Raw genomic sequence first — 121,896 nt, 5'->3', positions numbered from 1 at the left:
ATCCACAAAAACCTTCTCTTTACTCAGGCAAGAAAATACCCCCAGTAACACTACATGGCAGTTACATTGGCGCATTTCAACCAAAGATATCAAAACACTTTTCTTTAGTATCATTGCCCCATTTCACAGCTGGGGAAACTGAGGCACGGAGCAGCGGTGACTTGACCACATCACACAGCAAGTCAATGGCTGAGATGGGACTAGCAAGCAAACCACTGGATTCCCAGGCAAGTACTCAGACCTCTAGACCATGTTCTCAAAGTTAGGAACACACCCCAAGAGACATGCACATAACTAGAGTATATTCCCAGAGCCAGGACTTCTGGGTTCTGTCCCTGACTCTCAATCCTGTGCTCTCACCACTAGGTAGTACGCTCCTCCTAGAACTGGGAAGAGATCCCAGGAGTCCTAACTCCCAGCCTCCCCCTCTGAGCTGAAGATAGAACCCAAGAGACGAATTGAATGGAAGAACTTCAACTGACCCCTTTTCCATTGGAGACTATGGTTCCCTCAAAATGGAAACATTTGGATTCACCGAAATTTTGTCTTAGGATAAAATGTCTCATTTTTAACATTTTCAGAGCCAAACGGTTCACGTTTTCTTTTCAAAATGGCTTCACTTTTTGAAATTTGTATTTCTTGTTACGGTGGGTGCGTGTTGTAATGCGAGATAACATTGTCGAAGCAGCAATTGAAATGAAAAACCTTCGTCAAAATGAAACATTTCGATCAACCCCCAAAATGATTTTTTCCCCCTGAAATTTTTTTCACAGAGAATTTTGAAAGTTTCGGGTTTCCGTGAAAACAAAGTTTGAAATTATGAACGTCCTCTGCCAGGAATCTTGACTCCTACTCACACGCTGTAGCTACTAGATAACACTGCCCTGGGAAGAGAACCCAGATGTCCAAATTCCAGCTTCCTGTTCTACCCATTAGATCTTGAGCTAGGAAGAGACCCAGGAGTTCTAGACCCATACAGGGAGGATTGGGCCAAAAGAAATCTGATGAGGTTCAACAAGGACAAGTGCAGAGTCCTGCATTTAGGATGGAAGAATCCCATGAACCAGTACAGGCTGGCGACTGACTGGCTAAGCAGCAGTCCTGCAGAAAAGGACCTGGGGATTACAGTGGACAAGAAGCTGGATATGAGTCAGCAGTGTGCCCTTGTTGCCAAGAAGACTAACAGCATATTGGGCTGCATTAGTCGGAGCATTGCCAGCAGATCGAGGGAAGTGCTTATTCCCCTCTATTCGGCACTGGTGAGGCCACATCTGGAGAATTGCTTCCAGTTTTGGGCCCCCCACTGCAGAAAGGATGTGGACAAATTGGAGAGAGTCCAGCGGAGGGCAGCGAAAATGACCAGGGGGCTGGGGCACATGACTTACGAGGAGAGGCTGAGGGTGTGATGGGTTTGGTCCCAGAGACCCCCTTGGGACTGTCACCTGACCTGCTGAAGTTACCTCTGAGCCCGTTTTCCCTGCCAGCTTGGGACTCCAGAACCCTGCCTTTTTGAGCCAGACACACTAGCCTGCTGCAACACAGACCCAGGGTCTGGTCCACGGCCCCAAAGCTGCAGGCTTAACTGAAAACAGCTTAGCAGGTTACCTGCTTCCAGCACCCAGACACCCAGTTCCCAGTGGGATCCAAACTCCAAATAAATCCATTTTATTATGTATAAAGCTTATACAGGGTAAACTCATAAATTGTCCGCCCTCTGTAACACTGATAGAGAGATATAAACAGCTCCAGGCATTAATCACTTACTCTGGGTTTATCAATAAACAAAAGTGATTTCGTTAAGTATAAAAAGTAGGATTTAAGTGTTTTCAAGTAATAACAGACAGAACAAAGTAAGTCACCAAGCAAAATAAAGCAAAAACACGCAAGTCTAAGCCTAACACATTAAGAAACTGATTACTGGTAAAATCTCACCCTCAGAGATGTTCCAATAAGCTTCTGTCATAAATATAAAGAGAAGGCTAGCAACCTCTATGTATGCAGTAACATAAAATCCCTCCTGGCCAGATGTACTGAATCACTTTACCTGTTAGGGGTTAAGAAGCTTGGATAACCTGGTTGGCATCTGACCAAAAGGACCAATAAGGAAAGAAGATACTTTCAAATCTGAGGGCGGGCGGGGGGAGAGGGGTTTTTTTTTTGTGCTCTCTTTGTTTGTTGCCCCTCTGGATGGAGAGAGAGACCAGACAGGTAAAACATCTCCTGAAAACATACTTGAAATGCTCCATATAAGATTACAAAAATTGTAAGTAAGGGCAAGGAAATGCATTAGATTATCTTTTGTTTTAGCTTGTGAATTTTCCCTATGCTAAGAGGTAATTTCATTCCTATTTTGTAACTGGGAAGCAGAGTCAGAGGGGAATCTTCTGTGTTTTAAATCTTTTATTTACCCTGTAAATTTATCTTCCATCCTGATTTTGCAGGTGTGATTTTTTTTTTTTTTTATAAATAAAATTCTTCTTTTAAGAACCTGATTGATTTTTAGTGTCCTAAAAACCCAGCAGTTTGGTCTATGCTCACATTTTAACCAATTGGTTAGTATATTATTCTCAAGCCTCCCCAGGAAAGGGGGTGAAGGGGCTTGGGGGAATATTTTGGGGAAACAGGGACTCCAAGTGACGCTTTTCCTGAATTTTTGTGTGAATCACCTGGTGGTGGCAGCAGTATTGTCCAAGGACAAGGAAAGGATTTGTGCCTTGGGGAAGTTTTTAACCTAAGCTGGTAGAAATAAGCTTAAGGGGTCTTTCATGTGAGTCCCCACATCTGTACCCCAGAGTTCAGAGTGAGGAGGGAACCCTGAGAGCTTCTTTCACAGACTATACTCCTTCCTAGTCTAGGCCCAATCCTTTCCCCGGTACAGCCCTTGTTAGTTCCAGCAGACATCTTAGGTGGAAAACAGGGGTGTTCTTATGATTGGGACCCCCTTTGTTCTGTTCCACCCCCTTATATAGCTTTAGCACAAGGCGGGAATCTTTTGTCTCCCTGGATCCCCACCCCTCCTTCTAAATGGAAAAGCACCAGGTTTAAGATAGGTTCCAGTGTCATGTGACCTTGTCACATGTCCTGTGAGACCTCATTCTTCATTACCCATGTCAGGTACACAGGAAGGCATGCAGGTAAATAAACATTTACAACCAATTGTCCTAGTCACTGGGAGCCATCAAGATTCTAAGCCACCATTAATGGCCCACATAATTACGATAGGACCTCAGAGTTATACTTTATATTTCTAGTTTTAGATACAAGAATGATAAATACATACAAATAGGATGACCACACTCAGTATATTATAAGCATTGTAATAATACCTTACAAGAGACCTTTTGCATGAAGCATATTCCAGTTACATTATATTCACACTCATAAGCATATTTCCATAAAACATTATGGAGTGCAATGCCAGAGAGGGGACTGGGCTTGTTTAGTCTGCAGCAGAGAAGAGTGAGGGGGGATTTGATAGCAGTCTTCAACTACCTGAAGGGGGGTTCCAAAGAGGATGGAGCTCGACTGTTCTCAGTGGTCGCAGATGACAGAACAAGAAGCAGTGGTCTCAAGTTGCAGTGGGGGAGGTCTACGCTGGATATTAGGAAACACTATTTCACTAGGAGGATGGTGAAGCACTGGAATGGGTTACCTAGGGAGGTCATGGAATCTCCATCCTTCGAGATTTTTAAGGCCCGGCTTGACAAAGCCCTGGCTGGGATGATTTAGTTGGTGTTGGTCCTGCTTTGAGCAGGGGATTGGACTAGATGACCTCCTGAGGTCTCTTCCAACCCTGATATTCTATGATGCTATAATAAGACCAACTCCCCCCACCCTCCATGTCCCACTTTCAGTTCCTGAATAGATAAAATTGCAACTTCCCCTGTTGTTTCCTGTCCATTGCAGGGGTGTTATTTGGGTACACTGATAATAAACACGTAGTAGATGCCCAGAGACCATCCTGCGCAGAGGAAGAAGAAATGTCACAAGATAAGGGGCGCTGAGCTAAAGCCTCCAGAAAAGAAGCCCCAGTAAAATCTGTGTCATTCAGCAAACTTCCTCTGAGAAAGATCACAACAGGACAAAGTAGGGCAGTTTTCTTGTCTGGTAAGAGAAGGCAGTGGCATAATGAAGAAGCAGCTTATCACCCACCTTGTAGGTAAGTTTGTAAGGAATTGTGTTATTTTCTTCCAATGGGGGCTTGGCAAAAAACAAACAAACTTAACTGAAGCTCTTTGGGGCAGGGACGGTTTTTTTGATCTGTGTTTATACAGCACCTAGTACTGCCCAGAATCTGCCCAGAAACTAGCACTATGTGGGCAGAGGGTGCCATCTGGGTATTATTCTGACCAGGTGTGTGTGTACGTTAATGTTAGGCATGGAATTAGCCTAGCTGCAGGGGGAGTGGCAGCCAAGAAACTGGGAGAGACTCAGAGAAAGAGGAAGAAAGCCAAACAGGAGCTGTAGACACGGGTTTGAATGACCCTGGGAGAAGACCAGAGAGAAATTTTGGGTTTGGTGATGGCTAAAGAGGCTTGCGACTGTAAGAAAAGAAGGTTACAGAGTGGTAGCCGTGTTAGTCTGTATCAGCGAAAACAACGAGGAGCCCTTGTGGCACCTTAGAGACGAACACATTTATTTGGGCATAAGCTTCCGTGGGCTAAACATCTGATGAAGTGGGTTTTAGTCCATGAAAGCTTATGCCCAAATACATTTGGTAGTCTCTAAGATGCCACAAGGACTCCTCGTTGTTGGTTTTTTTAGGAAAAGAAGCTATCCCTGGTTTTTGGTCCCTCCTGCATTTGGAGAAGCAGGACTTGTAACTAAACCAGATTGGAACAAAGGAAATACCAGACTCCATCATCAGTTTCTACTCCCAGTTGGAACATGCCCAGGGCCCAGAACTTCAACTAGCCGCTCGGGCTGAAAAAGGGCAACAATAATTGTCATTGTGTTGGGATCTTTGAGGGGTCGTAGGGTCTTTCAGTGATGGGCATTCAGCCCAGATCTGTGACTTTTCATATAAATGCTAATTTGATCAATGACCCGGAGAGACACGTAGAATCGTTACTGAGAAAGTCAGCAAAAGACATGCGGATTGGGGAAGTGGTAGTAAGGAAGAGGACAGGTCATGGATACAGAGAGATCTGGATCCCTCGGTAAGCTGGGTGCAATCAGAAAATATGCATTTTGGTGTGATCAAATATATGGACGTACATCTATAAACAAAGAATGTCGGCCATACTTACAGCATGGGGGGCTCCATCCTGAGAAGCAATGACTCAGACAAAGATTTGGGGGTCATGGTGGATAATCAGCAGAACATGAGGTCTCAGTGTGACCTGTGACTAAAAGGGCTAATGTGGTACTGGGATGCATGAAGAGGGGAATCTCCAGTTGGAGAGAGAGGTTATTTTACTCTGTATTTGGCCCTGGTGTGACCCCTGCTGGAATCCTGTGTCCAGTTTTGGGGTCCACAATTCAAGAAGGGTGTCGAAAAAATTGGAAAGGTTTCAGAGAAGAACCACGAGCATGATTAAAAGATTGGAAAACTTGCCTTATAGTGATAGACTCAGGAGCTCAATCTATTTAGCTTAACAAAGAGAAGGTTAAAGGGTGACCTGATCCCAGTCTATAAGTACTGACATGGGAAATAAATATTTGATCATGGGCTTTTCAGTCTAGCGGACAAAGGTCTAACAAGATCCAATGGCTGGAAGTTGAAGCTAGACAAATTCATCCTGACATAAGGTACAATTTTTAACAGTGAGGCCAATTAACCATCGGAGCAACCTGCCAAGGGTCATGGTGGATTCTCCAGCACTAGAAATCTTTAAATCAAGGTTGGATGTTTTTCTAAAAGATCTGCTGTTGTTCAAACAAGAATTAATTCAGGGAAGTTCTATAGCCTGTATCACACAGGAAGTCAGATTAGATGTTCACAGTTGCCTCCAGATCTATTAATACACCGGTGGCTGGCCACGCTGGGTATCCTTGGGTGTTTTTATTATTAATCACAAATGGCTAATAATGAAGGATTCATTGGTGTTTGCAGTGTGTGGACGTGATTATTAGTGGTTTGTTATTAATTGTTGTACATTGATTATGAATGATTGGTCTTGGGTGGCTGTTGTTAATCAATAATATATTAAGGTTATTGTCACGGCCCTGTGTGTAGCTAAATAGCTAGGTGCTGTGTGTAGCTAAATAGCAAAAGACACTTCCTGCCCTAAAATTCTTAGTCTCTTTAAGCCCTGATTCTGCAAGGAGCCCCCTACAGAGTCCCCCTGACTTTAACAGGCATGGGGGAGCTGCTTGGGTGAAGATCATTGGAGGATCAGGGCCTTATCTTAAGAGAAGGTGGGTAAAGGGAACTGAGCGGAAGGGTGGGGCCGGAGGACAGATAAGAGTGACACAAGCGTGAGGGGTTGTGCTCATGGCTTTCTAGGCATAAGGTATTTGTTTGTTAATGGGGAGAAGCAAATCACCAGTCTCAGCTGAGCACCGGCGTAGTCCTTGGCCACTGGGAGTGTCACCAGTATGGGTGCCGAGCGCAGCCAAGCAGGCCTAAGTGCTTTTGATGAGCTGGGTCCCTGGGCCTTAACTGTAAGACCCCCGTTCATCTCAGTGCCAGGACTGTAGACAGGTGTACCCGAGAGCAGACCCGCCCACAGAGCCTGGTGGTGACTTACAATGCTACTTGAAGCACCCAGTTAATGAATGGAGGGTCGAGTCAGTGAGGCTGCTTCAGGGCAGAGGGCTGGAAGGGACCTCCTAGGTCACCCAGTCCAGTCTGGGGCATAGCCAGAGGTGGACCCCGCCACACCCAGTTAGCACCTCGGTCCACCCAGATCCGAGCCTGTGAATGCAGAAGCTGAGAGCGGCATGGGTGTGGATCAGGAGCTCCTGGCTGAAGGCTCTTGGCCTGTCTGAGGAGCAACACAGCCAGCAGGGAGCGGTGCAGGCAGGCCAGCCGCTGCCCCCACACAGGTGCCAATTGGCCCCCCGGGTTAACCCATGCCTGCCTATGGGGTTGTGGGAATCGATCCTCTCCACTGACCAGCCCAGCCCCCCGGCTCCCTGCACTCAAATCCTTGCCCTGCCCCCAGCCCCCTTCCAATCCTGCCCCCAGCAATCAAATATAACACGCAGTAACATCATAACATGCCGTATATAGGATTTGCTGTGACGTCAGATCTTTGGTCGTTGCCCAGCCGCCACGAACGGTGGCCCCCCCATTTCCGCCCTGCGTTTTCTCTCCGAGCGGCCAAGATTCTCTCCACAAAGCTGAGGGTGGGGGAAGCAAGGGGGTGCCTGACACCCAGGGGTGAGAGAGGTAAGAGCTTTCCAAGCAAGCTGGCCAAGATTCAAACTGTTTGTGGAAGATAAAGATGGGAGAGGGGAGAATCCGGGGGCGGCAGGGCCCAGCCTCACCTGAGACTGAGCAGCTGGGGATCAGGTGGTTATAAAACCCAGTGAGTGGCTCACCTGGGGTTGGCTGGAGAATTGCAGGGAGCAGGAGGTCTGGGGGAAGTGAAGGGAAGTGAAGGGAACCCCTTGGGTCAGGGGAAGGGATGGTTTGCAGCGGTCCAGTCCCCCGCGATCACACACAATCCTGCCATATAACCCTGTGTATAAATGTATCCAGCCGCACCTTACACCACTAGAGCCATTGGGAGGCTGATCCAGAACCTCCCTCCTCTGCCAGCTAAAAACCTTCTTGTATTTTCTAGCCTGCAACTTCCCAGCCCCCTTGGATCCATAGGCGGCGAGTTATATGGGCCCATGGTGCCCGTGCTCCATCAATATTTAGGAACGGGGGCCCGCTCCACCAATGTTTGGGCTTACCGCGCTTTGGGGGGTCCCATGCATCAAGGGGACGCGGAGTCCAGGCCGGCCTGGGGGGTTAGCAGAGAGCCCGGTGCGGGCAGCAGTGAGTGACCCAGCCCCAGCCTGCCCCGCCCTGCCCCACCCCCATTTCAAGGGGGCTGGGAAGGTTCAGGCTAGAAAATACAAGAAGGTTTTTAACTGGCAGAGGAGGGAGGTTCTGGATCAGCCTCTCAATGGGACTAGTCGTCTGTCCAATGGACGTTCTGGGCACCACCAAAAATTATACAAACCTGGTGCCCAGGCTTGGATCCAAAATGCAAGCTGCCTCGTGTAACCGGCCGCAGTGCGCTGGGCTGCAAATGCCAAGTTCCTCTGCTCGTATTGTGCCCGGCACGGTCCTTTGTGGGGAAATGAGGATCAGGCCAATGGGTTTTTTTGAAAGTTTGGTCCCTTTTCTTTTTTAAATCAAATGGCCTCACATGCCTCGGCCTCTCTGAGTTCCCGGTCAGAGGAGAGAGCGTCAAAATAATCCCTTTGTGTGGGGGCAGTCTTCAGTGCAAGTGACAGCAGGAATCGTCTGAGGTTTCCACCTGCCTTCCCAGCTCCAGAGGGGTTTAGACCGAGCCGCCGGGCTTCTGGTTGTCCCAGCCAAGGGGCGTTTCTGAACCTCTGGGGGCTCAGCTGTCCCTGGAGTTGGGTAGCGAGCACCGCTTTCGAGGTTACATCGCCAAGCAGCGGGGACACTGGAACGGTGGGAGGAGCGAGTGCCTGCGAACTTCTCTCTCGTGAAGGGGCCCACAGAATGAGCTGAACTCGTGTATCCTTTCGTGGTGCTTACTCAGGCTAAACTCCGGCTGGGTCTGAGGGCCAGATCCTCAGCTGCTCACGGCAGTCAAGAGTGCCACGCTGATTTACACCGCCCCGGGATTGGTTCCTGAGTTGAATACCTTGGGATCTGGCCCATCGAAAACCTGTTACTCTGATAGGTTACGTTCCAGTCGTGCTTAGGGGTCTCAGCTATGATCAGCAATGTGAAGACAGAGGCTGCTCTGAAGAGTTTATAATCAAAATGGAAAAGCCAGACCCAGGGGAAACAGAGAGGACGAGCAACTTGGCTGAGGTCAACTAGCAAAGCCAGGAAGAGAACCAACCAACCACCCTTCCCTGAGACCCACTGCTCTACCCACTAGGCCACCCACCCTCTTACTGGGTAACAGCACTAAAATCCAGTGAAATAAGAGCCTCCTTGGTTGTTTCTCCTCTTTCAGGCTTTTGCTGGCTCATCTGCTTCAAGGGGACTCAGCATTTCTCCAGCGCTGGTAAGTTAATGCCTAGAAACCTGCACAAAATCTCCAGATCTGAACCCCGCAGTGTCCTGCAGCTGGAGGGGGGCTTTGAACGGGCAAAGAACTTTCCATCCCATTTCCTCCTCCCCTTTCCCCACCTTTCTGTGTATTTTCTTTTTCATTCCCTTCTGCTCTCTTGCGCTGTGTCCCCGCTTGCCACAAAGCCACCTTCTCCGCTGGCAGCTAAACAGGGCTGCGCTTTAATTCAATGCCCAGCCCTGGTTCCTTCTTCATTTCCCAGTGAACAGGTGCGACGATCCAATGCTGTGCCCTGATTATGCAACGTGCATCAATGCTCGTCAGGGCTACTACTGCACCTGCCAACGTGGGTTTGTATCCACTTCGGGGGCCACGGAGTTCACCGATCCAGCCGTCCGCTGCAATGGTGAGTGTGAGCCCTAGAGCTAAGGGACGGGGAGCTCTGTACTGGGGAGACTGCCATGGCGTAGCTCTGGATCGTGTGATGAAGATAATACATCAGGTACTAGAGAAAAGAGTATCGGGGACTGGAAAGCACGATGCGGTGACTAAGAGAGCCAGGCTAGGCCAATACATGGCAAAGGAGATTTAATGACTTGACTTCCCGCAATCTGGCCATCAGCAACCCCAGGAACGGCCAGTCACACTGGGAAAGAGCAATGGAAGTTAGACGGTGGAAACTGCACACAGCCGTGGGTGGGGAAGCTGAGCAACCCAGACTGCGGCCAACTGGGACTGGAGAGCGGGTGGATCACTCGGTCACTGCCCTGTTCTCATCATTCCCTCTGAAGCACCTGGCACCGGCCACTGTTGGAAGACAGGGTACTGGGCTAGATGGACCATTGGTCTGACCCAGTCTGGCTGTTCTTGTGGTCTTAATCCAAGGTGTAGGAGGAGTTCTCCCCACCCTCACCCTGATTTAAATCAAATCCACCCTGGAGGGGGGATCAGGCATGGGGAGGAGGCTGGGACAGGCTGGGCAAGGAGACGGGGACTGGGATGAGAAACCTGAGGAGTGCAGAATGGGATGGGGCCAAGGAGCCAGAACTGGGGAAAAGACAGAACTGCCACAAGGACAGATTGGAGGGGATGGGGTGGAAGGAGCCGAGCTTGGGGGAATGGGCGGATGGGTCTGCACCCACTAGACCATGCTCCCTCCAGAGCCTGGAATGGAGGCCAAGATTGCAGAGTCTCCCCATTCCTCTGCTGTCAGCAGGGATCTGGGGAACTCCCCGGCAAAGTGCCCCCTCCCTCGCATAGATACTGACAAGCTGCTGCGGCTCTTGGTTTCTCCCTCAGCTCAAGTGCCTGAGGCCTGTGCAATGGATGTTAAGGGTCCAGCTCGGCTGCTGACCCATGTGGCTCTTCGTACGATGCCACGTGATGGGTTTTTTCAGTTTGCTTTTGGAAAAAACCTAGGAAAATACATGCACCAAAACCGCCTTTGTTAAAAGACCGTTCTCAAGCAGTGGTCCCCAAACTTTTCAGGGTCATGTCCCTCTCTCACCCCTGTCCACCCCACCTCCCCTCCAGCAGCCGGAGGGAGGCGGCGGCTCCCAGGGTGAGGGGGTACACGGACAGGAGTAAGGGGGCCAAGGCTGGCGCTGCGGCCGGGTGCAGAGCTGGCCCCCCCAAACGTTCCCCCGTGCCCTCCTAGGGGGCGCACCCCACAGTGTGGGGACCACTGTTCTAAAGGTTGCCAGATAACCACTCAGAAGTGAGGAAATGCCAGAAGACAAGAGTTCTCTCTCCTCTTGTGCGTGTGCATTATGCCATAGGCTTTCATTACATGGCCACATTGAGTGCAGGGCTAGATCTGCTCTGGGGGCGAGTCAGGGCTGGGTAGGGAGGGGATTTGTTATCTGCAGGCCCCCAGACTTCCGGTGTAGTGCTGGGCAAGTCACTAGCTGTGTGTTGACTTGAGGCCCCGGGGCCTGATCTTCAGACGGGCTGAGCACTCACGGCTGCGAGTGAGATCAAGGGGAGCTGGGCTCTGCACATGCAACAGGCTACAGAAGGCTACGGGAGCTGAGCCAGCAGGTCCCGTGTGCCTCAAATGCAGTTCCCCGAATTACTGCTTTGGACCTTACTCTCTCGGGGCCTCAATTCCCCATCTGAAAAATGGGTATAATAGCCCCTCCCCTCGCAGTGATATCGGAGGATCAGCTCCCTCGATACGCAGCCTCCGTTCCTACGCTCCCCACCTCCAGCTTTTCCTTTCCTGGTGTCAGGGGAGGGGGCTGGAGGCCTGTCCTTGCTTCTTCATCAGATGCCTTCAGAAGCGAGCCCAGCTGCCTTGATCCTACCTCCTCACCCACCTATTCTACTAGGCCCACTCTTCCTCATGTGCGGTCGGCTTAAAGAATGAATATGAATCATAGAATCATAGAATATCAGGGTTGGAAGGGACCTCAGGAGGTCATCTAGTCCAACCCCCTGCTCAAAGCAGGACCAATCCCCAATTAAATCATCCTAGCCAGGGCTTTGTCAAGCCTGACCTTAAAAACTTCTAAGGAAGGAGATTCTACCACCTCCCTAGGTAACGCATTCCAGTGTTTCACCACCCTTCTAGTGAAAAAGTTTTTCCTAATATCCAACCTAAACCTCCCCCACTGCAACTTGAGACCATTACTCCTTGTCCTGTCATCTTCTACCACTGAGAATAGTCTAGAACCATCCTCTCTGGAACCACCTCTCAGGTAGTTGAAAGCAGCTATCAAATCCCCCCTCATTCTTCTCTTCTGCAGACTAAACAATCCCAGCTCCCTCAGCCTCTCCTCATAAGTCATGTGTTACAGACCCCTAATCATTTTTGTTGCCCTCCGCTGGACTCTCTCCAATTTGTCCACATCCTTTTTGTAGTGTGGGGCCCAAAACTGGACACAGGACTCCAGATGAGGCCTCACCAATGTCGAATAGAGGGGGACGATCACGTCCCTCGATCTGCTCGCTATGCCCCTACTTATACATCCCAAAATGCCATTGGCCTTCTTGGCAACAAGGGCACACTGTTGACTCATATCCAGCTTCTCGTCCACTGTCACCCCAGGTCCTTTTCTGCAGAACTGCTGCCTAGCCATTCGGTCCCTAGTCTGTAGCGGTGCATGGGATTCTTCCGTCCGAAGTGCACATTGAAGCACATTGAAGATGTAAGACAAAGGGTGCAAAGGCTTATTAATTCATTAAATTGTTTCTTCGTCATTTCCCAGCTGATGCGTGTGCAGCTTCATCTGTCTGTCCGGCTTTTGCAACCTGTGAAAACATCCCTGGGAGCCACCGCTGCGCCTGCAAACGTGGGTTTGCATCTAGCTCTGGGGAGCAGTACTTCACTGATCGAAAAGTGAAGTGCAAAGGTGAGTGTGAGCTCGGAGAAGGGGAGCCGTGCATTGGGGACACTGTTATGTAGCTTGCACGAGTGTCACCGGGAGTGGCTCTTCCACTTGCAGGGAAGGTTCGGTATTGAGTACTTCGCTGACTAGAAAGCATGATGCAGTGACTAAGAAAGCAAGGAAGGGATATATGTGGCCAAGGAGATTCAGTGACTTGGCTCCCCCCGCCTGTCAATCTGTCCCTCTCCAAACCATGGGACAGCCAATAAAATGGAAAAGCCATAGTGAGTCTGCACGCAGCCCTGGAGCAGGGCAGGGTGGCATGGGGATGGTGGCTGAATTCCTCCCGGAGCAGCCCAGGGTGTAGAAAGAGTCCCCTCCAGCCCTGATTCCATTCCTTGCATGGAGGGGAGGAGCATATAATGGCCCCACCTCCTTCCCACACACTTTTGGGACACCATGATCCACCAGGAGGAATATGGAGGAAAGCATGATCCTCGCAGAGGCCCGCAGGGAGGTTCCTTGTGAGCTCCCTCCTCCTATGCACCCATATCCGGGCCACATACAATCCAGCCCCTAAAATGGATAAAAGAAAACTGTTTTTCTTTTTACATGATGCAGTATTAACCTGTGAAACTCCCTGCCACCGTATCCCATGGAGGCTGCAAATTTATCAGGTTTTGAAGAAGGATTAGAGTGTGATATAAATAATGAGAACACCTGAAATGATCGTCAAAAGCATCTAGTACCCGCCACTGCTGAAAGCAGGACTCCAGGCTAGATAGGTCGTGGTCTGAGCCAGTTCTGGCACAGAGCAGAGCGATCGATCCAAGGGGCCACTGAGGCTGGTGGAAAGATTCCCACTGACTCCAATGGGCTTTGGATCAGGGTGTGGGTGGACAGGGGCAGTAAAAACCCTGGTGTCCTAGCATCGCTCAGTCCAACGTGGATTCCCTCCCCTAGATATTGACGAATGTTCCCAGGACCCATCGCCCTGCGGCCCCAGCTCCGTCTGCACCAACACCCTGGGCAGTTACGCCTGCACGTGTCCCCCAGGCTACCTCCCCCCCAGCCAGCCTGGCATCCCGTTCAGCTGCACAGGTAAGCGTCCCGTGGGGGGGCTGTGGGTGGAGCTCTGGGGGTGGGAGGCTGAGGCCGGCTCTCCGGTCGTCCCGCAGACGAGAGCGAGGGTCTGAGCGGCTCCCGCTGCCCACCCTGGAGTGCGACTGTCTCCAGAGCCCTGGGAACTGGGGCAAGCTGGCTGTGTCTTTACGGCTGGCTCAACAGGTTTGCTCAGTGGGTCGGGCGGCTGCCCGGGAATGAGGAGACGGGAGTTCCAGTCCCGGCGCTGCCCTGACCTACGGAGTCTCTGCCCCTCTCCTGGCCTCTGCCCCCCTCCCGCACTTTGTCTTGTTGGACTGTGCAGCGCCTAGCGCAATGGGGCCTCTAAGTGCTACCATAATACCTGTAATAAACACACAGACTAATTCCAAGTCATCTCCTGGCAGATGTGGATGAATGTGCCCGAAACCCTGCAATCTGCGGGCCGAATGCCTCCTGCCTCAACACACCTGGGAGCTACACCTGCCAGTGCTCACCAGGGCACCGTCGGTCTACGCCAGGGCCGTGGGTACCCGGAACAACCCTCTGCACAGGTGACCATCCAAGCAACCTTCCCTGGCCTCTCGCCCTAGCCCTTGCCCCCGAGAAGGACAAAATCTGAGCCCCCACCCTGGTTTGAAACAGCTTCTCTGCCCAGTCAGGGTGGGCTTCTCTAGGGGGACATGGATATTCCTGGGGCCAGAGAGTGTCTGTCCAGCTCACAGGTGACGGCTAAACTGTATTATCATGTTCAGCACCAGGTGGCCCCGTGCATAACGTACTTGGCCAGAGCCGGGACCAGCTTTCGCTGGCTGTGTGTTAAAGCACCAAGGGGAACAGTCTCTGGTCTCTCTCTGGGATGGAGCCAGTCCACGGTGGGTACAGGAACCTGACCTGGGTGCCTCAGTCCGGCAACCTGCTGTGACCAGATACTCAAGGGGGAGAGCCAGGTTCCAGGCCCCTGGTTGCAATGACTGTGTTCCCCAACCGGAGAGCTTGAGAGAAACCAGCCGTGTAGCCTAGTGGTTAGGGTTCTCTCCGGGGAGACTGGGAGACCCAGGGTTGTAGATCAGGCAGAGAGGTTGAAATTGACCCTTCATGTCCCGTATCTCTGGTGCACGCGCTACCCACTGGGCTATCGGTTCCAAAGGATTTTGGGGGAGGCGGTATCACCCCCGTCCACTTCTCCTTGAAAAAGGGTGACCAGACTCCCGGATGTGAATCCTGACTCCCCCTCCCTCCGCCCCTCCTTGCTCCAGTTACCCAACCTGACTCTCCTCCCAAAGCTGAGGAGAGAACCCAGGCATCCTGGCTCCCGCTTCTCAGGCCACTAGCACCCGCTGCCTCTTGGGAATGGGCAGCATTTTGCAAACCTGTTGGGAACCATATTCCTGGCACGGTGCCCCCTCCGATGCCAGCTGCTGGGACCTGCCGTCTTTCCCCCTGCTCCTCCCATCAAGGGAAGGCTCCGTTGTGCAGAGCTGGACCCATAGCTCCTTCCCCTGTCACAGATGTCGACGAGTGTCTGGATCTGGCCTCGTGCCCTGCGTCCGCCACCTGCACCAACACCCCAGGAAGCCACTTCTGCACCTGCAATACCGGGTTTGCATCCAGTTCTGGGGAGCAGCGCTTCACCGAGCCAGCAGCGCAGTGCAACGGTGGGTGCTGCTTCTGGCACAGAGCAGAGCGATCGATCCAAGGGGCCACTGAGGCTGGTGGAAAGATTCCCACTGACTCCAATGGGCTTTGGATCAGGGAGTGGGTGGCCTGGGGCAGTAAAAGCCTGGTGTCCTAGCATCGCTCAGTCCAACGTGGATTCCCTCCCCTAGATATTGACGAATGTTCCCGGGACCCATCGCCCTGCGGGCCCAGCTCCGTGTGCACCAACACCCCGGGCAGTTACGCCTGCACGTGTCCCCCAGGCTACCTCCCCCGCAGCCAGCCTGGCATCCCGTTCAGCTGCACAGGTAAGCGTCCCGTGGGGGCCTGAGGGTGCAGCTCTGGGGGTGGGAGGCTGAGGCCGGCTCTCCGGTCGTCCCGCAGACGAGAGCGAGGGTCTGAGCGGCTCCCGCTGCCCACCCTGGAGTGCGACTGTCTCCAGAGCTCTGGGAGCTGGGACAAGCTGGCTGTGTCTTCACGGCTGGCTCAACAGGTTTGCTCAGTGGGTCGGGCGGCTGCCCGGGAATGAGGAGACGGCAGTTCCAGTCCCGGCGCTGCCCTGACCTACGGAGTCTCTGCCCCTCTCCTGGCCTCTGCCCCCCTCCCGCACTTTGTCTTGTTGGACTGTGCAGCGCCTAGCGCAGTGGGGCCTGTAGGTGGTACCGTAATGCATGTAATAAACACACAGACTAATTCCAAGTTATCTGCTGGCAGATGTGGATAAATGTGCCCGAAACCCTGCAATCTGCGGGCCCAATGCCTCCTGCCTCAACACACCTGGGAGCTACACCTGCCAGTGCTCACCAGGGCACCGTCGGTCTACGCCAGGGCCGTGGGTACCCGGAACAACCCTCTGCACAGGTGACCATCCAAGCAACCTTCCCCAGCCTCTCGCCCCCGAGAAGGACAAAATCTGAGCCCCCACCCTGGTTTGAAACAGCTTCTCTGCCCAGTCAGGGTGGGCTTCTCTAGGGGGACATAGATATTCCTGGGGCCAGAGAGTGTCTGTCCAGCTCACAGGTGACGGCTAAACTGTATTATCATGTTCAGCACCGGGTGGCCCCCTGCATAACGTACTTGGCCAGAGCCGGGACCAGCTTTCGCTGGCTGTGTGTTAAAGCACCAAGGGGAACAGTCTCTGGTCTCTCTCTGGGATGGAGCCAGTCCACGGTGGGTACAGGAACCTGACCTGGGTGCCTCAGTCCGGCAACATGCTGTGACCACATACTCAAGGGGGAGAGCCAGGTTCCAGGCCCCTGGTTGCAATGACTGTGTTCCCCAACCGGAGAGCTTGAGAGAAACCAGCCGTGTAGCCTAGTGGTTAGGGTTCTCTCCGGGGAGACTGGGAGACCCAGGGTTGTAGATCAGGCAGAGAGGTTGAAATTGACCCTTCATGTCCCGTATCTCTGGTGCACGCACTACCCACTGGGCTATCGGTTCCAAAGGATTTTGGGGGAGGCGGTATCACCCCCGTCCACTTCTCCTTGAAAAAGGGTGACCAGACTCCTGGATGTGAATCCTGACTCCCCCTCCCTCCGCCCCTCCTTGCTCCAGTTACCCAACCTGACTCTCCTCCCAAAGCTGAGGAGAGAACCCAGGCATCCTGGCTCCCGCTTCTCAGGCCACTAGCACCCGCTGCCTCTTGGGAATGGGAAGTATTTTGCAAACCTGTTGGGAACCATATTCCTGGCACGGTGCCCCCTCCGATGCCAGCTGCTGGGACCTGCCGTCTTTCCCCCTGCTCCTCCCATCAAGGGAAGGCTCCGTTGTGCAGAGCTGGACCCATAGCTCCTTCCCCTGTCACAGATGTCGACGAGTGTCTGGATCTGGCCTCGTGCCCTGCGTCCGCCACCTGCACCAACACCCCAGGAAGCCACTTCTGCACCTGCAATACCGGGTTTGCATCCAGTTCTGGGGAGCAGCGCTTCACCGAGCCAGCAGCGCAGTGCAACGGTGGGTGCTGCTTCTGGCACAGAGCAGAGCGATCGATCCAAGGGGCCACTGAGGCTGGTGGAAAGATTCCCACTGACTCCAATGGGCTTTGGATCAGGGTGTGGGTTGCCTGGGGCAGTAAAAACCCTGGTGTCCTAGCATCGCTCAGTCCAACGTGGATTCCCTCCCCTAGATATTGACGAATGTTCCCGGGACCCATCGCCCTGCGGCCCCAGCTCCGTGTGCACCAACACCCCGGGCAGTTACGCCTGCACGTGTCCCCCAGGCTACCTCCCCCCCAGCCAGCCTGGCCTCCCATTCAGCTGCACAGGTAAGTGTCCCGTGGGGGGCTGTGGGTGGAGCTCTGGGGGTGGGAGGCTGAGGCCGGCTCTCCGGTCGTCCCGCAGACGAGAGCGAGGGTCTGAGCGGCTCCCGCTGCCCACCCTGGAGTGCGACTGTCTCCAGAGCTCTGGGAACTGGGGCAAGCTGGCTGTGTCTTCACGGCTGGCTCAACAGGTTTGCTCAGTGGGTCGGGCGGCTGCCCGGGAATGAGGAGACGGGAGTTCCAGTCCCGGCGCTGCCCTGACCTGCGGCGTCTCTGCCCCTCTCCTGGCCTCTGCCCCCCTCCCGCACTTTGTCTTGTTGGACTGTGCAGTGCCTAGCGCAGTGGGGCCTGTAGGTGGTACCGTAATGCATGTAATAAACACACAGACTAATTCCAAGTTATCTGCTGGCAGATGTGGATGAATGTGCCCGAAACCCTGCAATCTGCGGGCCCAATGCCTCCTGCCTCAACACACCTGGGAGCTACACCTGCCAGTGCTCACCAGGGCACCGTCGGTCTACGCCAGGGCCGTGGGTACCCGGAACAACCCTCTGCACAGGTGACCATCCAAGCAACCTTCCCCGGCCTCTCGCCCCCGAGAAGGACAAAATCTGAGCCCCCACCCTGGTTTGAAACAGCTTCTCTGCCCAGTCAGGGTGGGCTTCTCTAGGGGGACATAGATATTCCTGGGGCCAGAGAGTGTCTGTCCAGCTCACAGGTGACGGCTAAACTGTATTATCATGTTCAGCACCGGGTGGCCCCCTGCATAACGTACTTGGCCAGAGCCGGGACCAGCTTTCGCTGGCTGTGTGTTAAAGCACCAAGGGGAACAGTCTCTGGTCTCTCTCTGGGATGGAGCCAGTCCATGGTGGGTACAGGAACCTGACCTGGGTGCCTCAGCCCAGCAACCTGCTGTGACCAGATACTCAAGGGGGAGAGCCAGGTTCCAGGCCCCTGGTTGCAATGACTATGTTCCCCAACCGGAGAGCTTGAGAGAAACCAGCCATGTAGCCTAGTGGTTGGGGCTCTCTCCAGGGAGATTGGGAGACCCAGGGTTGTACATGAGGCAGACAAGGGGAAATTGACCCTTCGTGTCCCGAATCTCAGGTGCACGTGCTACCCACTGGGCTATCGGTGCCAAGGGGTTTTGTGGGAGGCGGTATCACCCCCGTCCACTTCTCCTTGAAAAAGGGTGACCAGACTCCTGGATGTGAATCCTGACTCTTTGTCCGTCCGCCCTTCCTTGCTCCAGTTACCCAACCTGACTCTCCTCCCAAAGCTGAGGAGAGAACCCAGGCATCCTGGCTCCCGCTTCTCAGGCCACTAGCACCCGCTGCCTCTTGGGAATGGGAAGTATTTTGCAAACCTGTTGGGAACCATATTCCTGGCACGGTGCCCCCTCCGATGCCAGCTGCTGGGACCTGCCGTCTTTCCCCCTGCTCCTCCCATCAAGGGAAGGCTCCGTTGTGCAGAGCTGGACCCATAGCTCCTTCCCCTGTCACAGATGTCGATGAGTGTCTGGATCTGGCCTCGTGCCCTGCGTCCGCCACCTGCACCAACACCCCAGGAAGCCACTTCTGCACCTGCAATACCGGGTTTGCATCCAGTTCTGGGGAGCAGCGCTTCACCGAGCCAGCAGCGCAGTGCAACGGTGGGTGCTGCTTCTGGCACAGAGCAGAGCGATCGATCCAAGGGGCCACTGAGGCTGGTGGAAAGATTCCCACTGACTCCAATGGGCTTTGGATCAGGGTGTGGGTTGCCTGGGGCAGTAAAAACCCTGGTGTCCTAGCATCGCTCAGTCCAACGTGGATTCCCTCCCCTAGATATTGACGAATGTTCCCGGGACCCATCGCCCTGCGGCCCCAGCTCCGTCTGCACCAACACCCCGGGCAGTTACGCCTGCACGTGTCCCCCAGGCTACCTCCCCCCCAGCCAGCCTGGCATCCCATTCAGCTGCACAGGTAAGTGTCCCGTCGGGGGCTGTGGGTGGAGCTCTGGGGTGGGAGGCTGAGGCCGGCTCTCCGGTCGTCCCACAGACGAGAGCGAGGGTCTGAGTGGCTCCCACTGCCCACCCTGGAGTGCGACTGTCTCCAGAGCCCTGGGAACTGGGGCAAGCTGGCTGTGTCTTCACGGCTGGCTCAACAGGTTTGCTCAGTGGGTCGGGCGGCTGCCCGGGAATGAGGAGACGGGAGTTCCAGTCCCGGCGCTGCCCTGACCTACGGAGTCTCTGCCCCTCTCCTGGCCTCTGCCCCCCTCCCGCACTTTGTCTTGTTGGACTGTGCAGCGCCTAGCGCAGTGGGGCCTGTAGGTGGTACCGTAATGCATGTAATAAACACACAGACTAATTCCAAGTTATCTGCTGGCAGATGTGGATGAATGTGCCCGAAACCCTGCAATCTGCGGGCCCAATGCCTCCTGCCTCAACACACCTCGGATCTACACCTGCCAGTGCTCACCAGGGCACCGTCGGTCTACGCCAGGGCCGTGGGTACCCGGAACAACCCTCTGCACAGGTGACCATCCAAGCAACCTTCCCTGGCCTCTCGCCCCCGAGAAGGACAAAATCTGAGCCCCCACCCTGGTTTGAAACAGCTTCTCTGCCCAGTCAGGGTGGGCTTCTCTAGGGGGACATAGATATTCCTGGGGCCAGAGAGTGTCTGTCCAGCTCACAGGTGACGGCTAAACTGTATTATCATGTTCAGCACCGGGTGGCCCCCTGCATAACGTACTTGGCCGGAGCCTGGACCAGCTGTTGCTGGCTGTGTGTAAAAGTCTCTGGTCTCTCTCTGGGATGGAGCCAGTCCACGGTGGGTACAGGAACCTGACCTGGGTGCCTCAGCCCAGCAACCTGCTGTGACCAGATACTCAAGGGGGAGAGCCAGGTTCCAGGCCCCTGGTTGCAATGACTGTGTTCCCGAACCGGAGAGCTTGAGAGATACCAGCCGTGTAGCCTAGTGGTTAGGGTTCTGTCCAGGGAGATTGGGAGACCCAGGGTTGTAGATCAGGCAAAGAGATTGAAATTGACCCTTCGTGTCCCGTATCTCTGGTGCACGCGCTACCCACTGGGCTATCGGTTCCAAAGGATTTTGGGGGAGGCGGTATCACCCCCATCCACTTCTCCTTGAAAAAGGGTGACCAGACTCCTGGATGTGAATCCTGACTCTTCGTCCCTCCGCCCCTCCTTGCTCCAGCTACCCAACCTGACTCTCCTCCCAAAGCTGAGGAGAGAACCCAGGCATCCTGGCTCCCGCTTCTCAGGCCACTAGCACCCGCTGCCTCTTGGGAATGGGAAGTATTTTGCAAACCTGTTGGGAACCATATTCGTGGCACGGTGTCCCCTCCGATGCCAGCTGCTGGGACCTGCCGTCTTTCCCCCTGCTCCTCCCATCAAGGGAAGGCTCCGTTGTACAGAGCTGGACCCATAGCTCCTTCCCCTGTCACAGATGTCGACGAGTGTCTGGATCTGGCATCGTGCCCTGCGTCCGCCACCTGCACCAACACCCCAGGAAGCCACTTCTGCACCTGCAATACCGGGTTTGCATCCAGTTCTGGGGAGCAGCGCTTCACCCAGCCAGCAGCGCAGTGCAACGGTGGGTGCTGCTTCTGGCACAGAGCAGAGCGATCGATCCAAGGGGCCACTGAGGCTCGTGGAAAGATTCCCACTGACTCCAATGGGCTTCGGATCAGGGAGTGGGTGGCCTGGGGCAGTAAAAGCCTGGTGTCCTAGCATCGCTCAATCCAACGTGGATTCCCTCCCCTAGATATTGACGAATGTTCCCAGGACCCGTCGCCCTGCGGGCCCAGCTCCGTGTGCACCAACACCCCAGGCAGTTACACCTGCATGTGTCCCCCAGGCTACCTCCCCCCCAGCCAGCCTGGCATCCCGTTCAGCTGCACAGGTAAGCGTCCCGTGGGGGGGCTGTGGGTGGAGCTCTGGGGGTGGGCGACTGAGGCCGGCTCTCCGGTCGTCCCGCAGACGAGAGCGAGGGTCTGAGCGGCTCCCGCTGCCCACCCTGGAGTGCGACCCTGGAGCTGTCTCCGGGGAGATTGGGAGACCCAGGGTTGTACATCAGGCAGAGAGGAGGAAATTGACCCCTCGTGTCCCGTATCTCAGGTGCACGTGCTACCCACTGGGCTATCGTTGCCAAGGGGTTTTGTGGGAGACGTCATCACCCCCCCCTCCACTTCTCCTTGAAAAAGAGTGACCAGACTCCTGGATGTGAATCCTGCGTGAAAATAGGGATCTCCCTCTTACCCAGATCTGGGGTCAGCAAACAGTGGGGCTTGCTTGGGTAGTAGCCGCGAGACCTGGAAGTCACTGGTTTTACCAGCAGGATTTTTAAACCCTTTGCATCCTGGATGGGGACGCCCAGGGATTTCATGCACGTTTGATTTTTTTCCCTTTTTTTTGTTCATTTCCTCCTAGAGGTCGCTTCAAACGATCCGGTGAGGAAATGCCACAACCAAAGGCTGGACGCGGCTCCCGGCTCATCCCCAGACGATGTACGTATCCCAGCATAGTTGACACGCCCCACTGATCTAGGGACCCTCACGGCAAAGGCCGTGTGGGGGACGCTGTCTGAAATTCTTTAAAGCAGCTGAGTGATTGTTTTGGGGGTGCCTGCCTTGAGATGCCTTCAAATGGGCCTGAGTTTGCAGGGAGCCGGCGTTCGCCACTTCCTGGGCACCTTTCAGGAACCTTGCACGAGTGCTGCCATGTAGTTGAGTTGCTCAATTTCATCTGCAGTGCGGCCCTCGACGGCCACAGCAAAGCTACTGGCTCTGGGGATTTTAATCCATGGGGCAAAACATCCTCATCCCTGCCAGTGAACCAGCAGCAAAGTGCAGGTTACAGGAAATTGACAAGAATCTTCAAATCTTTTGTGGGTGGAAAATCCCAGTGTAGGAAGCCATAGCTCCCCGCAGCCCACTCCCCCCCCCGACCCTAGCAGCACCAGTCCCGATCCCCACGGTACCACCAGTAGAACCTCTGGAACCCCAAATCTCCCTTGTCCCTTCCTGCCACCCACAATACTTTGCAGTAGCACCCTGGCTTCAAGCTGGGTGCTGCAGAGACCTCTTCCCCCTCCCCCGGACCAAGATCTGGGCCCGCATTGTGCCAGGTGCTGCATGGACACATAGTAAGAAGCAGTCCATGCCCCCAAGACTTACAATGGAAGTGGACAAGACAGGATTAGTGGCCCCAATGTACAGGTGGGGAACGGAAATGGTGAGAAATAAAATGACTTCCTGACTGTGCTGCAATTTGAACCCATGGGTCCCAGCCCCATTCCTTGACCACAAGACCAACCTTCCTGCTGTACGACTGACTTGGTGTTGTACGACGGGCTTTCCCTTCTGCTCCGGCCCCCTCCTTCTGCACAGGCTGCCTTCTGCACTTTATTGACCTCCACCTTCAGCGTCTTGGGAGACCCCTACGAAAGGAAGAACTCCACCGTCTCTCTGGTGGTAAGAGAAGTCTGGATGTTTTATTGCAGCTTTCAGTCTCTCTGGACCAGAGGTGGGCAAACTATGGCCCGCGGGGGCCCACGGGACCGTCCTGCCCGGCCCCTGAGCTCCTGGCCCAGGAGGCTCGCCCCTGGCCCCTTCCCCGCTGTTCCCCCTCCCCTGCAGCCATGCTGCCGCGTGGGCAGTGGGGCTGCCAGCTCCTGCCGCTCTCAGTGGTGTGGAAAGGGGCGGCGGTGTGCGCAGCGGTGTGGGGGTTGGGGCGGGGGTCCGGGGGGCAGTCAGGGCACAGGGAGCAGGGGGGTTGGATAGGGGGTGGGATCCCGGGCGGCGCGGTTTGGGGCCGGGGGTCCCAGGAGGGGCAAGTCAGGGGACAAGGAGCAGGGGAGGGGTTGGTTAGGTCGGGGGTTCTGAGGGGGGCAGTCAGGGGGTGGGAAGTGGGAGGGGGTGAATAGGGGCAGGGGCCAGGCTGTTTGGGGGGCACAGCCTTCTCTACCTGTCCCACCCCTGCTCTAGACCCTCTTGCATCACCGAACCCCCACCCCACTGAGCCCTATAACTTGGGGGTGGGTGGGTCTTAGAATTCCCTGCCAGTGGAAGAGAACAGGGCTGATGGCTGGAAAATGACACCCTGCTAAGGACGGCCAGCACTGGGGCCAGCTCCCGCCTTCCGAAAGGCACAGCTGGCCTCTGATTTCCGACCTTTTCTGAGCTGGGTTTTTTGCTTCTCCTGAGTCGGTGAGTTCTTTGGGGAGGGATGGGATGACCCCCAGAGCCCATTGACGCAGCTCCAGAAGGGCTCATGCCACCAGTCCCCCACGGAGCTGAGCTGCCCACCTGCCAGGCCCGGCTCTTGCTTCACCAGCCTCTTGCTGTCGAGAGATCTAATCGGTGCCACGCCGGCTCGTGGCAGGGCTGGACCGGGGAAGCTCAGCTTTAGAGGCACGAGCCGCTAGTGCTTGAGCCAACAGGCTGCAGGCCTGAGCTTAAGCCCAGTGAAGTCATTCAAAGCCTCCCGTTGGCCATGGAGCGGACCCCGGCCCTGTAGCTGGCTCAGACCTTGATGGACCAGCCACTAGAGGGGGCATGCTGCACACGTGGCACCTCAGAGCAGGTGGGATGAAGGGCAGCTGTGAGCGTGCCCATCAGCAGCTCTTAGGAGATTGGCCGACCGTTGCTGGGGTAACGCAGCACAGCCAATAAGAGCTCTCTCTCTCTCTCTCTCTCTCTCGCTCTCTCTCTCTTGCCCCCCCCCGTAGAAAGCCGCTGCGGGATTTGCCTCCATCCTGGAGCAGACGCCCTCCTGGTCCAACCTGAGCATGGAGCAGCTCTCCACCATGGCCACCGTCTTCCTGCAGAGGGTGGAGAGCGTCCTGCTGGCTGCCTTCGCCAACCCCACCAGGAAGGGGAGCCAGACCATCCAGATGGAACAACTGGGTAGGAAGCTGGGTTGGGGGCGGGGGGGTCAGAACAGGTGGCCACTGCATATCACAAGCAGCGTGACTCAGCCCAGTAGGGATGGAGCCTGCCTGGTGACCAATCAGCAGGTGCCATATCTAGTTAGCTCAATTTCTCTATAGTCTCCTTATTATGAACGTTACAGTATCACCTATTTTTCCATGGCCTCCCTATTATGAACATTACGGTATCACCTATTTTTCCATGGCCTCCCTATTATGAACATTACGGTATCACCTATTTTTCCATGGCCTCCCTATTATGAACATTACGGTAGCACCTAGAAACCCCAGCCGAGACCGGGGCACTGTTGTGCCAGGCGCTGCACAGACACGGACGGAGAGACAGTCCATGCCGCGAAGAACTTACAATTTAGACAAACAAAGGGAGGCTCATATCCCTATTTTACAGAGGTGGGAAACTGAGGCAGGGAGCTGCAGTGACTTGCCCAGGGTCACACAGGGATTCAGTGGCAGAGCTGGGAATTCAGCTTGGATCTCCTGAGTCCCAGGCGACTGCCTGAAGCACAAGGCCATACCCCTAGGTCCCAGCTCTTTGGACTCCAGCCAGCGTGTGCTGGCAGCTGCAGTTCCCATTCTCAAGCAAGGCCACATCCCCTGCCCCCATCTACAGCTCCCCAGTCTCCCCTTGTTCTTAAACCCCTCGGGAGAGGCTTGGTCCAAGGACCCCATGAAACTTCCTCCCCATCTCTTTCCTGTGGGCCTCTTCCCTTCAGCTGGACGTATCTCTCCATTTCCTTCTCTCTCTGCCACACCCGTGGCTCAGCTCTGCAGAGCAAGTGATGGCCCTTGCCCGAGGAGCCATTGTGCTGTATCAGACCATGCTCTTTCCCCCTCTCCTTAGATGTCCAGACCAAAGTCATTGAGGACGGCTGCCCCGGAAAGGACTCAGTCATCAGCCTGGAAGTCAAAGGGGAGACCATGAAGATTAGCTGCAGAACGATCCAGGGAACAGTGGCACAAGGTACATCACCACCACCAGAGGGTGTGAGGCAGATTTCCCAGGCTTGCTTCTCAGCTGCCCCATTCGGGGTGGGAATGGGCTCCCCCAGCCCTCACCACCAACTGGCAGTATTGCACAGGTAAAGTACAGGAGGTTTTATACCTCTGGAAGCATCACTGGCAATGGCAGGAGATTCCAGCTTAGATGGACCATTGGTCTGTGCTGACACAGAGAGATGGGAAAGTGAATTAGATGCACTATTTATGTGATTTGGGGTGGCTGGGGTATGGGGTACAGGGCTCACAGAACAGGGCTCTGTGATGGAATGGGAATTCCTGGGTCCTTACGCCTACAAATATAAAGTCCTTCTGTCCTAGTCAAGCTTACTAGAATAAAGGGAACTAGAAGAATTAAGAATGAGGGCTGGTCAAAACTGTTCCATCTACACTGTACTTCAATGGAAAACTGGGTCCTCGGAAAATGGAATTCTTCATGAAGTGGCTGATTTCTGCAGAAAACGTAGATTACGTGTTGAAAAACTGGCTGCCCCAAATGTCCTCAAACCTGAAATATTTTCTGCTTTGGGCTGAAGAGCTAAAATATTTTGATTCTGAAATCGTGTCCCTGAAGCCTCATACTCCCATTCCCCTCCACAGGCTAGGGTCTCCAGCCAGGCTTCCTCTCCCATGATGCACTGTGGCTAGATGACTGCCCTGGTGCATCATGGGAGATTCAGTCCAACCAGGGAGCCTGGCTCATAGAGGAGAAACAGGAGCACGAAGCACCCGAACCACAACTCCCAGGAGGCATTGCAGTGGCATTTTCAAATCAAAAATTTGGTTTCCATTCCCCCCCCCGCCCAAACTCAAGATTTTCACCAGGGAAAAAAACCCTTTTCCAACTAGCTCTATTAATATCAGATGTTTTGAGAAAACCGTCTTCAGGGGCTCTCCAAAAACTGTCACACATTTGGGGGGGATTTTCAAGATCCACCCACCCCTTATAACACTGAAACAAACACACAACATTAAGGAGCCCTCTGCCCCCTGTTGTGTTCTGTAGTTTATGGACAGCCCCTCTGTCTTATCATCAGTGCCAGCTGAGCTGCACTGGCTATCCAGACACCTGGGTTCTCTTCCCAGCGCTGCTGCAGGTTTGCTGTGCTGTTGTGTTACTTTTCTGTGCCTCATTTTTATCCGTGTGTGGGTCTAAAGCAATACATTACCCAGCTCCTGAAATGGGGGAGTTGTACAGTGCTTTGAGAGGCCCCCCGGTGGAATGTGGGTAAAAAAGCTGCTAACTCACCTGGTTTCTCCTTGGGGATACTTGCAGCCCGGGCTGGAGTGGCGTTTGCCTCCTACATGGGCATGGAGTCCATCCTGAATGGCAGCTTCTTCCATGGCCAAAGGGCCACCTCAGTCTGGATGAATTCCAGGGTCGTGAGTGCTGTCCTGACCAGCCAGACCAAGACCGATTTCCCGGATCCAGTCAACTACACCTTCCAGAACCTCATGGTAAGGCCGGCTGCATGTCCCTCCGTGAACTGCTGCTGGGGTTGATTCCGACTTTTCAGGAGCAGCCTGGCTCCTCTGGTGGGGATGCTGCGTTGAATTAACTCTCAGGTGGGGAGGAATTCTTGTGTTGTCCCCCAAGTGTGGTGCTGCCTTTTCGGGGGAAGGGGGGGATTGAACTCATGATCCAAAAGTCTGAATTTCTGCTTCAGCCGCTAACAGGCCACTTCCATTATCTGAGTCTCAGTAGTAGCCTCATAAATCTCCCACCACTAGGGCTGGGAGGCAGGGGAAGAGAGCAAAGAGGAACACAGGGGAGACAGTGTGGCCTAGTGGATAGAGCACTAGTGAGAGATCTAGGTTCTACTCCTGGTTCTGCTACTGGCCTGCTGGGTGACCTTGATATTTTCCCTCGCTCGGTGCCTCAGTTTCCCCATATGTCAAATGGGGGTAGTGATAGTGACCTTCTTTGTAAAGCGCCTTGTTAGATGGATGGAAAGCACTGAAGAGCTAGGAGTTAATACTAGGAGCAGGGATAGATTTGCTTTTGCTTCATTAAGGCAGACGCAGAGTCTGGGAGCCCTTCAGAACCACCCCATATGTGTTCTCTGGCCCACTCTCTGTGGGGGGCGATGGAGAGTCTTGTTAACCCTCTGCCCTACTGTTCAATATTTGTGCTAATGCACAGGCTGAAATGAGCACCCCCTTCTGGCAGGAACGGCTCATCGTGTGAGAGAGCCCTTGATGCCAAGCGCTTAGTCTGTCTAGACAAAGGGTGGGAGGGGAAACTGAGGCACAGAGCAGGCGAGTGATTCAGTCAAGGTCACACAGCAGGCCAGTGGCAGAGTCAGGACTAAAACTCAGGTCTCCTGAGTTCCACCCCGTCCACTGGCCCGCACGGCCTCTGTTAGTCTGCCTCTCAAGCGCTCTCTTGGAGTGCCTGACCCGCTCCCCTGGTATCACGTTTTTTCCATTCTGCGTTATTCCTTCCACCTTCCCCCCCCGTTTTTTTTTTTTTTGCAGCCAAGCAGCAGCCCTGACCAGCTCATCTGCGTCTCGTGGGAGGCCACGGCCTGGCGTGGCAGCTGGTCTCGGGCAGGGTGCGGGGTCCTGCACAGCAATGCCACTCACACCACGTGCAGCTGCAATCGCGTCTCCAACCTGGCCGTCCTCATGGCATCGGGGGAGATAACGGTAATGGGACTGAGGCTGCGGGCTTTGCTGGGGGACGTCAGGCACCCTCTCAGCCAAGGAGAGATTGAAGGAGGACAAGGAGGTAGTTCTGGGGACGTTTACGAGGAGCCCCTCCCCGGCGTGGGGAGGGGGCAGCGCTGGAGAAAGCGCAAAGGGGCTGGGGTGAGCACTGGAGGTGGGCATCATGGGCCGATCGCAGGTGGTTCCCCATTCCATGGTCCCTCCGCAAAGCCCCAGCTGCATTAACTGCCCCGCGTGGGACGATGCGTGGCCTCCTAACGAGCCATCTGCCCCGCCTCCCCGATAGGCAGGCTTCCCACTGTTCCTCATCTCCCACGTCGGGCTGGCCCTCTCCCTGCTGTGCCTCTTCCTCACCATCCTCACCTTCCTCTTGAGCCGCTCCATCCGCAACGTGAACACCTCCATCCACCTGCAGCTCTGCCTCTGCCTCTTCCTGGCCGATCTGCTCTTCCTCACCGCAGTGGACAGTCCCAGCCATCAGGTAAAGCACTCCCTCCCCCTCGCAGGGTGCCTAACGTGGCAGGCAGAGTGGCCTGGTAGATAGAGCACTGGGTGGGAACTCTGGTGACCTGGGTTCTAGTCCTGGATGTAAGTCCTGGCTCTGTCCTTAACCTGGTGGTGATGCTGGGCAAAGCACTGTCCTGTGTCTCAGTTTCCCTATCTGTAAAATGGGGGTAATGATGCTGACCTACTTTGAAGAGTGAGTGATCATTGGGTATGCAGCTAGTGGTGGCCTTTAGGACAGAAATGAGATCCTAGGGGAGAACCCCTTCTTACAATGACAGGTTTCAGAGTAACAGCCGTGTTACTCTGTATTCGCAAAAAGAAAAGGAGGACTTGGGGCACCTTAGAGACTAACCAATTTATTTGAGCATGAGCTTTCGTGAGCTACAGCTCACTTCATCGGATGCATGCCGTGGAAACTGTAGCAGACTTTATATATATACAGAGAATATGAAAAAATATCTCCTCCCACCCCACTGTCCAGCTGGTAATAGCTTATCTAAAGTGATCACCAGGTGGGCCATTTCCAGCACAAATCCAGGTTTTCTCACCCTCCACCCCCCCACACACAGATTCACTCTCCTGCTGGTGATAGCCCATCCAAAGTGACAACTCTTTACACAATGTGCATGATAATAAAGTTGGGCCATTTCCTGCACAAATCCAGGTTCTCTCACCCCCTCACCCCCCTCCCAAAAACCAGACACACAAACTCACTATCCTTTGTGTGTCTGGTTTTTGGGAGGGGGGTGAGGGGGTGAGAGAACCTGGATTTGTGCAGGAAATGGCCCAACTTTATTATCATGCACATTGTGTAAAGAGTTGTCACTTTGGATGGGCTATCACCAGCAGGAGAGTGAATCTGTGTGTGGGGGGGTGGAGGGTGAGAAAACCTGGATTTGTGCTGGAAATGGCCCACCTGGTGATCACTTTAGATAAGCTATTACCAGCTGGACAGTGGGGTGGGAGGAGATATTTTTTCATATTCTCTGTATATATATAAAGTCTGCTACAGTTTCCACGGCATGCATCCGATGAAGTGAGCTGTAGCTCACGAAAGCTCATGCTCAAATAAATTGGTTAGTCTCTAAGGTGCCACAAGTCCTCCTTTGCTTCTTACAATGGTAATTCCCAGGGGTGTGTTTGATGCAGGGGCACCAAGCCCAGGGATGCTCATTAGAGGCTGTGAAATAAAAGAATCATAGGACTAGAAGGGACCTCGAGAAGTCCTGGTTAATGCAGGCTGAAGGCCCCAGACCTCGAGTGGGCTCTTTGAAATGCCCCCCCTGCCCCCCCGAGCTAGGGTTTGTGTGGCAGAAGATAGTGGTGGCTACAGTGCCCTGGGGGTAGGGTGGAGGCAATGCTCAAACGTTGTTTAGCCGGGCAGCTGGACACAGACCCCGTGGTTCTCTCCGGCTCGCCAGCTCCCGCCCTGTTCTGCACAGTGTTGCCACTAGGGGTCGCCCTAAATGCCGACCTGGCCTGGGGAACCCCGCAGAAGCAGATCCCTGCGCTCACGCGGGCGTTCTTCCCTCCCCAGCTGGCGTGCGCCGTCATCGCCGGCCTCCTGCACTACCTGTTCCTGGCCTGCTTCGCCTGGATGTTCCTGGAGGCCGTGGTGCTCTTCCTCACCATCCGCAACCTCGGGGTCGTCAACTATTTCAGCACCCACAGCCCCAAGATGCGGCACCTAAGCCTCTTCGGCTACGGCTTCCCCACCCTGGTGGTGGCTGTCTCGGCGGCGGTTATGCCCCAGGGCTACGGCAGGCAGGAAAAGTGAGCGCCCGAGCTGGGGAACTGGCCCTTTGCGACCGCGGCCCTTTGCAATCGCTCGCTGCGCCCTTCCACGGCCAAGCGCCGCAGTGGGGTGAAATGAGGGGCCTCCTGGAGGACAGGCGGGAGGCTGCAGTGGTTAGGGCATGAACATGTGGTAGGGGGAGATGCAGGTTCAAGTCCAAACTCTACTACAGGCCGGGTGCTGCGGAAGCCAATTCGCTGCTCTGTGCCTCAGTTTCCCCAGGTGTGAAATGAAGATAACGGCACTGCCCTGCTGCACCGGGGCGCTGGGAGGCAAAATCGATTAAAGATTGTTGGATGCTACAGTGATGGGGCCTTATAAGTCCCTAGAGGTAGACGGTCCTAATCTAAGGCATTCTCTGCATTAAGGAAATTTGATGTACTGTGGTTAGACCTGCAGGCCAAATTTGCTGTGTGAGTACAAAAAGGGGAGTGAAGAGAGTAGGTCCTGTCTTACGCTAGCAGTGTGTGTGTGTCCCCCAGCACTCCTCAGTGAAAGATGCTCTGGACCAGTGGGCATCTGCCTCAACAGCTGTGCTGTTGTCATTCATGAATGAATGAATCAGTTTCTAGCACAGAGGTGGGCAAACTACGGCCCGCGGGCCACATCTGGCCCATGGGACCATCCTGCCCGGCCCCTGAGCTCCTGGCCCGGGAGGCTAGCCCCCTCCCCCTCCCCTGCTGTCCCCCCTCCCCCGCAGCCTCACCTTGCTGCGCCATGCTCTGGGCGGCGGGGATGCAGAGCCCAGCCTGACCCGGTGCTCTGTCCTGGTGCAGCCGCGCTGCCAGCCACCGGTGCTCCAGGCAGTGCGGTAAGGGGGCAGGGAGGGGGGGGGGTTGGATAGAGGGCAGGGGAGTTTGGGGGGTGATCAGGGGCGTGGACAGGGGTCAGAGCGGTCAGAGGGCAGGGAACAGGGGGGTTGAATGGGGGCAGGAGCCCCGGGGAGGCAGTCAGGAAGGTGAGGAGGGATTGGATGGGGTGGCGGGGGGCGGACAGGGGACAGGGAGCAGGGGGAGTGGATGGCGCAGGGATCCCGGGGGGGGCAGTCAGGAAGGAGAGGGGGGTTGGATAGGGCCACAGGGGGCAGTTGTCTGGGGGGTGGCCAGGGGACCGAGAGCAGGGTGGGTGGGTGGGCAGGGGTCCCGGTGGGGCAGTCAGGAAGGAGAGTGGGGGTTGGATGGGGTGGGGGGGCAGGTAGCGGCGAGGTGTCCAGGGGCAGTCAGGGAAAAGGGGTGGTTGGATGGGGCAGGAGTCCTGGGGGGGGCAGTCAGGAAGGAGGGGGGAGTTGGATAGGACCACAGGGGGCAGTTGTCTGGGGGGTGGTCAGGGGACCGAGAGCAGGGTGGGTGGGTGGGCAGGGGTCCCGGTGGGGCAGTCAGGAAGGAGAGTGGGGGTTGGATGGGGTGGGGGGGCAGGTAGCGGCGAGGTGTCCAGGGGCAGTCAGGGAAAAGGGGTGGTTGGATGGGGCAGGAGTCCTGGGGGGGGGGCAGTCAGGAAGGAGGGGGGAGTTGGATAGGACCACAGGGGGCAGTTGTCTGGGGGGTGGTCAGGGGACCGAGAGCAGGGTGGGTGGGTGGGTGGGCAGGGGTCCCGGTGGGGCAGTCAGGAAGGAGAGTGGGGGTTGGATGGGGTGGGGGGCCAGGTAGGGGCGAGGAGTCCGGGGCAGTCAGGGAAAAGGGGTGGTTGGATGGGGCAGGAGTCCCGGGGGGGCAGTCAGGAAGGAGAGGGGGGTTAGATAGGGCCCGAGGGGGCAGTTAGGGACAGGGGTCCGGGGGCGGTCAGGAGACCGAGAGCAGGGGCGGGTGGATGGGGCAGGGGTCCCCAGGTGAGAAGCAGTGGGGGGCGAGAAGCAGGGGGGGTCGGATAGGGGGCGGGGGCTGGGCCATGCCTGGCTGTTTGGGCAGGCACAGCCTCCCTTAACCGGCCCGCCATACAATTTCAGAAATTGCGGCCCTCAGGCCAAAAAGTTTGCCCGCCCCTGATTTAGATTGTGCTGGGCAGGGCAGGGACCGCCCCTCACTCCGTAGCTGTGCCCAAGGGGACTCCAGTCTCGGGGGGAGCCTCTTCGGGTAGCACTAATCTCAAGGGGAATCGCTGCACCAGGCTGCTACTGTTCAGTGAACCTCACGTTAACCTTTTGTTCTTTTAGTTGCTGGCTCAGCATGGAGAAGGGGTTCATCTGGAGTTTCCTGGGACCGGTGTGTGTCATTATCGGGGTACGTATCCACTGCGGCTTGACCCTGCCGCCTCCCGCAGCACGGTGAAGTCTGGAGCTCTGCCTGGCTTCCCTTGGCTCTGGCTAAGCACTGTGGGCCCAATTCATCCCCTGGTGTAGTGCTACGGACCTCGAAGGAGTATATGCCAAGGAGGATTTTGGCCCACTCGGGGAATGGGGTGATAAGACCCACCAGATCCACCCTGCGAAAGCCAGTTTGTGCAATGCCGTAGGCATCACGTTGGGACTTCAGACCATGGGGCCAGATCCTCACCTGGTGTAAATCAGTGTTGCTCGGGTGATTTCAATGGAGCAATGCTGATTTGCACCAGCCGGGGATCTGGCCGAATAATCATACCGAACAGCAATACGCTTGCTTTGGATGGCAACAATTTCTGCTTCTGCTCATGTCAAGACCCTGCAGCTGCCCGGCACATCCCTTCCCCAGAGCCTGAGGCAAATCAGGGTCTGTGACCGAAGAACAGACAAACAGAAGTTTATTAATGATCTGGAGGATGGTGTGGATTGCACCCTCAGCAAGTTCGCAGATGACACTAAGCTGGAGGGGAGAGGTAGATACGCTGGAGGGTAGGGGTAGGGTCCAGAGTGACCCATAGGCGCCGACTTCTACTCACGCCGGTGGACGCTCGACCCCACTCTGCCCCCTGCCCCGCCCGAACTCCACCCCTGCCCCCCCATTCCAACCCCTTCCCCAAAGTCCCCGCCCCAACTCCGTCCTCTCCCTGCCCCTATTCCGACTTCCTCCCCAAATCCCTGCCCCTGCCCTGCCTCTTCCCCAGCTTCACCCCTGAGCACACCATGTTCCCACTCCTCCCCCTTCACTCCCGGAGCTTGCTACGCCGCCAAACAGCTGTTTGGCAGCAGCAAGCCAAGCCCTGGGAGGTAAGCGGAGGAGCGGGGACACAGCCCTCTCAGGGGAGGAGGCGGAGGAGGAGGTGGGGTCAGGTGGGGAGGGGAGCTTGGCTGTCGGTGAATGAAGAGCACCCACTAATTTTCCCCCATGAGTGCTCCAGCCCCGGAGCAACCGCGGAGTCGGCGCCTATGGAGTGACCTAGACAAATTGGAGGATTGGGCCAAAAGAAATCTAATGAGGTTCAACAAGGACAAGTGCAGAGTCCTGCACTGAGGAAGGAAGAATCCCATGCACTGCTACAGGCTGGGGACCGGCTGGACAGAGGACGAGAAGCTGGATATGAGTCAGCAGTGTGCGCTCGTTGCCAAGAAGGCTAACGGCACGTTGGGCTGTATTAGTAGGAGCATTGCCAGCAGATGGAGGGAAGCGCTTATTCCCCTCTATTCAGCACTGGTGAGGCCACACCTGGAGTAATGCGTCCAGTTTTGGGTCCCCCACTAAAAAACGATGTGGACAAATTGGAGAGAGTCCAGCAGAGGGCAACGAAAATGATCAGGGGGCTGGGGCACATGACTTACGAGGAGAGGCTGAGGGAACTGGGCTTGTTTAGTCTGCGGAAGAGAAGAGTGAGGGGGGATCTGATAGCAACCTTCAACTACCCAAAACGGGGTTCCAAAGAATATGGAGCTCAACTGTTCTCAGTGGTAGCAGATGACAGAACGAGGAGTAATGGTCTCAAGTTGCAGTGGGAGAGGTCTAGGCTGGATATTAAGAAACGCTATTTCACTAGAAGGGTGGTGAAGCACTGGAATGGAGGTGGTGGAATCTCCATCCATAGAAGTTTTTAAGGCCTGGCTTGACAAAGCCCTGGCTGGGATGATTTAGTTGGGGTTGGTCCTGCTTTGAGCAGGGGGTTGGACTAGATGACCTCCTGAGGTCTCTTCAAACCCTAATATTCTATGATAAGAACAGCCATACTGGGTCAGACCAAAAGTTCATCTATCCCAGTATCCTGTCTTCTGACAGTGGCCAATGCCAGGTGCTCCAAAGGGAATGAACAGAACAGGTAATCATCAAGTGATCCATCCCTGTCGCCATTCCCAGCTTCTGGCAAACAGAGGTTAGGGACACCATCCTGGCTAATAGCCATTGATGGACCTATCTTCCATGAACTTATCTAGCTCTTTTTTGAATCCTGTTATAGTCTTGGCCTTCACAACATCCTCTGGCAAGGAGTTCCACAGGTTGACTGTGCGTTGTGTGAAAAAATACTTCCTTTTGTTTGTTTTAAACCTGCTGCCTATTAATTTCACTTGGTGACCCCCTAGTTCTTGTGTTATGAGAAGGAGTAAATAACACTTCCTTATTTACTTTCTTCATATCAGTCATGATTTTATAGATCTCTATCATAGCTCCCCTTAGTTATCTCTTTTCTAAGAGTATGTCTATACTACCCGCCAGATTGGCAGGCAGCGATCAATCCAGCAGGGGTCGATTTATTACGTCTAGTCTAGACATGATAAATGGACCCCTGAGCGCTCTCCCGTCAATTCCTATACTCCATCGGAGTGAGAGGTGTAGGCGGAGTTGATGGGGGAGCATCAGCAGTCGACTCACTGCGGTGAAGACTCCGCGGAGAGTAGATCTAAGTATGTCGACTTCAGCTACATTATTCACGTAGCTGAAGTTGCGTAACTTAGATCGATTCCCCCCCCCCCCAGTGTAGACGAGGCCACGCTGAAAAGTCCCAGTCTTATTAATCTCTGTTCATATAGCAGCCGTTCCAGACCCCTAATCATTTTTGTTGCCCTTTTCTGAACCTTTTCCAATTCCAATATATCTTTTTTGAGACGGGGCGACCACATCTGCACGCAGTATTCAAGATGCGGGCGTACCATGGATTTATACAGAGGCAATATGATATTGTCTGTCTTATTATCATCCCTTCCTTCGTGATTTGCAATATTCTGTTTGCTTTTTTGACGGCTGCTGCACATTGAGTGGATATTTTTAGAGAACCAGCCACAGTGACTCCAAGATCTCATTCTTGAGTGGGAACAGCCAATTTAGACCCCATCATTTTATATGTATAGTTAGGATTCTGTTTTCCTGTGTGTATTACTTTGCATTTATCAACATTGAGGCCTTTTGTTGCCCAGTCACCTGGGTTTGAGAGATCCTTTTGTAGCTCTTCGCAGTCCGCCTGGGACTTAACTATCTTGAGCAATTTTGTATCTGCAAATTTTGCCACCTCTCTACTTTGATTCTAGATTAATTCCGTCCTTTTTGCCTTAACCCTCTGGATGCTGCAGAGAAAGCTTTCCAGGCTCAACACTGATGTGTCCACCCTCAAGGACACCAGGTAATTTTGGTTTAAAAGCAGAGCTGAAAAGTATCATTCAGTGGTGGTAGGGGGGAGGGTGGGAGTCAGGACTCATGGGTTCCATTCCCAGCTTTGCTACTGGCAGTGTAACTTTGGGCAAGTCACTGTGCCTCAGTTTCCCTCTCTTTTAAAACTGAGCTGATACTGGCCTCCCTGAAGTGGGAGTTGTGAGCCTCCCTGAATGCTGGGACAACCCTTGGAGATCCTCAGTCTGGCTGATGGCCCCCCAAGAGCAGTCCTTGGACGCCCCATTGTTTGTGTCCCTCAGCCGTGGAGTGGCCAAGGTGCTAGATTGCAGGACAGAGGGTGACGCTGTTACGAAGCCTGGATGGACAGATGCTCAGCTGGTGTCTCTTTATGGGATCTGCCGATTTGAACCAGCTGAGATCTGCTCCCTGTGGGGCTTTCCCCCGTCTCTGACACCTTGGGTTTACAAACCTGCTCTGCTCCATGCTGTGTACCCACCACGGACACCTTCCTCTGCAAAGGGGACCCGGATGGGATAGTCACCCCAAAAGCCTGGTCACATAGAAGCAAAGATCCCTCTGTGCTTATATGTACCCGCAGCGAGGGCTGGTGGGTGTGTCACAGGGCTCCTTTTGTCCGATCCACACAGGATCTGAATCCGTCCCAGCCCCTCTTCGCGAGGCTTGGGTCTTTAGTGCAGGCTATAGCAGCTTGTGCGTCTACCTTTCAAAGACTCTGGGCCAGCCGCTCTCACGCTTGTAGATGGAGCGTGGCTACCTGGAAGCATTCGCCCTTTTGGCCCGGACCCCCCTGACTCAGCCGCCCTCCAGAGGGCTGTCATCACGGGATGTCTCCGTCTGCCTTTCTCCAGGCTACTGACCTTTAAAGCCATCGCCCAAGTCTTCATTCTGGGCTGCACGTGGATTTTCGGTATCCTTCAAGTCGGCCCAGCTGCCACTGTCATGGCGTATTTATTCACCATCGTCAACAGCCTGCAGGGAGCCTTCATCTTCCTGGTGCACTGTCTCCTCAATCGCCAGGTACCGCCCAGGGCCCTTCGTGCCCTGATGGACTCATCAGACCCCCTGCCAGCAGTGAGCAGGGCGGGCTAACGATGCTTTACTGATTCTGCTGGGCAAGATCCTCCCACCCCCAGCTTTTTGCCCAGGGTTTCCCCCAGTAGCAGAGCAATGGAGCAGCCCCTTGTTTGGAGAGGAAAGATGGCCCAGAGGCTGAAGTACTAGCTTAGCCCTTAGGAGACCTGGGCACAATTCCATGCCGTGCTGTCGACTCCTTGGGCAAGTCACTCAGCCTCTCAGTTCCCTGGAGAACTTCCCTAAAATAATCAGTCTGGCACCCTGAAGGGCTGTTAAAGTAGAGGGGAAAGGCCTCCTGAGAATCCCCTTCCATGCATAGCTCCTCTAAAGGCTCTGCCTCCAAAGCAGGGGGTGGATTGGGTGCAAAGCTAGTGTGCACTGCACTATGGGTATTCTCTGCTGCCACAGGAAGCAGAGTGTTACAGCAGCCCTGAGGCTGCTCTAATTTGTACCAAGGCATAGATGAGGGGGAACATAAATAGCTATAAGTCTCTGCATGGGTAACAGTGAATAAGCCCCAATGACAGCATCAGGGGCTCCGGTCCCTTTTATCAGGGAGGATTAAACGATGCTCTTATTCATCTGCATAATGCCCCGATGCTGAGGTGCTGGGCACGTTAGAAACGGAGATAAGGCATAGAGAGAAGAGGTCTTCTCCCATTTCGTAGCGGTGCAGCACCACTGACTGTCTCTGCATCTCCAGGTGAGGGAGGAGTACAAGAGATGGTTCACCTGCAAACCCAAGTCCCACGTTTCCGACGTCTCCATGTCTACTTTAGCCACCAGCAGCAAAGCGGTGAGAGAGCCAATGTCCCTGCGATCTTTGCCGAACCCTCACCAGATGCATCCAGAATCCAGGCGAGATCCGGGCAGGGTTACAGCACTGGACTGGGAGTCAGGACTCCTGGGTTCTGTTCTGGGTGCTGGAAGCGGGGTGGGTCTAGTGGTTAGAGCAAAGGGGGCTGGGAGTCAGGACTCCCCGGTGCAGGGCAGACATGGTGTCTGGACTGATGTCGCTAAATTGGTACAAAAGCTGGGTGCAGACCAGCCCTCAGGGACTTAGGAGCACTGGGGGAAGCCTCAGTGACACCAATAGACATGGAAATCTGCTATGCTAGGAGCTTGAAGTCAGGGTTAAATCCGAGGGCACAGAAGGCTTGATCCCACTCACCTGATATCAAAACTCTCCTGGGAGCTTGTGTTTTCCCCTCCGGAACCATGCCAGTGTCTCTCTTTCCTTGCAGGGCTGACGTTCTGGCTGGGAGGCAGGAGATGCCGTCACGCCACAGAAGAAGGAAGAGCTTATCGCAGAACTTGAATCCGCCTTCTTTAAAGCGCTTGCAGGATCAGAACTTCGAAACCAACCTCCCAGCTGTCTAGGCTGGAGTTTGATCCCGGGGTTAAATCAGTGGGCTGGGGAGTGGGGTGTGAGGATTACAGCTGCAGGTGCTGGCAGTCAGGACTCCTGGGTTCTTCTATCCCTGGCTGTGGGGTCTAGAGGTTAGAACAAGTTACACTCCCTAGACCTGGGCCAGTAGCTAGGGAGTGTAACTATACTATAGCTTAGTCCAGCCCTGGTCCGCTGCTCCTTTTCCGAGATTCCCTTTCTCCTTATTTATTGTGTGTCCCGCCCCCCCACCCCCAATCCTTCAGTCCCCTGAAATCTGAGCAGGTTTTGCATGTCTGTGCCATTTCAATAGTGTAAAAGGAGTTTGATTTTGAATGCATGACTTTGTGGTGTCTTTTAAAATGCCTCCTCGAGTGGTTTTGTTTCGACACCCTAAAATATACAGGCTAAATTGTTTCTCCCTCTAGTGGCTGGAAATGGGGTACAAGCAACCAAGTCCCGAGTCCCCACAATGCTCAGTCTAAATGCAGTCCCTAGTGCTCCCTGACAGCAAGGGGGCGCTGTCTAGCATGCCCAGTAGTGCTGTCCTATGAATTCGGTATAGCCTGCACTCCCTGCTCCATGACTGCTTAATGCAAGCCAGGATTTGGAGAGACGCCTCATGGTGACATCAGGAAGTACAGTCTGGGAGCTAGAGTGCCTGAGGGAACCAGTGGGTCTGTATCCAGCAGCCTCAATATAGGACCCCCCTTTATAGGCATCCGCCCAGAGTCCTGTCTCTGCTCCGCTCCTGGGGCCCCCCACCTTTGGAGGCAATGAGCCGGAGCTTGGTTCTTTTGTCCATGGTCTTGTCGGGACCAGTGAGCACCCCCACATGTGCAACTGCCCCTGCTGCTTTGCCCCTCCGCCATCACCAGGGTGCGACTGTGCCTGGATCCCTTCAGCCCCAGCCGTCAGGCTGCCCGGGGCACAGCCTTAGCTCCACAGCCAGCTGTCAGGCTCCCATGTGGCCACCAGCCCCCTCTCCACCTCCGGAGGTGATTGTCTCAAGAACGGTCATCGTGGGTCAGAGCAATGGTCCATCTCGCTCAGCACCCTGTCTCTGACCGCGGCCAGTGCCAGACGCTAACTAGGGAATGAACGGAACCGGGCAATTAGCGAGTGATCCATCCCCTGTCATCCAGTCCCAGCTTCTGGCCGTCGCAGGCTTAGCTGTCTTGGCTAACAGCCAGCGAGGGCCCTATCCTCCAGGAACCCTGTTATACCTTCCCTGGGCTGGGGTGGATTATGTCACCTGCTACTAGCAAGCTTCTGAACTGGGCAGCTGGGGGCCCTCTACGCGCTTTGAGATCTACTGATGAAAAGAACTGTATAAGGGTGAAGTGTTATTAGTTCTGCCCAGGTCCTTTCCCTCTAGCTTAGGGACCCAGCAGAGATCCTGGCACATTACAGCCCAATGGGTGGGGGGAGAGATGCACCTTAGGGTATATCTATGCTGCAGCTGGGGGTGTGGGACTGCAGCAGGAGCAGACGTACAGCAGACATATCTAGCTAGCCCGAGGAGCAGCTGGCCGCCTGCTGCTAGCCCAGGACCCAGGGCACATGTTTGAGCAGCCGCTGCCCCGTGCTACTGGGACTTCACTGCTATTAATACTCCAGCTAGCCGTGATCTCGCTAGATAAAGGGGGTCATCACCCGATCAGGGGGTGATGCAGCGCTCAAGCTGCGCTGGAATGTAAGTACTGGAAGCATCGCAAGATGCCAGGGAAGTGCTGGAACGGTGTGGCGGAGCGTTCCGGCACGACTCGACCGTTGGCTCAGATATGCCTAGAAGTGCAGTGGTCACACCTCCTGGTTGCAATGTAGGTATACCCTGAGCCCCCGTGAGGGGCCCCCCGGGGGTTCCTTGGTTCTCATACGTGGGCCTGCTGGGCAGTTCTTGGAACCCCAGCTTGTGGCTTCAAAGGGGAAGTTTCTTCCACAAGAAGTGCCACCATCCTGCACCAGGGCGATAAGAAGAGCTGCTGCAAGAAACCAAGGAGGGGAGCTGAGCTCTGGCAGGGAGATAAGGCAGCAGAAAGCTGCAGGGGTAAAGCAGAGAGATTGGTGCTGCATTCTGTGTTAACCCTCGCAGTGCTGGCCGGATGGGGACTCCTAGTATGTAGACTCTTCTCTTCCCCCCCACAACTCCCCATTGTTCTCCCCACCAGGGTTCTTGGTCCCCACAGCTGTCCCCTAGCAGCAGAGCACGAGATCCGCTGTGATGTGTTACCTCATGTCCTCTGAGGCATAGTGCTGCGAACTCAGTGCCTAGGTCAGTGCCAGGAACGCTGGCAGTCAGGTGCTAAAGCCCTGGCTGGCTGGCCCACTTGGGCTCCATGACCTCCACTTCAGACATATCCAGAAGCGAGAGTCATTCCATATCAGAGTAGGGCTTGTAGGGAGAGACTCTACAGCAGCTAAGTCAGAAGAAATGTTGTGTTCCTTCTATTCTGGGGCCATTCAGAACTCTGCCCAGCCCTCTGTGTAAGTTAGAGCAGCCTCGAGGCTGTTCTAACTTATGCTGCAACCTATAGCCTCGTGTACTCTGGTCATGCCCCTGATTTGCTCTCTACTCTGGGGACAGGGGGATGCAGGACCCCTATACCAGCTAGCGAGGCCCCCTGCCCACGGGACGTTTACGGGGGGGGGGGCATATCTGCCCACTTTATGCTGCTAGAGCGGCCTAAAGGGGCTGGCATGAAATCGAGATGGGGCACAGGGTCTTTGTTTCCCTTTCTATAAGCTGTACAGTCAGCCCCGAGCCCCAGAACAACTTCCTACTCCAGCAGGAAAGGCAAAAGTTATAGGCAAAAAGGTCAGAGTTAGTTACTAAAAGAAAAGAAAAGAAAATATAAGCATGCAGTCTAAACTCTCAACCCTGTTAGACTGGGCAACATCTAGATTAAGCAGGTTTTCTCACCCCACTGGATATTGCAGTTGATAGTACACAGATTTTACTCTTGAAATCTGGGCCAGTCCCCTCATTTGGAGGCTTCAGAGTGTCCTTGTTGCTTGCAGCATAGGTGGGTGAAGGAGAAAGGCCATGTGCTTGGGGAGCACAAGTCCAGACATGTCTGGGGGGCATTGCTGAGTCTCCAGGCAAGATTGAGCAGTTCTCTTGGTGGGGCCTCATGCAGGTGAGTCATTGAATTGTAGCTCCCTTGCTGGACAATAGCTGTTGATGGGTTGTTTGACACCCCGCCCGGGTGTTGGTTACTTTCCTTGCTGTTGACTCTGGGGAGCAAATATCTGGTGGATTCCCCAACTTATAGCATGTTTTAGTGACAACCATACAACATAATTCTCATAACTTCATATGCATTAATGATACACATCTATGGATAGAGACACGACTTTCAGCAGATCGTAACCTCTCCCCTGAAACCTTACAAGGCATGCTTTATATGTAAGATCACAATTATATAAAAATGAGGAATATGGGGGTTACAGGATGCTCCCCCAAGCTATAGAATGTCACATGTGGGTCCCAGGAACCATCCATGAGATTATTTAAAGCCTTCACATCCCACTATTATTATTAGCCAGTTTCAGTTCTTGAAAGAAAAGGAGAACAGTTTCTCCTGTTACTTTCCTTCCTGTAGATTGCAGGGAGGTAGGCGGGAGAGCTGGAACAATTTTTATAGTGGGAGGGGGGTGCTGCTGATGGAAATCATGTGTTCGGTGTTTGTTATTACTGCTTCAACCTGGGAGCCATGGCAGCACCCCTAGTTCCAGCACCACTGGAAGTAGGTTTACCCTCATAACAAACATTAGTGAGATGCTTAAAGGCCATCGTGGGTAGGGGAGGTGTATCTGTTGTGACAAAGCTCTGTCCTTGCTTCCGTGAGTCCCGCGTTTCCTGGCAGATTTCACTAGCCTCAGAGGCTCACCGTGACCCTCCACGTAGCCGTTCTCTCTCTGGAGACAAGGGCCACAGTCTACTGAGCCATTTTCATCATAAGCCAGCGAGGGAGGTGAGGAGAAGCTATCCTCCCTTGCACAGTCTCTGTTGTCTCCCAGTCTCAGTGATTAATCAGAGGGGCAAAGGGGGGGAGCCCGGGCCCGCCCTCTACCCAGGGACCCTAATAGTATCAGCTATGGCAGCTGACTTTTTAGAAACATGACATGTACAATTCCCTGGGCTACTTCCCCACAGCAGCCCTCACTTCCTCAAGTTCCACTTCACCCTTACCTCAGGGCCTCCTTCCTTGTGCCTGATATGGTGTGTACTGCTCAGCCTCTCCAACAGCGCAACTTCCTCCCACAGCTCCTGACACATGTGCCCACCTGACTAACTGGGAGGCTTGTAACTAGTTTCAGCCAGCCCCTGATTGGTTTCAGGTATCCCAATCAACCTAGCATTCTCCCCAGAACTAGGTGAACTAGGTGGTGGCCCAGGGCGCTAAGAGGTTGGAGGGGGGTGACAAAAAGTGGTGCCCTGGCTTGGCAGGGAGAAGCCACCTTCCAGAGGCATCGGAGAGCCAGACCGTCGGCTTGTGGGGGCGGCGAGCGAGTTCTGCGGCTCCCGGGCATGTGAGCCGCCGCTGCCCCTCCCGGAGCAGGCTCAGGGCCCGGGAGCTGCAGAGCCCAAGCGCGGCGAGGGGGGAGCCGGGGGGTGCACGGGGGCCAGCGCGTAAATGCATATTTAGGGTTCTTCAATAACTTGATATCCCATCACATTGCATTTTGGCCTTTTGTGTTTTGTGTTTGAAATGCAGATTCTGTGCTCACCATTGAAAATCTTGGTTACATTACCGAACAATGGTACACAATTCAGAAGAAGCCCTAGATTATAGTTTATCATGCAAGATGGGAATATTCTTCAGATTTCAGATACAAAAAGACCAATTACATGGTTGAGAAGTAAATATAAAGTATTTTAATATGTTTATACAAAGTGAGTTGGTTTATACTTGGACCATCACATCTTTTAAAAAGTCTTGTTTCACTAACTTTAATATTGTTAACAATTCGCAAAGAAAGAAAATGATTTTGAAAGTTGAGTATGGAAAAACAACCTTTCCCTCGCCACCCCTTTTCTACCTTTTGAGGTAGTTACTCAAATATCTGCACAGCATGTTTTGAAAGTCAAATGAAAAACAATGAACTCATATCAACGAAGCCACCAAGTAGTTTGGTTTCCAGAGGATGGGAGAGAGAAATACGTTTTTTATCTACGAGATAAAGAGCCTAGATTTTCAGGAAAGTTGCTGGAAGTTAGATGAGCAATTAACTGAAGGGGACTTGTCAACTGCAAAGTTGATTCTTGATCGGCTATGCCAAGTGACTTGATTTATTAATTTGGATTTCGTTCTAAAAGAAACATCCCACAGCCATACGCACCGTGGACAGCCTGCCCAGTTGTTTGTCTATGCACCTATTATATCATGTCTTTAGACTGTAAACACCTGGGGACGATCATTTACTACGTATCACGCACTGAAGCATGTGAGTAACTTTAAACATAGCAGGGCTACTCACACGGTTGAAGTTAAGCAAGTGCCTCCGTGCTGTATTGTCTAATCATCAGTTAGTAGATGCAATGGCATTTGAAGTGCTCTTTAACCATAAACAGACAGATTAGTGTTGTCCTGCACCCCAGGACACATAGTACATGGTTTAAACACGCCCTATCCCTGCTTGCTGGAGTTCTTGGGGGGCAATGTGCCTATTCCATTGAATATGAGGCACATGGGTGTCATGGTGGCCCAAGGATATGTCTGTGTAAAAGCTAGCTCTTCTAGATGTTCCTCTGAGTTGCCTTGCAAGGGAGGAGAATTTGTGTGTTCCAGGAATTCTGAGGAAAAGCTGGGAACAGAACATGGATCTGCTCGCTCCCTGGCACGTGACTCACACACAAGACCTTCCTTCTCAGCAGCATGTATGATTTATATTATAAGAGAAAAAGATTTATAACCCAATAATAAAATATCCCCTCTGCCCTTGTACTGTATGATTGTATTCATTACTGATCATTAAGAATTATCTTTTTAATAATCAAGAGGTAACAGGTGCAGTTAGAGCTATAATCATTGGGATTTGCCCCTCAGTGAATTGATGGGCGGGACGGGCGGGGGAGAGAAGCAAGGTGGAAGTTTCACCCAGGGCGCAAAATATCCTTGCACTGGCCGTGGTCCTCCCTGCCTTCTGGAAAGCTCTTAATGGGCCCCAGGTGTCTTAATTGACCTGTTTCAGAGTAACAGCCGTGTTAGTCTGTATTCGCAAAAAGAAAAGGAGTACTTGTGGCACCTTAGAGACTAACCAATTTATTTGAGCATGAGCTTTCGTGAGCTACAGCTCACTTCATCGGATGCATGCCAGGAAATGGCCCACCTGATGATCACTTTAGATAAGCTATTACCAGCTGGACAGTGGGGTGGGAGGAGGTATTTTTTCATATTCTCTGTGTATATATAAAGTCTGCTACAGTTTCCACGGCATGCATCCGATGAAGTGAGCTGTAGCTCACGAAAGCTCATGCTCAAATAAATTGGTTAGTCTCTAAGGTGCCACAAGTCCTCCTTTTCTTAATTGACCTGGAGCAGCTGCCATTTAACTTATCCTGGTACCAGGGATTTGTTTAGCCTGGAGCTAATAGATCTATCTCCTACTACTTTTCTATAGCCATCTGGCCTTGCTCCCTCACACCATCCAAAAAGAGACACAGCTGAGATAAGGCACGGTGATAAAAAGCCCCAGTAAAACCTGTGTCACTCAGCAAACTTCCTCTGAGAAAGATCACAACAGGATAAAGTAGATGTGGTTTTCTTGCCTGGCCGCAGAAGGCAGCGGCCACCATGAGGCAGCTTATCTCCCACCTTCTGGGTAAGTTTGAAAGGAATTGGGTTATTTTCTTCCAATGGGGGCTTGGTAAAAAAAAAAAAATCTTAGCTTGAGGTCTCTGGGGCAGGAAAACTCTCTTTCTTCTCTGTTTGTACAGTGCCTAGCACAAGGGTCCATGACTGGCTGCTGCTGCAATAATTGTGTTAGGATCTTTGTAGGGCCCTTCACTGCTGGGCATTCAGCCCAGATCTGTGACTCTTGAAATGAACACTCATTTCATCAATGACCTGGAAGAAAACATAAAATCATCACTGATAAAGTTAATAAACCACAGATTCCAAGGCTAGACAGGACTAGTGTGAGCATTTAATCTGACCTCCTCTCTACATAGACCATAGAACTACCCCCAAACTAATTTCTGGAGCAGATCTTTTAGAAACACATCTCATCTTGATTTTCATATCGTCCGGGATGGGAAATCTACCATGACCCTTGGTAAATTGTTCTAATGGTTAATTAACCTCACTGTCAAAAATGTACGTCTTCTTTCCAGTCTGAATTTGTCTAGATTTATCTTCCTGCCATTGGATTGTGTTACACCTTTCTCTGCTAGATTCAAAAGCCCAATATTAAATATTTGTTCCTGTGTAGATGTTTATAAATGGTAATCAAGACACCCCTTAACCTTCTCTTCCTTAAACTAAATAGATTGAGCTCTTTGAATCTTTCACCTACACACGTGCTCCAATCCTCTAATTCTCCTGGCTCTGTTGGGGATAGTCATTGGGCCACAGACTGAGTGAGATTGACCCTGCAGTGAGGGGGTTAGTACACCTGCTTGGGACACGGGAGACCCAGCGTCCAGTCCCCCGCTCCAATGGCTCTTTGAGCTCTTCTGCTTTGTATAACTAATTAAATATGACAGACTTTGGTAGCACAGAGGTTAGGACACACTCTTTATAGGCAGAGACCCCTCTGTTCAAATCCCTTTTTCTCCCCCCCGCCCCCCATCAGGCACAAGGGGGAATTGAGCCTCGGTCTCTCGCAATCCAGGCGAGTGAGCTAACCCCAGGCTAAAAGGTATGAACAAGGAGCCCCCACTGCTTATCCCCCTCCCCCAGTTTTGAATGGGACCCAGTCCAGGAGGCATGCTCTGAGCATGCCTACAAGATTGGGGCCCCCATCCCCCAATTTGTGGGGTTTAGGTGTGAGATAGGCATCAAGAGCAAGGCAAACAGGGCATGTGCCCAAAGGCAGAAACTCAGGTGCCTAGAGAAAGTTTTAGCCTGTGAGTTTAGGCATCTACAGGGTTAGGGGGCAGCTGAGGAGGGGTTTTGTGGATCTGGGATTTAGGCCCTTAAATACCTTTGTGGATCGGGCCTTAATTGCAAGACCCCCATTTTTCTTGTTGACTTCAATGACGTTATTGTAGATTGGTACCAGTGTAACTGGGACCAGACTAGCCCCCAGAGCTTTATCCTAACTCAGTGGTTCTCAACCAGGGGTACACGTGCCTCTGGGGGTCTGCAGGGGTCTTCCAGGGGGTCCATCAACTCATCTAGACATTTGCCTAGTTTTACCACAGGCGACATAAAAAGCACTAGCGAAGTCAGTACAAACTAAAATTTCATATGGACAATGACTTGTTTATACTGCTCTATATACCATCCACTGAACTGTAAGTACGGTATTTATATTCCAATTGATTTTATAATGATATGGTAACAATGAGAGAGTCAGCAATTTTTCAGTAATCGCATGCTATAACACTTCTGTATTTTTATGTCTGATTTTTGTAAGCAAGTCGCATTTAAGTGAATTGAATTTGAGGGTATGCAAGACCAATCAGACTCCCGAGAGGGGTGCAGTAATCTGGCAAGTTTGAGAACCGCTGTCCTAACTCATGATGCAGCTTGGAGCAGCCATATAACAAATGGTGGATTTAGTTAGTAAAAGTTCCTTAGGACATGGGACCATCTGGGTCATTGAGTCCAGGCCCCTGCTATCATACACAGTTCTGTCTTATCTCAGTCCTGTTATATGAATGACATTAATTCCATCTTCAGACTAGCTGGGTGGGTTAGTTCAGACTAGTCCTACTGGAAAAAGGTTCCAAAACCTCCTTCCTCTAACGTCCAGCCATCTTGGATCCACAAGGAAAAGACCCTCATGTAATGGGCTGCAAAGTGCTGGATCTCCAACACAAAGCAGTGAGAGTTGGGAAAAGCCCTCGGCCAACGGTAGTGAGATCTTTCTACTGTGCCTGGCATGACCTGTTGTTCTATTGTAAACTGCTGAATCCATTGGGAGGGTAAAATAAGGATCAGGTGACAATATTGTTCATCCAAAAAGGTTTGGTCCCTTCGTTTTTAAATCCTCACCGTGTGCCCCTGCATTTCTTAGTTCTGGCTGAGTGTGGAAGAGGAAGTATCAAGTAGCCGTTCTTTGGGGCTGCTACAGTGCAGGGAACAGAAGTAAACTTCTGAGAATTCCACCTGCATTCCCAGCTCCAGAGGGGTTTTTCCTGAGCAGCTGGGCTTCTGATGGTGGCATCCAAAGCACGTTTCTGAGGCTCCGCTATCTGTGAAAGGCGCAGAGGGTCAGTTGATGTGTACTGCGGCAGCAGGTTACAAAGAAATGGCTTTGAGACTGGTTTCTGAGACGATTTGATAAATGTGCAGTGGGGACATTGGGCAATCGGAGAAGTGAGTCACTCTCTCTCAGCGTAGGCTTGGGAATGAGACAAACCCCGAGTGTTCTCACTCGGGGTTTGCTCAGACAAAACTCCCTTGGGGTTTCAACGACAGAGGTCAGCTCAACAGTTGCTATAGCTCTGCTAAAGTCAACAGAGCCACACGGGTTTGTAGGCCGAGCACAACTCGATTTTAGTTCTTTATTTTTATTGATTTTAAATGTTCTTGGTTGTGGGGAAACTATGGAGGGGTCAGGCCATGGGGGGAGTCGGGCAGTATTTGTTTAATGACCACAGACCTTGAGATTCAAAAAGTCAAAGCTCTGTCATTGTTAAAACACAAATTGTCAGTGTCAGTCACAATATAGAAAGTAAAAATCAGTAAATCAAACTGTAATAAATTCTCAAGTAACATTTTCTTTCTTTCCCTACCGGTCAATTTCAATTGTTGAGGGAAATATTCTTTTTATGGGTTTGTGTGTGTGTCTGGCGAAACTGACGTTTACCATCATCTACCCATAAACATTCAGTCCTACCAACCCTCCTGTTTTACAGGTCCCCATCCTCCCCACGAGGAGCGTTTGGCCCACTGTAAGCCCCCCAAAATTGCTTTTATTATCTATAGACTATATTCCAAAGTGTTTGGGGGTGGGGGGTCTCCACCGGTATCAGGACCTTTCTGTGCTAGGCGCTGTATGGACACAATGCTCGCCTTGAGCTTACAGTCTAAATAGAAAAGATGGACCAAGGGGATACTGAGAGGGGTAAGGACTTGTCCAAGGTCAACTGGCAGGTCAGTGACTGAGCCAGGAATAAAACTCTGATCTCCCAGCCTAATGCTTTATCCACTAGGCCATGCAGCCTCCTACAGGGTAACAGCAATAAAACCCAGTGCAGTAAGAGCATCCTTGGTTGTTTGTCCTCTTTCAGGCATTTGCCGGATCGTCTGCTTCAAGGGGACTCAATGTTTCACCAGAGCTCGTAAGCTGATGCCTAGAAACATGAACAAAATCTCCAGTTCCGAACCTCGGAGTGTCCTGCAGCTGGAGGGGGGCTTTGAACGGGCAAAGAACTTTCCATCCCATTTCCTCCTTATGTCTCTATGCATATTTTTCATTCTCTTCTGATCTCTTGATCTTTGTCTCTGCCTCCTTCTTCCCCACTCACCAGAAAGCCACATGCTCCACTGGTGGCTAAATAGGGCTGTGTTTTAATTAAATGATCATTGCTGTTTCCATGGTTCCTTCTTCATTTTACAGCTAATAGGTGTGATGATCCGTCTACGTGCCCTAAACATGCAATGTGCATCTATACGATCCAGAGCCATTACTGTACCTGCCAACCTGGGTTTGTATCCACTTCAGGGGACCCAGACTTCACTGATGCAACAGGTCAATGCAAAGGTGACTGAGTCCCTGAGCCAAACTCAGTGAGGGGGAGCCCTGGAAAGGGGAGACAGTTCTGTCACTTGCTCTAATGCGGCTGAGCTTGCAAAGAAAGTGCTCAATGCATCACCATCAAAAAGAGCATTACTAACTGGAAATGTGACTAAGAGACCAAGGAAGAAATGATCCAGGGCCAGGAGATTTAATGACTTGGCTTCCCCTGCCTGTTAATCTGGCCATCAATGAAGTCAGGGACCTCCAATGAAACTGGAAAGCAGCCATGTGCAAACTGCCCACAGCCCTGGGTGAGGAAGCTGCTGAGCCACCCAGGGTGTAGAGGTCCCCACTTGCCCTTACATTCTTCTGGGGGAATCCCGCATACTTCCCTCTATGTGGTCGGAGAGACCTTGGGCAAGTGCGGAGGGGAGGAGCCTACTGTGGCCCTATCTGTTTCTCAACCCCCATTTGTGGGACTGTGACCCACCAAGAGGAAGCAATGTACCTCATGCAGCCGCTGGCGGGGAGGTTTTCTGTGTGCATCCCGCCTCCTGTGTGCCATGTCGGGGCCAGTCACCATCAAATGGATAAAAATGAAGGCTTTGATTTTCCCCAGTGTAGTGTTAACCTGTGGGACTCACTGGTGCAGACGAGGAAACCCATATGTTGGTTGAAAACTCAGTGAAGCCAGCTCAGATCCTCCCTGCCCCCAACACCAGTCCTCCATCCATACCTCCCTACCTCCTCCTGCTTTTCCTTTTGGGGCTTCTGGGGAGGCGGAGAGGGATGGGGATTTGTTCCCTCACCTGATGCCTTCAGAAGTGTCAGCCAGCTGGCTTGGTTCTCCCACCCCAGCCACATGCTCTGCTGGCTCCACCCTTTCTCCCTCGCTGCATGATTAACTGGATTAATGAATGAATGTAAACGACACTGAAGAAGTCAAACAAAAGGTGCAAAGGGTTATCCGTTGCTCTCTTTAAATGACACGATTCCTTCTTCCTTTAACAGATGACATCTGTGTGAATTCGTCTACTTGTCCTGATCTTGCAACTTGTCAAAACATCCCTGGGGGCTACCACTGCACCTGCAAAGCCGGGTTTGTGCCTAGTTTTGGGGAGGAACCATTCACTGATCCAAGAGTGAAGTGTGTCGGTGAGTTTTGGCTCCGGAGCCCAGCTAAGCGAGCGGGAGCCCTGTAATGGGGTGACTGTAATGTAGGGTGCTCTACTGCACTTGCGAGAAGCTCTTGCCAGAAAAGCCATGTATCCATGCGCTCTGCTGACTGGCGAACGCGACACAGTGACTGAGGCCGTGTCTACACTTCCAGCTGGGGGTGCGATTCCCCGCTCACGGAGACAGCATGCTAACAATAGAGGGTAGCCAGGCTGGTGCAATGGTGGGACGGGCTAGTTGCCCCCGGTCTGTACCTAGCGCCTTAGATCACGCTGCTGCGGTCACGCTCTACTTCTAGCATGCTGGCTTGATGGGAGCTAGCATGAGTGTGTCTCCTCGAGCTGGGAATTACGCCCCCAGCTCGAAGGGCAGGCATGCCCTAAAAGAGCAGGAAAGGGATGATCCACAGCCCCCCAATAGCTGTCAATCTTCCCCCCCCCCCATGAACCAGGGGATGTCCAGTCAAACTAAAAAGCAGCAGGGTAAGATTAGAATGAGCAATAGGCACAGAGCCCTGGGTCAGGGGTGGCATGGAGCTGTACAACCCTGCTGGGGCTGAATCTTTCCCTGAGCAGCCCAGGGTATATGGGGAATGTCCCGCCCCCATCCCGTTACATTCTTCACATGTTGCAATTCCAGCTTCATGTGGCCAGACAGATCCTTTGGCAAGTGCAGAGGGGAGGAGCATATTATGGCCCCACCTCTTTCCCTACCCTCTTTTGGGGCACCGCAAACCACCATGAGCGGCAGGGTGGAAGCAGTGACCCTTGTGCAGCCTGTGGAGAGGGTTTGGGGGGAGGCTGCTAATCACAATCTGGCCCCTAAATGGATCAGAGGAAATGCTTTTGTTTTACGCAATGCTATGTTAACCTGTGGAACTTACTGGTGGAGACTGAGCCTGGGAGCTGGGAAGGGAAATGGGGGCAAACTGAGAGACAGTCTTTGGAGGAGACTGCGGTTGGATGAGGAACTGGGATGGGAAACTGGGACTGGAAACCAGTGTCTGGAAGTAGGGCGGGGAGACAGATCAGTCCAGGCAACAGGGGGAAGATGGGACTGGCCAGGGAAAGAGACTGGGTTGAGGCGCTGGGCTGGGGGAACAACAAGGAGCTTGGACTGAGGGACACTGGGACTCAGTGGGACTGGGGAATATTGGAGGGGGGGGGACTTGGCACAGCTGGAAACTTGGAGGGGAGGAGAAAGATAAATGGGATAAGGAGCCGGGATGCAGGGGAACTGGGACTGGCTGGGAAAGGAGACTGGGATGGGATGAGACCCCTGAGGCGTTCAGATTGGGACGGGGACAAGAGCCAGGGATGGTAAGAGACAGCACTGGGACAGGGACAAGTTGGCGGGGGCGGAAGGGGGAATAAGGCTGAAGGAGCCAGGCTTGTGTATGAGCATGCAGAAGAATCTGTTCCCATTAGTGGACACTCCACTCCAGTGCCTGGAATGGGAGCCAAGATTCCTGTCCACAGGATCAGAACCTCCCTACCCCCAACTCCCATCCTTCATTCCTACTGTGAAATTCCCCAGGGTACAACCTGAACTGCTGTGTCCCCTTAACACTCTATCCTGGGATTCTTTTTACGCTGCTTTACTGTCAGACCAGCCACTCCTGGCCTGCTCATGTACAGCCACTAGCCTGCAAAATCACTCCCAGATGTTTACATGAACGCTGTCCCAGCCATCCATGAATAGATACAGGGAAACACCCATATACCCCCCACTCCCAGCCTTGTGTCCCCTGAAATGTGCATGCTATACTGCTCAATAGACCCTTGGACAGTGTAAGCTCATAGATAGTCTGACATTCCAACAAAGGGTAATGTTTATGCACCAGCCTTTGTTATCTCAAGTAGAGGTTTCCCAAACACACTGGTTTAGATCAAACAGTAAAACATGTTTATTAACGAGAGAGAGAGTTTTTAAGTGGTAAGGCACAAAAGTCAGAATTGGTTACAAAAGAAATGAAAAGATAAAACCTCAAGCTAATTCCTAAACGTTACCAAGCTAAATAAGATTTGAAGCCAACATCCTTCTCACTACACCCAGAGGCTGCAGGAAGTTCTCAGTTCCCAGGCTGGATTTCCTTTCATTCTGGGACCACTTCCCTTAGTTCAGTGTTTTTCAAGGATTCATTGATGTTATAAGCAGACAGAGATCAGGTAGACAGGGTAGGTGGGTACAGGCATTTTTGTCCCCCTTTTTATACTCCATCGGTTTTATGCTGGAAATACCCTTGCTGGGTCTTGTGGGGAGGCAGGATATGAGCGCCGAACTGTCTTTCCGCTGATTTGTAAATTTCCTGTTTACAGCTCCCCAGTTAGTGAATCTCCAATTAACCAGGGGATGACTCTTTAAGATGGCAAAAGCACTTTTGCCTGAGAAGACATGCTGCTCCTGCAGATGAGCGTGGAATCTGAGAGCCCTTGGCAGACTTCCTGCTGTTGCTCTCCACGAAAGAGCAGACTGATGAGAAAGCTAGGCACTGTGCTGCAGTGTTTTCTCCTTTGCATTTTGGCAGCAGCTTCCCAGTGTGGATCGTGGGTTCTGTAGACAGTTATGCAAACAGTTATACGACTGCTGTGGTGGGGAATTAGCCCTTTTGAAATACCGGGAGGAATGGCAAGCCGTAAGGTGGCAGGAAGGGGATCTCCTGCATAGTTATTTGAGTGCCTTGCGGAGACTATTTGAGAGTTCTTTCCCTGCACCACCTGGCTGGGAGATGGCTTGAGTGCAGCAGAACTTGCTATGCTCAATTTGGAACTGGCAACGCAGATAGGAACGTATGCCCAGTGGCAAGCCATGAGAGAATCCTTTGTGAAAAGCCAGTTTATAAATGGTTTAATAGGGGAACTTCATAACCTGCTGGTGAAGGAGGGTGATGTACCGGATAAACCTATGGATTAGCTTATACACAGAGTTCAGAAGCCTCGATCTGATGTTCTAATGAACTCTTCAGTTTGTCGATGATTATGATGAAGGTATTAACTGTGAAGGCCTCCTTGTCACTGAATGAGTGGGCAGTTGCGTCATCATATGTCTTCTGTCTTTTGCGGTGTTTGGCTGACTTACAGTCATGGTTAGCAGTCCTTGCAGCCCCCTGAATTTCATGTTTCAGAGTAACAGCCGTGTTAGTCTGTATTCACAAAAAAAGAAAAGGAGTAGTCGCTAAGGTGCCACAAGTACTCCTTTTCTTTTTTTTCTGAATTTCATAGTCATCAAAACTATCCCGCATTTGTTGAAGAACACTTCCAAGACTCCTCATTAGGTTTACAGCAGTGGAAAGATCAATCTGAGCACTTTGTAAGCTTAGACTGCACTTGCTGAATGGCTGAAGTATATCATTCCAGACCTCCCACAAATACCAGTTTCCAAAGTAAGCATTGCATCACTGGGGATCTTCACATCTTTCCTCGTTGCTGATTTTTGAGATTCATCATCCTTGATGCTCTCTAACGCTTCAATGATGTTGTGGTATCCCAGAACAGCTGCATTCACAGCTTCACCGTTGGCACTGTGCCCTGTCCCTGAGAGTGATTTGAGCACTGAACATCCCTTTTGTAGTGAATCTCTAAGAATCATCCAACGACTGGTTGATGCCTAGAAAAAATTGTACAATTCTTGGACAAATCCAGGAAAAGAAACTGCTGCAACACAACAATCCACGGCAGACTGGCCAACAAAGTCGAGTGAGTGGGCAGCACATGGTATGTAATCAACCAGAGCATCGGGCTCTCTTATCTTTGCCTGTGTCCCTGAATATTTGCAGCTCATATTACTTGCTTTGGCCAGGACAAAGGCTGCTGTCAATCCCATTTTCGGTGAGGAAATTGAGTCGGTACGAGGCAAGTTTCTCCCGTGTGGCTGGTGATGTTTATGAAGGTCATGAAATGCTCAACTGGTCCACTGGATAGCACATAACACAAGATGACAGTCAGCTGATCTACCTGTGACACATCCAGTGTTGAGTCAGACACTGAAAAGTATCCCACATCTTTGATCTCTTCTACAATGACTGATAGCGTCTTCTTTGCTAGCAGTGCAATGAATTCATCACCAATAGTCTTTGATAGATATGAAGTATGGCCTTTTCCATGATTTGCGTGTTCATTGATGTGCTGAGCTAAGAGAGAATCAAACTTAACGATTATCTCTAGAACACCAAGGTAATTGCCATTATGTTTTGATCCAACAGTCTCATCTGAGCCACAGAATGACAGACCACGCTCAGCAAGAAAAACTATGGTTTCAACTATGCATCTAAGAACGTTCTTCCAATAAGCATGAGCTTCAAAAACTGGTTTTCCATTTGGGTATCAATTCTGCCACTAACTTACTTTCAGGCATGGCAGCTGCTACCTAACAATGTATGAGACTTGTTAGGGGGCTTATTCCTTCACCCACTTACTTCCCTGGTCCTTCTCGCATGAACAGAGCAACAATACCCGAAGTCCAAAGGTGCAAACAATTCGATGTTTATTGGGGTGAACTTCCAGCAAGCATGATTCCAGTTTCCTTCCTTAGTATCCTCCTTCCCAGCTCTGACACCACAGAGCCTTACACCTGTGTCCCTGTTCCCATTCCTACCCTTAGCCAAACATGATTCCAACTTCCTTACTCCCATTCCCTGTTCCCATCTCCCCCACTCACACACCCACTCACTTCCTCATTGACTACAGATTATATAGTAAAACTTGAGTTCTGCTTAGCTATACCTTAACCAATCATTTTCCTGAAATTTAACTAACCAATCCTAACATATTGTAACATGATTATGTAACCAATTATATCCCACCACCTTAATTAGTTTACACCCAGCAAAGTTAATTATACAGCAGACAGAAACAATCACAGAACCAGACAGAGATTATCCAGACAGACAAACAATAGTAAAGTGGGAACTATAATGACAAGACAATACAGAAGTGAGGATTTCACATCCCAGCTATTGATAAGTGAGTTCTTGCCAGACAGGATGCTATCAAACTAAGTTTCCTTTTACATTTTCTAGGCAAAAAGAAAAAGGAGTACTTGTGGCACCTTAGAGACTAACCAATTTATTTGAGCATGAGCTTTCGTGAGCTACAGCTCACTTCATCGGAAGTGATGAAGTGAGCTGTAGCTCACGAAAGCTCATGCTCAAATAAATTGGTTAGTCTCTAAGGTGCCACAAGTACTCCTTTTTCTTTTTGCGAATACAGACTAACACGGCTGTTACCCTGAAACCTGTCATTTTCTAGGCACTTCCCTTTCTCTGGAGGTGATAGGAATACAATCCTGTCCTGATAGTGCCTAACAGCCCAATAGCACCTTATTTCAGTGTGACTAGTTTGGAATGTGAGGATGTGACCGGTCGCTTCCTAGCTTATGGCTGCCTCTGCTGCTTAGCCAAAGGCCTTAGCCTAAGAACAGGGCCTCAGGCTGTCACAGTAAGAGAAGGCCCTTACACCGGCAGACAGTGATTTTGATTCTTTCTTTTGTACCTCTATAACGAGCCAAGTGATAAGAATACACCTAGATTCTTAGAGTCTAGGCCTTTACAGACAGGCCTGAATATCTATATCCTCATTGCATGATTGGTAATATATAGAACAGTGGTACCCAGACTAGTCCTGCCACTTGTGCAGGGAAAGCCCAGTACGTCCCTCGGCCCACGCCACTTCCAGCAGCTCCCATTGGCCTGGAGTAGTGAACCACGGTCACTGGGAGCCGCGATCGGCCGAACCTGCAGACACGGCAGGTAGACAAACCGGCCCGGACCGCCAGGGGCTTTCCCCGCACAAGCGGTGGAACAAGTTTGGGAACCACTGGTATAGAGTATTCTTCCCATCATTGAAGCTTTTGCAGAATATTCCCCACTTTTTGGTATCAGAAAACAGGCAGCAATAAAAACAAGTTCACTTTCTTCTTAGAAAGTGAATACATGAGCCATTCTCACTTGCCAATCAGTTTGTTAGGCTTCACCTATTCAAACATTGATTTGGTCAGATAACGATTCTGATTGGTGTGTTCTCGCTTCGTCAATGAAAAGTTAGCATCTAGATCCCGGCATTTCTGTGGGCCCTTCTCAGTCCAGTATGCAATGAGATCTTGATGTCCTGTCCCATTCGCCTGGATCGTTGGAGAAGGATATTTTTGTATTACTGTCACTAGAAAAGTCTTCAGAGTGGGGGTGAGACTGCAGCTAGGGAAGACACAGGAGGTGCAGCCCATTCACTTAGGCTGGTATTCTCCTGGACTTTCTCACCACCAGACTGAGTAGGAGGAAAGAACATTAGGAGAGAAGTTCCTTCCAGCACTACATCTTGCCTCTGCCATCTTTCTTTGGTCTCCTTCCATTTCTGCCATCCTCCTTTCTTCGACATGGTTTCTATTGTCCAGTGTAGGCCTACTGGGTACAAAGGTCAGTATTCCCCGGGCCCGCTGTGACGGTGCATCCCGTAAGCATTTATGGAAATATGCTTATGAATGTATATATGACATAACTGGAATATGTTTTATGCTACATATGCCATGTAACGTATCTCTGTAAAGGTTATGATCTACTGAATCTATTCATCCTATTTGTATGCATGTATTGTTTTTTGTATTCAAAGTTATGAATATTGGCTGTGTACTTGCTTGATTTTTTTTTTTAAGTAGCCTTAGTAATGTATTTGGTCAGCTTCTTTAGATAGGAATTTGCAAGTTAAGTGCCCAATCAAGAAGCACTTAACGCACAATGGATCTTGGAAGGCTCCAATCCACATAAGAAGTCTCCCTGAGGACGTTCAAGGTTGCATGTGGACAATGGCTGCTGCCTTTAAAAACTGAATCATGCATGGACATGTGACTTGCCCATGTGATCCCAAAACTCCATCTTGGAGCTGGACTTTGCATAGGAGAGAGGAGGGGGTCTCCTCCCACAAGAGAGCCTGGGGAGATCCCTCCATTTTGTCTTCAGCTGGCTAAAGAGAGCCTCTCCACCCCCAAGGATAACTGCACAGCATGGGGAGGAGGTGACCAGCCCTCTGTGGAGAAAGAAGTGGTTTGGGACTATTTAGATAAGCTGGACATGCGCAAGTCCATGGGGTCGGATGCGTTGCATCCAAGAGTGCTAAAGGAGTTGGCGGATGTGATTGCAGAGCCATTGGCCATTATCTTTGAAAACTCATGGCGATTGGGGGAAGTCCCGGACGACTGGAAGAAGGCTAATGTAGTGCCCATCTTTAAAAAAGGGAAGAAGGAGGATCCTGGGAACTACAGGCCAGTCAGCTTCACCTCAGTCCCTGGAAAAATCATGGAGCAGGTCCTCAAGGAATCAATTCTTAGAGGAAAGGAAAGTGATCAGGAACAGTCAGCATGGATTCACCAAGGGCAAGTCATGCCTGAGTAATCTAATTGCCTTGTATGACGAGATAACTGGTTCTGTGGATGAAAGCAGTGGACGTGTTGTTCCTTGATTTTAGCAAAGCTTTTGATGCTGTCTCCCACAGTATTCTTGCCAGCAAGTTAAAGAAGTATGGGCTGGATGAATGGACTATAAGGTGGATAGAAAGCTGGCTAGATTGTCGGGCTCAACAGGTAGTGATCAATGGCTCCATGTCTAGTTGGCAGCCGGTATCAAGTGGAGTGCCCCAAGGGTCGGTCCTGGGGCCGGTTTTGTTCAATAGCTTCATAAATGATCTGGAGGACAGTGTGGATTGCATGCTCAGCAAGTTTGCAGATGACACGGCATGCATCCGATGAAGTGAGCTGTAGCTCACGAAAGCTCATGCTCAAATAAATTGGTTAGTCTCTAAGGTGCCACAAGTACTCCTTTTCTTTTTACTAAACTGGGAGGAGTGGTAGATACGCTGGAGGGCAGGGATAGGATACAGAGGGACCTAGACAAATTGGAGGATTGGGCCAAAAGAAATCTGATGAGGTTCAACAAGGACCAGTGCAGAGTCCTGCACTTAGGATGGAAGAATCCCATGCACCGCTACAGACTAGGGACCGAATGGCTCGGCAGCAGTTCTGCAGAAAAGGACCTAGGGGTTACAGTGGACGAGAAGCTGGATATGAGTCAACAGTGTGCCCTTGTTGCCAAGAAGGCCAGTGGCATTTTGGGATGTAGAAGTAGGGGCATTGCTAGCAGATCGAGGGACGTGATCATTCCCCTCTATTCGACACTGGTGAGGCCTCATCTGGAGTACTTGTCCAGTTTTGGGCCCCACACTACAAGAAGGATGTGGGAAAAATTGGAAAGAGTCCAGCGGAGGGCAAAAAAAATGATTAGGGGACTGGAACACATGAATTATGAGGAGAGGCTGAGGGAACTGGGGATGTTTAGTCTATGGAAGAGAAGAATGAGGGGGGATTTGATAGCTGCTTTCAACTACCTGAAAGAGGGTTCCAAAGGGGATGGCTCTAGACTGTTCTCAGTGGTAGCAGATGACAGAACAAGGAGTAATGGTCTCAAGTTGCAGTGGGGGAGATTTAGGTTGGATATTAGGAAAAACTTTTTCACTATAAGGGTGGTGAAACACTGGAATGCGTTACCTAGGGAGGTGGTGGAATCTCCTTCCTTAGATATTTTTAAGGTCAGGCTTGACAAAGCCCTGGCTGGGATGATTTAATTGGGGATCGGTCCTGCTTTGAGCAGTGGGTTGGACTAGATGACCTCCTGAGGTCCCTTCCAACCCTGATATTCTATGAAAGAAACTGGAACAAAGGACAGTAACTACACGGGGTGTGAGTGATTGCTGGACCAGACTAGAAGAAGACTAGTCTGTAAAAGGAAGCTTACTGGAATTCCTCTGAGAGTGCGGTTTTTATCTGTATTCAGTTTTTTTACTGTATTAGACATAGACTTGCATGTTCTATTTTATTTTGCTTGGTAATTCACTTTGTTCTGTCTGCCATTACTTAGAACCACTTAAATCCTACTTTCTGTATTTAATATCACTTTTTACTTATTAATTAACCCAGAGTATGTATTAATACCTGGGGTGGGGGCAAACAGCTGTGCCTATCTCTCTATCAGTGTTATAGAGGACGAACAATTTATGGGTTTATCCTGTGTAAGCTTTATACAGGGTAAAATAGATTTATTTGTGGCTTGGACCCCATTGGGAGTTAGGCATCTGAGTGTTAAAGACAGGAACACTTCCTAAGCTGCTTTTAGTTAAGCCTACAGCTGTTAGGGGACATGGTTCAGACCTGGGTCTGGGTTTTCAGCAGGCTAGCGGGTCTGGCTCAAACCAGGAAGGGCACTGAAGTCCCAAGGTGGGACAGCAGGGAAAGCAAGGGCAGAAGTAGTTTTGGCACATCAGAAACCCCCTTGGGGTTGCCAGCTGTGATCCAACCCGTCACACCCACAAACACTAATTTAGCCCCCAAAGACAAAATCACAACCCCATAAATTGAATTCACAGTCGTGATGGATTAATTTGTACATAACAATATCTAATGAGACAAAAAAATTCTGTTCGCCCCGCTACTGTCTCTCGGCTGTTACTTCAATGTGGAATGGAGGGCCTACGGTAGGGCCAAAAATAGGAGGGCCTAAGCTATAGCTTTATTAGCCTATGGGTGAATCTGGCCTTGAATGTAGCCTGTCTACCCAAGGCGGGTTAGGTTGGTATAACTCCATCACTCAGGAATGTGGATTCTTCACACTCCTGAGCAACATATTTTAACAATATCGGTCTGTATTGTAGAGCTGTCCTGAGACCATGATTTTTAGTGACTAGCAGAGTTATGAATATAAGTTGCCATGCTCATCTTTTGAAGATGTTTGTTCCTTTGCACAGCACCTTCAAAAGACCAGCGTGAAAACTGAAATGGACTTTCTGGTGTGATGAGCAATATTTCTATTGGTATTGTATTGGCAGTGGATTTCATCTGAGGGACTCGCAAGAACTCCTGGAGTGTTAACACACTTGTTCTGTGGATTCATATAAAGGGGCTATTGTGATAATATATAATCTGACCTCCTGTATATCACAGGCTAGAGAATTCCACCCAGCCACTCCTACCTTAAGCTCAAAAACCTGATTGAATTAGAGCATATAGTTTAGAAAGATAACAAGGCCTTTATTGTCATTTACTCGAAGGTCTCTCCATGGCAGAGTCAAAGGACTATCAAAGAGTGTAACTGTAATTACTGTACCATAGCAAACATAACATTGCATATCCACGCTTCCCCACGGCGACTACACACACTAGGATAGGTTCCATGTTTTCCCGTGTAGACGTTAATGCCATCCAGTGCCCTCGCCCTGTGACACTAACGCTATCTGCAACAACACCAATGGGAATTTCATCTGCAAATGCTTGAAGGGCTATGATACTGTCACTGGGACAGTTGGTTTCCCCAGCCTGAAGTGCACAGGTAACAATTGCTGTGAATGCCTTGATGGTAGTCGCTGGACCAGATGGCCCTCTGGGCTCCTCCACAAGGTATTTCCTATGCTGGGTCCTCAGTGTCATCTGAGCGATCTGCCTGAGCTCCTCATCTGCACAGCGGGGATCACCGTATTTCCTTTGACTGTCACGTCTGTTTAGATTCAAAGCTCTCTGGGGCAGGGACTGTCTCTCTGGGTATCTCTCCACCGTCTGTGGGACCCAAGCTTGTGGACTCAGTGTTTCTCAGCCAGTGCTTGTGTGTCCACACTGCATTGTTAACCGGGGTTTACAGTTGCTGGACCCAGGTCTTGCAGCCGCACTAACGCATCCATACTGCACTGCACAGACCTTCTGACTTCAGTCTGTGGTTTGAGGTGCATCCACGCTGCAAAATGACAGAACTTGGACCTGAGTTGAAGCATGTCTCAGACTCTGACCCACCCCTCTAGTACCCAGATGCTAGGACTTGGGTCCTGAGTGCTTGCTGCCCCGAGTCCGATTAATTTGGGTGTGATTGCATGGGGAGCTTGGGCTAAAACCTGAGTCAGAGACCGGGCTTAGTGTGCAATGTAGACATCCCCTGTGCATCCTTGTCTGTGCAGTGCCCTGCACAATGGGGACCTGATCTTGGTTTGAGCCTGTAACTGCCACTGTGATGAATAATTGATTCCATATTCTTCTGTTTAGATATTGATGAATGTTCTCAGGTCCCATCAGTCTGTGGCCCTCACAGCATCTGCATCAATACCCCAGGGAGTTTCGCCTGCCAGTGTCCTCTAGGTTATTCTTCCTCCAGTGGGATCTCTTGGAAACCTGGTGACCCCCACACCTTGAACTGCACAGGTACCAGTCACTACAAGCTGACTTGGGAAATTCATGTAATATAATCAGGCCCTGATGGCCCCAAAGGCTAACAGTGGTCTGTGAGTCCTCTAATGGGGCTCTCTCTGGTCCGTGGTTCAGAAGCTGCCCACAAACCTGTGTGTGTGTGTGTAGCTAGGCCCTTGTATGTTTTGTAGGCAGTAGTATACAGGAGCCAACTGCACCCATGCAAATTCTTCATATTGTTGTTATGGGGAAAGTTGCATCTGGAGTGGTGCCTCCTTCTTGGGCCCCATAAACCAATCCCTTTAGCTTTAGCATCAGCTCTGCTGTCGACTGGACTTTGCCGGGTTTCATTTCTGTGCCCAGAAGTGTAATGGTGCTTTGATCGCATTATAAAGAGATTTGATGCTTATAAGAGAGGCTCCAATGTTGGCTCCCTCCGTCCTTCCCTAGAAAATCTCTTTATCTGCCAGCCCGGGATTCTGCAAGGAGACGATTTCAAAAGCCGGTGCGGCAACACCACCCAGCACGTATGTGTCGAGTGAGTCCAAATTGAGGCATCTTCGTGGGCAGGGCAGGAGGGGAAAAGGGAGAGTATGGATGTGAGGGGTGTGTGTGTGGAGTTTGTGTAGTGCACTCAGACAGTGTGTGTGCTGCTTCTGGGTTGGATAGTCTGGAGAGATAGAGAGGGAGGATGGATGGACTGGAGCTGGTACCTAGAGAAGGGTGGGGGCGGAGAAGATGGGTGGATGGAGAAAGAGCTAGACAGAGGATGGATAGAAAGATACAGTGGATTAAGAGGGACAGAACAGGTGGGTGGACATGGACACCCATCTTCCACCCCCCAGTAGATATGTTACAGCATAAACTCCTTTTTCCATGATTCCCCTACAGGGAAACCAGAAAAGCAACAGATTTTGCACCATCCTGAATCAGACCACAAAGAGCCTGGAATCTGCATGTGGCCATGGAAACCAGTCAGTATTGCTGAAGGTCAGAGGCTATGCACCTGTATTTGCCAGTCCCTGCCCTCCAAGGCAAAGTCCCTCCTCTTTGTCCCCAACCGGTCTCCAGATACTTCCTTCCAAAGATGAACCTGGGGGGAGTCTTTAAAAGCCTCTGAAAACAAGGCTTAGTTGCTTCTACTCAAGAAGAATAGACTGGAGCCAACAGTGAGTGGAATTTCAGCTGCCAGCCAAGAGTGGGTGATGAATGTCTTGGGGCAAAGGGAATGAGGCACTATCTTGATGGGAGCTGGGACCTGGGCAGCATGGGAACCATGTGGAGCGGAGGGCCAGACTATAAGAAGCACATGGAGGGGGAGGGGACCCTAAAAGCCTGCCTAAAATCACCCATCCATGTAAGCAGTTGTAGCTGCCCTGGGATGTTCTGTGATGGTGAATGGGGAGGATCAGTGGTGGATCCATGGGACCATCTCTCTGTTAACCAGTGGGCCACTGTTTGACAGCCCCTGCTTTACCCTGGGAATCTTCTTTTTAAACCCCAGAAAGTCTTCACTTCTCTTGATTCGCTTTTCAATGCCACTGCCCAGCAGTCTACTGGGAGCAAAGAAGAGGTCACATGGGCAGCCACTGCCTTTCTGCAACGCGTAGAATTGGCCGCCTTGGAAGCTGCTCAGAAAAGTCCCGAGAACAAGCCGCAGACTATCACAACCAAGATGATGAGTAAGAAAAAGGAAAAACCTCCACACAGCTCTGAGCACCACCCTAGCTGCTCTCGGCGCTGAAGCTTGGCCTCGGGGCTAAGGTGCTGGGCTGAAGCATAAGAGAGTCGGGTGCCATTCCTGCCTATGTCAAAGGCTCTTTGAGTGACCTTGGCAAATCGCTTGGTGCTTATGTTTCCCTGTCTGTGAAATGAGGACACAAACCCTTCCTGCTGTTTGGGGCAGGAGTGGTCTCTTACTGCATTTGCCTATGGTGCCCAGCACAACGAGGCTCTGATCACGGCTAGTAGCAGGATTGTGAGCTGCAATCATGATGGACCAGGGCCCCATTGTGCTAGGGGCAAGGCACAAAGGACATAAAGACAATCCGGGGTCCTGATTCTTCTCTCGGCCCTGCTGGTTTTACAGCAGCGTTGCTCCCTTCCGCCCCAGGAGTGGGAGGAGAATCAGGCCATGTGCTAAATGGAGGGTAGCTTTCAAAGCAGCGCAGTGAAGAACTTCTCCTTCTGCCCCCAGCCATTGCAGCCCTGCGGGTTACGGGCAGGGAAGATGATCGAACCAAATGCTCAAAGCGACTCGATGAGCATTGACTGCACGACCGTGGTTGGCACCAGCGAATCAGGTACCATCCGGGCGTTGTCTGGGTGGGCAACGGAAGGAGTCAAACCACTCCAACGCATTCCACAGAGCCGGCTGTGAGACCAGATCTTCCAGTGCTGCAGAGAAACCTGAAAGCAGCCCTGACAGACTCCCCAGGGGGTCCTGGGCTGCTTTACACCGACCCTCCGTGCAGTGCTTCATTTGTAACGAAAGTGGGGTCGGGACTCAAGTAATGAGGTGCCAGGACTCAAGCACAGTTTTTACTTTCATAACTGACACAGCAAGCCGGGAGGTGCCGGGGCTCTGAACTGCCAAGCCCAGAGGTTCAGGGGCTCAGCCCTGGCACAAATTAAGCTCTGCCCTTGTGGCTTTCCTGGTTCAGAGGGCATGTCAGGGCTGGAGAGTTTGGACAGACCAGGATGGGGGTGGATTTTCCCAGACTAGTGGTAGCAGATCTGGAGTGCAACATGCTCACCTGAGTCCTGGTTGGCTGATGGCCCCTGTCATAAATATAAAGGGAAGGGTAAACCCCTTTGAAATCCCTCCTGGCCAGGGGAAAGCTCCTCTCACCTGTAAAGGGTTAAGAAGCTAAAGGTAACCTCGCTGGCACCTGACCAAAATGACCAATGAGGAGACAAGATACTTTCAAAAGCTGGGAGGAGGGAGAGAAACAAAGGGTCTGTGTCTGTCTATATGCTGGTTTTTACCGCGGATAGACCAGGAATGGAGTCTTAGAACTTTTAGTAAGTAATCTAGCTAGGTATGTGTTAGATTATGATTTCTTTAAATGGCTGAGAAAAGAATTGTGCTGAATAGAATAACTAATTCTGTCTATGTATCTTTTTTGTAACTTAAGGTTTTGCCTAGAGGGGTTCTCTATGTTTTTGAATCTAATTACCCTGTAAGGTATCTACCATCCTGATTTTACAGGGGGGATTTCTTTATTTCTATTTACTTCTATTTTTTATTAAAAGTCTTCTTGTAAAAAACTGAATGCTTTTTCATTGTTCTCAGATCCAAGGGTTTGGGACTGTGGTCACCTATGCAAATTGGTGAGGCTTTTTATCCAACATTTCCCAGGAAAGGGGGGGTGCAAGTGTTGGGAGGATTGTTCATTGTTCTTAAGATCCAAGGGTCTGGGGCTGTAGTCACCTAGGCAAATTGGTGAGGCTTTTTACCAAACCTTGTCCAGGAAGTGGGGTGCAAGATTTTGGGAAGTATTTTGGGGGGAAGGACGCATCCAAACAGCTCTTCCCCAGTAACCAGTATTAGTTCGGTGGTGGTAGCGGCCAGTCCAAGGACAACGGGTGGAATATTTTGTACCTTGGGGAAGTTTTGACCTAAGCTGGTAAAGATCAGCTTAGGAGGTTTTTCATGCAGGTCCCCACATCTGTACCCTAGAGTTCAGAGTGGGGAAGGAACCTTGACAGCCCCCTAGGAGGAAGTGTTATTCATTGGCCAGTGCAGGGCGTAAGGAGTCCTGGGGTCTAGTTCCAGTTTGGCCACTGACGCTCTGCATGAATGTGGGGAAGCCGTTCCATCTCTCTGTACCTGTGTCCTTCTCATCTCTGGTTCGGCTGTGCCACCCGCCAAGAGCTCTTCCAGCTCGTTGTGGTGTGACACAGGACACAGGCTGTTCTGGCCTCTTGCATCTTTGCTCCTGCAGGCTCCGGAGCCGTTGCCTTCATATCGTACGCCATTCTCGAGTCCATCCTGAACAATAACTTTATCAACCAGCAAAACCTGATAGGTGATGACAAGCAGGATACCATCACGCTGAATTCCAAGGTAGTGAGTGGGATCACTGGGAAACCTGGACCCCTCTCCAAACCTTTCAACTTCACCCTGAAGCATAAACAGGTGATTGCCAATCATGTTCCTGCTTGATATAGAAGAGGGCCCCCTCTTAGCCAGGGCCTTTTCCCCACTGTCTTCTCTCTTTGCTTCTGTTGTCAACACTGCTGTCCTCTTCCAGTTGGGCTCACTAATGAGGGTCATCTTCCACTCCTTCTGCCTCCTCCCCTGCCCCCAAGATGAGTCCAAATCTTGATGCTGTTTCTTCCCCGCAAAACTGGCTTTTCCTCTCTTCCCTTGCCATGGTTCTGGTCACCTTCCACCTTTCTACTGCAGCCTCCTCTCTGGGCCCCGCAGTACCCATAATTCCCCCCTTCAGTCCTGCTAAAATGATCTTCCTTGCCCATCAGTACCACAGATCCCCTACAACTTGAATCTTTCCACTGGCTCTTCCTTCTCCACCACATCAAGTTTAAATGAGGAGGCAATTCAACTTAACATTGAAAATGGGCGAATGCTAAGGGTCCCCCAATACCCACCCTAAAGCCTACAAAAAGCATGGAAATTCCCAGGTGAACTTCTAAATCTCTATCTTGTACCAGTGGGGCATCAGCTTGGATGCCTGACTCTGCTCTCGTTTACCCCAATCCAGATCAATGGACTTATAGTGGTGTGAAACCCATAGCCATTATTATAGTGGCATGTGAAGGCTCAGTGAAAGCAGGGTCCCCATTGTACCAGGCACTGCACAAACACATGGGCCCCGTCCCAAAGAAGACAAAGGGTAGGAGGGGAAACAGAGGCACGGAGACTTCTCAAGAGATTGCACATCAGGTCAATGGCAGAGTTAGAAATACAACCCCAGTTCCCTGAGTCCTAACCCAGTGCTCTGTCTGCCAAGCTCTGGCTCCTCTTTGGTTTAGCTTGGGATAAACTAGCCCTCGGCTCTTTAAAGGATGAGGCTGACGCTGGTGCTGCAATTTCCGTTTCCAGAGAAAGGAAATGGAAGGGAAGACTGTCTGTGTTTTCTGGAACCCCACTGGCACCTGGTCTACTGAAGGCTGAAGACTTCTCCTCGCGAACAGCCCTCACACCACCTGCAACTGTAATCACCTGTCCAGCTTTGCGATCCTGATGGCTTCACATGCTATCAAGGTATTTCAACCATCCACTTAAGCTCATGGTCCACGGGTTGCATTAGCACAGATGCTGCGGCTGTTTGCAAGGACAAACCGGACATTTGACACCCTAAATGCAGGCGTCTGCCACTTACGCAAAAGGAGTAATGCCTCTGGCTGTAAATAGTTACACTGTCCGGAGCCAGCCACGAGGAAAGGCATGATCAGGTGCACTTGGCCAGCATGTTAGATGTCAGAGAGCTGGCATGGGGAGCGAGTCAGCCTGGTATTTGGTCCACTTTGTTTACAGTCATTACGAGATCCAGAGATCATCTGGGGGCTGCAAACTCAACACATGTGTTGCTCTTCTGAGTTCCCGGTGAAAGGGGCAGGGAGCAGATGGGTCCTCCATGTTCTCCAACAACAGAGCTAGAGGTCTGATTGCCCTGGGAAATTATCCGGTTATTTCAAAGCCCCCGTTTCTCCAGCATGATTTGCAAATTTTACTCTTCCTTTTAATTTTTCCTTTTGCAAGAGAGTGACCCACTGACCCTCGTCACCTACGTGGGACTGGCCCTCTCTCTGCTGTGCCTCCTCCTCGCCATCCTCCCCTTCCTCCTGAGCCGCTCCATCCGCAACGTCGGCACCTCCCTCCATCTGCAGCTCTGCCTCTGCCTCTTCCTGGCCGACCTGCTCTTCCTCATCGCGGTGGACAGAGTCACCAATGAGGTAGAGAAATCGGCCAAAATCCACCCCCCCCCCATTATCTATGAGATCGTAAGTTCTTCAGGGCAGGGACCATCTTCAAAGGTAGGTCTCTACTGCAGCTGGGGCAGGGGTGAGGGGTGCCTCCCAGAGTGGACAGACAGACAGACACATGCTGGCTCCGCTTGAGCGAATGCATTCAAACTCGCTGTAGAGCCTCGGCAGCGTGGGCCAGCTGCCCGCGTAAGTATCCAGAGGGTCGGGCGGATTGTACTTGAGCAGCTAGCCTGGGCTGCTGCCCGGGGATGCGTGCTCCCAGCTGCAGTGGAGACTCACTCTTCCTGCGCGTTTGTACAGCGCAGAGCACGACGGATCCTTGAACTTGTTTGGGGCCCCTAAGTGTTCCTGTAATGAAAGAATGAGGGGGAATGGGGCACATATGGAGCCCTTGACATGGGGGGGGAAGAGGAAGCAAGGGGGGGCACACAGAGACCTACCGGGGAGGATGGGGGGCAGCAAATAAGGGACTGGCATGTGGAGAGAAGACAGTAGGAAGGCGGTGGGACACTGCCCCTGGCATGTGGGGGGAAGAGGAAACATGGGGGACCACACAGAGACCCTACCAAGGGATGATGAATAAGGGACAATGGTATGTGGAGAGATGACAGTGGTGGGGTGGGGGGCTGAGTGGTGGGGTGGGTATGAGTCCAGGCATGTGGGGGCTTGCAGGGAGTCCTTGAAGAGGAGGATGGGAGGATGGCACAGAGAGATTGTGGGGGGAGGGATAGAGGAATACAAGGAACATGCATGCAATGCATTCAGATTGCAAGCTACGACCTGCGTGATGCACTAATAATCAAGGTGGGTTGCTTTTGCCCTTGGGACCCTTCACATGCCTGGTATCACGATGCCCAGAATAAATTCAGTGGTCCGGATTCTGAACTTGCTTACGCTGCTTTGACACCACCGGCCTCAGTGGAGGTACCTCAGATTTACACCAGCATCCGTAAAATCCGAATCGGGCGCCAGGGTTGAATTATCCCTTGGCTTCAGCTCCCCAGCCACAGGAGGGGTCCTGGACTGAGCAACGTAGGAAATCAACTTCACAACCACAAACGGCTGAAGATGCACATTTGGGCCGATGTGGGTTTCCCAGGGTTAAAAAATGCCCTTGGCCCACATGTGGAATACAGACAGCTGTGAATATGAGCTGGCTCAGAGGGTGAGGAAAGTGCGTGTGTTTCAGTGTGTGGGTTTCCTCGGTTTACTCCTCGCCCTGAGTCCTTGCCAGAAAACAAATTAACATGGTCACCGAGTATCTGGTGTCTGTGTGTGAAACACCACTGCCCCCTATTGGATGGGGTCAGGACTGCCTCAACTATTCTAGTCCTTTATTTGTGCTCTAGTAGCCAACGAGAGCCAACCGAAATCAGAGCTCCATTGTGCTGGGCACTGTGCATCGAGCAAGAGACAATCGTTACCCTGAAGAGCTTATGGTCTAAGCAGATGAGAGAATGGGTGGGGGGGGACAAAATTCCATTATCCCCATTTTACAGGTGGGGATCTGAGGCACAGGGAGATGAATTGACTTACCCAAGGTCACACGTGAAGTCGGTGGCAGGATTGGGAACTGAACTCAGAGCAGCCTGTCTCACTATGTGTCATAAGCCCTATACTGTTAACCACTAATGGAGATTCTCTTTTAGTTCATGAGGTAGGAGCCAGTGCTCTTGGACCAGGAGGATCCGAGTTCTACCCCTCGCGCTGTGATGAAGTTGAATGGCCACGGTATGCAGCGTGTAGTCCTAGATGGCTTAGGGGTTTTGTTAAATATTTCACAGGCCTTGTATGCCATTTTCTCCCCAGCTTGGAAGGGACACATCAAATAACTAACGCTTCCCCTATCTTGGAGAGCTAGATGTTCAGGGTCCCTGAGCTCTCTGTCTCCTCCAGGCGGCGTGTGCTGTCATTGCTGGCTTCCTACACTACCTCTTCCTGGCCTGTTTCACCTGGATGTTCCTGGAGGGGCTGCACCTCTTCCTCACCGTCCTGAACCTGCAGGTCGTGAATTACACCAGCGCCAGCCGCTTCAAGAAGAGATTCACGTACCCGTTCGGCTACAGAGTCCCAGCCCTGGTGGTGGCTATTTCTGCAGCGGTGAATCCTGGAGGCTACGGAATTTCCAAATAGTACGTGCAGAGCTCATCCCAGAGGGAGAACAGATATCTCATTACCCACTCAACTCATAGGCTGAATTTCAGAGAGACAATATATTCTACGATCCCTGTTCCTTCACATGTTTCACACAACGCACAGTCAACCTGTGGAACTCCTTGCCAGAGGATGTTGTGAAGGCCAAGACTATAACAGGGTTCAAAAAAGAACTAGATAAATTCATGGAGGATAGGTCCATTGATGGCTATTAGCCAGGATGAGCAGGGATGGTGTCCCTAGCCTTTGTTTGCCAGAAGCTGGGAATGGGCCATAGAGGATGGATCATGTGGTGATTTCCTTTTCTCTTCATTCCCTCTGGGGCACCTGGCACTGGCCACTGTCAGAAGACCGGATACTGGGCTAAATGGACCTTTGGTCTGACCCAGTATGGCCATTGTTATGCTCTTATGAGACTAGTTTCTTGAAGCTACATCCATGAGACTGTCATAAAGGGAAGCAGGCAGCATTCACCCTGCATCTCACCCCAAGTGCCCAAGAAAAGAGCCTCCAGACTTGCAGGGGGAGACAAAACTTATTTGCATACATATTATTCGCTTACTTTGCTTTCACCTGCCTAGCTACCAGTCTGCAGGCCCTAGGGTTGTTGAGAAAGCGCAATTATCCCCAATAAAAATAATTATCCCAATAAAAATACCCACTCGCAACCCAAACTGAGGCTCAGAAGGGAAGTGACACATCCAAGACCCATCAGTGGCAGAGTGAGGGATAGAACTTGGGCCCTTGACTCCCGATCTGCTGCTCTACCCCAAGGACTGTCCTTCCTCTTCGAGGGGGAGATGGAGGGTCAGTGAGGCCCTGGATACCTCATATTTCATTCTTCCTCTCCCAGGCCCCAGTTCAGGAATGCACTCAAGTACAGTAACTCCTCACTTAAGATCATCCCGGTTAACATTGTTTCGTTGCTGATCAATTAGGGCACATGCTCGTTTAAAGTTGTGCAATGCTCCCTTATAATGTCGTTTGGCAGCCGCCTGCTTTGTCCACAGCTTGCAGGAAGAGCAGCCTGTTGCAGTGAGCTGGTGGGGGCTTGGAACCAGGGTGGGCCAGCAGCCCCCCTCCCCATCAGCTCCCCTAAATTCCCTGTGCGACAGCCGTCTAGCAGGCTATCCATTGCTGACAGTTCAGCTGTCCCTCCCCCCACTGCCATGTGCTGCTCCTGCCCTCTGCCTTGGAGCTGCCCCCGGGAGCCTCCTGCTTGCTGGGCGGGGGCTGGGGGGCGCTAATGTCAGGGTATCCCCCTCCCCCACCCGCTCCTGCACCCCGCTTACCCCATCTCCATGGAAGGGACGGACAGGACAGGCTCAGAACGGAGGGAGCTTCCTGGGAGCCGCAGCTGTTGTCTCAACTTGGTGAACTACTTCAAAAGCCAGGTTTCAGAGTAGCAGCCGAGTCAGTCTGTATCCGCAAAAAAACCAGGAGGACTTGTGGCACCTTAGAGACTAACCAATTTATTAGAGCATGAGCTTTCGTGAGCTACAGCTCAGGAGAACATGAGACAATGGGTGTTTCGTTACAGTGTGTATGGCGAGTGATCAATTAAGGTGAGCTATTACCAGGAGGGGAGAGAAAAAACAACACACCTTTTGTAGTGATAATCAAGATGGGCCATTTCCAGCAGTTGACAAGAACGTGTGAGGAACAGTAGAGGGGGGGAAAATAAAATAAAACTATTTTTCCCATGTTTATTTTTCCCCCTACTGTTCCTCACACGTTCTTATCAACTGCTGGAAATGGCCCATCTTGATTATTACTACGAAAGGTGTGTTGTTTTTTCTCTCTCCTGCTGGTAATAGCTCACCTTAACTGATCAAATAAATTGGTTAGTCTCTAAGGTGCCACAAGTCCTCCTTTTCTTTTTGCGAATACCGACGAACACAGCTGCTCCTCTGAAACCTCTTGTTACAGTGTGTATGGTAACACACATTGTCTCATGTTCTCTGGGTATATAAAATCTCCCCACTGTATTTTCCCCTGCATGCATCCGATGAAGTGGGCGGTAGCCCACGAAAGCTTATGCTCAGATAAATTGGTTAGTCTCTAAGGAGCCACAGGTACTCCTGTTCTTTTTAAAAAGTCAGTGTACTTAGAGTGGGGTCAGCCTACTTAAAGGGCCAATGCACATCTCTCTGTCACACACACACGGTGTGCGTCTCTGTTTCTCTCTGCCATGCTGTCTCCCCTCCTTTCATTCGTGCTGCCTTGTAGAGTGTGAGGCTACATTAACAAAAATGGGTGAACCCTTAAGGGCTCAGCCAAAAGCTAGTTCATCATTTAGCAGGAAGGCTTTCCCTGGGAAATATCCCACCCTCTGACTTCACCACCTCAACCAAGTTTCACAATCATCATCGCTGTGTATAGTATGAAATTGTTTGTTGAAAGCTTATACTGTGTGTGTATATAATATATTATAAAATATAGTCATGTCTGGTGAGAAAAACGTTAAGCAAGGAGTTAGTGTATGTACTTAAGTGCTCTTCTGAATGAGGACCTTGTTCCCACCCCACCCAGATATTAAATCTGACAACCAAAAGGAGAGAATTCACTTCATTTTAATGCCAGGGATAATTTGCTACTCTTTTTACTTCTTGCCTTTTAGCTGCTGGCTCACAATAAAGGGAGGCTTTATCTGGAGTTTCCTTGGACCTGTCTGCCTTATTATTGTGGTGGGTATATTCCTTTTCTTCTCCTCTCTTCAGTGGATAATGGGAAAGGATGAATTATGCTGCAGGGAAAGGACTTTGATAGTGAGATGAGTCAGACATTGGGATGTTTGCTTAAGGAATGAGTTGTGGCCGAGATACCATGGATTTATTCTCTGGAAAGTGACAAGGTAACAATGTCACCTTCTTTATTTGTATTACAGTAAATTCATAAATAATTAATAAATCGCACATGATTTGTTTCCAATGGAGTGGAACGAATTTATAACAAATGCTGGGATTTGTCAGAGTTCAGCAACTCCTTCGCTCCAAAGTTATCCGGAAGAGAAGTCGGAAATATCTGGGCTAGGTGTTAAGAATGAAACCAGAGCTTCGGCTATGGCAGGTGTGAAACTGGGCAGCTGGAGGAACATGGAAAAGAGGCCAGCTGAAAGAATCCTTCCATGATCCAACAAAGAGAGGGAAAGTTTATGGAACATAAGACAGAGGACAGACAGAGCAGCTCAGGATAGAGAAGGATGGTGGAGCCTTATCTGTACCCTAAGAGATGTCTGGCGGTACAGGAAGGATTCAGCTGACAATAGCAGCTAGAGGCTCCCATCGGGGGTCAAAGTACCATTGTGCTAGGCACTGTGAACACATGAAGAATTTAAGCAAGATTCAAAAAGAGATTGGGCATTTATATGGGTAGCAAGAATAATATCCAGAGCTGTTCTAATCAGGGCTAAGAAAAGTTCTGGAAGGGATATTAAACCCCAGGTTTCAGGATTTAAATCAAGCTCCAGCTACCAAAGACCAATAGGAGAACTAATCTGCGGGGCAGATTATCCATGCCTCTGAAGCAGTTGGTACTGGCCACTGTCAGAGGCAGAATACTGGACTAGAGGGACCTGGGGTCTGATCCACTCGAGTTGTTTCCACAGATGAATTTAGCATTTTTTATCAAAACCCTCTGGATCCTGAGAGACACAATCTCCTCCCTCAATACAGATGTCTCCACCCTCAAAAACACAAGGTAGGAAAGCACTAAACCAGCCTGAGAGGTCCCGTTAGCCTTCTGCAGTGGGGGTTGTTACAGGCACTCTTGGCTCAATTAAACTGAGGAAATACCAGGGTGATACAGCCTTGGTATCAGAAAGTCATGGAGAACAGAACACTGAATACCTGGTCCTGCAAGCTGCTGAGAACCTTCAGGGCCTATTGACTTAGGTCAGAGACGAGGGTACACAGCACCTTTTAGGAGGTGCTGAGCACCTCATGGGACTGGGCCCCAATTTTGTATCCTGGCTTTTATGTAGCACTTTTCACCCACAGATCTCACAGTGCTTCACGATCTTTAATGCATTGATCCTCCAACACCCCTGTGAGGCAGGACAGGGCTCTTATCCCCATTATACAGATGGGGAACTGAGGCACATAAAGGCTAAGTGACTTGGTCAAGGTCACACACACAATCTGTGGCAGAGCATAGAATTGGACCTGGGTCTCCCAAGTGCTAGATTAGGACCCTAACCACTACACCATCCTTCCTCTAAAATCAAGGGAATTTTCAATGTAATTAACAAATTGGGGAATCCTTGTTCTGCATAACTGAAATATGGATAATCAAGACTGCCTTGTACAGAGTTTTCTGTTAGATCCTCCTGCATCTTCTCTTTTGGCTAGTGTAAGAACTCTTAGTCCTTTCAGTCAACCAGAGCGTTATAGATATCAATAATGGACAAGAGGTGTTAGATCATGCAGTTCCATTTTCCTCATTCAGTGCAGGATTCTCTCCTCCAGGAAGGACACTTTTTCTAGTGTTTTTGTTCAGCCTAGTTTGATGCCTTTTGCTATGCAAAACTGAGACAGCATGAGGAAAACTGCACAGTGATTTCTTGGTATCTAATTGCTAAATCCGTGTTTTCTGGAAGAGCTGGACAGGTGGCCATGGTAGCTGGGATTTACTACTGACAATGGTGAGAAGAGACCTAATTTGAGGATTTATAGGCTCAAAGTGCTGGGGACAAATTTTGCCTTCATTAACATCCATGTAATTCCATTGATTTCAGCAAGGCTGCATGGTGGAAGAGAAGGGAAAAATTGGCCCTAATTTTTAAATGGAAGGGTGGGCTTGCAGTAACGGCATGGGAGCAGAAATCAGATTTGGTGTCTATTCCTAGATTTGCCATTATTATTTCTATCACAATAGTGTCCAGAGGGCCCAACCAGAATGTGTGCTGGGAGCTGTGCAAACACAGAGTGACAGACACTTCCGGCCCCAGGGAGTTGACAATCGAAACGACCAATAATGACAACGTCTTGCCTGGCTTATTGATTAGGTTATTGATTTGGTTTGCCGAAGTAACACTTGTAATTTGGTAGGTTTTTGTTTTAAGATTCGGCTTGGTATTATTAGAGTTACTGCTAATAAAGGGTGGGGGGCAGGGTGGGCACAGCCATAAAACCAGTTCCACTTAGCGAAGACCTTCTGTAACTGTCAAAGTTTTATTATCACAATGACTAGTTTAAGTAAAACCATTTAAACAAGTGAGATAGTATAACAGTGTGAGAGGGACAAGCCCCATTACCTGTATATACTATATTTTGGGGGAGAGCTTTAAGGGGGATTGAGACAGATTTTGGTTTGTCTTTGGCATGCTGATGACTAATTTTAATGGCTGTTCCTCAGACTAGACTTTTTTCGGCCTTGGTATTTTTTATGCATATCTATGCATAGCTTTTTTTAAACCATATTTTAAGGGTTTTACCTTTACCTTGTTGGGGTGTTCTTATTCTACAGGTTAGTATATTAACTTGGTTAAGCTCATTAAAATATGTTAATTGGATTACTGCGGTTACCTGCGGTTAGGCATTTGCTGAAGTCCTCCTTTAAAAATACTTGAAACTGGTAGTAACTGTCTTTTTGCAGTTCCCCATCAGCAGTTTGCAACACGAGATTATTACAAAACAATAAACAAAAAGCCTTTTGCCGTTTTGTGACTTATGATTACTTTTAGTTTACTGACTTATACTAACGTATTGAGCAACTACTTCTACCTAGGCTGTAAGGCCTTGCACTTACACTAACTGCTTAAGCTATTTTTATAGGTGTCGGTCTACAGGTATTTTGCGTTTTTTTGCTACTCATTCCTTAGCCCTTTACCCTTTATTCTGACTATGTAACCATTATTAGTGGATTATGTATTCCCTGCCGGTGCTACAAAAGGATGTGAGGGGAAACGGAGGGAAATTGACGTGGTCAGCATTACACCACAGGTCAGTGACAGAGCTAAGATCAGGACACAGGTTTAAGTCAGATGGTATAATGCTGGGTCCTATACAGATATCTATACATGAATTAATCTTAGGTAAAATCTGTAACTCTGCAGAAACCAATGAAGTTTCACAGAGGCTGAATCTGCCTGGTACGGCTATGCATAGGCCACTTTTGCTGTCAGCTGACTTTAGTATCTGGTTCCGTCTGTCTGCATTGTACTCTCACAGCAATGGGCACACAACAAACCCTTAAATTAATTGAGCTACCTATTCCATATCATGAGTGCTGTGTAAGGACTAATGAACCAAATCTTTAATGGCAAGCCGTTCTCCTTGCAGGGTTTTATTATAGGGGTTTCCAAATCAATCAGAAAGGGAGAGAAAGGATGGTTCAGTGGTTAGTGTGCTAGTCTGGGATGTGGGAGATCTGGCTTCAACTTCCTGATCTGACACCGCCTTCCTTTGCGATGTTGGGCAAGTTGCTTAATCTCTCTGTGCCTTGGTTCTCCATCTGGAAAATGGGGATAAGCGCACTGTCCTACCTCTGAAGGTAAATATCTTCAAGACTGTAAGATGCTCTGATACTTCACCTGAAGTATCAGGAATAAAAAGGGGGGAGAAATACCTACCTGGAATTAGAGAACAAGTAAAACCTTCACTGGCCCAGCTCATTGAAATGACAGCTGTCCCAGATGTGTGGTACTGGTGGCCAGAGCCTGCTTGCAGCAAAATCAGGAAATGAACAAGATGTGCAGAAGGGGCGGCAAACTAGGGCCTGATCCAGACTCACTGAAGTCAATGGCAGTCTCTCTCTTGGCTTCGGAGCAGGCCCATGGAGAGTAAAGGGGATGGTAGAAGCCATTCTAACCTGGTTGGCCTAGGGCCTAATTGCAGAATCATTATAGAGAAGCATTACTCACCAGTGGTCCCTAGGGGAATTTTGCATAGTTGCTACTTGGAGGGCATTAGCCATTTCAAACCATCCTGCCCACTGACTTGGTCTCTCTGCACAGGGTTGTAATGGGATCTCTCCATTTGCTTTCATCCAGGCTACTGCCCTTTAAAGCCATCGCCCAAGTCTTCATTCTGGGCTGCACGTGGATTTTCAGTCTCCTTCAAGTCGGCCCAGCCGCCACTGTCATGGCTTATTTATTCACCATCGTCAACAGCCTGCAGGGAGCCTTCATCTTCCTGGTGCACTGTCTCCTCAATAAGCAGGGAAAGCCCTTTTACCTGTTCAGCTCCACTAATGTCCAGCCAGCCGAGCTTCTTTGTTCACATTTGTCTTGGTTTCACTCTTTCCAGGTCTTGCGTGCCTGTTGCTCCTTTCCCTATTTTGAGATTCAGCCTTTCTCCTCCAATCTCTTTTTTTTTTCTCCTGCAGTTTGCATTGTGCTGTTTTCATAGATTCACAGGGGTTTTGTTTTTGTTTGTTTGTTTTTTTAAGTCCAGGAGGGACCATGTCTATATCACACCACCAGCCTCTGGTGGGTGGGATCGAACCTAGGACCTCAGGAGCTAAATGCATGAGCCTCTACTGCGTGGGCCAAAAGCCACATGCCTCTTAGCTAAGGCTGCAGCAGACTCATTAATCTCATGAATCTGTGCCACTAGAGGGGGACAGGGTGCCACACCAAGCAGGCATGGGTTACGTCTACACTAGAGACCTTACAGGGGCACAGCTGTGCCTATGGAGCTCCGCCACTGCAAGACCTCTCGTGTAGCCGCTCTGTGCCGACGGGGGAGAGCTCTCCCGCCGACATAGCACTGTGCCCGCTGCCACTTACACCAGGGAAATTATGTCACTGAGGCGTGTGTTTTTTTTTCACACCCCTGAGTGACATACGTTTTGCTGACATAAGCGGTAGTGTAGACATGGCCTGTGTAACAAAGGTCATAGAATTTCCCCAGGTAATTCCCCATAGAATTTCCCCAGGTAATTTCCCCAGGTAATTCCCCATAGAATTTCCCCAGGTAATTTCTGCACCAAGCCCATTCACATGTAGTTTGGTGGGAGCTGCATCAACTTGCATTTCCTAGGCTAAATTTCTATCCACGAGTACTCCTTTTCTTTTTACCCAGACTTTGCAACCTGATGAAGTCAGTGATGTTGCCTGGGTGCGGCTGAAGTCCAAATCTGTCTCATTGCAACTAGGGGACTGAGGACCGCTCCTCCCCCTTCCCTTTACGTGTGGGAATTCACAGCGGGGAAGATGGTCATAAGAATTCCAGTTCTTTGCTCTGTTCAGATTTAGGACCGAGTGGTGTAAAACTGTCCGAGCTTCTCATGGGGCGTTGGTTACGTGCGCCAATGAGCATGTTCCTTATTTTTCTAGGTGAGAGAGGAGTACAAGAGATGGATCAGAAGGATTGAGACATGCAGAACCAAGTCTCAGACTTCCGGGCTATCTATGTCAGCTGACCCCGTCACCACGAGAACTGTAAGTGATGCTGATCTCTTTTCCAATACCGGCCTGGGGGACACATCCATCAAACAGGGTCTAGTTTTAGCAGCCTCACTGCTGTGTAGCTATCTACCGTATCAAATGGCCAAAATTGTTATAGGCCAACCCAACAATATCTACTTACTCTATATCTATCTCCATCTACTCTAGCAATAATAAACAGATGACTGCTGTATCTTCTGTATCTATTGGCTGTATATGAGAGAGGGTTGGCAGGACTGAGGGATCAAAGCTGGTTCTGTGGAAAAACTGGGTTATTTTTAATTTTCCTTCTGTCTGGTTATCTTTAGGCTGCTGGGTTTATACTACTGGATTGTATATAGTGATTGTTTAAGGCACCTTGAGAATAGAATGGGTGCCCTTTTATTTTGTATCCATTAGAATAGTTATAACAATAATTCCTAGATCTCTTATAGCACTTTTTATCTGTAGATCTCAAAGCTGGTCAGTGTAATTATTCCCATTTTACATAAGGGAAACTGAGGCACAGAGGGGGCACGACTTGTTGGAGGGTTTCCCCTCTCTGCGACTGGTTTGGTGGGTATTATCCCAGCCCAGTGCCCTATTCAGTAGGCAACACTGACTCCCCTTAAATATCTAGATGTATCTATTAATACATATCTTTCTACTTTTTCCAATGATGCTTTTCTAGTGGGCCTATCATTATGGTATGTAGCTTGCTTTGACTGGCACCTTGTTGTAGTCCAGCTGAGAACAGCTTTGGGAGTATTCGCTACTGGGTATTTGTCACATCCAGGCCTCGGGGAATCCTATGTGCCCATGGTTCCTGTTCTGACCAGCAGAGAAATCATTTTGAATAGCACCTTCCCTCCACATTTCCTTCTCTGGGTTCTCTTGTGAGCTCTGTGGATCTCTCAGCGTGCCGTGGGCAGACACCAGTTTTTGAAACATCGTGACCTAAATTACTGGATCAGGATTGTTTTCTGAGTAAGACTGGGGCTGAAGCTTCATTAGTGCAGATGGACTGGCCCCAGTGAGGAGACTGCACTGCAAGGAATTTCTCCTGGTTCCTTCACCCCTAGAGGGGAAGAATCCAGGAACTTTGTCTACTGCCTTCCAGAGAGAGTCCCCCTTTTCAACATTAAACACTCAGGTGGGCTTGACCATGTCATCACATCTTTGCTTTCTTTCCAGGAAGGGGAAAAGTCCTCCTGAAAAAGTGAAGTCGTCTACTGCATATGGGGGAAAACAAAGCCCTGCTCCATTCCCAGCACCAGAAATCCCCTTTTTTTACCTAGAAGAGGAAGCTGCTTATCTCCAATATCCTCTGATAGCTGCTACTGTGTGGCTTATCCTTGTATGGGGAAGGGGAAGGGGAAGGCTGTGTTTCACGTGTTTAACTATTTTAGTACCTTTGACTTCACCCAAGTGGTTGCCATCTTCACCCTGAAGTCTTGAGTGAGGACCTGACTCTGCTCCAGTTGAAGTCAACTGGAGTTTTCCCATTGATTTCAGTGGGAGCGGGACTGGGAGCAGAGAGCCAAAGACTTGGCAAATCTGTCCAGTTAATAAAAGGTGGAAAAAATTATTTAATTTTCCTGACCTTCCCCCAAACCCTAAGGCTTGGCATTTCCCAGCCTGAGAGAACTTGGGCCAGCTTCTCATCTCAGTTTCGACAGATACAAATCCAGAATTACTGAAGTCAGTGGAGTTACTCCGGATTCACACCAAGATAGCTGCAAGCAGAATGTGGCCTCTTGTGCTTCTTTCTTTCTATTGTGCTTGACGTTGAATTGAAAACTCTGAGGTTGGCGTACCTGTACCCGTTCAGCATTAATAGCCAGGCAAGACCCTCAACCAATACTGACTGCTTAGCATCTGCATAGGATTTAGCCAGTGTTTGAAATGAGGCCATGTCTTTCCTCAAATTACTGCCAGCTGGATGGACATTGTGTAGATGAACTCTGTGAGGATGCAAAATACAGAAACAAGCCTGCGTTAGAGTCAAAATCCATCTCCATTTAAGTGTAAAAGCTCACCCATGCTCCCTAGATATGACAGCTCCTTATAAACATCCAAAATTCTTATTAGAGCCGAGTGGAGAATGTACAGCTAGTAATTTGCTCTTCAAATTTTGCCTCTGTTTGTGAAAAATTATAGTTTTATTATTTGTTAAGCTTTGGAAAAGCACAAGAGGAGTCAGAGGTGAAATGAGGTGTTTTGCTGTGGGAATATTGAGGAGTTGTGATTTGCACTCCATAATGCTTTATAGAAATATGCTTATGAGTGTAAATATGACATAACTGGAATATGTTTTATGCTAGTGTCATAAATATAAAGGGAAGGGTAACCACCTTTCTGTATACAGTGCTATAAAATCCCTCCTGGCCAGAGGCAAAACCCTTTCACCTATAAAGGGTTACGAAGCTAGGGTGACCTCGCTGGCACCTGACAAAAATGACCAATGAGGGGACAAGATACTTTCAAAGTTGGAGTTGTGGGGGGGGGAGAGACAAAGGGTTTGGGCTGTCTGTGTGATGCTTTTGCCGGGAACAGTTCAGGAATGTAAGCCTTACAACGCCTATAAAGTTAGTAAGTAATCCTAGCTAGAAAATGCATTAGATTTTCTTTTGTTTAATGGCTGGTAAAATAAGCTGTGCTGGAGGGAATGTATAGTCCTGTTTTTGTGTCTTTTTGTAACTTAAGGTTTTGCCTAGAGGGATCTCTGTTTTTGAATCTGATTACTCTGTAAAGTATTTACCATCCTGATTTTACAGAGGTGACCCTTTTACCTTTTCTTTAATTAAAATTTTTCTTTTAAGAACCTGATTGATTTTTCATTGTTCTTAAGATCCAAGTATTTGGGTCTGTGTTCACCTGTACCAATTGGTGAGGATTATTATCAAGCCTTCTCCAGGAAAGGGTGTGTAGGGTTTGGGGGGGATATTTTGGGGGAAGGAGTCTCCAATTGGTCTCTTTCCCTGTTCTTTGTTTAAAACGCTTGGTGGTGGCAGCATACTGGTCAAGGACAAGGCAAAGTTTGTACCTTGGGGAAGTTTTTAACCTAAGCTGGTAAGAATAAGCTTAGGGGGTCTTTCATGCAGGTCCCCACATCTGTACTCTAGAGTTCAGAGTGGGGAAGGAACCTTGACAGCTAGATATGCCATGTAACATATCTTTGCAAAGGTTATGATCTACTGAATATAGTCATCCTATTTGTATGCATGTATCATTTTTATATCTGAAATTATGAATGCTGGCTCTATGCTTGTATTTAAAGTGTAGGACGCTCATAAGGCAGATTTGGTCACCATAGTGTGAAGGGGTTATTCAACTAATTGGGAGTACTTAACTAGGAATGGACTTTGGGAGATGCCAATCCACATCTGAGCTTTCCTGGGAACATTCAAACTAACATGTAAACAATGGCGTTGGCCTGCAAAAAGCTGAATCATTCATAGACCTGTGACTTGCTCAGGTGGCTACAGACTCCATCTTGTTGCTGTGATTTTTGCACAGAAGAACTGTAGGTAGGGCAAACTGGATAGCTCACGGAGTTGTTAACGGAACATAATGTCTTTCATCTCTAGATACCTTATTCTAGTTAGACTCAGACATGTAGTGACTGAAAAATATTACCATTTCATGGTTTTTGGTGGTCTAAGTGAAACAAGGACTCCTCCTTGTTGTCAGGCAGAGAGACCAAGAACTGAATGAGCCAGGGAAACTGCACTCACCTCTCTAACCTCTACAGGGGGTTCCATCCAGGTCAAAGGAAAGGCATAGTGGCGGCAGAGTGGGGAGTGGGGGCTGAGTTGAGCAAAGATGTCCTGGCAGTGTAACTATTCTGTAGATAGAGAACTCCAGACTCCTCTGTCTCATACATTTCAGCAGAACAGAATTCACAAAAACAAACTAAGACAAACTAAAATAAAATTATGTGACTAATGAAATGAATAGATAGAAGAATCTCAGCCTAATCCAGGAGTATGATGATTTCTGCCTTGTCTTTCTTTAAACTTTCTAGAGTTTTCAGGGGAGTGTCCGCAAAGCTGGGGAATACTTCTCCACAAGGTACAGCTCTCTGGCAACACCCTACACTGTGGCTATAACGTCCTATGTTTTAGCCCTGTTGGGCAAACTGGATGATGAGAAGGTGCTCGTGACAGCTTTGAAAGATAAAGTTTTGTGGCTAATTCAGTAACCGAAAGATGTGGCCATGGTGGAAGGGAATTCAAAAGTGAGCAACGAAAATGATAAAGGGAGACAGAGACAACAATGTGGGATACAGCATAATGGCCCAGTCCTTCAAATACTTACCGTCAAGGATAGTGCTTACTCTAAGTAGTCCCATTGAAGTCAGTATTACTCTATTAGTATCATTTATGCCTGGAAATACTCCCAAATGATAGCTACATTAAGATGGAGTTAAAGGTTGAGAATACATATCAGTACAATACATTACAGAAAAGTTGTAAACATTCCAAAATTAAGCAGGACAGTCAGATTTAAGGTTAAACTTAAAAAAAAAAATCCAATTGCATTGAGGTATGGAAATGCACTCTTCAAGCACACAAGAAAACTTTATCTCTGCCCTTGTAATGATGCCTTAAGGAGAAAAATTCTCTTTAAAAATCAGTTTAAAAAACTTTAAGACAATATAGTTTTCAGAGTAACAGCCGTGTTAGTCTGTATTCGCAAAAAGAAAAGGAGTACTTGTGGCACCTTAGAGACTAACCAATTTATTTGAGCATGAGCTTTCGTGAGCTACAGCTCACTTCATCGGATGCATACCGTGGAAACTGCAGCAGACTTTATATATATATACACAGAGAATATGAAACAATACCTCCTCCCACCCCACTGTCCTGCTGGTAATAGCTTATCAAAAGTGATCATCAGGTGGGCCATTTCCAGCACAAATCCAGGTTTTCTCACCCTCCACCCCCCCACACAAATTCACTCTCCTGCTGGTAATAGCTCATCCAAACTGACCACTCTCCAAGTTTAAATCCAAGTTAAACCAGAACATCGGGGGGGGGGGAGGAAAAAACAAGAGGAAACAGGCTACCTTGCATAATGACTTAGCCACTCCCAGTCTCTATTTAAGCCTAAATTAATAGTATCCAATTTGCAAATGAATTCCAATTCAACAGTCTCTCGCTGGAGTCTGGATTTGAAGTTTTTTTGTTTTAAGATAGCGACCTTCATGTCTGTGATTGCGTGACCAGAGAGATTGAAGTGTTCTCCGACTGGTTTATGAATGTTATAATTCTTGACATCTGATTTGTGTCCATTTATTCTTTTACGTAGAGACTGTCCAGTTTGACCAATGTACATGGCAGAGGGGCATTGCTGGCACATGATGGCATATATCACATTGGTGGATGTGCAGGTGAACGAGCCTCTGATAGTGTGGCTGATGTTCTGGTTTAACTTGGATTTAAACTTGGAGAGTGGTCAGTTTGGATGAGCTATTACCAGCAGGAGAGTGAGTTTGTGTGTGTATGGGGGTGGGGGGGATGTGAGAAAACCTGGATTTGTGCTGGAAATGGCCCAACCTGATGATCACTTTAGATAAGCTATTACCAGCAGGACAGTGGGGTGGGAGGAGGTATTGTTTCATATTCTCTGTGTATATATAAAGTCTGCTGCAGTTTTCACGGTATGCATCCGATGAAGTGAGCTGTAGCTCACGAAAGCTCATGCTCAAATAAATTGGTTAGTCTCTAAGGTGCCACAAGTACTCCTTTTCTTTAGACAATATAGTGTTTGTGGTTCCAGGTTTTTAATCATCATCAAGCTGTTATTATATGACACCATTACAGGTAACTTTAATTCTGAATTTCCTGAGTATCTGATGGCTGGTTTTGGGGCTGGTGGCCACTTCCAGGAGCCATGTGAAGCCAGAGCAGGTAGGGAACCTTTCTTAGCCTGCCAGTGCTGACCGCAGCTGCCAGGGTCCATTTTTGGCCAGGCGTTCTGGTCGAAAACTGGCAACCCTACTTACTGGTAAACAACCATCATCATGAAGTGAGCTGTAGCTCACGAAAGCTTATGCTCAAATAATGGTTAGTCTCTAAGGTGCCACAAGTCCTCCTTTTCCTTTTGCAAATACCGACTAACACGGCTGTTACTCTGAAACCATCCCACAGTAACAACTTGCCATCATCAGCCTGAGCTAGGATTTTACCAATGATCTCCCCATGAATTCCTTGTGTGAACAAACCCGACATTTTCAGACTAATTCCAAGGTTTCCACATCATAAGACACTCCCCACCCAGTGAGTTGGCAATAATCAGCCCCCTTGTTGGCAGGTTCAGCAAAGGCCAAGAGTTGAGAGGCCCATACAAACTGAGCTGTCGTCTTACTCCTAGATAGAGTCCTTCTAGAAGAGGATCGAGGGGCCTGGACAGTGAGGCAATAGCGTGTGTATACGAGGACCTTGCCATGCTGCTGTCTGTGCTTTATATGTCCTTGGGGATACACCTAAAAGGTGCTGTGTACCCTCATCTCTGACCTAAGTCAATAGGCACTGAAGGTTCTCGGCAGCTTGCAAGCTGGATCCAGAGGGTTGTGATAAAACTCCACTGCAATCTTAAATTATGGCATTCCTATCAGTCTAATTAAGGTTTCAGAGTAACAGCCGTGTTAGTCTGTATTCGCAAAAAGAAAAGGAGTACTTGGGGCACCTTAGAGACTAACCTAACCAATTTATTTGAGCATAAGCTTTCGTGAGCTACAGCTCACTTCTGTAGCTCACGAAAGCTTATGTTCAAATTGGTTAGTCTCTAAGGTGCCACAAGTACTCCTTTTCTTTTAGTCTAATTAAGATTCATGTTTGAGGCTGAATCAGGTGCAGAAATCTCACGAGATTTTGGGCCCAAATTGGAGGAATGGTATACATCTCTTTTGATCAGCTGTTCGCATCAGCTCTCATGTGTCTCTGAAAAAGCTCTGCAAGATCGGTCTCTCCCAAGTTTTGATCTAGCTCAGAAACAAAACAGTTTGAACCTGGGGTTTCAAATCCAGCTTCCCACACAGAAAAATTCCAAGGGGATCAGATTTAAGTTACTGGTTTTGGTCCATGAAGACTTATCCAGTGATCGGTTTTGAACAGAGTGGAAGGCTGCTAGCCTCAAAATGAGCATTGCATGCTAAGACCTGTAGTCTTTGTGGGCCACTTATATCATTTATGCTATTAAATGCAGGAGCACCACTTGGTGTCTCAAGCATTCATTCTTTATATGGCTTTAACAGCACAATACATATGCTAAGAAACTTACACAAAGGCTTTGTTTAAGTTTGTTAGCATATGTATTGTGCTAGTAAGTTGGTCAGGAATCCTCAAGAGGGGAGGCTGGGGGGAAGTGTTTAAACAGTGGTTTTGATTCTGTTTCTCCCTATTGGTCTGAATTATCCATGACATTCATACTGCATCACATCAAGTCCAAATCATTAGAGGAATGCCTCTGCTTGCACTGGCCAGAGGATGTTTGGATTCTGATGTCAGCCCAGTTCTGCAGCCTGATAGGAATCAGGTGTTGTCCCCAGTGTACACAGAATTCATCTTTGCAGCCAAGTAAGTCTAACATGCATTTTGTTAACTGGAACTGGAGCAGCAAAACAAAGAAAACAAATGTCTCATTTTCCAGCTTTGTGGGTGAGAGAACTTAAGTGAAGATTATAATGCCAGACACTGACAGCCTTAAACTAGCTGCCTCAGGAATCTGTCAAGAACTTTGATGAAAATATGTTCCTCATCTTAGCAATGGAGCTAAGCCTTATCACACATCTGCCCACCTTTATTTGAATGAAGCTCCTTCTGATCTGACAGTTCAGACATTGTCAGTTTCATCCAGAACAATTTACAAACTTGGAACCAAATCCTGTAAATCCTTGATCATTTGATCAATCCCACTGAAGGCAATGGGATTATCTGCACGACTATGGACCACTTTTGTGGTAAGAGTCTCGGGAGTCTGTTCTGTTCCTAGAAAGGAAGTTGAATCTCCCATTGAAATGCAATGTTTGCGTACAATACCATAATGCAGTTTAGGATACAGTTCTACTTAAAATTTGTCTTTTAATAAGTCCTACATATGCTGAAATGGCTCCTCATTCAACTCCCATATTCCATATAAACAGATTGAAATACTACATATTTCGGGGGAAAGTGAGTAGTTAAGCATGTTGATGTTTGTATATACAAACATCCATTTCATCACTGGACTGGAAAATATAGTTGAACTTAATTTTCTATGGAATTTGAAGAAAGTTTAACAGCCCCAATTGTTTTCTGTGTTGCTCAGTGTGTACCTGAAAAAATGACATGCCTTCTCAGAGAAAAGAATCAGTCCACACTTACTGAAAAAAAAAATTCCTTCCAACTGGTGTTCAGAAGAATGCTACAAGACACATACGTAACCCCACGAGTAGAGGGCGGAAGGGATACCCCTTCTCCCACATATGACCAGCAATAAATAAATATTAAAATCTCAAAGAGGCAAAGGTTAACAGATTTGCAAACCTAAAAACCTGTGTTATGCTTTAAACCATCTCAGCACATACCGGGTTTACGAACACTAAAAAGTTAACCGCAAAGGAACACTGAAGCCCGTTACCCTGCATGTGTGCCAGCATATATCCTCACTTAACTAAAGGCTCAGTCACATCTGAACAGCTAAAAATTAACCTTGCCCTTTAGGCTAAACAGAGTCATGTCACTGGGTCCGGCTTCGTTGTTACATAACAGATAACAAAACTCCAGTGGGGCATGGTGCTGGCACATAGGGTCTCAGGTACTCAGGTACATGGTGTGATTTTTCAGACTCTCTTTTGGGCATAGTCATGTACGTGAAATAGCTGGTACTTATGATTATGCTATTTCTATGCATGTATCATCTTGGTATCTGAAGTTATGAATATTAGCGATGTTTAGCCAGCACATGAAGGGACAAGTCAAGTTGAATGGCCTATTAAGGAACACTTAGCTCACAATGGACCCTGGAAAATGTCTGTCTACACTTAATGGACTTTTTGTGAAAGTTCTCACTAGAATACGCATGGGGTTGATGGACATGACTTGCCCAGTGATGCCAAACATGAGAACAGATTTCCCTGTACTTGCAGAAGGCGGGGCCCCGGGCTGGAGTTGGGAGGAGTCACGTGGAGGGTCACGTGGGGAGGTCACTTGCCCCCCCCTTGTGTCCCTCCCATGAGTGCAGTACCCGCAAGAAATGATTTCTACTTGCACCAGGGCATGTGGGGAGCCCCGGAGAAGCAGCACCAGCCCTGCCAACGGGCAACAGTACCAACCTGAGCTCCTCCATTATTGCCCCCCGCCCTTCCCGGCTTAGCATTCTGCTGCCTCTGAGGCACCAGCACGGGGCCAAAAATTTACCAAACGTGTTGGGAACACAGGAGTGTGTGTGGGGAGGGGAGGGGGGGTGTGCTTTGTCTCTGCTGGCCATTGTGACGCCCCTAGTTAAATGAGTTAGGTGGAACTCCTAACACCCCGCCAATGCCCCTTTTTGGTGTCACAGTCAGATCAAGAACCAATGTGAAACTCCTAATCCAAGTGTGGCGGGGTAGATTCCCACCCAGGGCAGGAAAAGGGTTAAAGAGCTACTCGGCACAGTCGTCCCCAACCCAGCACACCGGTGAGGGCTTATCAACCCCAGGAGGATCCCTTTTCAGTGCAGGGTAATAGTATGAAGGGACCAGGACTGGAAGAAGGGTTTGACCAGGGAAACGGCTTGAGAGCCTAAGCTGCCCATGCCCTCTCCTCTCAGAAAGGAGAAGGGCTGGTACTTCTCTCTCCTTATTTAAAAAAAAACAACTCTTTGGCTTCTTGAGGGCTTCAGACTCTGCTTTTTGTTGGCTGCAGAAGCATACTGACTTTTTGGCTTGGACTCCTTTGATGCACACCTCTGGAAAGGGGCAGAAGCCCTTAACAGCACAGCCAGAGGGCTGTGCCCTGGGCTCTCCCCAGGAGCAGTGCCCATCCTCTCCTCAAAGAGGTGCTAGAAGGATACAAGACCGGCTCCAGGCACCAGTGAAAGAAGCAGGTGCCTGGGGCGGCCAATATAAAGGGGAGGCAGTCCGTCCGTCATCGGGGCGGCATGTCCAGGTCTTCGGCGGCAATTCGGCGGCGGGCCCTGAGGTCCCTCTCTTCCTCTTCAGCGGTATTCCGGTGGCAGCTCAACTAGGCTTGGTTTTTTGTTTTTTTTCCTTCACCGCTTGGGGTGGCAAAAAAGCTGGAGCCGGCCCTGGAAGTATAACCTATTACACGGAGACATGGAGGATTCTCTTAACACATGTAAGCAATGGAATCAACGCCCTTTATCCCTTTGACTCCCAGTGAGTTGATCACACACTGAACTCTCTGCAGAAAAGTTCTGCAAACTTTTAACTCATGTATTTTTTTTTTTTAGTGTATAAAATCAGGCTCTTAAAAACTGAAGAATCGAGCAGTTATGAGAACTACATGATGGAAATTTTGGAAGTCATTAAAGCCGGTAAGAACTTCTTTGGGTTGAAAAAAATCAAATTGATTCCAAAATTATAAAATCTTCTGTTTCAATGACCATTGGTATAAAGGCCAGTGTAAGAGATATTAGCTTAAGGGTCCAGGTGATAAGATAAAGATCATCCAGTCTCTTGCTTCAGGGCATTACTGCTCACCATAACAAATCAGGAAGGAAACTGCCCCCCATTCAGCACTGCACAATTGGCCAGTTGAATTATGGGAAGTTTCCACTTTCCTCTGAATTATCCACAGGTTTGGAAGGATTAAATTTTTATCAGTAAATGTCACACTGATTTCACCATACACACACAAACCAATGGACAAATATTTCTGTCAGCAATAATCAAAATTTAGAGATAGGCAAAGTAAGAAAAATGTTGCATGAAAACTTAGTTTGATTTAAGGATATCTACTTCATAAATTATAAAGTGTGATGCTGACAATTTGATTTTTAACTGTTATAATGCTTTAACTTTTTTTGAATCTCAACATCTACTGTAATTAAAAAATTATTGTCTGATACCTCCCACATGGCCAAGTGAGCACAAAAGCCAGGAATCAGATTTCAAGAACCTGTGCATAGAATATGTGGAGTTCTCCCAAGTCATGATGATATCTGAATGCCCACAGTCAACATAGAAATGGTCATTGCAGTGACTTGAATGGGATGGTTTGGGCTGAGCTGGAGCATAATGCTCAGGCCAAGACACAATCACTGCGACAGTCATGATACTGCAATAGCCCCTGCCCTGCTTGGGGCTTCTCTCTTTGCTTTCTTATTGTTTTTCTAGATGTATTCAGTGACCAAAAAACCCTACATTAACTCTGCGTTAATGTAGCTAGGTGGTACGTCGTCCCCTTGCAGAACGCTGAGTTGAGCAAAACTCAAACATCTGAAAACCAGGAAATGCAGAGTTAAGGTTGCCTGTGCAACCTTAACGCTGCCCTTTTTCAGCAATGCCCCAATACACCCTGTTAACACACATACCTTTACTGTGCCAACCCCATGGAGTGGGTGGGTGAGATTCTGTGGCCTGCGTTGTGCAGGAGGTCAGACTAGACGATCCTAATGGTCCCTTCTGACCTTAAAGTCTATGATTCTATGTACAAGCCCTTCATCGCCTTTTGCAGCCCATTCACTCCCACCCACAGAATTCCATTGAACACTGTTAAAGGACACAAACAAAGCGACAGAAATGGTTGCCCGCATCTCTTCCCTCTGTTTTCCAGGAGCTGGCAGTGACCAACGGGAATAATTTGGCCAGAGTCCAGGTGCGGTCAGTGTGTTAGGTGTACCTGCAGTAAATGGTGGAAGCAGTAGTTGGGCCTGCTGAGTAAAGGTAGGTCTGTGATATGCGGACATGTGGATTACTTTGAGGTGTGTGACAGAACTGTGATTACGATCTGAAGAGATCTATGTTTTGCATCCTCCAAAGTGTGGGAGCAAAGGGAAATGCCGCAGGTGTACTTTCAGGGTCTGGTATGGGGGACACGTTGGGGTGCAAGGTGGTCGGGGTGCCCTGGCAGAGCTGTGCGGTACAAGCATGTTGGCTTGTGTGTAGGGGGTTGAGGTGCTCTGGCAGAGCTGGGGCTGGTGGTCGGGGTGCCGGTGGGTTGGAATGGTTTGGCAGAGGTGGGGGGTCCCATGCCTCCCTCACCTGAGCCCCCAAACTCTTTCACCACACTTACCATCCCATCCGTTATTTATCCAATTCCCCAGAATTTTCCTTGCTCCAGCCCCAAACCCCTCTAGCCCTATTCCTTCCCCTCCTTAATACCCCTCCCATCTCAAGAAGCATTCATATTCTGACTTTTCCCCCCTCCAAATAGTCTGATTACATTTCCACCAAAATAAATCTGGCACCTATGACTCACACCTCCAGCCACTCAGTTCCAAACTCCTTTTGTCTTAGGTTGGGGGGTTGTGATTAACTTATCCTTAGCTAAGGAAATTGCAGGGTGAGTTCACAGCCATCAAGGGGTCTGAGGGCAAGTCTACACTACAAAGTCCACTTCAGTTACACCTACAGCCACCACAGTCATTACATCGGTTTTGCATGTCCACACTAATTCCTTCTGTCAGCAGTGAATGTTCTTACCAGGAGTGCTGGCATCGATTTAACTGTCTGTGTGGGGCATTGTAGGGCACTGCCAGCCACGAGCCCCGGGCTCAGCCGGAACAGTCTGACGTAAGCAATGCAGTGTCTATATCAACCTAAGCACTATGCCTGTTGTGGAGATGGAGTTATTAAGTCGGTGTAGTGGGCGACTTAAATCGGCAGGAGCAACATTGTAGTGTAGACACTTACAGAGTTAAGTCACTATAAACTGCCTTACATTGACCTAACTCTGTAGTGTAGACCAGGCCTGAGATTCATTCAGTCATTAGTACCTCGCAGATTAACAGCAGAAGGCAAAAGAAGGAAACCGTTTTTTGGAGGGGACCAGTAACTTGGGAACTCGGCCAAATGACCCCAGATTTGGATCCCTAACTCTACCCTATGCCACCGTGAGGCACACCAGATTTCAAAGCAATCCGATTAACTGTGCAGATTTTAGAGCTCTTACGAGTTGAGGATTAAAGCATATAAAAACTGGCATGGAACCCAGCTAGCTGGTTTTTTGTATTGGTGCACGTGCAGTGTAAAAATGTACATTTTCTTAAATTCTGTTATCAGTTTGGGTCCCTCAAAGATTTAGTGAGTGCCACGCACTACCTTGGGTAAAACTCAACAGATTGAGACCATTTTTACCTGCATCCCATCAATAGTTTGATCTTTAGCTCTCTGCAAAAAAAAAAAAAAAAAACCACCTAGAAACCTTTTTTAAAAAATAGCTGTTTTTTCCAGGCTTATATCTCTGGAATCCCTAGCTCAAATGACTCCAAATTTGCTTCACTAATCCTACCCTGCATCCCCCTGAGGCACACCAAATTTAAAGAAATCCAACAAACATGTCAATTTTAGAGCACTTAGAAAAGTCAATCTTTAAACAGACAGTTTGTCACAACAGAGGATTTTCTCATTCAGTACAAAAAAAAAATTCTGGCAATGTGCACTGCACTTCTTAAAAGGACACAAGTTTAATTGATTATAATCCAAACTAGTCAACAGACTTATTTGTAAACCCTCAGAAAATTCATTCTGTGATCAGTTATAATTGCTGCACGTTTGAGGAAAATATGCTATATTCTTTCTATGTAGCAATAAAGCAGAATCCCTGTTTTAAAGGGCAATACTCAACTTGACCGTAGCTACAGAATCACCTAATTATTATTCCACAAATGAATGAAAGGACATGGCTTAAGGCAGGGAGAGATACAATTTGCATGGAGTGATAGAAAGTGAAGGAGGAATATATGTAAGATTGGAAGGATTAGATGTTTATCACTCAATGTTGGTAAATGTCGATTTCACAGTACGCAAACAAACCGACAAAAAATGTTCATTTCTAATAATCAGAATTTATGGACAGATAAAGTAAGGAAAATACCGCTTGCGCATATATTAGAGTTTGATTTAAGGATATCTGCTTTGTCTATTCTGACATAGGCTTGAATAGAGATTGGGAGTGGTTGAGTCATTATACTAAGTGAAACTATTTCCCCTTTTTTATTCCTCTTTCCACTGTTCCTCAGACGTTCTTGTTAACTCCTGGATATGTGCTGGAAATGGCCCACCTTGATTATCGCTTCAGAAGGTTTTCTCTCCCCCCACCCCACTCTCCTGCTGGTAATAGCTCATCTTAAGTGATCACTCTCCGTACAGTGTATATTTTTTCATGGTCTGTGTGTATATAAAATCTCCTCACTGTACTTTCCACTGTATGCATCCGATGAAGTGAGCTGTAGCTCACGAAAGCTTATGCTCAGATAAATTGGTTAGTTTCTAAGGTGCCACAAGTCCTCCTGTTCTTTTTACGAATACAGACTAACACGGCTGCTATTCTGAACCCAACCATTCTGACATATGACATTGACAATTTGTGGTTTTAACTGTGATAATGGTTTAAGTTTTTGAATGTCTACATGTACTGTCATAAATATTGTCTGACCTGCCCATAATTTTCTACAACTGTGAAAATTTACATTGATTATTTTTTAAAAAAATACTTAAATAAACGTTTATTATTTATCTGTCAAAACTGTATATATAAAAACAGTCTAATTCTGCCAAGCCTAAATATAGAGTATGAGTGAAGTGGCTGCATCCCCTTAATGGGTCTTGTCAACACAGTCATATTTTTGAGGAGTGGATCTGAAGTATAAGAATTAGTCTATAGAAGGTATAATTTCTGAGAGTTAAGTAGACACTACTGATGCAGAAGTAACTATATTGAAACCTGTTGTTACCTCAGTTTAAAACAGATGCAAGTAAAGAATTGGGCCTCATAGCTCTGAGAGGCATGAACTTTCCTCATTTGTTTTAAGTGGGTGTTGATTCTGAAGCTCAATGGTGGCCATTTACATGTCAACACAGTTACATTTCAACTGCTGATCATTTTAGCTGAAGTGTGCAACTGCTCTGCGTTTTATGGGTAAAACTCGAGGAAGTGAACAGGACTGAGGGATAATACTGCCACTTTTCTGGGGACCAGTTGGACCCCTGAACCTACAGCACTAACTAGCATGCAGGAGAGCACTATTAACAATCTGGAGAAATGTCATCTTCAGTTCAGCTACTGGGGAGCCGGACTGAGTTCTTGTCAGCCACTGAGCAGGTGCAGAAGGAGCAGTGGGACTTGTGCTCAATCCCATAACAAGAGCGTGTTTGAAAAGTGGGTCAGCAGATCCATGTCTTTTCACAAATCCAGTAATTGGGCCGGGAGCACTCGGAATCGCTCCATGTCCCAGTAGACCTCATGCTGACACAGTCTTCTTCCTCACCCTTGATGTCTGGTTCCCCGAAGTTCCAAAAGCTGCCAAGAAAAACAAAGCCACATAGAGTCTGCTGATGTAGTTAAACTGTGCTGACATTTAAAAGGTCACCTTCAGGTTCCAGAGTTAAAACCCATTAAGACAAATGGGAAAAGTTCACGCCTCTCAAGGCAGTGCTAATAACTGTAGCCTCTAAGGAGGGATTTTGTAGATCTCAGCCCCCTTTATTAAATACAGCTCTGCCACTGCAGAGACAGATATCTACAAATTCTTCCATCGAGTTTAAGATTAAATCCAGCAGGCCATATTCTGGTAACGGTGTAAGAGTAAGCCAAATGGACGTCAATGGAGAGATTAAAGATTTACTCCAGTGTAATGGAGACCAAAAGCTTACCCTGAGAAGGTAATGCTACAGGCCTGATTATCCTCTTACACCAGTAAGTCCTGTCATCAGTACATTCCCGGGTCCTCATCTGATGTAAGTGGACATGTAAATGGAGCAATGCCAATTTACATGAGCTGGGAATCTGGCTTTCTGGATTTGCACTGGTGTTAGCAAGAGGGCAATCAATGCCAGTCAGATCAATGGGTCAATGGTTGCCCTGCAGTGTCGGGGTAGTAGGGCCTAGGGGTCATCCCACCCCTATCCTGTAGTGTGGTCCCTTTAAGGTTTAGTACCCCAGGTTCTTGGAAAATGACAAAGGCAGCTATGGCGAGAGGAGAATCTGTCCCAGGGAAGAGTCTGACGGGTGAAAACTTGTGCTATTCTTTTAAGAGTCCAGGACCTGAAGTCTTGTAGAGATGGTGAGGCAAGGCTCCACCCTCTCCTAACCAAGCAGGACCAGCTTCCTCCTGAAGCCTGATCACGCTTGTACTCCTCAGTCCTCCAGTAGCACTCCTTGCACACCCTCCCCTCACTGATGGGAGGTCCTTTTTAAACCAGGTGTCCTGATTCGTCTGTCTGCCATGATGGATTCTAGTATGTTCTTAATGGGCTCCAGGTGTCTTAATTAGCTTGCCTATCTTAACTGGTTCTAGCAGGTTCCTGATTGCTCTAGTGCAGCCCTTCAGGGAACAGAAAACTCTTCATCCGCTGGCCAGTATATTTGCCTTCTACCAGACTCCTGTATCCCAGTGGTCTGGGTCTGTCACAGTATATACTGTAAATCATCTCTTTGTAATATTCCCTAGGCACACTTTAACGTAGTATTGTTTCCATCAGCACTATGTTAAAGCACACTTGAGAACCTTTAGTCCACACCAGCAGGGTCTACACAGACCAATTAACGCACAACACATTAGTATGCTTTAAAAATTACCCATCCCAATGCCCATAATCCGAATTACTGCTCTGTGCAGACAAGCCCTTAGATACAAGTAATATTTTCCAGTGTTTATCGGATAAACACAGATTTTTTTTTCTTTTCCTATCGTGCTGTTTTTATCAGTCTCTTCCTGTTACAGCTGAAAATCAGATGACCTATGTGTATACACTAAATAAATTAGACCCCAGGAGAAGGGGAATATTGTTTAAAGATTCTGGAGGCGAGTGATTTTATTTCTGAATCCCTGTAGAGGTAACTGATGGAAGTGTGCCTGCAGGGCCTTGCTGTACCACAAGGAGGTGCTCTGGGAGGGCATGGTGCCACCCTACATACAGGGAAGGAGCTGTAGGAGGGGAAGGTTCTGTAGAACATCTCAAACCCTGGCAAGAGTGGCAACTCTCCAGCCAGAGTTATTCCAAGGCAGGGGAGATTGGATTGCTCTGAATACTGGAGGGTTCCAGTTCTAAAGTACTGGGTCAGTCCAGACAGGTTGGCTAAACAACCAGGAGATGTCACCATCTGATGGCTCTTTGGTGGTCTATGTGAAATGAATCCCTAGGACTAAAGTCTGGTCTGGTGAAAGCAGGTGCAAATCCACAGAGATGCACCCACTTATGCTAAGCCACAAGTTGTCCCTTAGTGTCAATTCATTTACCAGAGGGACAAGTCCATATAACAATGGAGAAGAATAACAACAAAGCACCATAATGGAACCCCATTTCCTGCATGCTGGGGCTGCCAGTCAGACATGCCAAACCCATGAAAAAAACCACAGAAATTGGGCTTATTTTTGGCTTAATTGGCTTGTGAGTTGCTTGTTGGCTAGTTTTTGGCTTGAGCTTGTTGCTTGTTTGGCTTGGAGCTTGTTGTAGCTTGTTGCTTCTTTTTTTTTTTTTTTATTGGATCCCGGCAAGCAGGGGCAAGGGGCAAGCAGGAACAATGAGGGGAGAGAGTCAGGAGTGCACGGTGGGCCGACCATAGTCACAGACAGCACGCCAGGGGGATCTAGTCACATAGAGTGTTGGGGTTCTTAGTAGGGCTGTCGATTAAGCGCAGTTAACTCACACGATTAATCCAAAAAATTCACTGTGATTAAAAAAATTAATCGCGATTACTTGCACTGTTAAACAATAGAATACCAACTGAAATGTATTAAATATTTTTGAATGTTTTTCTACATTTTCAAATGTATTGATTTCTATTACAACACAGAATGCAAAGAGTACAGTGCTCACTTTATATTATTATTTTATTACAAATATTTGCACTGTAAAAATGATAAACAAAAGAAATGCTATTTTTCAATTCACCTTATTCAAGTACTGCTGTGCAATCTCTTTATCGTGAAAGTGTAACTTACAAATGTAGATTTTTTGTTATATAACTGCACTCAAAAACAAAACAATGTAAAACTTTAGAGCCTACAAGTCCACTCAGTCCTACTTCTTGTTCAACCAATTGCTAAGACAAACAAGTTTGTTTACATTTACGAGAGATACTGCTGACTACTGCTTATTTACAATGTCACCTGAAAGTGAGACTTGTAGGTTCTAAAGTTTTACATTGTTTTATTTTTGAATGCAGTTATTTTTTGTACATAATTCTACATTTGTAAGTTCAACTCATTATAAAGAAATTGCACTACAGTACTTGTATTAGGTTGTAATCAAAAATAAATACAAAATGAGCACTGTATACTTTGTATTCTGGGTTCTAATTGAAACCAATATATTTGAAAATGTAGACGACATCCAAAAATATTTAAATAAATGGTATTCTATTATTGTTTAGCAGTCTGATTAATCGCATGATTAATTTTTTTTAATCACTTGACAGCATTTCAGTAAAAACGAACACTGCTGACCCTTCATGCTGCAAGAAGGCTCCTGGTGGATGCCAGGACCCCCACAAGTTTGATGCTGGCTTTCAGAATTGTTTATTGGAATGTGAGAACAATGTTTCAAACATCAAAGATCTTGCAGGTCATGAGAGAGAGGGACAATGACAGACTCGAAATCTTGAGCATCAGTGAGAGCCGGTTGATAGAGGCGGATAAGAAGCGTTTCAAGCAAGAGAGGAAACATCTCATTTACTCAGGTTGTAGTGACAACAAACACTTGGGGGAATAGCTCTCATTCTGACAGATTCTGCTGAAAAATTACTCACTGGCTGGGAACTGATTAATCAAAGCATCATATGCGCCAGATACCAAACCAGATTCCTAAAAATGTCCATCATACAGCGCCAACAAAGGAACATAGTGCTGAGGATAAAGATGAATTCTACAATTGTCTCCAAAGTGTGGTTGACTGAATACCTATACGTGGCTTACTCCGTGCGATGGGCAACTTTAACGTTAAAATAGGATGTGACAACTAAGGAATGGAAAGAGCAATGGGGAAACATGGGTTGGGAACCATCAACCAAAATGGTGAGAGACTACTGAATTGTGCTTGGTTACCTACCTGGTTCTTGCAAGTACCTGTTCCCTAACAAAGGAATACACACAGAAACCTGGATTTCATCAGATGGCAAAATGAAAAGTCAGACTGAGCACATCCACACTAGCTCAAGATCCAAGTAATCCATCCAAGATGTAAGGACATATCGAGCAGCAGATGTTAGCGGTGACCACAATCTTTGCATTGCTAAACTGAAATTAAAATTGAGAACCATCAATGCTAAGCAGAAAGCGGGAAAGGAAAATCACCATTATAAAACTGAAAGCAAAAGCGTAGTGTGAGAAATCCCAGCTTGAACTAAGAAACGGGCTTCAGGCACTGGCAGAGGCCGAGAGAGGTGAGATAGAGACTGGGCCTGAAGAAAAATGGGCAGTGATCAGAAACCATATGATTCAAGCGGCAGCAGTCAGAGTTGGTTATCAACATAGAGCAAGAATTGTATAAGCCAAGAGACAGTGGTATCTCATCAAGGAAAGAACTGAAAGGAAAACTCCTGAATGCTAAGACCAGGCAAAAGCCAAAAGAGGAGTATAAGAAAGCAGGAAAAGCGGTGTGAAGCAACACAAGGAAAGATATGTTGAAAACCTAGCAGCTGAAGTTGCTGTTGATGTTGCTGCTATGTTAGGAAACCACATAGCTGTTTACCAAGTGACTAAAAACCCATGTGAAAATTTCAAAACTGGACATGGGCCAATGAAAAGCAAAGACAGACAAAGGCTTACAGCTGAAGTAGAACCGATAAAACAGATGAGCAGAGCATTTCAAAGAAGTCGTCAATAGACCCAGTCCCATTTCAGCATCATATTTGATGGAACGTGGGAAGCTGATCAACTTCACATTAACAAGAGTCCAGTAAAGATGTCAGAAGTACAGGCTGCAGTCAAAAATCTGAAAAGTAACAGTGGTGGGAGATGACCAAATTATAGCAGAAATGATGAAAGTATTTGATCCTACTATCCTATCAAAATTGACAGAGATGTTCAATGATATTTGCGGGAAAGCGGGTTTCCTCCTGACCAGTGGAATCATGGAATCCCTGTCAAAATACCCCAAAAGAGTGATCTTCCTGACCGTAACAGCTGGAGGGGAGTTACATTACTCTGTTGTAGGGAAAGCCTTCTGCAGTGTGATACTACACAGAATGAAAGAGACAGTGGATGCAAAGCTTAGAGAAGAACCAGTTGGATTCAGGCCCAAAAGATCCTATGTAGATCAGATATTCACACTAAGAACCATTATAGCAAACTCCACTCTTTATCAGATTTATTGATTTTTTTTTTATTTTTTTTTCAAAAGGCATTTGCCTGCCTGCACAGACATACATTGTGGAATATTCTTCAATCCTACAAAATCCCAGTTAAAGTCATCGGCAACATCAAAGCCATGTATAAAGATGCAAAGTGCTCTGTAAGGGTGAACAACCAGAACACGGACTGGTTCAGAGTGGACCGCATGAAATAGAGTTGAATTTTATCTCCACCATTGTTTGGCATTGCAATAGACTGTATAATTAAGAAAGAAGTGTATTAGCAACACAAACACTGATATAGCAAGGGTAGATGCCAAAAAGCTTAGAAGACCTAGACTTTGCTGATTATATTGTGTTACTGAGAAACACCCCCAGAAAGTTAAAAACAAAGACAGAGAACTTGGCAAAAATAGCACGCCAAGGGGGGCTCAGAATTAATTACGCTGAAACAAACATCCTTGAAACCCAGATATCAAGCAGTAACATCACAGCAGAATGCAAAAATGTCAAGAAAGTTAGCCAATGAAGGCCTCAAGAAGGAAGTGACATCAAGGATAGTAAAGCCACCCACAGCACTTTCTAAATTCAGCAACATCTAGAAATCAAAGAGATACAGTACTAGAACAAAACCTGAGAATTTTCAATTGAAATATAATCTCGGTGCTAACATACTGCTGCGAGACCTGGAGATTTACTAAAATCTTAGACAGAAAACTAGGCAACTTTGGAAATTTAGTGTCTATGAAATATTCTGGGAGTTGATTGAAAAAAATGTCATCACCAATGAAGATATCTGAGAAATCAACAACCCACAACTCATTTCCATCAGAATCAGAAGGAAGTGCTGGACATATGCGGGGCTTGCACTCAGAATGAAAACACACAGATTCCCACATGAAGCTGCCAGGTAGAAACCAACTGGTGTGAGGAATCTAGGGCACTCAAGAAAAACCTTAAGAAGAACCCTTAGCAAGGAGGGCAGAATAGGCTATCTCAACACCATAAGTGTGGAAGAGACTGGTTTCCGCCCTGTGCGCCAACATTGGGACAGGAAGGACGTTGTGAGAAACTCACTCCCTAATTAGCAAAAATATGTTGGCCATCAGATCAGAGAGGCCAAGGATGGAATAGGCCATGGAGACTGAACTCCCCTCTCACACCAGAGGAGTCGCTCCAGGGCGGAGGTGAGGCGTATTGGCAAGGAAGAGCCAGCGCAGAAGTGGGGCTTGCTCAGCTGTACCTTCTCTGCAGATAAACAAAGGACTGCAGTCTCCAGGGTACTTTTTATTGGCACTAACTTCGTGTGAAAGAGTTCTCCCATGCTAAGATTCCAGCCCCAGTTCTGCATCCCTGCTTCCCGTGCTCAGTGCCTGTTCTGAGCCTATCCTGCTCAGTCCCCTTTCATGAGATAAGAGACAAAACAGACATAGCCATGGCTTCAAAACTCCTGAGTATTGGGACTAATTTTCTGATTAAGGAATTTGCATGAGAAGGGGCTTACCTGACAGAATACGGGCTATTGTCTACCCACTGCCACGTCCCTTCCTCCACTGCATCACTCAGTCCCAGCCAGTATGTCCTTTTCTGTTTATTACAGTCTTTCAAAAAAGCCTAGAACGGAAAAGAATTTAATATGACGAAGGCCAGCATGATGGCTCTGGGGACTGGCAAGGTGAAATGGAGCGGTCAGTCTGTACAATTCTAATGCACCCATCGGCATAGTATCTCAACAGCCTTTCCCTTGTATGTCAGCCAGCTGTCTAGCGATCAAAAGTCACGGCCTTCTGAATGTTTTTTCACTGCCTTAGGGGAGATGAGTTTGGGGGTTCCCAGTGGGGCAGGGTGCACCGCTCTGACAAACGTCCTCCCACTATAGCCTCCTCCCCAGTGCTCTAAAAGAAGCACATATGGGCTTTCAGGGCCACATCCTCAGCTGGTGTAGTTCTACTGAAGTCAAAAGGGCCAGATCCTCTGCTGATTTAAATTGGCGGAGCTCCAGTGCCTTCAGTAGAGCTATGCTGATTTTCAAATCTCAGGGTCTGGTCAAATCTCAAATCAAACGCATCCGATGAAGTGAGCTGTAGCTCACGAAAGCTCATGCTCAAATAAATTGGTTCGTCTCTAAGGTGCCACAAGCACTCCTTTTCTTTTTGCAAATACAGACTGCTACTCTGATACCCCAAGCTTGATTCTCTTCTCCCATCAGCGTAACTTAATTGCAGCCAGTCGAGTTACATCAGTCAGAGAGGAAGATGAGGCAGTGTAAACTTGTGAAACCCCCCTGAATTTACTGGAGTTACTCTGGATTGACATGGATGGAGCTGAGAGCAGGATCTGATCCTTATGCCTCACTCTTTCCATTCTGAATGGCGTACTATAGCAAACAGAGGGGATAGCTTACCTGTTCATTGTCATTGTTAACGATAACCAGGTAAGAGTTTTGATCAGTACAGAACTGCTTCGCACCCATCCAGTCTGTCGTCGTATTTGAAAAGTAATAGCATGCTTTCCCAAACTTCTTCCAGCCGGCTGCACATTTTATAGACTCTGGGAGAACACTGCAGAGGGATGCTGTAAGGGAGAATTCAGGACAGCCTTCCTTTACTGTTGGAAACTCTGGCTCATGCAGAAAGCAGTTTTTTGCTTATTTAGTGAGGTGGCTCACTGGGAGCATGTCACATGTTTTCCAGAAATTTCAGTCGTCTAATTTGTTTCCATGAGCCATTTTGACCTGTAAATCCTTTTTTATTTGGATTCTGCCTACCTTAGAATCCTCCTTTCGCCAAATCTTGCTCTTATTCATACTGCCATAAACTCAAAGTGACTCAATATTCTTCTGTTGAGTTACTCTGGATTTATACTGGGTAACCAAGAGCAGAAACTGACTTTCATTCACCAGCCCCTTCTGATGCTTCTTGGGGTAAAATTGATAACAGTCAACCATAGTTTTCATGGTACCATGAACAGACCATGAGAAAATAACAGCGATGAAAATATGCCCGATGTTCTCTCACCTGCCAAATCCCACAATTCCTTAAAGCTTTTGTTCATGTCGCTCTGGATTCTCTTTCGCTCTATTCGTCCATCAGCCAGGTCCTGCACCACTGAAAAGTGCAAAGCATCATATGAAGCAATGGGAAGTAGGCAGCATGGTCTAGCAGATGAGGTGCTGTGCTAAGGAGCTCGGTTCTATTCCCACCTCTGTCTGCAAGTTTGGGCAAGTCTCTTTTCCCTCTCACCCTGTGTCTGTCTTGCCTATTTAGACTGTGTAGGCAAGGGCTGTTTTTCTTCATGTGCCTGTAAAGTGCCTAGCACAATGGAGCCCTGACTTTGGTGTAATGCAAGTAATAATTGAAATTCAGTTCAGCTCCATTTGGAGCTGAAAAACTAAGCTTAAGCTCTTATGAGAGGCAGCCTTCCTCATGATGGGCCAGATCCTTAATTCCTTCATTGTGACTGTGTGCTCCTACGATTTATTTGTTGTTTTCACCTGATATTTCTTGTCTTTGAGTGTAAGCTCTTTGGATCAGGGACCATGACTTTTTTATATGTTTGCACAGCGCCTGGCATGGTAGGGATGGGGCCACTATGTGGTACCACAATACAGATAAACGATAACAATAAGCCTCAATTGATGTCAATTGGCATTTATTGATTTACATCAGCTAAGGCTCTTCTAAGTGTCCAGTCTCTTTTGTGTGACCTTAACCAAATCCTTTGCCTCTTGCAGCTTGTTTGTCCATCTGATTCTCCTCTCATACTATCCAGTGTAAATCAGGAGTAACTCCATTAAGCTCAGTGGGTCTGATCTTGATCGCACTTAAACCAGTGGGCATCTGCAGTAATTCCATTGGTGCTACACTAATATAAACTGATGTGAGAGCTGAATCAGGGCTAAAGGTGTAATTCTGGTGTAAATCAGAAGTAACTCTATCAAAGTCAATGGTTCTTTTCTTGATATAAATGAAAGGAGAATCAGATTTAGGGAGTGGTTTGTTTAGCTTTTTTCATTACTTACAAAAAGCTTTGTGATGCTTCAGTGGTGCTAGAGATGGGCCCAGGATTCCTGAAAGGATTAGCTTTGCCAAATTGATCCACCCACCCCTAATTCAAATCCAGCAAGTTCCACTGTTAACCAGAAGTACCTACATCACGTTGGCTAGAGTCCAAGAACCTACCGTTCATTAGCCTCTCCGAGTGGTTATAGTTTAAAACTTTTAACTCCTCTGACACCTCCAAGTCTAAAAAGGAAACAAAAGAATATGGCTTTTTCCATTCATGCTAAAATAAAGAGGCCAGCCCCTCAGCTAGTTAGAAATGACCACACTGGATCATATCAGGAATCTCATCTCGTCAAGTATCCTGTCTCCAACAGCGGCCTCCACCCGCTGCTTCAGGGGAAGGTGCACTGGTGGTAACCTGACTCCAAGGGATGTTTCCTCCCATGACCCAATAATGAGAGGTTGGCTTATGCCTTGAAGTCAGTGGGGCGATGTTGATTCACACAGCTGAAAATCTGACCCAGTGGAGTTACTCCAGATTTACACCACTGTAACCAAGAGCAGTATCTGATCCCTAAGGGTGGGATTGCTGGTATGGGACTCGACTGCACTGATAGGAGTCCCTCCCACCCTTTGGGTATGTCTATACAGGGGGTGAAAAAAAGGCCGGTGGTAGCCAGTCTCAGAGTCCAGGCCAACTGGCTAGGCTCACGGGCCTCACGCTGCAGGACTAAAACTAGCAGCGTAGACGTTCAGGCTCGGGCTGGGACCCTGGGCTCTGAAAGCGGGGAGGGTCCTGGAGCCCAGCTCCAGCCCAAGCCCGAACATCTGCATGCTAGTTTTAGCCCCACAAGCCCAAATCAACTGATCCTGATCTGAGACCGCTGCCATGGGTTCTGGGGTTCTTTTCTTTACTGTGTAGATGTACCCTCCTCCATTTAGACTGACAGGGCAAGGACCGCCTTTCTCTACATTCCTGTACAGTGCCGAGCACAATGGGGCCTTCATCTTGTAGTACAAGTAAGAATAGTAATAAATAAATCATTATAAGACCACGTGGCGGGGAGAAAGAGATGTAGCACTAACTCTCCCTTGGAGAGGACTTGATGGGTGAATCGCTGGAGCAGGGATTTGTCTGGAGTTGCTGGTCGCACTCTCCCCACCCTCATCCTCCATGTTCAATAATCGCATGAGCCCATTTAACATCCAGCGGTAAAGCCGTGTTGCTTGTATGGGTTGTGGAAGTAGATAAAGGAGAGCTTGATCTCCTGTTGCCCTGAACCTTGTGCAGTCCGTTACACCAGTGCAAGGTGAGTGGAAAGTAATACCAAGTCAGGACAGGGCTCAGGACAGCCTAAAATGACGCTTACAGCATTGTGACTTTACTGGAGTTACTCTGGATTTACACTAGTGTAACAGATCCGAGACACAGCGTATGGTGCTGTTGCACCAGTGTTCCCGAGATTAGTGTGTATTCTGATTTCAGTGGCACTGAAATCGGGGGGGGTGCGTGCGTGTGTGGGCACGCTTTGGAACTAGCATAGTAGATCGGTGTGTGTAGGGGGTGTTTTAGCCCCAGTGTAACTGAAATCAGTGTGTGGGGGGCGGCCGGGGGGGCTGATAGCCATGCATTTTTTTCTGTTAGTTGCTTTTCTGTGATGCTCTCTCCCCACTTCTGCCCCTGTGGCATGCCTGTCCTAGCACAGATATATTAATTTAGAGAAGAGAATAACATCAGTAGGCCCCTCCCACCCCCAACCCCCCCACGTAGGTGTCCATACTAACTTGTGCTGAGACTTACATTTCACCACTGCTATTGAGAGGAGAACTGCCCACATTGCAAAACAAATCCCCATCAGGACATAGAGTGTCACAATGGACTTCGGTCTGTAGCCTATTCCTTGATTGGAGCCAGGAATGGGGTCAGCTGTGGAGAGCAGCACTAGTTAGATCTCTGACCGTACCTCCCTGTATTTTCAGCATTTCCTAGCAGGAAGGACCCCAGAATCGTTTACCCCAGGACAGGGTTTCACCCAGGCTCTTGATGTTAAAGGAAGACTTTGTGGTTATTTAAACTTTTCAGAATCATGTTGGCTTGCACTGAAAACAAAGACAATGGCTCTCTCTTTTAAATGAGTAATGGGAAGCGGTGTGGTCTAGTGGTCACATCTGGGTGGGGCCCAGAATTCAGGACTCCTGCATTCTCTCCCCATCTCTGAGAGGAGAGGGGTGCCTGGTGGTTAGGACTGGGCACCTGGATTCCCAGGTTCTCTCCCCAGCTCTGAGAGGTGAGTGGAGTCTCATGGTTAGATCAGAAGACTGAGAGGTTGGGGAAGGGAATACAGGACTGTTCACCTCTAAAGCATTGGCTCCAATCTGGCTCCAGGCAGGGGGTTGGCTGTGGGGTGTCATGGAAAATGGATGTGAGGACTTTAATCTCTAGGGCATCAGTCCTAATCCAAACCAAAAGGGAGAAGTGGTAGAGACTCCATGAAGTCCACTAGGGACTCTGCTAATACTATTAACTTTATGTGGAAGGTAGTCAGATATGGGTGGCAGGATAAAACCTTTAGACAGATAGATTGGTTCCAGGTCTATAGCAACCAAAAGCCATTCCCATCTGACGGCTGCTCCGTAGCCCATATGAATCCAATTACCCAGCGCAACACAGACAATAGAGTCCAAGGGACAGGAGACTGCAGGAATTCCAACTAACCTGTCCTTGGGAGACTTGAAGATGCTGGTTTCCCGGCTAGCACGTAAAAGCCTGCAAACAGGAAGGAAAATGCAGGCATTGGAGGAAGTGTCAATTCACCCATGATCAAATATGCAGGCTTCTCCAGGCCACGTTGCTGCTGGGAATGTAACTCCACATGCAGTCATGGGCCCCAACTCATCTCTGGTGAATCCCCACTGACGTCACCAGGGATCAGTTCAGGCCAGGGAGTGAACAGGAGGAGAAGAAGTAGGTTCTACCTGTGCCTTCCTTGCTTCTCTGGCTTGCTACATCTGTATTGTCTTTATAAGCTGGTAGCCTCTTTTGCATCTGATGTCCCATCTCGGACAGGGACACATCGTCATAATCCTCCTCATTGGAAAAGCTATCAGGTGAGCCTAAATAGATGAGAAGACTTAATCCCAGTGCAGTAATCGTAGAATATCAGGGTTGGAAGGGACCTCAGGAGGTCATCTAGTCCAACCCCCTGCTCAAAGCAGGACCAATCCCCAATTAAATCATCCCAGCCAGGGCTTTGTCAAGCCTGACCTTAAAAACTTCTAAGGAAGGAGATTCTACCACCTCCCTAGGTAACGCATTCCAGTGTTTCACGATCCTCCTAGTGAAAAAGTTTTTCCTAATATCCAACCTAAACCCCCCCACTGCAACTTGAGACCATTACTCCTTGTCCTGTCCTCTTCTACCACTGAGAATAGTCTAGAACCATCCTCTCTGGAACCACCTCTCAGGTAGTTGAAAGCAGCTATCAAATCCCCCCTCATTCTTCTCTTCTGCAGACTAAACAATCCCAGTTCCCTCAGCCTCTCCTCATAAGTCATGTGTTCCAGACCCCTAATCATTTTTGTTGCCCTTTGCTGGACTCTCTCCAGTTTATTCACATCCTTCTTGTAGTGTGGGGCCCAAAACTGGACACAGTACTCCAGATGAGGCCTCACTAATGTCGAATAGAGGGGAACGATCACGTCCCTCGATCTGCTCGCTATGCCCCTACTTATACATCCCAAAATGCCATTGGCCTTCTTGGCAACAAGGGCACACTGCTGACTCATATCCAACTTCTCGTCCACTGTCACCCCTAGGTCCTTTTCCGCAGAACTGCTGCCTAGCCATTCGGTTCCCAGGCTGTAGCTGTGCATTGGGTTCTTCCGTCCTAAGTGCAGGACCCTGCACTTATCCTTAGTGAACCTCATCAGATTTCTTTTGGCCCAATCCTCCAATTTGACTAGGTCCCTCTGTATCCTATCCCTGCCCTCCAGCGTATCTACCACTCCTCCCAGTTTAGTGTCATCTGCAAATTTGCTGAGGGTGCAATCCACACCATCCTCCAGATCATTTATGAAGATATTGAACAAAACCGGCCCCAGGACCGACCCCTGGGGCACTCCACTTGACACCGGCTGCCAACTTAGACATGGAGCCATTGAGCCTGACAATCTAGCCAACTTTCTACCCACCTTATAGTGCATTCATCCAGCCCACACTTCTTTAACTTGCTGACAAGAATACTGTGGGAGACCATGTCAAAAGCTTTGCTAAAGTCAAGAAACAATACATCCACTGCTTCCCCTTCATCCACAGAACCAGTAATCTCATCATAGAAGGCGATTAGATTAGTCAGGCATGACCTTCCCTTGGTGAATCCATGCTGACTGTTCCTGATCACTTTCCTCTCATGTAAGTACTTCAGGATTGATTCTTTGAGGACCTGCTCCATGATTTTTCCGGGGACTGAGGTGAGGCTGACTGGCTGTAGTTCCCAGGATCCTCCTCCTTCCCTTTTTTAAAGATGGGCACTACATTAGCCTTTGTCCAGTCATCCGGGACTTCCCCCATTCGCCGTGAGTTTTCAAAGATAATGGCCAATGGCTCTGCAATCACAGCCGCCAATTCCTTTAGCACTCTCAGATGCAACTCGTCCGGCCCCATGGACTTGTGCACGTCCAGCTTTTCTAAATAGTCCCTAACCACCTCTTTCTCCACAGAGGGCTGGTCACCTCCTCCCCATGCTGTGATGCCCAGCGCAGCAGTCTGGGAGCTGACCTTGTTCGTGAAGACAGAGGCAAAAAAAGCATTGAGTACATTAGCTTTTTCCACATCCTCTGTCACTAGGTTGCCTCCCTCATTCATTAAGGGGCCCACACTTTCCTTGGCTTTCTTCTTGTTGCCAACATACCTGAAGAAACCCTTCTTGTTACTCTTGACATCACTCGCTAGCTGCAGCTCCAGGTGCGATTTGGCCCTCCTGATTTCATTCCTACATGCCCGAGCAATATTTTTATACTCTTCCCTGGTCATATGTCCAACCTTCCACTTCTTGTAAGCTTCTTTTTTATGTTTAAGATCCGCTAGGATTTCACCGTTAAGCCAAGCTGGTCGCCTGCCATATTTACTATTCTTTCGACACATCGGGATGGTTTGTCCCTGTAACCTCAACAGAGATTCCTTGAAATACAGCCAGCTCTCCTGGACCAAATCCTCAAACAGTATAAATGGGCATAGCTTCAAGTTATATCAACTGAGGATCTGGCCCAATGAGCTAATATATTTATATTAGAGCAAATCATTTGTATCTGAGAGCATTCATAGGGAGGATGGAGCTCCCAGGCATGGAGCTCTTAGTAGCTCTGGAATTACAGAACACTTGCAGTGAGATTTCACCAACTGCCCTCTTCACTACTGGAAGAATGATGATGATATTACTCATTTCTTTTGGAGCCTCATTCTCTTCTCCCTTCTAATGGTGAAAATCTGTAGAAACTGCTGAAGTTAGGAGACGTTGGCTGGTCCAGTAGGTTTGGTTTATGGAGCAAAGCCAAAAGCCACTGTGGCCTAGTGGATAGGACACTAGTCTAAGACTCGGGAGTCCTTGGTGCTGTTTGTTGCTCTGCTACTGACCCACCATGTGACCTTGAGCAAATCACTTCCTGCCACTGTCCTGTCACATTTGCCTGTCTTGTAAATTTAGACTGTCAACTCTACAGGGCAGGGACTATCTCTGATGATGTGACTGTGTAACACCCAGCACAATGGGGCCCTGATCGCAGGTGGGGCTTTGAGGTGCTATCATAATACAAATAATAAAACTGGTGTGTGGGACAGGAGAATCAGTCCCTTTATGCACAGATCTCAAAGCACCTGTTTGAAGGTGGGTTTGAAGTTGTTATACCCGTTTCACAGATGAGGAAACCAAGGCACAAAGAGAAAAGAGGTCCAAGGTCGCATATAAATCACCTGCAGAGCTGGGAGTAGAATCTCTACACTGGCATCTCATCAAGGTTCGCTTTGCACCATGCTATGGCCCAGGACTCTGCTCTGGCCCAGATGCAGAAATCCTGATCCAAGGAACATCAGGAGGAAATAATATGTACTCACCCGATCTGACGTGACTTGCATGTGCTGGTCCCCCTGATAATAAGTAAATCCCTGCAAACAAGGAAGGAAAAGGGTATGTGTTTGGAGAAAGTGAGAATTCTCTAGAGGATACCACTGTGGGATCTGATGCTGATCCCACAGTCTGCGAGGCAGCCCTCAAACTGGTGAAACCAAATCATCTTCACTGCAGCTGCTCTTTGGCAACATCAAACTAAAGCAGCATTGGTAAGAGATCTTTGAACCTGTAAGCGTGAACCTTTGCTACTAGAAACCTGATCCATGGAGGTACAGTTATCCAGTCAGGGAAAGGAAGTGATGCCATGTGTCCTTGGATTTCAAAATATGGCAAATGGTCTTAGAAGCTGAGGAGTTGCTCAGCAAACCATTTCGGATACCACATAATTAGGACAGAAATTGAAACTGTTCACCAACGGGGGGGAGAAAGAGGTGAAACTCATCAAAGAAAAAGTCTGTTACAAATTATGGGCCAGATTCTCAGCAGGTGTAAATCCGCATTTACTTCAGTGGAGCTACAGTGGATTTTCTTCAGCTGCGGTTTGGCTCATTGACTCCAAGAGAGCAACACCAAGGGCTGGTCTACACTAGAAGAGTTATACCAGTACAAGAAGTCTATCAAACATTCTTACAACTACAGTACCCACCTGGTGAAATGAAGAAACAGATTGACAGAGCCAGAAGGGTACCCAGAAGTCGCCTACTGCAAGACAGGCCCAACAAAGAAAGTAACAGAACACCACTAGCCGTCACCTACTTCCCCACACTAAAACCTCTCCAACGCATCATCAAGGATCTACAACCTACCCTGAAGGACGACCCATCGCTCTCACAGATCTTGGGAGACAGCCCAGTCCTTGCCTACAGACAGCCCCCCAACCTGAAGCAAATACTCACCAGCAACTACGCACCACACAACAAAAACACTAACCCAGGAACCAAACCCTGCAACAAACCCCAGTGCCAACTCTGTCCGCATATCTCTTCAAGGGATAGGACCATCATAGGACCTAACCACATCAGCCACACTATCAGGGGCTCGTTCACCTGCATATCTACCAATGTGATATATGCCATCATGTGCCAGCAATGCCCCTCTGCCATGTACATTGGCCAAACCAGACAGTCTCTATGCAAAAGAATAAATGGACACAAATCTGGCATCAGGAATTATAACATTCAAAAACCAGTCAGAGAACACTTCAATCTCCCTGGTCACTCAATAACAGACTTAAAAGTGGCAATTCTTCAACAAAAAAAACTTCAAAAACAGACTCCAGTGAGAAACTGCAGAACTGGAATTAATTTGCAAACTGGACATCATCAAATTAGGCCTGAATAAAGACTAATTTCCCCATACTAATTTCCCCCTACTGTTACTCACACCTTCTTGTCAACTGTTTGAAATGGGCCACCCTCATTATACTACAAAAGTGATTTTTCCTCCCTTGGTATTCTACTGTTAATTGAATTGTCTCATTAGCACTGACCCCCCACTTGGTAAGGCAACTCCCATCTTTTCATGTACTATGTGTATATATACCTGCTACTGTATTTTCCACTCCGTGCATCTGATGAAGTGGGTTTTAGCCCATGAAAGCTTATGCCCAAATAAATTTGTTAGTCTCTAAGGTGCCACAAGGACTCCTTGTTGTTTTTGCTGATACAGACTGACACGGCTACCACTCTGAAACCTGTCACCAGTACAACTGTCAATTAAGGGCACGATTTTTTTAACCAAATTCTGGTATAAGCCTCAGTGTAGATGCATTTATACTGGTTGAAAGGTGCCTTATACCAATATAGCTTATTCTTCTTCCTGTATCAGAAGAAGCTATGCCAGGATAAAAACTTTTACGCTGGTATAACTGCATTCATGCTACCTGGGGTTTTCCACTTTAGCAATACCAGTATATAGTTAAAGCAACAAACATTTCTAGGGCAGACAACTCTAAAATAACATGAGCTGGGGATCTGGCCCTAATTATCCAATGGTAGCAAAGCACAGAATTCAGCTAGTGCCATCTCCCGTGGAGGTTGGTGGACTGAAGGTTTGTAGCAGGAAGGTTTCCAATGATAACTGCCCTCTGAAAATACTAGGGCTGTCAATGAATCACAGTTAACTCATGCGATTAACTCAAAAAAATTAATCACGATTAATCGCACTGTTAAACAATAGAATACCAATTGAAATTTATTAAATATTTTGGATGTTTTTCTACATTTTCAAATATACTGATTTCTATTACAACACAGAATACAAAGTATACAGTTCTCACTTTATATTATTATTTTTATTACAAATATTTGCACTGTAAAATGATAAACAAAAGAAATACTGTCTTTCAGTTCACCTCATACAAGTGCTGTAGTGTGATCTCTTTATTGTGAAAGTGTAACTTACAAATGTAAACTGCACTCAAAAACAAAACAATGTAAAACTTTAGCGCCTACAAGTCCACTCAGTCCTATTCCTTGTTCAGCCAATCGTTAAGACAAACAAGTTTGTTTACATTAATGGGAGATACTTCTGCCTGCTTGTTATTTACAATGTCACCTGAAAATGAGAACACATGTTCGCATGGCACTTTTGTAGCCGGCATTGCAAGGTATTTACGTGCCAGATATGCTAAACATTCGTATGTCCCTTGATGCTTCGGCCACCATTCCAGAAGACATGCTTCCATGCTGATGATGCTCATTAAAAAAATAATGCGTTAATTAGATTTGCGACTGAACTCCTTGGAGGACAATTGTATGTCTCCTGTTCTGTTTTACCCACATTCTGCCATATAGTCATGTTATAGCAGTCTCGGATGATGACCCAGTACATGTTCATTTTCACACTTTCACAGCAGATTTGACAAAACAGAACGAAGTGTGAGATTTCTAAAAATAGCTACAGCACTCGACCCAAGGTTTAAGAATCTGAAGTGCTGTCCAGAATCTGAGAGAGACGAGATGTGGAGCATGCTTTCAGAAGTCTTCAAAGAGCAACACTCAGATGTGGAACCTACAGAACTCGAACCACCAAAAAAGAAAATCAACCTTCTACTGGTTTCAGAGTAGCGACTGTCTTTGTCTGTATCTGCAAAAAGAACAGGAGGACTTGTGGCACCTTAGAGACTAACAAATTTATTTGAGCATAAGCTTTCATGGGCTACAGCCCACTTCATCAGATGCATGCAGTGGAAAATACAGTAGGACGATTTTATATACACAGAGAACATGAAACAATGGGTGTTACCATACACACTATAATGAGAGTGATCAGTTAAGGTGAGCTATTACCAGCAGGAGAGAAAAAACAAACCTTTTGTAGTGATAATCAAGATGGGCCATTTCCAGCAGTTGACAAGAACGTGTGAGGAACAGTAGGGGGGAAAAATAAACATGGGGAAATAGTTTTACTTTGCGTAATGACACATCCACTCCCAGTCTTTATTCAAGTCTAATTTAATGGTGTCCAGTTTGCAAATTAATTCCAATTCAGCAGTCTCTCATTGGAGTCTGTTTTTGAAGTCTTTTTGTAGTAATATTGCGACATTTAGGTCTGTAATCGAGTGACCAGAGAGATTGAAGTGTTCTCTGACTGGTTTTTGAATAATTCTTGACCTTCTACTAGTGGCATCTGTGTCAGATGATGAAAACAAACATGCATCTGTCCGCTCTGCTTTGGATCGTTATTGAGCAGAACCCACCATCAGCATGGATGCATGTCCTATGGAATGGTGGTTGAAGATGAAGGGACATATATGAATCTTTAGCACATCTGGCATGTAAAGATCTTGCAACGCCAGCTACAACAGTGCCATGAGAATACCTGTTTTCACTTTTGTGTGACATTGTAAACAAAAGCGGGTAGCATTATCTCCTGCAAATTATAACCCAACTTGTTTGTCTGAGCGATTGGCTGACGTAGGACTGAGTGGACTTGTAGGCTTTAAAGTTTTACATTGTTTTATTTTTGAATGCAGGTATTCTTTGTACATAATTCTACATGTGTAAGTTCAACTTTCATGATAAAGAGAATGCACTACAGTACTTGTATGAGGTGAATTGAAAAATACTATTTCTTTTGTTTTTTACTGTGCAAATATTTGTAAGAAAAAAAGTGAGCACTCTATACTTTGTATTCTTTGTTGTAATTGAAATCATTATATTTGAAAATAGAAAACACCCACAAATATTTAAATAGTATTCTATCATTGTTTTACAGTGCGATCAGTTGTGCAATTAATCTTGATTAATTTTTTTTAATTGGGTGATTAATCGCGATTAATTTTTTAATCGCTTGACAGCCCTAGAAAATACCTGATACTTGGCGTATTCCAAAAGGGAAACAAATTTTCTCTTCAGAAGCGTTTTTCCTTGGGCATGGAGGTCGTATGTCCTGACGTGGTTGGGGAGATTTTGCTCTCCCTTGAGCCTCCTACATCCCATCCCTGCTACGAATCCAGCCTGGTCAGGGGTTACAGTTATGCTTTTCCCAGAAACTGTTAAAACACAGTTCAATCTTACAGCACAGCCAGGATCTGTATGGGTTTGAACGGCCTCTGAGATCTGTCCTAGAGTCTTGGACATGACTTATATGACCATGGTGACATTTTAATATTATTTCTACCGTCAGGTCTTGTCTACACAAGAGTTTATGACCTGAAGTTAATTACTTGCCAGTTCACTGGAAGAAGTTAACTTTGCAATGGTTGATGTTTTGCATTCTTCCCAAACGCTTGTAAACCTCAAATTAAGATATCCCCTGATGTAGACATGCCCTTAGTGACAAAGGTCCAGATCCCCAGTTGGTGTAAATCAGCGTCATTGTGCTGAAGTCAATGGAGTGATGACAATTCATACCAGCTTGGGATCTAGCCACATCCAGCCCCCCTAAGTTCCACCCGGGTGCAAGCAGTTGCAATTCTACAGCTCCAGAGGAACTAGGCCTCCTAACACCATCAGCCCATTGCCTGCATTTGAGTGGGAGCAGAATTCAGCCCACAGTCAGTTATGGTTCCTCAGTTATTTTCCAAGTAATTTTCTTCCACAAAGATCTAAACTGATACAAGTGAGAACCGCAGTGCGGTTCCCCAGCTACCCCTAGATTTGAGTGGGAGATGTATTGTGTTTATGATTGACTGACCTTATTCCATCTCACCCCACTCCCTTCTGAACAGACATACACCACGAAGAGCACACACATCTGCATTCTTTTTTGCTACACACACAAAATGACCACACACTATACAGCATGTGCATCTGCACATACGTACACACATACAATCCCCCTCCCATACAAATGGCACACACCTCTGCCTACACACACACAACACCCAACCCTGCACACGGAAAGATGGATGTGCTACACACCCATGTACACACACAGAGACACAGCTCGCTCACACAACAGCACGCGTGTACTCATACAGCCCTGCACACACACACACACACACACACACAAAGCACATACTTCTGGGATGATTTAGTTGGGATTGGTCCTGCTCTGGGCTGGGGGTTGAACTAGATGGCCTCCAGAGGTCCCTTCCAACCCTGATATTCTATGATTCTATGTAGGTACGTGTTCCTTGCACATACCCCACAATGCACATGGCTGCACACTTCACACAATCCCAACACAACACGCATCGGCCCCTTCTAAGTCTGGATACAGATGGTGCCCTGTTTCCAACCACTTTGTCTTTACCTGTTTGTCTCACCAGTCTCTTCCCTGGTGACGGTGGAGGACACAGCCAGTTCCCATAGAGCTCCTGCTGGGCCATTCCTTATTGCTGGGGACCATGGGCTTAGGTGGGCTGCTGCTGAAGCAACAGACCCCACCCCAACCCCAGACCCTGTTCTGCTTGAGGCACTCCCTTGCTCTCAGTGCCTCGCTCAGAGCAGTTGTATTATTTCCTTACTTTCAGTTCCTCTCTCTGCTGGGGTGGGATGAATAAGATTATGCAAATAGCCTGAAATGCAGCAGTTATGCACAGAAGCCAGGAAAGCGGGGAGACCATGCTGCATGCCATGGAGGGTAGCTATGCCACAACCCCTCCGCGGGGTGCATAGTTGTGGGATGGCTGGTTGAGTGGTGGTGAGGTGGCCACCTGGTCTGTGAACTGCATGGGTCTACTGCCCACACTTTGAAGAGCAGTGGTTCTCAGTCGGGGTATGCATATCCCTGGTGATATGCACAGGTCTTCCAAGGGGTACATCAGCTCATCTAGATATTTGCCTAGTTTTACAACAGGATACATTAAAAGCACCAGCCAAGTCAGGACAAACTAAAATTTCATACAGTCAATGACTTGTTTACACTGCTCTATATACCTTCCACTGACCTGTAAGTACCATATTTATATTCCAATTGATTTAATTTTATAATGATATGGTGAAAATGAGAAAGTCAGCCATTTTTCAGTAATAGTGTGCTGGGACACTTGTCTTTTTATGCCTGATTTTGTAAGCAAGTGGTTTTTAAGTGAGGTGAAACTTGTTGGGGTGCAAGACAGATCAAACTCCTGGAAGGGGTGCAGTAGTTTGGAAAGGTTGAGAGCCACACTGTAGAGTATAGGAGTCACCATACTGGATTGGACCTGTGGTTCATTTAGGCCAATATCCTGTCTCTACCAGCAGCCAGCCCCACTGCAGCTTCTCCTAGAGTCCATAGGAAGACCTGTGTGTCCTAGCTGCACCAATGTCCCCACGCCCTGGCTGTGGGTGGTTCGTGGAGAAAACACACAGTCCTTCCCTGGCTTTGCATAAATGGCTAGATTTTTATCCTACAACTCAATCGATACCTCAGTCCTGTAGCAGGGATCAGTGCCAATGCAGGCCCCTGCCACAAATAAGCGTGCCTATGCTATGAGCTGGGCTGTTGGAAAGTGAGCATCCATACACAGCATTCCCCCCGCCGAGACACCATGTACATCCTCCTTAAGCCCTAAGCCTTGGGCTAGCCTTCTGCAGCGAGGTCTGTTTCACCCCTAGTGCATTGTGAGATACCGATCCCGTCAGATCGCCGGAGCCGCGTGTAGCCCAGTAGCAGCTGGAGGGCTGGAGGTTATAGGCTGGCAACACTTTTATTTTTAAGCATCTATTTATTTGTTTTATAAATAAGATGGTCATTGATGCAGCAAACCACAGTGCTGTGAGGAAGGGGCTAGAAGAGGATGTATCTGCACCTGCTAATAATGTATCACATTTGTTAAGTCCCAGTGATCCTCATCACCTATAACTGGTCCTGTCCTGCCCACACAGGAAGGCGTCATGGGTTAGGGTAAGAAGGAGGCTCCCTATACTAGCTGTGAGCTCGGAGGTGAGGGTCCTATTATGATCATTACAGTATGTGTGTGTCTCACCAGGCCCATCCACCCCTTGCAGCCATGGTTGTTTCAGTGCATTCTGGGATTCACCTGTCTGGTAGTTCCTGGGAGAAGGGGCTTGTGGGAATTTCTTAACACAAAGCACTGAATTGTGGGATGGAGGTCACAAGTGGGGGTGGAGGACAGGGCAGCTGCAATTCTTGTGGGAAGAAACCAGTCCCAATCCAGACAAACCTGAGCTAATGACAGTGTTCCAGGCTTTCCAGGCAGCTAGGTAACCCAAACCTTGGAAGCACCTGGGGATGCCTTGCAGGCGTCATGAGACCAGGGCATCCAAACAAGGGTTGCTTGCAATGACTTTTCACCTGCTATAGATAGAGGTCCTAAAGTAATCCTTTAACTCTTGACTTGCTGAATCATATTACACGTTCATGCTGGATGGAGCAAAGATGTTTTCCCATCTTCACCATCCTTCCTCCCAGGGGCTCATGGCCTAAACTCTACAACATACATACGCTGAAGAGTTCAGCCAAAGGGCCAGGCTCTGCACTCTTACCTGGGTGTAAATCTGGTGTCACTCCACTGAGGTCCAAGGTGTGACTCTGGATTTACACCAGTGTAACTAAGATCAGAATCTACTCCGGAGATCTTTACTTAGCACTATCAGAAATCCAACGTTCTGCTGCTCCTCGCCTTAACATGACATGCAGGAATAACACACAAAAGGGGCTTCATTCTGATCTTGTATATATGGGTGTAAATCACGAATAAGTCCATTAAATTCAATCGGCCAGATCAGCTGGTGTCAACATACAAACATACCAGACGCACATACATTCTCACACTGATTCACACGGTGTCTCACACTTTCACCCATATGCCCCTGGTAAATGTGGTAAACCCACTCATGTACCGTCCACTAAAAGAGAAACCCACACAGGCTGCCATGCTCCAGTAGAGGGGATCTGTGAATTTGCATGCGCAGGCAAAATGTTTGTAACAATCTCTCTGTTTTTTAAAAAAGAAAACGCCCAGAACAGAAACTCCCCTCAGATGTCAAAGAGCATAAAACTGAATCTGCTGCTGAAGGAGCATAAAGGGCAAGTAATGCAAAGAGGTGAACGCAAAATGAGAGCATGAGAGAGAGAGAGATGACCACTTTTGTGGGCCACATCTTCAGCGGTTGTAAATCGGCATAGTGCTATTTGAAGTCAATGGAACTATGTAAATACGCACCAGCTGGAGATATGGCTGACTGACTCCAAGGAGCAATGCTGATTTACATCAGCTGGAGATGCGGCCTCTTAATGCCAGTTATTTTACACCAGCTATGGATTTGGCCCTGTGGACTCTAAAGCAGTGATGCTGAATCCGATTTACAGCAGATTGGGCTGCGTCCCGGCACCAGTTAGAAAATCACCTCTCCAACAAGCAGTTGTTTAATTAATATGTTTATCCCGCAGTCAGCCGTGCTGTGCCAACAGAGCAGGGACCTCAGCCCCAGATGCCAGCTACAAACATCTCAAGGGTGTAAAACAAAGAACCAAACTCTGCCCTCGGAGACACACAAGCAACTCCACTGCCTTCAATGGGAACCGAGTGTGTGCGTCTAATGGCAGAACAGCCCCCTAAAGATGCAGATAGGTGATCTGGGAGCACTTCTAGGAGCAGCTAGAGGCCGCAGCTGAGCTCACAGCCCCATTGTGCCCCTGACACACAATGAGACACTCCCTGCCCCACAGAGCTCACAGGCTCAATGGACAAGACAGACACAGGAAGGGTTGTTATCTCCATTTTAAAGAGAAGGAAACTGAAGCCCCCAGACAGGTGAAGGAGTCAGTGGCAGAGCTGGAACTGAACCCAGGTCCCAGTCCTGTGCCTTACACATCAGATCATCCTTCCTCTCAGTGGAGACGCCCGGGGGCAGAGTCAGGAGCAATGAGATGAATTTAAGAAAAGGACGTTTGAGGGTGAACGGCCCCGATTCCGATCTCACTCACATCGATGTCCGTTCAGGGGGACTCCCTTGAAGCCGGTACAACCTGTGCATTTCCAGCAGTGCACCCGAGATCAGACTCTGGCCCGGTGTCAGGGAGAACAGCCTGGCCATGAGATCTACCAGGCTGGAGAATTGCTTCCTCTTGTGGGAAGGGCAGGAGCCACATGTCATGCTAGAGCCGTGAGGGGAACAAGCCGGTCCCGGGCCCCAGTGTGGGAGGGAAATGGATCAGATGGTCCAATGCCAGTCAGCTTCTCCACCTCTGCTTGCCACGATCCTGTCCCATAGCTCCACTCACTGTAATACCTGCCCAGCATTTTGAGCAGTGATATTCAGACCTCAGCGGCTCAGGAGCCAAATTAGCCATCGCCATTATGCAAAGGAGCCACAGGAGGGTGGATTCATTGTTTCATTTACTATATTACTATTCATATTTAAACAGTACGATGGGAAATATTTAGTTTTACATCTCTCCATATATTATTCTCACAGCAAATAAGTTAGTAGCTTAGTGCAAGTTGATAACTGAATGAGTTAATAACATAGTAAAAGAATCCAGATTGGTTAATAACACAGATCGATTAATAATTAAATCACAGTGTTTTAATAGCATGTGCTGCAAAGAGCTGTAGGAGACCCATGAAAGACCCTCTTGCAGCTCACGAGTGGAAGTCTGAGAATCACTGATTTAGAGAGAATAGGTCCGGAGCAGTCCCACATGGGGCAGGCTGTGTGACACCTCCCCTCCCTGCTGTGGATTCAGGGACTCAGCTAGCACTGCCGTTCACAGATCCAGCTCTCAGTCGTGGAGCATCTGGCATCGTTCCACTTCCCATCGAAGCGTATGCTGCCACAGTCCTCCCCATACTGCCCAACATTGTTGGGTTCCCCGGCCCCCCAGAACCTGAGAAGGAAACAGAAGCCCCATGGAATTAGAGGTCTCTGATTTGAAAACCTCTTCCATGTGGGTGGTGTGAAATGAGCCAGTTCCTAGGGGACAGGTCTCCCTGTCACCGACGCCAGTGGGCACTGACTGGTCTGATAGTTTTAGCACAGAGAGTCAAGGTGGGCATGGACTGATCTGCCTACTCACTCCTTGAGGTGGTGCCTGGAGGTCAGAGCCATGGCAGGTTGGTGCTAGCCACTGAATAGTGGGAAGCTGTCCCAGCCACTCCTCAAGCCATAGCTGTTCTCAGCTTGGAGGACATCAGTGTCCGGTGCATTTTACGGGTGAGGAAACTGAGGCAAAGAGCAGGAAGCGATGTGCCTCACAGTATGCCAGCAGAACACACTGCTGGGGCTGGGACTAGAACCCAGAAGCGCTGCCTACGTGTCCACTGCCCTGTCCACTGGGCCATGTTGCTGTTCTCCCCAGCACCTTTCCTTAGCATGACATTCGGAATGCCCCATGGTAAAGCAGCTTTCTGCTCCGCAGAAACAGAAAGCAGACTCATAACCTTCTTTCCCTGGTTGAGCCACTAAAGGGGACCAGAGACCCCCCGAATATCAATTGCATTGGTATCAGTGCTCCGTCTGGCTCTTTAGGGAGAGAGGAGATAACGCAGAAACAGTTCTCGCTCCAAAGAGGCTGAACAAAGAGGGACTTGCCTGATAGACAAGAGGCTGCCATCCAGCCAGCGCCACTCCCCTTCCTTCGCTGAGTCGCTGAGGCCCAGCCAGTACACTTCGGGCTCAATGATGTGGTTTGACAAAAATATCTATGTGGGAAAACGGGAAGAAGACAATCATGATCCCAAGCAGAAGGTGAGAGGGGAGGGGAGGGGGTTCCATGGGGCCTGTGTTTGTGGCCAGCAGAGTCTGTAGCTGTAGATTCTCACCCCTCTCCGTTTTTCCAACTCTTTACATTAGGGCTGGCCACCCTGGATTTCTCAGGATGCACCAGGCATTTCCCATGGATGCATCGCTTCCCCTCTCCAAGAGGAGTGACCATTGTGCATCATGGGAGTTGTAGACGGGCTGGGTAGCCTGACCGCTAAAGAATGGGGGTCTGCGTCATCGAAACTACAGCTCCCATGAGGCACTGCAGCAGCATGTCCAAAGTGAAATGTTTCCGTTTTCCGTCGAAAATTTGCGGTATATAAATATTTGCCCCCCCAAAATGAAATTTTCCACAGGGAAAAAAAAGCTCATTTTCTGACCCGCTGTACTTCAAATGCCTCATCCCTGCCCTTTGCCCTGCAAATCTCCCCTGCAGAATGGGAGGTGAACAGTGGCCTGTTTGGGGCAGGGCTGTCTTTTTGTGACGTGCGTACAGCACCTAGCACAACAGGGCTCTGATTGGTCCTTCTAGGTGCTACCACAATACAGATCAGTGATAATAAGGCTGAATATTACACTGCTGTACCCTGACAACTGCAGGTCATTTTCAATCCTTCTACAGCTGCTGAGGGTCTGCCTTTGGGGCCTGTGAATTCCATGGTCTTAGGTCTCCTCCGTGCAGGGGTACCAAGGAATCATCTTACTGTCCCTGTTAAGTCCCATTCTGCACCCTGGTTACTGGGGGAGCCTTAAGTCCATGCCTGAAGATGAGACAGCGAAATACACACACTATGAGCTGTACTGCTCGGGAGTCAGATTTTGGTTCTGGTGACTCCAGATTCACACCAGCACCTTGACCACCTCTGCACTACATGTGCATCCTCCCAGCACCAACTAGTCTCTCAAGGTCCTGTTCCCAGCAGGCACCCGTCTCAATGTAAACCTTAAGGTGGATTCTCCCTCAGGGCAGGATTCCTTCTGCAAAGTCCTGGTGAGGAATCTGGAGTGGGGTCTTCCCCCGGATATCAAAAGGCCTTCCCTAGTGTGGTAGTGAGCAGCTGTGAAAAGCATTTTACCTCTGGGTCAGCAGCTGAAATTCTGCGCAGGTCGGTAGTGATCAAATGTTATTTTTAGGTCCCCATGGGACTCTGTGATTTGGATTCACAGGGGATTAGAACTGCCCCCCACCCCACACACATGAATTTTGATTCATCCACATCTGACACTGAGATTTCTGTTCACAAAGCTCACTCGACATTTTTCAAATGACTCTAAGTATCCAGGTTCCCCCAATCCCTCTTGAACAGCAAGCTACATCCAAAGATTCCTAAAGAGGAATTCTTCTAAATTCCTGGAGAACTTGGACCAGACTCTGATCTCAGTTATGCTGGGGGTCAAGCAAGAGTAACTCCAGATTCACCCTGGGGTAACAGCACAGAGTCTGTCTCTTTGTGCTTAATTCCCTCCATTCTGCATGATCCAAAATAGGAATCTGAGTGGATGGCTTACCTGTTCCTGTTTGGTGTTAACAATAACCAGATGAGACCCTTCATTGGTACAGAACTGCTTAGCATCCAACCAGGATTTAGCCAATGTTGAAAAGAAGTAGCAATTTTTCTCAAAATGCTGCCAGCCAGGTGGACATGTTGTGCAGATGAATTCTGCGAGAAGTCAAATGATGGGACAAGCCTGCATTAGAGAGTCAAAATGCAGTCCAACAGCAGTGTAAAAACTCAGCCGTGTCCCCATACTTTTTATTTACTTCTGACATTCTCACTGGGTTCCAGAAAATAATTTGCACTGAATTTGCGTATTCCCTGAAATTGGATTCTTTTTCCTTCCACCAGCTGCTTACAAGCAGTTAAAGTGATTCTTGAATTTATTCAGTACTTAGACTTATTCGTGAATTTCACCATGAAATTTCCCCGCCCGCTCTTGAAAAGCTTGCCATATAGTTTGTTGCAAATATTCATACTTCGACATTCATCCTCTGTGGGGTGGTTTTAAAAGTTACAGGCATTGTCACCGCTCTGACATGTGCTAGCAGGTGGCAGGGCGTGGTAGGTTGGTTTCCCAATGAAAAATGAATCAGTGAGTTAATATTTTCCTAGTATAACTTGTTGATTTTTGCTCTGTGCACAAGTCCTGGGAAAGAGGTGCCCATAAACAAAAT

The 121,896-nt window shown here is 48.8% G+C and overlaps 3 protein-coding genes and 1 pseudogene across 10 annotated transcripts in view; 2 read left to right on the top strand and 2 right to left on the bottom strand.

The window, feature by feature from the left end:
* The first annotated feature begins 3,931 nt into the window (after positions 1-3,931).
* Positions 3,932-38,684, top strand: LOC140901111 (uncharacterized). 7 transcript variants are annotated; one of them, XM_078849661.1, is made up of 30 exons: positions 3,932-4,159; positions 9,099-9,149; positions 9,418-9,561; positions 12,365-12,508; positions 13,448-13,585; positions 13,993-14,139; positions 15,097-15,243; positions 15,415-15,552; positions 15,959-16,105; positions 17,051-17,197; positions 17,370-17,507; positions 17,914-18,060; positions 19,006-19,152; positions 19,325-19,462; positions 19,868-20,014; positions 20,945-21,091; positions 21,263-21,400; positions 21,928-22,004; positions 22,887-22,970; positions 24,227-24,404; positions 25,290-25,409; positions 26,721-26,902; positions 27,923-28,093; positions 28,530-28,595; positions 30,159-30,394; positions 32,566-32,632; positions 35,776-35,867; positions 36,727-36,895; positions 37,656-37,748; positions 38,197-38,684. In XM_078849661.1, the coding sequence occupies exons 1-30, from the start codon at positions 4,129-4,131 to the stop codon at positions 38,200-38,202; spliced, it is 3,777 nt and encodes a 1,258-aa protein (XP_078705787.1). In that variant the 5' UTR covers positions 3,932-4,128; the 3' UTR covers positions 38,203-38,684. The 7 variants fall into 7 exon arrangements, with proteins under 7 accessions (XP_078705787.1, XP_078705786.1, XP_078705789.1 ...); XM_078849660.1 differs by having other exon boundaries at positions 28,401-28,595; XM_078849663.1 differs by lacking the exon at positions 15,097-15,243 and having other exon boundaries at positions 28,401-28,595.
* Positions 38,685-41,473: 2,789 nt separating this feature from the next.
* Positions 41,474-79,269, top strand: LOC140901071 (adhesion G protein-coupled receptor E3-like; annotated as a pseudogene).
* A 12,765-nt stretch (positions 79,270-92,034) lies between these two features.
* Positions 92,035-114,502, bottom strand: LOC140901112 (C-type lectin domain family 17, member A). 2 transcript variants are annotated; one of them, XM_073319372.1, is made up of 10 exons: positions 114,325-114,502; positions 108,609-108,659; positions 105,476-105,613; positions 105,216-105,266; positions 104,301-104,426; positions 102,677-102,739; positions 101,513-101,602; positions 100,900-101,069; positions 100,000-100,109; positions 92,035-93,503 (listed from the first exon to the last, which is right to left on the bottom strand). In XM_073319372.1, exons 1-10 carry the CDS (start codon positions 114,398-114,400, stop codon positions 93,368-93,370), a joined length of 1,011 nt encoding a protein of 336 aa, XP_073175473.1. In that variant the 5' UTR covers positions 114,401-114,502; the 3' UTR covers positions 92,035-93,367. The 2 variants fall into 2 exon arrangements, with proteins under 2 accessions (XP_073175473.1, XP_073175474.1); XM_073319373.1 differs by lacking the exon at positions 108,609-108,659.
* A 4,213-nt stretch (positions 114,503-118,715) lies between these two features.
* LOC140901114 (CD209 antigen-like protein C) overlaps positions 118,716-121,896 on the bottom strand; it is a 13,775-nt gene continuing 10,594 nt past the window's right edge. The window contains exons 7-9 of the mRNA XM_073319376.2: positions 121,233-121,384; positions 119,553-119,662; positions 118,716-118,848 (exon numbers count right to left, since the gene is read on the bottom strand). Of these exons, the coding sequence (XP_073175477.2) occupies positions 118,716-118,848; positions 119,553-119,662; positions 121,233-121,384 (395 nt within the window). The remainder of the gene's footprint in view (positions 118,849-119,552; positions 119,663-121,232; positions 121,385-121,896) is intronic.

Source organism: Lepidochelys kempii, chromosome 20, assembly GCF_965140285.1.
Source record: "Lepidochelys kempii isolate rLepKem1 chromosome 20, rLepKem1.hap1, whole genome shotgun sequence".
NCBI classification, from domain to species: domain Eukaryota; kingdom Metazoa; phylum Chordata; order Testudines; family Cheloniidae; genus Lepidochelys; species Lepidochelys kempii.
The sequence above is the reverse complement of the archived record's forward strand: the minus strand, read 5'-3'. Positions and strand labels throughout refer to the sequence as shown.

Coding starts and splice junctions, on each gene's coding strand:
- LOC140901111 (XM_078849660.1), top strand. CDS start 4,129: ATGAAGAAGCAGCTTATCACCCACCTTGTAG. Junction 13,586..13,992: donor CATCCCGTTCAGCTGCACAG/GTAAGCGTCCCG, acceptor ATCTCCTGGCAG/ATGTGGATGAATGTGCCCGA. Junction 15,244..15,414: donor GCCAGCAGCGCAGTGCAACG/GTGGGTGCTGCT, acceptor TCCCTCCCCTAG/ATATTGACGAATGTTCCCGG.
- LOC140901112 (XM_073319372.1), bottom strand. CDS start 114,400: ATGGCCCAGCAGGAGCTCTATGGGAACTGGCTGTGTCCTCCACCGTCA. Junction 108,660..114,324: donor GAGACTGGTGAGACAAACAG/GTAAAGACAAAG, acceptor CCTTGTTTGCAG/GGATTTACTTATTATCAGGG. Junction 104,427..105,215: donor TTCAAGTCTCCCAAGGACAG/GTTAGTTGGAAT, acceptor TGCTCTCCACAG/CTGACCCCATTCCTGGCTCC.